The sequence below is a fragment of the Euprymna scolopes genome, chromosome 19 (genome assembly GCF_053919585.1).
Source record: "Euprymna scolopes isolate OS-2025 chromosome 19, ASM5391958v1, whole genome shotgun sequence".
Lineage (NCBI taxonomy): Eukaryota > Metazoa > Mollusca > Cephalopoda > Sepiida > Sepiolidae > Euprymna > Euprymna scolopes.
Genome location: NC_136500.1, coordinates 56,294,534 through 56,438,712, shown reverse-complemented (window position 1 = coordinate 56,438,712; position 144,179 = coordinate 56,294,534).

Sequence of the window (144,179 nt, the reverse complement as noted above, 5' to 3'; positions counted from 1 at the left end):
AAGCTTGCAAGAGATACGTGAGATAATTTATTGGCAATATCCCCGGCGTCACCCCAGGATTGAAGGAAATTGATGGAAATATATATAACCAAAATCGCTGGCGTTGTCCGAGATTGAATGAGATAGGGACAAATATATATTAGCAGAATAATCAGCGTCGCCATGGATCAAATGAGGGTGGTGAAATATAAAGTTTGTACCGGAAATGGCTTAAACAATTTTCTATCTCAAAATTACTTCATTTATGAAGTCGATTCCAGATATGGCTTAAACAGTTAATGATCTCACAATTAGGTTAATACATATATATTGTTGGTTTTCTATGAAAGTTTCCTAGGCCAATTTCTATAGGGGGTGATCTATATTTGTTAAAATGTTTTATGTACTCATCCGAGAAGGATGTAATTGTTGTAGTAGAAAGAAGCATGATTATGTTAATTTTAAACGTGCTCTTGAGTTTTCTTTTGGCGATTTAGTTTGAGAAAGTAATGTCCGTTTTGGGGTAAACAAAGGTTTGTGAAATTGTTTAATATATCTATTTGTCTTAGTGTAGATAAAATTATTTTAAATATGTGTTGTATATTACCCATCCCCGAAAAGGAAACATTATTTCATATATATTGTATAAATTACTTATCCTAGATAAGGTACAATTATTTGATACGTGTAATACACGTCCTAGGGTAGGTAAAATATTCATTTGCTCGGAAAAGCTAATGATTCATAGGCATTAAAAATTCCTCTATCCGAAGAATAACAAATATATTCAAAATCAACTTCAATTTTCTCATTATTTATACGGTCCCGAGCAACGCCGGGTAGCCCCGCTAGTACTCATATAAAAGCAGATTACACATGGCATCCGGTATTCTTTAATAGTTATCCATTTTATACTGAACACAACATCAGTTAATTAATAGGAACCGGTGTGTCAGCATGATCATACCGTATAATAAATTTAATCAATGGGAATATTATTACAATTGGAAACATTGAGTAAAAGAAGATTTATAAAGACATTTTTTTCTTTAAATTATTTATGATTAAACAAATCATGCGCTTGCTACAACCTGAATTAAAAAAAAAACTGTTTAAACGTTGTCTTAAGAACAATTGCTTCCCATCACACTAAATATCTCATCAGTATGCCCCATATTTAAGAATTCAGGTGATCGCTGATATCCCTCTCAGTACAGGTCAATAAGTCTCCTGTGCGTCATGAGTAAGTTGCTGGAATCTGTTTACTTTATCAACACTCTGATCCCTATCTGGCATCAATTTAAATGAATGGATCTCGTCTTGGGGCGGGCTTATGTTTTGACAATCTTCTGGGCTTGACCTTTACTCCTGATCTGAAATGGAACATGCATATCAAATCTGCTGCCAAGGCCGCTGGAAAAATGGTGGGATTCTTCTATCGATCGAGTAGATATCTCACTGCTGATCCAATTCTCTATCTATATAAGAGCCAAGTACGTCCAAGGATGGATTATTGTTGCCACATCTGGGCAGGAGCTGCTAGAAAGGTCTTGTCCTGCCTTGATAGAGTTCAAAATAGACTTTGTAGTCTCGTAGATGTACTTTTCTCCTCACTGAAACCTCTATCTTAAAGAATATGTTGCGAGTTTGTCTCTGCTTTATCGTTATTTCCATCGTAAGTGCTTGATTGAGATCTAATCTATGGTCCTACCTTGCTAAACTTTCACAAGAAACACTCGCCTAGCTGAAAACACTGTCAATAATTTCACCGCACGCTTGCCTAAACCTAAACGTGGATTTAATGAACAACGTTTCTTTCTGAGAAGGGCACGCCTGTGGAACTGCCTGCCGTTATCCTGCTTTCCAGCTAACTACAATCTGATTGTCTTCAAGTCCAACGTAAACAACTTCTTGATAAGCCATTCCACTTAAGTTTACAAATTTACTGAACTTCCATTACTAACGATTACTATATTGTCTAATTGACTACTGTACACTCTTAACTCTTATCCTCGAGTGGTCTCTGGGCCTTGATAAGTGCTGATGCCTATATAAAAAATACCATCGTTGAACGTGCTTGAATACATACGAACTTATAATAAGTGTATAGTTTAATTTTAATTAATTTCCGCTCATTAACAAACGTTCGCTATACATACTTTGTTAATCTACCTTTTCACCATCTTCTTTGTATTATGCGTTCAACGAATATTTTACGTAGTCCTACAATAGAACCCTTGACATAACTAAACGATCCCAGTAGTAGTAGCAGTGATAGTTGACATTGATAAGATGCCAGTGTGTTTTCATAATTTTGGGATATTAATGTGATCAGTTTATAAGTAAGAAATCACGGGATGTGTCTTTAGAAAGTTCACATTTTCTGACGGAATTTGAGAATCCATTTAAAACATCCGAGTCGATATAAGACAACTACTGTACTAATTTGCTGTTTGAGAGATAAAGAACATTAATGTAACATTTTGATATCTATGCATCTCATACGAAGTTCAAGTGTCTGCCCTAGGAGGAAAACCTCTAGAATTTTGAGCATTTAACTGAAGGAAATAAACCAAACATGAGATAACAGGGTGGGCATGTGCGTTATAGATTTTCGATTTGATTTTGTATCTTATGCGTTTAGAAATCGAGGCGCTTTTTCCTTCTGAATGCGGGCTAAGCGAAGCTGATTTTATCATTCATATTTGTTTGGCCGCTGCCAGATGAAGATGGCTTATACGCATGGTAATCAAACTAAATTACCTGTTCTATTTGTTAGTCGTGGGTGTTAATGTTAAAATCAGTTAGCTTTTTAGTAATACTATACACTTAGTATTAGATATGTTAATAGAAATTGAAATATGAACTTCTTCCGAGTACTTCACACGATTATCTAGAAATAACTGCAAGTCAAACAGAGTTATTAATTAAAGTTATGCCTTTCGCATCGCTCAGGTAAGACTAAAGTCACCAAAAATCTGAGTTACATTGTTGTTCTATTCCCCCCAAAAAAAACTGTTGCCATTATAATACAGAATAGGTGTGTAAAACACATCGCCTTGCTTTACACTCTTAAGAATTCAGATTGGACATGGCGTTCTTATTTACTTGAAGGGTCTATACTTATGAAGTCCCGGGGGATACTCAAGGATAAAGATTACGTATTAGGTAGATGGTAAGACAAGCTCAATTACGTTGAAACTTGTGTAGTACCAGATTATCTAAGTGGACGACTAAATTTGAATTTATTCACATTAGACTTGATGACGATCTGTTATCGTCAGCCGGAAAGCAGCCAAACGGAGAGTTCTAGGAAAGAAACTCTGCCCATAAACAGTTCCTTTTGTTTTGGGCATAGATATGGTGTGAGGAAAGTTGTTTAAGCTAGATGATTATTTGTGAACGTTTTACGGCAAGGGACTATTGATTATAATTCAGTCTAAAATTTTACTGACAAAATTCACGCTAGAGCCGAGGTAGACTCGAAATGTCTCTATTGTAAGAAAAAGGGTGGAAGAGAGGAGAAAAGATTATTCTCCACTAAATTTCGAAGACGGTTTTGTATTTTGCCAAGGCACAAAAGGGTGTTCCTGGGAACTCTCAGATGTGGCAACAGTACTCCATCTTAGACCGTATTTGATTCTACCAACTTTTCCAGTGATTTTCGCAACGAATCTCATCAAAATATTCCATTTAAAGTAAGGGGTAGTTGTCAATCTTAGAGGTTTGTTGAAGCCAGACGCTTTATCCAACCATTAGCCATTCATCTCAACTTGGGAAAAGCAGGCACTTGAGCGTTGGTGAAAATATAGAAGTTTGGTTTGGGATAAAATGAAGGTAAGTAGCCATTAAACCTTATTGTACAACACTGTCCATGTGGGATGAGAGAGAATCAACATGATCCTAATCGTTTTTCCTTTGAAGCATTGGCGTATATTACAGTATCGTATTCATAGATGTCGACGAGTGAACGAAGAATTTGATTTGTGAAGTCATTGGCGAAAATATGGAAGAGCGTTGGGCCACTTGGACAGGCCTCTCAGAGAGGAAAGAGTGGTTGATAAATTCTCTATTTTTCACAGACTTAAGCAATTTATTCATGGCGCACAGGGGGTAGATTGGTCTATACTGACATACATTAGACCGATGTATTTTTGTCCTTATATACGATTAAATTACTGCAACCAAATGAGATAATTTTAAGAGTTGTACAATATGATTTAAAAGGGTTGCCACTCAGTTATAAAAAATAACAGCTATGATGTTAGATTTATTGGTTCAGTTTACTAAGACTTTCACAGCAAGAAACATTTCTCACACAACGTACAAAGTATTTATCTTTCTAAATTCCCTAGTGAAAGATGAAATGTTCATGAACATAGGCCATTCATAAAGGCTTCCTACATGTGTAGAATATAATCCGAGTACTATTTCCATAATTATTACAATATAGTCGTCTTTTAATATAATGTCGACAAATTCCTCTAATAAAACGCGCCTATTGCAAATGATTGCAGTCAAAATCGTTGATCACTGTAAGTACTAACATAGTGCTTCTTTTTTTCTGACTGAAAATCATTCCCGTTTCATAAACCCTACTATTGAGTGCTGCTCGACTTTGATCCACGTGTTATATTTTAAATGTATTTTTCAGAATGTGTGTATATATACATATATATATATATACACATTTATATATATATATACACATTTATATATATACACACATTTATATATATATTATATATATTAATATTTATTCGAAGGTAAACAGTTATATTTGGTCGCTACAAACAGCCACTTGTTTCAGTCAATAAGACTTCGACAGACGACCCTGAACCATTCCGCGCTATAGAAAAAAAGCTTTTCCATAGCGTCGACTTCTATTGCTGTTTGTAGCGACCAAATGTAACTATTTACCTTCGAATAAATAATAAAATATATTTTGCTCTTGCTATCAAGCACTATCTAAGAACCTCGTATTCATTCGTCCCTACTTAATAACATCTCAAGCCTGGATATATATATATATATATATATATATATATATATATATATATATATATATATATTTCAAATATTTTTCTATTATAGGGTTCCTGACGTCTGATATTATAAGTGAATTTCTACTAAACATTTCATAGAGTTCTGGTAGACTACTCCAAAAAGTAAAGACACGTTCTATTCCCGTTTCATATTTTCTATTTTATCGTGTTTCATTATATCATTTCTTTGGATTGTCAATTGATGAGTAATCGCTGCTTTCGACCTAGAAAAATCTTGACTTATTTTATCTTTTGCTCATTTGATGCAAACAGCTGTGACTAGTTTATTATTAGTCAAATCTAACACCGCGAGCTTTAATGAAATCATTCTATTTCTTCTCGGCAAAAAAAAAACGTTGGCAATGAATACATATCTGAAATGAATACACTGGTATTAATTTGTACAATTAATTTTTCGTAGTAATAAGCAATTATTTACAGAGTTTGTTTAACTTTTTGCATAAGCTATTTTCATCTAATACGGGTAATTGCTTAAATTATTCCGGCTATTTTTAACATCGTAGATGATATTCTCACAATTTTTCGATCAAATTAATAGTTGACAATCTTCTGATAACATACAGCTAAAGAAGGTAGGAGGTAAGACAGGAAAGTCCTATCTAAGATGAGAACAGTTGTCCGAATAATCTGAATAATAAAAACCGCGTTTTGATATTTAATATGGAATTTACGTGTGTTTCTTCCCGACATTGAAAGATAACTCGCGTATATAATTCAGACTATAAGAAATTAAAAAAAAATGAACATACCTTACTAACCATGGTAAAATTGCTACAGTAATAACGCGTATTCGTGAGCTTTTGGGAAACGAAGACGGATCCTGTAGAAAACTACTAATATAGAAATTGTTCATACATCATAATGGATCCATATAATTACTACCCGGACTTCTCACACTGTAGAACTGGAATCTCCTTCACTCGTTCCAATGCACCGAGTAACCGTCTGTACGGCGAGAAAGAAAAAACTCTTCCACGCCTCCAAGCGACCTGCTTTATATTACATTTACCCACGTGAATCTCACGAGATTACATAAGACGGTTTCTGTTAAATATCGCAGACGCTGTCTTGGTTTTTCTTTTTCCTGTCCACGCGCATAACAGGCAGACACATAGGCGCTTTACAGGTAGGTCGTTATCGTTACAATTGATTTATCGGTAATTCAATAACGATAGATTTAGGTAGGGTCTAAATTGGAGCAAATTTTTTTCTGTTGTTCTTGGCCTTCGGGCCGGGGTCAAAGTGTAGTCTCTGCTCCGCCAGATACTGCAAGCAAAGGCCATATGTGGGGGCAACCCCACATATAAGACCTTGGTCAATGTAGGGGCAACCCTTCATACCAATTGTCACACTACAGCTCCCCTACTCCCCGGGGAGTTGGTCCCAATTTCCCCTTCACTCCTCAAATTAAAAATCGGCCTTGTGCCTAATTTGCTCGGTAGGGGAGAAAATAAACACCCTGTTGTTCTTGGCCTTCGGGCCGGGATCAAAGTGTAGTCTCTGCTCCGGCAGATACTGCAAGCAAAAATCATATGTTGGGGCAACCCCAGAAATATAAGACTTTTTCAATGTAGGGGCAACCCTTCATACCAATTGTCACTATCCATCTCCCCTACTTCCCGGGGAGCTGTTCCCTATTTCCCCAATCTCTCCACATTAAAAACACAGCCTTGTGCCTAATTTGCTCAGTGGGGAAGCAAATAAATACCTGTTGTTCTTGGCCTTCGGGCCTGGATCAAAACGTAGTATCATTTCTGCAGATGCTTCACTTAAGGTAATTTGTCCCAGTCAATGGAGGGGAAACCCTCTATACTGGAACAATTACTATTTTTTGACCCAACCAGAGTGCCCCTTTTTCCCTTTTTTTCGGGGAGCTGGTTTAACCCCGCTTTAAAAACGATCTCGTGTCACATTTTGCTATGTTGGGAAAGCAAATAAATACTAATATCCGCAGATTCTGATTACCCTGATTTCTATTCGGTTCGTCGAGATCGTTCTCGTACCATTATCCTTTCACATCTTGATTAGATATGAAGTTGAGGTGCATCATATGGCAGCTGGTTGTTTCTAGTTTTTTTATTATCAAGTCTGATACGTAGAAGATGAAATCGCTTTAATAATTATTATAGTTTTGGCCGAGCACATGTAATGAATTCAGTCTATGCACTTGCATTATTATTGTATAATGCATGCTAAAAAATTATATGGACTGAATCATTTCCGTTACACAATATATTGCGAGGTGTCTTTTCTTAAAAAAAAATCTGTGATTTTCCGACTGCTCTTTAATTGCTCTTACATGTAAGAATGGGTTACGTTACATTCAGACGAGCTTGGAACTTTGTGACCAGAATTAATTTTAAAAGACCTCGGCATTGAATAAAAATCGTTGTTATATTCTTAACTTAGATTTTTTAAAATATGTTTTGGTTTTTGCTATTAATAAACCGACAACTCGTACATAGCAAACATTTTGTTTGCTCCGAGATTTAACCTAGCATGCTTAAAAGTTGGTTATAACTATATTTTCCGATCACAGATCGTGCATGGATTTGAAGCGCAAATTTACGAACGGTCGGATGCCCTGTAACAAATGCACTTATAAAAATTGCTGAACAATCCGATTCAAGACAAACTTTGAAATATGACTCGAATGAATTATTCACATGACGAACCAAGCTTACATGCAAAACAAAACGAAATCCAAAAGTGGCTCATAGCAGACGTCGTTCTTTTCTTTATGACCTTAAAAATAACTAAAGTTCATTGGAATGAATTAGAAGTTCAAATAAAATTCTTTCGAAAAATGTTAGTTCCTTTTAGAGTAGAGATAACCTTCCTATGTTGGTTATACACAATGTAACATTAGCTACGTTTACACAATCGTTAACATCTACACACCCAGGACCGAATACGTTGCAGCAGAGTACGTCACAAGGAACATAGAACAAGTAATAGCTCGTACAGGGTACATTCTCGAAAACAACGTGATCGTGCTCCTCCTATCTAACTTCTGACTTCTCGAACGTTCTCGTCGGTCTGTGCACACGTTCTTTTTATAGTCTTCTGCTTTTCTCTTACTGTGACGTCACTTCGCACACGACTCGGGATTGCATACGCGCGTTCGCGCTCTGTTACAAACAATATCCACGCTTTTAAATTATGAGTCAAAATAAGATTTATTTAGATCGTTTTGTTTGCAAATGCAACTATCTCCCATTATTTTGTCGTGTTTTTCTTTTGTAATTTGAAATTTTCTTTTCAAAACGATTTAATCAGTTTAACCAATGACAGCTATTTGTGTGTTATATGACAAATGGCGCAACAGTTTCGTCTATCCACAGTCTTAATTAAGCAGTTACTTAATTCAGAAAAATATATATGCAATAAATGATGCAATAGGATTTCAGATTTAGATAGAACATCATATACACATCAGTTAGAAAATGTACTCTCATGATATACACGAACCGCAATCGGTATTGATTGGCGTTTCACAAATAGCCCCACTGATATGAGGCATTTTTCGTGCACTGTGCAAAAAGGGGTCGAGCAGGTTGCTTGCATGTCGTAGCAAAACGCAGCTTTATTTATAAAACATATATAAAAGTGATTTAGATTAATTGGTTTATTTGAACGTGTGTAAAATCTGATGACATGTTTACACGGTTGTGTAAAAAATAATAACAGGTCGGAAACATCTTTCGCAAACGCAATGCATTACAAGGAAACGGAAATTACATAGTAAATTCCACATAACAAAACGGCTCAAATTTATGAGAAAATTCTGAAAAAAAAAAACTATAATAATTTTCTTAACTTGTCCTAAATATTAACAAGATGTTGCGTAAATTACAAAAATTAATTTACCACTGTTCACCGTTTGGCTATAAGTAAACGTGTAGCAATCTCTTTTATTATTGGCATGGGATTCCGAAAATTCTTCCGATTTGTATCCTTCGTATTGTGACAGATTGGGGCCTTGCGGTAATGATAAACCAAGTATATTAGCTTGATTAAACAAGCAGTTTGCACAACTAATCAAGAAAAACGTTTGAAAGTCAGTTTTGGACACGGAAACTGCAGTCGATCAACGGGCAAAAATCATTGCTCACACAAATTCTCCCAACTGATTTTTACTTTAAATCCTTTTCCACCGACAAGTGACCTGTTTTTATAAGGCACGCGCACGGTATCTCGCGAGACTTCGTTCACTACAAAACGTCAAGGCCGCCAACATGGACTCTTTCTTTCTTAACGCGTGCGACTCACAAGACAGACAGACACGAGGACGTTTTATGGTAAGCCATTTTCTCCACACTCTCCCCTGATCTCATGATCACAGAGATTACAAGGGGTGGTGATCGTCTTCGCCGGGTTCTTCTTCGATGGGGACGACACACGCCTCATCTTCACTTGTGCTTTCCTCTGCGGTCTGAAGGTCGAGCAACTTTGTCTCTTCATGGAAGCTACTACTCTTTATGTTTTCTGGGAGGCTACTAATCTCCGAGTCGCTGTCTGATGGTGTTGCTGCAATCTAGAGCGATGCCTCGCTAGATTCTGACTCTGATTCGCTCATGTTGTCTAGTGATGGTTGCGTTACTCCGTATGTCTTTAACATGACAAGGCACGCCGTGGACCCGCACCGCTTGTGGGCTGATTATTTCAGTGACTCATCCGATTCTATAACTTGTCGTGCACTCGGTTCACGGGTTTTTGATCCACACAACAACCCCGTTTCCTCACACTCTCTCCGGCTACTTCCAGTTCAGACAGCAGGTTCGTCTCTATGCCCTTCACTATGACATGATACCTATGCAATGTATCAGCCGGCGCTGTAGAGGGCGAAACATCATCTTCCGGGATTACATTGTACAAATAAACTGTCTCAAACAATGTGCAGCCTGATCTAGCCGCGATTGTTTTGACGGTTCGATGATTCCGTTCAATGATCCCATTTCCACTAGGTACATGGACGCATCGAAACCTCAGATGTATTCCCCAGCTGTTGGTAAACTTCTTAAACTGTTCACTGGTAAATGCAGCACCATTGTCTAACGATATCTCTGTTGGCGGTCCACGTTCAAAGAAAAATATAGTTTAGTTGATGGACAATATTGACTGTATCTTGTCGACGCAGCATACGCCATATGGCAAACCTTGACGGACTGCAATCAATGAGAGTTAGGAAATCCTCGCCATTGTGGTGAGTAATGTCTATCGCTAGCCGGCTCCAGTTGCTCCTAACTTTCAACTTCCCCTTTTCCCAGCCAACAGGTGCCGGGTCAATGGATTGGCATTCTGCGGAGTTCTTGACCACTTCCATGACGTCTGCCCTATGCACTCCTGGTTCAACCAACTTAGCGAAATATAGGGTCCGCTTGACTCCCGGATACCCGCTTTGTCGGTGGATTTCCTTAATCCGATTAGATTGACCAGGGATCATAAATGCAGCACAGGAAGGTTGCGTAGGTTCAACAGTTCTTTTTATGGAATCAAGCCATCTTTGAGGTACATGTGTTAAACAAGCTGCCTCGTTTATGCTGTATCTGTCCAGGGACACTTCCATTGATAGTGCATATTCGTTCATCAGATCGTGTCGAGCCGCCGACGGATGAGCATCTCGCTCGCTGCTTTGGTCGCACTCTTGACCATCCGGTAAGAGTGTCTGAAATGCAATTATAGACGCAAGCAGAATCTGTGAATAGTCGCAGGGTGGTTGTCTTCCAAAGGATTGCCAAGTTTATTCCCTTGATCACTGCATTAAGTTCTGCCAGGTTTATGTGTTGGGAGTTTTTTTTCTGGGCGCAACCAGCAAGCGTCTTCCACTACGGCTCCATCATGGACTAACAACACGTCAATGGCGAGAGAGCTTGTGTCAACCCGTACACTACGGTCCTGGCTATCAAGACACCATCTGCCCCATGCTAGATCTTCTTTGTGCCCTCTGGTGAGGACCTCTCTGACCATTGTATTGGGGGGCGTCATAAATTTTGTCATCCCATCCGGTGGTTACGTCGCGTGAAAACACAGGGCATATCTGGGATTTCATTGCCTCGTTTCCAACACAGAACATTATCTTCTTCCCAGACCTGACCTCTTGCATCGTCCCGTAGCCTCTCTGGTTCCTTGCTGAGAAGGACAAATTTGTAAAGATGTTCTTTTACGTTGCAGGCACCATTTCTTCATCCACATACACATCGTCAATATATGCAGATGTTGCCCGCTGAATGCGCTCATCCTTAGTCAATATAGCGTCAACAATCCTTTGCATAATTGATGGCGCCACATTAAGTCCAAATCCTATGTTAGTTAAGAAATATCTTTCTCCGTTGATGAGCACCATTTGATAGGGCCATAGTGACTGATGCACATACACTTGAAGGTATGCTTTACGAAGATCCAGCACAGATACATTAGATCCTGCTTGTCGCCATTCCCTCAACTTCTCGGTACATACATCTGCGCGGGCTCTAAAAAGATTTATGTGCTCGTTTAGTTCTCGATAGTCGAGTACCGGTCTCACCTTCTGTTTATTATGCTGGATAATCGCCATTAACGGGATCAGACATTTTGGGGGGCCCAATTCCTTCTCTATCCATTTTTTATATCCAAGTCTGTAATTCCTTATCGTATTCTCCACGGGCGTCAGGGAGAATTTAATATTCTGGAACCCTATTGTACAAAGTCCGGAGTGGCTACTCGTCCAACCATTTCCAAGAAACAGTCCAGGACCTCGTACGCTGGTTGAATTCTACATGAAAGTCAGGCTGTTCTATTTTCATGGATACACCCAGAGCAAAGCAGGCGTAAGAGAAATGTACCTTATCCTTACCATCAATACAGACACCACCCAATTCTTTGATAACGTCCATTCCTAACAGCAGGTCATAATCAAGAAGGTCCCCGCTCACAACCAGGGCTCGTACGGTTATTGCAGGCCCATCAACGACACGTGTACGAATGACACTAACTCCACAAAAGGCTAGCGTGCCCACGCCGACTGTCAGTACTGGAATCCTCTTCTTGTCCCATGCGTCACAGCATTCCTTGCGCACGAGATTCTGCGTGCACCCTTTGTCTACAAGCGCAAAGCGTTCACACCCGTTCACGCGCACTGCGGGTAGCGCTCTATTTGTCAATGGTGTGGGGAGAATACTGGTTCTACAGTTTACTCTCCGTGTCTGTTTCCCGGACAGCTCTTTACTACGTTACCTAGTTTGCTGCACCGGTAGCAACGCATGCGTCTTGTCGTTTCTTTCACACCTGACCTCCATAGAATGGAAATATGTCACAAAGTTTAACAAGGTTTATTTATATAAATCCACAGAATATTGTGATAAGTGTTTCAGTGTGAACAGGTTTGGTATAATAAATTATGGAGCTTATCCATTTTATTTTTACTTTAATCATATTTTGCTTAGGTTTTGATACCCCCAAATTCGAAGCTATCTCTTTACAAACCTTCCTTTTCATAACCTATCATACTTTCATAAACCAGTCTATTTTCTGTAAGCTGTTTTTGAACCCAGTCAACGGCAGGTACTTTTGCCATTACTATATATGAAATACTGAAAAAAAAACTGTACGTCATTTACAGTCTGATGGACATAGAGGGTTGGATCCTGTATTAAAATACGTCATTCATTTTGGGTCAGGTAAATACTAATAAAGCATACATATAATTGTTTGGAAATCAAAATCTATAGGATTCTCCATTTTTCTATTAATCGTGACTTTCGTGTTCCAATTTTAAATTACTACTTTGAAGTAATTTGGAAACTGTTGTGCGTATAAATAGGCACTATTATATTCGGTTATTGGTTGTAAGAAAAATATAAGATTTTTTTGTTCAATAAGATTTTTTTACAGTTCCGTATTTTTGATATGGCGTATGAATGTTTTTATTACTTAGAACAAAGTGTACATCTATCCTTTTTCTTGCAAAAACATGTCGACTTTTACACATGAAGAATGTCGGAGGTTATATCGATCGATACTACTAATATGATAACAATTGTTCAGTTAATCTACGAAAAATACAAACATTCATTTAGTTTTAAATATTGCCAGTTGTTAATAATGATACTTTTGGCGCTAACCTTTCTTCAACTGTTAGAATCAATTTGAACCAATACACCAAACAAAAATGTACCATTATTTTTTAACATGGATAGATGGTACTATGACAGAAAAACGTATACTGCACTGCCCTTCCTCAAGCAAATGAGGTAATAATGTGTGTAAATGGTATAAACACAAACGACCATATACTACAGTACCTCTCTATAAAAAAATATGGAGGTAATGTCTGCAAGAAATGTCATAATAGCAATCGAAAAGATATTATCATTTTTCCTGAATGAAGAATTGAGAAGATTGTAAATTTGTTTCAATAACGTAGGAAAATTAATTGAGCATTACAAACTAGTTCTACGCGGAAAGAATATAAATAATGGCATAGTTTCAACTTCAGAGAGACAGTTACTAAATCTCCATTAGAAATACACTATTGACATTATTATTAGTAGTAGTAGCATTATTAGTAGTTACATTAGTAGCATTAGTAGTAGCAGTAGTAGTACAGTAATAATAACATTAACAATAATAGTAGCATCATTAGTATCATATTTATTGGTAGTTTTATTACTATTAATAATATTTAATATACTTGGAGTTTTCACACAAGCCATTATCAGTAATTATTACAATAACTTGTAGTGTTTCTTTAAAGTGCGAGTGAAAATAAATAATTTCAGATTTCATGAACACATTACCTCTAATGATGACGTCTGCAAAGTTTTTGCATGATCGCAACAGCACTTTGCTATTGGTTTTTTATCATGATCATTGTTCTTCTAAGCCTTCCATAAGTTCAAATACTTTCGCAGATATATATTGGAAGTCTGGTTCGTGCTCTTACTGCTTATTCTTTTACCACAATTTTGTATAGTATACACCCAACGCTGGTCTTAACGCATGTATTCTTTTATGAACTCTTCTTTGTACTAATTTCTGGCTGGTAAGATTTTGTTGATGCTGTGGGTATCTAAGCGCATTTAAAACATTTTTATTTATTAATATTTCGGCTAGTGTTATCGATGAGATTGTCTCAATTTTTTCTCTGATTCCAATCATATTTGATCAATTTTTCTAGTTTTTAGTATTCATACAATTTGTGCTTTGATAATTTTTTTACATGTTCCATATGTCGTTCACTTCTCTGACACGCTCCATGCATTTGACATGTATTTCTACTCTCTTTTTTTTTTTTATTTAACTAGCATTTTAGCCCGGCGTTGTCCGGGTGTTTGGATGTGTATGTTGAGCAAAAAAAGAAAAAGTGGTAGTATGAAGGCAGGCTCGACCCCGTACCGAAAATGAGGAAAAGAACGGGGTAAAAACTAACGTTTATGCTGTTACGACAACCGCCAAACCTGAAACAACATTTTTTTTTTAAATTAAGACTAGACAATCTAAAGGAGAGGATAACTTTAAAAAAAATATCGGCGAAAAAAAGTGACCCCCACCTGTAGAAAAGTGCCTAGTTGAATGGGAAGATATTAATGTTTTTAGCATATTTTTCGATATTTGTCGTATGAAAGGTCGAACTTTAAAACGATACTGATCGTTGTAAAATCCGTCGCCTTTATCGAAAGTTTAAGGCAGACATGCAAACATACATACATACATACATACATTTATATAGTGGTAACTGAAAAAATTCGACCCAAACTGATGAAAAAGCTTGCCCTATCTCTGAATATCCTTTATGTAAAATTTCAAATATTTAGACCAGAAATTGTCTAAGTAATTTGGAAGAGACCGTAGAGGTCAATTTTTTAAAACTTTGACCCCTATTATGACCCCTTAACATTTATTGTTTTGGGCTCAAATCAAGTTATTAAGTTAGATCCATATTCAAGGAACCTATATCTAAAATTTCAAGTGCGTAGACCCAAAATTGTCGGAGGAGTTTGGTAGAGTTCTTAAAGGTCAAATCGTTAAACTTTGACCCCTTAATCGCCAAATGTCTTACCAAAAACCGATGACCTCGATTTTTACAAATCTCAGTACCCTATATATCAAATTTCGAGTGTGTAGACTAAAAATTGACAGAGTTATTGCGTAAGGAAATGTACACAGACACACACACACACTTTCACTTTTATATATATATATAGATTTACACAAGTCATTATCAGTAAGTAATAATAACTAGTAGTAGCTAAAAAATCTACAACTTTGCAGATGGTTATTGTTTTGCTTTCTTATTGTTTTGCTTTTTTCTTTGCTTTTTCTTTTGTTTTTTTTTATTTAGATTCTCATAGCTGCTTGCTTGAATAAATGAGTCTTTATGTTCATGTCTCAGAAAATTTAGTAGTCTTCGTTTTTGTTGTAAATACTCTAGTTTGTGCCTGGATAAGTTATCTACGTGTTAAAAGTGCAGGTGTTTGCATAGTGAAATACTTTTTTCGTGTAGTCGTGTCTAATTTATTTTGTAAAAGCAGGCAAGACGACGTAAAACATTATTATCATTATTATTAGTAGTAGTAGTAGTAGTATGAAATAATTGTACCTTTCCTAGGATAGGTAATAGTATTAGTAGTATTAGTATTAGTAGTATTAGTATTAGTAGTAGTAGTAGTAGTAGTAGTAGCATTGGCTCACAAGGAGCTTTCACACAGGTCTTCAGAGCTCTTTCCCTGAAAGCGATCTGTGATGTTCCCTGGAAGCTGAGTGACAACAAGTTCCCTCGGGTTTCCACTACTTTCCACCATTCGATAACATTGCAAATAAATTTGCATTATCGCAACAGCTTCTTGCCATTGATTCCTCGTTGGCAGCAGGTATTAGTCCCTTCTGGAATTTTAGTGGAAATAAGCCTCCCCAAGGTCCCAGTTCTCTTCGCACTTATTAGGCTATGGTCTGGTCAGCTCATCGGTCTTTCCTTCATCCTTGACTCTACTTGGTTATTTGGTCTCTTTTTTTTTCTTTTTTTTTTTGGAGGGGACAGTGATTTGGCAATGGGGGTAGGGTTGGGTTAGATAACTTATAGATATGCGGCTTCAATTTTCTTGGGTCCATGTAGTGTTTCATGTTTCGCTTTTGCAGCAGTTTGTCTGGCCCGCGCCTGTAGCTCCTGTGCCTTAGTTTCCACATTCAAGGGGGTTTCTTAATATTTCAGCTGATTTTATTATTATTATTATTATTATTATTATTATTATTATTATTATTATTATTATTATTATTATTAACAATACTAATAATAGTAATAATAATTTCACTTTTATCAATTTCCAATTATAGCATCGTTATTGCATTCTGTTAGTTATATTTTCGTTCGCAGTGACAGCACACAGTCTCATGATTATTTGGCAAATAAATAAATATAGCGTATAAATGTCTTATATTTGTAAATAAAAAGCCATCATGTATATTTATTTTTTGTTAAAAAAAAAGAATTGATGTTCAATTTAAATATATCTGTTCAAAACATTTAATCAGATATGAAATGAATGATAGTCTGTTCAATATATTTTCGGAATGTATTAGTACCGATTATGTGTGAGAAAAACTCCAGTAAAAATTGAATAATTTATAAGAGATCATGTCTTATAAATTATTATTTATATTTATAATTTGAAATATTATTAAAAACTAGCAGGGCTACCCGGCGCTGTTCGGGACTGTATGAACAATGAGAAAATTAAAGTTGATTTTGAATATATTTGTTAATCTTAAAATAGAGAATATTTTGCCTACCCAAGGACGGGTAATCCACATGTATGAAATAATTGTACCTTTCCTAGGAGAGGTAATTTGCAGCATGTATATGAAATAAGTTTAGCTTTGCGAGGACGGTTAATGTCAAACACATATTTAAAATAATTGTACTTACCCTCGGACGGGTAATTTAAATACGTATATGAAACAATTTAACATACCATCGACAGATATTGTACAACATACACTGCTACTCAAAAATTTAAGACCACTTAAAAATCTTTAAAAATAAACCGTTTCATCAGGATGGATTTTAAACTCTTCCGACTTAAGGTTACTAATATTACAAGGTTATGGAGACAAGAAAGTACATTCCAAAAATGTTATTTAGAAAGTTGCATTTTTATTAAATAAGGCTTTTTACACATGATAAACATTATAAGACCAAGGGTATAAATTGTTATATTTTTGTAGTAATTAATTATAATTACTATAAATCTACGAAGTTTTTAGTTCAGTTAGTGTTATACCGGCCTTCCTTGAAAAGAGGAATTTACACCGATTAGCACTATAAATAGCGCTAGTAATTCCAACACCGGTAACAGAGATGCGACTGCATTTCAACTGCTAGCCGAGTGCCCAGCAGATATACACGCTTTCCTATCTTTGTACATTATTGTTAATACACTTGTTCCTTAACCGAACCTCGACTTGATTGTTCTTATTTTCACTGTTGTTCCACGACACAACAGATTGGCGACAAGGAATCGAAACGGCCATCACTGCAGAGAATCACCAAAAGTGGTTGAAATAAAGATTCGTAAAATTTTTACGGCAGAACACCTTCGTCATTTCAACAGATATTTGGATACGCAAGGATTAACAGCGAATGAATTACTACAATAGTAATTTGGCGACGGGAAAAAGTTGCTATCAAAATCTACAGCGAAAAACGCGAATGTTGTCAATTATTTAATAATTATATACACTTATCAAGTGTTTTAGAAAAGGAAAAAGGGTTCATTTTTTCTTCACCAGAAGCCATTTTTCCTACGGTAAGAATTTTCTTCTGCAAAGTTAAATGTCCAAAACCAACTAGCAAATACCATGTTAGCGTATAGTTATTTCGATAAAATCTAGGATTTGAAAAAAACAAACAAAAAAAAACGCTCGACTTTGTCAAGAGAAAGAGACAGACCGGGAAAAATAATTATTCGCGTACTTCATTTGTGCTTAGCAAACACGTAAAGAATCAAGTCATATTTTGCAAAAGGCAAAGAGGGTAAACAAAAAAAAAACGCTAAAAGTTTCCCATACGAATTCGTCGGATATTTAAAGCGACGGATTTTATTTTTTTTCTACGTAAAAACGCGTGCAGATAAAAAAAAATAATAATTTCGCTGGATTGTTTCTAGTAAGACTAGAAATATAACGTTCAACAAATTAAGTTACAAAAGGACTGCTTAACTGTTGTTCTTCAAACAAAAGAATTGGGAAAGGAAACTTGGTTGTTGTTTTTTTTCACTAAGGAATATTTATTTAATACAAGTGTGAATTGTAAACTGAATTCGTATGATGGATACGGAATTTAAAGAGTCATTAGTGGAATTGTTCCAATTCCAGGCAGAGCAAAATCCCGCGTTGCAAAAGCAGCAAATTCAAAAACAAGTAAATCCAGAAGAGAGATTTAAACAAGCATTTGTAGAAAAATGCTTCAACAACAGAAACGCTTCGAGGAAATATTGACGAAAACACAGGAGAAACAAAGAAAAATTCTGGAGGTGACACAGTTAAGTAAAGCGAACAATAATTATAACGCATTTTCTCAAACAGCTGTGTGGGCCGCTATTGAAAATTTCAATTATAATCCAGAAGACGATGTCACTTTCGTCCAGTACTATAGACGATATGACGTTAGTCTTTTGCTAAGGAAATTGGGAACAGACGAGCATACAAAGTTCGTGAATTTTTATCTCACAAAAGAAGACCACTGAGTTGAGCTTCCAAGAAGCAGATACGCTACTTACAGAACTGCAAAAACGTCTCTTTTCCATAGGCGACATAAATGTATGAATGTTGCTAGAAGAGAGGAAGACGACATCAGTATGCAAGTATAGTGAACAAGCATTGCGACGATTTTAAACTGGAGGAATTATCGTCAGATAATTTTAATGTTTACTATTTGTGCAAGGGCTTGTCTTAAATAAAGACGCTGAAATCAGCCGTCGTGTTTTAAATAAACTCGAAAACGAACCGAATTTAAAACTACAAAAGTTAGCAGACGACTGTTAACGGTTGATTGCGTTGAAACAAGACAGTCGTGACATAGAGGAAAGCAGAGTGTCGCATATGAAAAAGATCCATCAGAAGAAAAATTCGACTTCAAAAAATAACCAGAGAAAGAAACAAAAGATCAACCTGGACCATGTCGGAGGTGTGGAAATAAACATTGGTACAATGAGTATCCCTAGAAATGCAAACAATGTGACAACTGCCACCAGAAAGGGCATAAAGCATCGCATTGTAGAAAAAATCTGGTAGAAAGACATCCATTAAATTTACGAAAATTGAACCTAAGGAACAAAATATCCAGAAATATGTACAGGTCAAAATGTTTAAAAAGAAAGTAAGGCCACAGCTTGATAAACGGCGAGAAGCGTCAGTGGCGAAAAAATTCGAAGGAGAATTATTGACGAATATTTTTTTCAGAACAGAGCCGAAAAAGCAAGAATGTTCGTCATGCGAAATTCAAACAACCTCTTTGAAACTGATCTGTTCGAAAAGTTTAGACTATGGGGTACGCCTTTAAGCTTATTTTGCCAAAAGGTTGAGGATTCGAATGTGGAGACAGAAAAACATAAGCGGGAGTTAAAAGAAAATTTCCCAGACGTATTTTCAGGCGGTTTTGGAAGGTGTACAAAAACGGTAGCAAAATTTGAAATGAAGAGCCAGTGTTCAGAACGAAAGGAAATGTTCCATACGCCGCTATAGAACAGATAGACGGTGAATTAGAAAGACTGGAAAACATGAGTGTTATCGGAAAAATTGATCAGTGAGTGGGCTGCACCAACGGTTTACATCAAAAAGAGTGAGGAGATTCGGGTTTGCGCCGACTTCGCGACAGGCTTAAACGGGGCATTACAAGATCACCATTATCCTCTTCCGAGCCCTGAAGAGATATTTGCGAAACTGAGTGGAGGGAAATATTTTTCTAAAATCGACCTCGGTGACGCGTACTTACAAGTTCCAGTCGATGAGGAGTGTTCAAAGCTGCTATGTATCAATACCCATAAGGGATTGTACATGTTTAACAGACTTCCTTTTGTGGTCAAAGCCGCCCCATGCGATTTTTCAGCAAATTATGGACATTATATTAAATGGGTTGGATTTCGCAGTTGGGTACGTGGACGATGTGTTAATGAAAAGCGCTAGCAAAGAATAACACAAAGCTCATGTAAGCCAAGTATTCAAAAGGATCCAGGATAATAGATTTAAAGTAAAACAGGAAAAATATACATTTTTCATGGAGAAAATAAAATACTTGGAGCAAATCATCGATGAAAATGGAAGAAGGCCGGATCCAGATAGATCGAGTGTAATAAAGAATATGACTTCTCCAGAAAATATCGCGTCTTTACAAAGTTTCTTAGATTTGGCAAATGACTGCAATGTATTTGTGCCAAATATGCATAAACTAGGGTCGCCTTTAAATAAACTGTTAAGGAAAGACCAAAAATGTGTCTGGACGCAAGAGTGCGAAGAAGCATTTCGGGAAATTAAAGAGACCTTAACGTCTAACTTGTTTCTGGCACATATAGTCCCAAGCGTGAAATTATAGTTGCAAGCGATGCCAGCTCCTATGGCATAGGAGTATGGCATAGGATTACACAAAATGGATGATGAAAAAGTGAAACCCATAGCACATTCATTGCCAGCCAAAAAGAACTACTCACAGATTGAAAAAGAGGCGCTAAGCATTATATTCGAGGTAAAGAAATTTCATCGTTTCCTGCACGGTAGGCAATTTCTGTTACAAACAGACCACAAACCATTATTAACGATTTTCGGATCGATAAAGGGGCTACCACAGCATACGGCGAATAGACTCCAAAAATGGAGTACCATACTACTGAATTACAATTTTCAAATAGAATATGTACCATCTAAAAATTTGATGCAGAGGGGTTATCGAGGTTAATAGCTAAGCAGACAGAACCATTGGAAAATATGACAATTGCAGCCATTCAAGACGAAGTTTAAGTAAAAAAAAAATACGTTATGTGGCACAATAAGAACTTCCAGTAACGCTTGATGAGATTAAGAGTAAGGCAAAGGTGGGCGAATTTATTATACACACGAAAGAAAGGATCAATCATAACGAACTGGATGAAGAAATTTATTCAATTTGCGATAACGTCCTGTTATATAGCGACAGGGTCGTAATTCCTACGACATTAAAGAAAAGAATGCTCAAGGAATTCCATGTAGGACATCCAGGTATATCAAGAATGAAAAGCCTTATGCGCTCTTTCGTTTATTGGCCAAACATGGATAAGGATATAGAAGGAAAATCAGGGAGTGTAGAGGATGCGCATTAACAATGAAAGCTCCTCAGACTCAATTCGGATCGTGGGCAAAACCGGACCGACCTTGGTCTAGGATTCATTTAGATTTTGCAGGACCGCTAGATGGATTCTACTATCTCATTGTTGTAGACAGCCTATCTAAATGGCCGGACGTATTAAAATGTAAGAATCCCACATCCGAGGTAACTATCAACTTCCTGTATGTATTATTCGCGAGGTTTGGAGTAGTAAACTGCATTGTTACAGACAATGGAACGCAATTTACGTCTACCGAATTTAAACATTTTTGCGAGGATCATCAATCGAGCATATAACAATCCCGCCATACCCCCCAAGAAGTAATGTACAAGCAGAGAAATTCATTGACACATTCAAGAGAGTTCTGAAAAAAGCCGACGGATAAGTCAATCCAACAGTTTTTACAAGTCTACAGAGTCACTTCGAATGTAGACATCGAAACGTCGAAGACACCTGTTGAGGTTATGTTCGGGCGCAAGGTTAGATCGATTTTTCACAAGTTTTTACCAAACCAGGATAGGACAAACCTCAAAAAACCAATAACAAAAAAAGGTATAAAGTTGGTGAAAGAGTCTTCTACAAAATTCACAGAAATAATAAGACTTTCTGAGAGTCCGACATTTTTGAGAAACAAATAGGCAACATGGTCTACATGATTAAGGGGCCAGACTTCGTGCACAAACGTCACACTAACCAAATTTGGAAAAGATACTCGAACAGTGAGGTGACCAGATCGGCCGAGAAGGACATCATGGACACTGTGTTTGATACTTTTCAGGTGCCCATACCAGAGACAGCTCCGGAGAACGGAAGATCAAACAGAAAACGGAAATCAACAGAATTGATTAAGGTGAACACAAAACAAAATGTTATTAATCCCAGACGGGATATTTTCAAAGGGAGGGTGTTATGCTGGCCTTCCTTGAAAAGAGGTATTTACACCGATTAGCACTATAAATAGTGCTAGTAATTCCAACACCGGTGAGAGAGATGCGACTGCACTTCAACTGCTAGCCGAGTGCCCAGCAGATATACACGCTTTCCTATCTTTGTACATTGTTAATACACTTGTTCCTTAACCGAACCTCGACTTGATTGTTCTTATTTTCACTGTTGTTCCACGACACAACAGTTAGAGATTAGCAATCACTCTGTAAAGGTGCTACCATGCCTAAAGCAAGAAGACTAACCGAAATTGAGCGCTCTCGAATTTTAGGATTCCATAAGCAAGGTTTGTCACAGTGAGCGACTACTGAGTTAGTGGAGAAGTTTTTTATGAGAAAAATATTCTTATTCCTATCACGAATTCCCCTTTTTAGGGAGATGGATTTTCTCCATATTAAAAATCAAATTTGTTTACAACTCTATACTCCTGGGGAGGAAAGTAAAGAAAAAAACAACAAAAAAGTACAGAATAGTTAAAACATACCCTCCGCTCCCCATATTAAGAATGTATTTCTATTTCTAAATTATGTTAACCTTTCAGCACGGTCCGTAATTCGTATGCCAGTTTTGTATTTATTATATTGTCGGATGAAATTACAGAATAGTTCAAAACATACCCTCCCTTCGCCATATTAAAATGGTTTCCTAAATAATAACTTTATTATTTCAGCACAGTTCGTATTCTGTATGCCAGTTTCTTATTTAATAAATTGTTAGGTGAAAGTACACAATAGTTTTAAAAACCTTCCCTCCCCATATTAAGATTGGCTTTTTGAATAATGTTAATATTTCAGTACGGTCCTTAATCCGTATGTCAGTTTTTTATTTATAAAATTGTTAGGTGAAAGTACAGATTACTTTACAAAAGTACCTTCCTTTTTCCATATTAAGAATGGCTTTCTAAATAATTACACCATGGTCCGTATCATGTGTGGCATTTTTCAATTTTTAAATTGTTAGGTGAAAGTATAGTATTGTTAGGTGAAAGTATAGTTAAAAACATATGCCCCCCATATAAATAATAGCTTTCTAAATAATGACGCTATTATTTCAGCACGATCCGTATTCCGATGTCAGTTTTCCCTCCCCACTCTTTTAAAAATATATATGAAATAAAGTAAGTATGAAATCGTAAAATGCTTCAGCTATTTCCTGGACTGACTCTATATCATCCCCACCTCTCTGATATGGAATAAAGGAATATTGAGATCCTAACCAGCCTCAGCCATTTTGGGGCTGCCTTCATATCCTTCCTGTATCTTATAAATATATGTAAAATAAAGTAATTTTAAGATCATAAACTGCTTCAGCCGTTTCGGGGCCTGACTCCATATCTCCAACCCCTTCCTTTAAAATATGTATAAAATAAAGTATTTTGGAGATCGTAAACTGCTTCAGGATTAACTCCATACCCCCCATTATTAAAATATATTCTGTGTCGATTATTTTGTATCTTTGCCTGTTTTCTTTTTTAAGGAGGCGATAAAACCTGGTATGAGACTATATTACGCTTACTTGGCCTTTGGCTAAAATCAAAATGTAGTATCTGTTATGGTGCAGCATTTTAGCGATCTATTTGTTTTTAAGGGGGAGATAATGCCTGATGAAAAAAAATTGGTTGCTTGGTTTTCATGACTGAGACAATTATTTTAAATTCTTAGAATTTAAAGAATAGTAAAAAACATTCCTTACCCTACCCATATTAAGAATGGCTTTCTAAATAATAACGCTATTATTTCATGATGGTCCGTATGTTAGTTTCTCATTTAATAAATTGTTAGGTGAAAGTACAGAATAGTTTTAAAAATACCTTTCCCTCCCCTATATTAAGAATGGCTTTCTAAATGTCATTATTTCAGCACGGTTCGTATTCCGTATATTATTTCAAGCCCTCTCCACCTTAAAAATATATATGAAATAAAGTAAATGAGATCGTAAAATGAAAGATATATAGGCTTACAAATTCAAAACCGCGAGTAAAATTTACGTATTATTTCATGCTTTTTTATTAATATAAAAAAAAATGGGTTGGTATTATAAGCTAGAATTCAAATTAAAATATCTAGAGTTGCAGCCTAATGTTGTGTTTTTTATAAATTGTGCGCACGCGCATGGCCGCGAAAATTGTCTGCTAGGTGTTAATGTACATTTTACATGTAAATTTGCCGATGTCTGTACGCGTTATTTATGCATGTAAACAGATATTATTCGCTATTAATCATCCTTGATTAATGAATATTATTTCCTGAAAATTTCAGCGTTATGTGACCAGTAGTTGAAGAGTATTGCTGTTAGATATTTACACACACATACATGTATTGTTTTATTTATATGGAACCTACGCTGTTATTATATATTTTTTTCAAATTAATTTTCGAAGATACACTTTCTTATGCGAATTTGAAATACAGATAAAGATGAATACCATTTTTAACGTTTTTTCAGAATTTTTGCGTATACTGGGAGAATAAAATCATTAAAAGAAAACGTAGCTCGTGTGAGTGTTACGTGAATATAAATAATAGTGTTTCGAATAACTCACAAACTGACAAGGTACGTAGCCGATAAAAGTAATTTGTGTTTGCTGTAATATATATATATATATATATATATATATATATATATATATATATACAGGGTTGCACATGTCACTTTATAGTCAAATAACTTTTTTTCCTAAATGACTGTATTTAATTCATTCTTTTTTATTACACAGATTATTGTTTGGAAATTTGTTCTGACTTAATTACGAGAGATAATGTCTCTTAAGTAGCCGCCATTCTCGGCTTTGCAAAGTCGAGCTATTTCTAAGCTATTCTTTATGGCATTTCTTAACATCATAAGTTGTAGGGAAAGAATTTCCTGTGTATGTTTGCCTTAAGTTCTTGGATGCTTCTAGGCTTCTTTGCATACACTTTGTCTTTAAGATATCCCCAAAGCCAAAAGTCTAGTTCTGTCAAATTAGATGAATGTGGAGGGCATTCAAAACCGAAATTTTAAGAGATTTTTCGATCCTGAAACATCAGTTAACAACTGCATTTTTGCTTTAGCTGTATGTGCAGTTACTCAATTTTGTTTGCTACCAATACCCTGGCATGTTTTCTAACTGAGGTTGAACAAATTCAATAGCATATCTTTTAAGAGGATATTGAACATTGAAATGGCGCATATAAGTTCTTTGTATCGCAACAATTGACCGTCCATTTTCAAAGTGAAATTCTTTTATCCTTACTCGTTGTTCTATTGTAAATTTATCGATACAAAATACAAAATTCTATTTTTTAATTCTGAAAACAGAAATTAAAATATATAAATAGGAAAAAAGTTATCGAATTTTTAAAATGTAAAGTGACTTATGGGCCACCCTGTATATATATATATATATATATATATATATATATATATATATATAACACATATATATATATATATATATATATATAACACATATATATATACATGTATAAATAGAAATTCTAAATTAAATCATGTACAATTACTCTAAATTTTATTGTTTGACAAAAGAGTAAAAGTGAGTTTTAAAGTATTTTTCCTTAACCTATGGATTTTCAATGAATGGCTCATTTCAACGAAGGAAATGTTATTAGAAAAATAGATAAAAGTAATTATAAATATTTCTTATAAGCACATGAATTGAAAATAAAATTTGAAATGATAGAGAAAAAAAGATGCTCCATTGAATGAATTAACTGAAAGGGAGTTTTTATGGACTATTTCTCAGGAAATTTCTTCTATATTGAATTCATCTTAAATCAATACATATTTTTCTTATATTAAAGTTACTACAAGTGTTTACACATGATATAATGTTAAATAAACAAAAACAAGGAAAGCAATTCTCTAATGCTCCCGTAAATGATTTATGTATAAATGAAATCCAATTTTATCTAAGCTATATCTAACTCGTTTCCCAAATTAACCGCATCACGTCGACGTTTCGGTTTAAAAAGAAAGGAAAGGGAGAGATACGAGATAAGCACCGAGGGATGGGGAGCAGTTTAAAACTCTCTGATACATGCTGGAAGGGAACGCCTGTTCTTAATCGTCGTTAAGAAAGCGCTATATATTTCATATCGTTGAAAAAAAAAACGAAGTTAGTTTTCTTTTATCCGGTTCTGAAACGTACAAAATAAATGCTTTACTTTTACGTCTCCAATTTCTTTTATTACTTATTCGAATCTTTATTAAAAAAACACAAAGCTACTATGCTGTTGCCAGGCGTATTTTTTACCCTTGTAGAAAATACACATTTAATTTCGCGCATCGTTTTATACTAACAGCATATCCAATCGGTTTAATAAATTTCAGTTCTTTTATTTTTATATAAGAATGCATACTAAAATATCAGTAAATAGCTAGCTAGTTTGAATAAAATATCGATGGATAACATGCAGTTGTAAGTTTTTAGGTCCAATATACCAACATTGATTGACATAATTTATATATTAGATTTATAAAAAAGCTTTGAAGTTAAAATTTAAAAGAACATTTACATATTTTTTCTTTCTATCTAACAATATTGTCTTCATTCGAGTAAAATATCTTTTCACGCATAATTCTTTTTAGGTCTGGAAATACCTAGCAAGCGTTGAGATCAGGTCTTTAGAATAAGTTTAATGTTGAAGCAATACAAAGTGCAATTCGTGTAGTTTGGCCATCGTTGCAACCATACACGGGGCATGTTGCATTGTGTTTGTGAAACAGCACGTGTATCCTCTAAATTTCGTCTGATTAAGAGTGACTATTTCCGTCAAACAAATCAGTAATAATATATGATATGGCTTAAAGAAATCGATAAACAAAATGCTTGTGCATCTGAAAATATGGAAACACAAAACTCGCGATCTGATGCTTGCGTCTTTTGTCGCCTCGGATATGTTCAACTCTTCTGCTATTACATAAAACTTAAATTTAAAATCAACCAAAACATCTTCGTGATTTTTATTTTTAGTCTTACAGAATAGCTGTTAAATGTGGGCTATTCAAGCGTTAAGCCTGATTTTTGCTTGTACAGCCGGGAGTAGTTTCGACATATCACCATGTAGCCATTGATTTCGATCGAGCATGTCTGAATAAACTTATCAATATATTTCGTTGCTTGAGCTATATTTTCCGATTTAATCAAAATGCACTAAATTCCAGTACCAGTTTTGTTTGAGAATTTTTAACCAGTTGTTTCGCTTAAGTAACTAATTTGCCAAGTAATTATCGGTTGGAGATTCCATCTTGAAATGTGCGAGTTGAGGGTTACTGTTTCATAAGAAATCGTAAGATTTTTTTTATATAAGTGGATCCATCTATATTGATTTATTATATATTATGGAAACTGAAGTATTAATGTTCTTAAACAACATTATCCAGGATATAATAATTTCATTTGGATCATCAAAACGAAAATATACGATTTATTTTGCTTGAAACTTCAATAATACAGAAAAATAAAACGTAAGAATAGAAACTTTATTTTGGAGTTCAGAGTGTAAAGTTGGGGTGAATATCGAACATTATTCATTCCTGTCATACTTTATTGTTTTATAGACTCGAAAATTAACAAAATGGTGACGAAACCATTGGGGTTGACTTCAATTCATTAGTCTTATAAAACGATAATTACTACTACTACTACTACTACTACTACTACTACTATTAATAATAATAAGAAGTAGAAGTAGAATAAGAATTATCTCCTGGGAAGTGATAGACTGATATAGATTCACAATGTAATCCTGGGCAACGCTGGACTTTCATGTTAATTTGTTAATAAAAATCTCATTGTTTGTTCAGACTAATATGGAAGAGTAGTAATCTAAGAAATATAATCAAGAATAAAGATTGCATGCCTTTCTTTCTCTTCCTATCTCTCTCTCCATCTATCTATCTTGATCTCTGTCTTTATTTTTCTCCATGGATGTGGTGCATTCCAAAGGTAATGCTTCTTATTTTCTTATTCCGCCCAAATAGAACAGAGGATATTGAAAATTGCATCGTTATGATTACTGAACTTTTGTATTCATAACGTGAAAGTTTCATTTCTCTGTTGAAGATATAGACGGGCTGACAAATCGACTCATGTCATGGACGTGCGACAGAAGCAGAGAACCGTAATAGAATTCCTGGCAAAACTGCATTGAGAATGGTGGTCACTATGCAGGCAAATAGATTCTGGAGTATAGAAGGTGCCTCGTTTTAATATCACAACTCCAGTCTTCGTGAATATTTACATTTTTGAGTAAAAAAATAGCAATCTTTACTTTTTAAACGACCCCCTCACAGCCATCGTCTATCGCTGGCAAAAGGGGATTAAGAAAGATGGTGACTCCTCCGAAACACAAAAGGTCGCTTGTTTTAATAGTACTACTCCCGTCTTTGTATCTTTTCAACTTTTTGAGTTACAAAGTGGAGGCTTTACTTTCGCAATAACCTTCTGTGTCTGTTGTCAACATCTGATAAAAAAATCGTTCACCGAAACAATTTAGTAATTAAATAACGATATTTTCCCTACTTTTTATTAAGCCGATTTATTTGTAATGTACACAATAGGACGGCAGTATCGAGATATTTTAAATTGAGATCTTAGTAGATCGATTAAAGCTATACCCCAGAGTCATTTACACGAAAATGCTGGTGAACAACTTCATCCGATATTTATAAAGATTTGATGTTTCAATTCGCAGATTTAAGGAGAGCGTTCTGCCTCCAAGCATTTTCTGAAATAGTTTTTGGAGGCAACATTTAAGTATTATCTTGAAAAGTATTGGCTACAACGCAGGTTTGCATCATGGATTATCTCTGGGATTAAGTCGATCGCCTCAAAAGGAATCGATGTTTAGTCTTGTGTAAAATAAGAGTGTTCTCACCCGTAAGATATTCGTCTGGCATCGGGAAAGAACAATACTATATCATAAAACAGAATAACCGATCCATAAATGTCATTTGTTCTGCAATGTTAGGGAATTCTACGCCATTGTAAATAACCGTATTTCTAGACGTAAAATATAAAGGTAATTCTAAGAAATACCATTCGATAATTTGATTTGTCATATAAACTAATTAGGAAATGGGATTACAATTATATAGGCGTTGAATTGACTTACTAAACATATATTTGGAATTTAAACTCAAGAGAAAATTTTATCGCGGAGAAAAATGCTCTCTCTCACTCTCTCTCTCTCTCTCTCTCTCTCTCTCTCTCTCTCTCTCTCTAAGTCCTGACTTGAGGTAGTTTCCTGTCTAGCCGCACTGATGAGCTGTGAAACAGCAAAACAGTACATTATGTGTATGACTATAATGCTCTTCATCTTGAGTTGAGCATATTGAGAAGTGATACACGAATTAGCATTAGCGTATAAAGCGATGCTCTTTGTGTAAACAAATCGAGCTTAGGTATTTCGGACGATGTCAAATAATCGTTAATTTACGACTCGCACAGCAGCCGCCGATTTGCTTATTGGTTACGAGTCTTGACTGTCGTACAGGCGGTCGGGTTTCAATCCTGGCTTGAGGTAGTTGCTTGTCTAGCTGCACTGATGAACTGCGGAGCAGTACTGTGTGTGCATGAGTATTTATATAAAAAAATTAAATAAAAACTGTTTCAAAAATTACTTGCATGTGCAAACATTTTATTAAATGAGAAGAAAAGCATTCGATCTTTTTCATTAGTTTTTACTACATGTTTGTCCTTTTCTTCACATTTTTTAATTGAAATGTATCTTATTAATTTCGGTTTTAAGAAAACCCCTCATCAGATACTGTAGGGTAATTTTCGGTTGCTGTTCCTTTTTCCGTCCGGTTAATATCCGTACCCTCGTGTTGGTATTTCAGGGATATGTGCGGGTGTTGTTATGCGCACGCGGGAGAACACTTCGATGTGAGCTGTTTTAGTTAGAGTTAGGGTTAGTATTTGTAAAATTGGCAGAAGCTCTTTATTCACTATTTATACAATTAAAAATTTTATATGAACACAGAAACTGTTTAAACACACTTAAACATTTTATTAAATGAGAAATGGCCTCCCTCCCCCCCCAAAAAAAAAGAAGAAAAGCAAAATGAGACAAAAAAAAACTTGGATTATTTTTCTTCTTGAGTTCTTACGTCGCCTGTTCTTTATTTCTCTTTTCGTAACTGAAATGTATCTTATTAATGTCGGAGCGTATGCTAATGTTATAACTACTAGATTACCACACACCTTAGCAACAAGCGTTGAATATTTCGCTCGCGTGTGAATAACAGCACCAGCATATATCTTCGGAATACCAATATGAGGGCACAGGTATTCAACAACCACAGAGAAGGACCCTTCAATCTCTGATGGATATTTTAAAGGTATACAGCTAATTCGATTGAGTCGAGCTTTGGGGGGTAGTCATTCATTCAAAACATTTTTATGGTTCACTAGCTGTTTGGATAAGATCAAACTGTAGTATCTCTTCTCCACATCTCAGCTACTGTTATGTTCTTACCTCCCGGAAAATACTGAGTAGCCTATTGAATGGTTGATTGTCAGTGTTAACGTTAGAAATATTTGGATAACAAAGACAAGCATGTCTGAATAACAGAAATAAAACAGTCAAAACGAAAACCGTATTTAACTTGAGAAAATATTCACATGAAAATGGTTCCCAGGAATTTTAACTTCGTGGAAAAAAAGTAAGAATAAACACGGATAACTATGTTACAGGAATCAGACGATGGTCGTGTGCTGAGACGTGTTGATGGCATCATTTAAAGGAGGAGATGATTTAGAGACACGTAGAAATTAGTCAAAGGTTGCCAGTGACCGTAATGGCACCGAGCAGGAGACACTGTCGGAAAATGTCGATAGTAAAAATATAAGACAAGCGTGCAAGTTCACAACAAATAAATATGAGTAAATAAATATGCTATGAATAAAATTACAACTTCGGGTTGTACGAATCTTCATTTTTTTTTTTACATTATCACCTCAAACAAGGCACATTGTCACTTTGGTGTAGGAGGCTACTATAATGGGTTACATCTACTGGGGTACTATGTGGGGATTTGGGCAGCAAGATATCTTTTCACGTTACACATGAACTTCTGCACGTCAGTACAGTTGGGGAAGCAGGGACCTGGAGTGGGGTGAGATTTAGCTGCCTGTCGGGTTTGTCGAAGGTGTTTATGTCATGGGGGCATAAATGCTTGCAGTTCGTCAGAGTTAAAATACTTGTAGAACAGGCAGAGGGGTGCAACATTTCGTCGATGGGATAAAGGCTGAAACTTAGATGCCAGTTCAGGGCCTATAAGATTGGCGACTCTCTTTTGAACCTTGTCTAGGAGCGAGAGACTAGTAGCAGATGCACCAACCCAAATATGACAGCAATACTCCATACATGGGCGAATGGTGACCTTATACAGGTGCAGGATACTTTCGGGTGTTAGTAATTTTCTAGCACGGTAGATAGAGCCTACCTTCTTTGCAGCGGCCCTGGCAATGCTTTCAATGTAATTGTTCCAACTCATGTTTCCTGTGAATGTAAGGCCAAGGGCTTTGAAAGATGTACTCTCAGATAAAGTGTCGTTGGCCATTGCTATTGGTGGTAGAGAAGGTTTCTTGTAATTATTGGAGGAAACTAGTTTAGTCTTGGCAGCATTGAACGTGACCATCCATTGTTGTTGTTTTGTACAGATTGGAGGTCATCCTCTAATGTTTCTGCCAATTCTTTAGATATGTGTTCATTCGTTTTCCTGTCGTGTCTGTTATAGAGTGTGGTGTCATCAGCATATATACCCATCTCAGAGGCAATTTTGTCGGGGATGTCATTTATGAATATTAAGAACAACAGAGGTCCAAGGATCGACCTTGGGGCACTCGTACATTTATATCATATTGTACGACCGTCGAGGACAACCTGGATTTTTCTCTTATCTAAGAAGGATTTAATTATGTTAGTGATACTGTATGATCTCATTTTCCCGAGGAGACCCTCATGCCATACCCTGCCAAAAGCCTTAGATATATATAGAGCTACTGCTCTGCCCTCCCCGGCTTTGTCCAGTGAGTGGTATATACGTTCAGAGATTACAGTTAAGATGTCTGCTGTGGAACGGGCTTGTCTAAATCCATATTATTGGTCAGTCAGAAGTTTAGCATCTGTAAGGTGATGGACTAGAGCATGGTTAATTAAGGTCTCAAATATTTTGGAAAAAAATGGGAGGAGGCTAATGGGTCGATAATTTAATGGGTCCGTTCTTTCGCCAGAATTCTTGAATATTGGTACCACAGAAGCAGTTTTCCAACAGCTCGGAAAGCAAGATTCATTAAGGCATTTGTTATAGAGTTTGGAGAGAACTGGAGCTACTTCAGCTGAGCACTTTTTTAATAGCACAACTGGGATGAGATCGGGTCCACATGCTTTTGAAGTGTCAATGTTTTTTATGATAGCATGCACCTAAGCAGGGGTGATTTCGAGTCGTCTAGCGTGGCGTCTGTCCGCATAGGAAAATCAGGGAGAGGGTGGTTGAGAGGGTCCAGTGTAGAGTTTGAGTCAAACCGACTGGCAAGCATGTTAGCCTTTTCGGTTGCTGAGCAAACAACCTAGTGATTGTTGGTTAGTGATGGAATTGTTGATTGCCCACTATTTACTAGTTCCTAACTTCTGTGCTTCGATGAGTTTTTTAGTGGTTTTAGTAAATTCTCATTTAGCTGTCGCTATTTCTTTCTTAACATTATTTCTAGCTTACATATACTTCTGTCTGTTTTAACTGGACTTATGTCGGTAAAACCTGCAGTATGCATGCTGCCTTTTAACAATGGCAGTTGCGCAAATTGAAGTAAACCATTGAGGAGAGTTGGACTTGCTAGAAAATTTCCGCATGAGGACATGTGCGCCAATTGCAGTTTTGAACCATTCAGTTGTCTCACTTGCGCACTGTTCAACAGGAAGAAAACATATTTTCCCATGGGACATATCGGATAAGATCTCTGATGGCTTCCCAGTCCCAGTTTTATAATATCTCGTTGTTTTGAGCACTGGCTCCTCAGTTTTGGCTCTAGAGTATGGGGCGATTCCAGCCATTATCACTGCATGATCAGCGTTCCCAAGTCGGCCGTCGGCATTCGTTATACAATCATCGAGAACTGTGATCAAAAACAGATCTAGAATTGGTGCGTGTTGTTCTTGCTGGACAGGGAAACGGGTTGGGAATGTAACTATTTGTGATAGGAAGCGAGATATAGAGAAGCTATGTGTTGTGGTGCCCGCTGTGTCTGTGTAAGTAGAGAATCCCAACCAGTTTTTTTTTTGTGGTGTACATTAAAGAAAGATATCTATGCTCTCCACACAAAATAGCAAACACAAACGAACGAGTCAAACGGAGGTCAACTGGGCCTTTGTCCTGTAAGTGTCTGCTCATTGGCTGATTAGGAAGGGTGCGGTGGAATCTCAAAAGCTGATTCGCTAACTAACACCTCAACAGAAGATGCGTATATAAAAACGCGAGACAACCACAAAATTCTCGCATAAGCCTGATGAATCCTAGCGTGGATGAAAAGCGGAATGTTATTCTGTGTAGCTTAACCGCAATATACATTTTATAACTTACTATATATATATATATATATATATATATATATATATATATATATAATATATATATATATATATATATAATACTCAACATTTTAGAGACAATTAAATATAGCACGCGTTAAAAAGAAAATAAACACATTCATATAAATTCTTTGTACCAGAAGTTGTATGTAAATTCTCTTCTTTAATAAGTAAATTCAAAACAAGTTTCCCAGCGCGATCATTGTTTTAATACCCTTTTTTGTAATTATTTTACCGATAGTTTTTAACTCTGAAAATTCAGAATGCAAATTCGAAAAATATATCAGATAATATTATAGTATGAGTAAATAAAATTGGTCAACATTCTAACGAGAAATATCGAAATCTGTTCAAGGGATATTGCTATACATATAATATTAAGAATTATTCTAAAATGCTGCTAAGAAACCTGACATAGTTAGATGGAATAAGTCAAAGAGAGAGTTTCAACCTAATGAGGGAGGTCTGAACACGACTGAAAGGAAGAAACAGACCAAATGTTATGGTCTCATGTATGATATGAAAAGAAACTGGAATCTTAGAGAGATATCAATCATAGCAGTTATTATAGGTGCCACAGGGCTTATGATGAAGGAGCTGAAGTCCTGCCTAACTAATATTTCTGGTGAACTAAGTGCAAAAAAGATCCAGACAATTGCACTTAAGGGAACAACAAGGATACTAAAAAGAGCCCTCGGTTGATTTCAATAAAAAACAAGGTAATGTTGGTAACTGCTTTGACTGCCCCATACCCAGCGTTACAATCTCCAAAGAAGGAAAATTTTAAAAAAAAGTATTATTAAAGTTAATGGACATAATCGATTTTCCTGTTAGTATAATAACATTAGAAAAAGAAATAACTTTCGAATTAATTTATTTAGAAAGTTTAAAATACTAATAAATTATTTAAATTAAAATACTGATGAATAAAACCAGATGGAATATATCGATACATGTATATGTCTTGATTTAGACGCATAAGAGAGAAGTAATTGGATTGATGCAATCGATTTTAAATATCCGTAGCATAAATAATTATATATTAAAAGTTTGAATGAATAAACGAACGAACAATATATTAATAAGAAAATAATTATTTTAATTAAAAAAGAAAAGTCTTAGTTATGATAGTATCGTATTATCTCAAATGTAACGAGTGTAGAAATGCAATATATGCGTTGTCTTCTTGCAATAAAAAAACATGTATCTTGTTTTGCATTCAATTTCTTCGTATATATATATATATATATATACATTTAAATAAGTGACGCCATACAGTCCTGGTCAAAATCATAAGACCACTTAAGAAAGACCCATGTTTTGTCTCCAAATTGGGGGAGATAAGCGGCCAAGTACTCCCCTGGGACTGCGCCAGGAACTTCAAAGATGGAGATGGTAGTCCTCCTACGTTCCAGGTACACCATTCTAAGGATGTAATCATTCGTAATTATCTCATTTTGAGACAGTTTCACGCAGTCCTCCTCAGTTTTAAACAGGGCTGCACAAGTGTTGTATCCACGAGCCTTAGTTATTCTTTCGGCTCTCATGCCAATGGTCGCTATTAGTTTCGTTACTGTGTCCTTAGTCGAACGAATGAGGTTTTTGTTTTTTCGGTCTATCACTAAAAGTGAAATTGTTTTCTTAGCGAATTCTTGCAATCTAGGTTGCTCCAAGGTTATGTAGCTTTTAGTTACGTGCTCTGCGCATTTTTTCGCTTCTTTCAAGGTCTCTGGATCTATTTTAACAGCAGGAGGCTTCTTCCAGCCTTCATTTTCATTGTCTGTCTTTTCCTTGGTAGGATCCGTCGGTGCACAGCTGGCAGATGCAATGGCCTGCAGTAAAAAACGTACTGTAATAAATAAAAATCCGGTGCTAGTAGATAGCGACGGGGAAAAAGAAAGGAAAGAAATAACAACTTACAACAACAACAATAAAGATAAAAATAACAATAACAATAATAAGAAACAAGAGAAAACGTATACAGCCAAAAGACGAACTGATGTGGGTATGTTTATTTAGCCCTTCGCCCCCGGCCTTAGCATTATCTACTGTCAAGACCTCATTTGGGGTCCGAAGAAGATTAGGCACCAGGGCCAGTAGGGGGGAAGTAGGGTATGCGGGGATTTTTCTATCTACTTTGCTAGGTCTTGTGTGGAAACAAAGACTTTATTAGTTTTCCCCACACTAGGTTTTCTATCATTGCAAACGCCTCATTCTTACCATGGACCTATTTAAAAACGAACTCCCCAGCTTACAGGATGGCAGGCGATTTTTTGGTTCTGAAAGAAGTAAAATATTTACAACAAACAAATAGAAAAATATTTACAAGCATCAGGTTTTTTTTTTTAAATAATTGATGGGGGCGAGATGAAGGGGAGGAGGGCAAACTAGCAAACACCCAAAAAGAAAGAAAAATAAAATAACCAAACAAAATGCCTATAGGAGCGGGTTAGTAAGGGGACCCTCCCTACCTACACTCTAAATCACTGGAACGCACACTGTCTTCCGTTTCCCCAAACGGGGTCGAAAGCAAACAGGCTGTTCCCTAGTGGTGAGTGGGAGATCTAAGGGACATTATTTCCGAAAATAACTTGTATCGGGCTGGGGTCGCAGGAAATGAACGGCGTCTTCCAAGGTAAATAAACACGCAAAGGGGTAGCAGACCGAGGGCAAAACAAGGTGGGGGAGTGGGCATCCTTGGAAACTCTCCGAGTGTCGATGGAAAAAAAAAAACAAATAATCTGGGAACAGGATCGACTCACATATCTGCCCTAGTTTAAGACTTAATAATGTTCTTGTTCCACTCTAAGGGGTTACTCGACCTAACTAAGCTACCCAAAATAACTTTGATTGTCAGGACTGTGTTCCGAATGAAACAAGCACCATCGGACCAATGCCACCAGAGTGGGAAGACGAACTCGAACCTAGAGCCTCGTCGGATGCACAAGCTAATGTTGTGCACCCACCTCCTATTAAAGTCTATGCGATGTAATCTTTTCCAATCGCATCTGATCTTTATTTTAAGTTGATGCTTAAAATAAACAACCAGATCCCGATCCGAAACAGATCCAACCCCATAGACAATATTAAGACGCGAAACCCACATTACTAGCCTAGATACTGCTAGGATCTCTAGAAACACCAACCTTTTCTTCCCAGTAAACGGCGGGTCCACATTGTCGACAACGTACGCCAAATCAAACCTACTGCTCGGGGTCGATGCAAGCCGTTACCTCTCTGACATACTCCCAAAGGTTCCGTAATCCACTGCAAAGAAAGAACACGTGCTCCTTCGTCTCATCTTCGTCCTCCTCGTTGCAGCGCGGGCAGGAGGGAAAGTAAAACTCCTTGCTCCTGCTATCCTTTGTAAGCCTGTCAAAAAGTGGCAGCGCGTCCCGGACTAGCCTCCACGTTAACGAAAATTCTGAATTATTCAAATAGCTACTGGCAGGCGCCCAGTTCCACAGCGAGAGAACTTCCCCCCTCGGCATGTGCAGCCGCTCTACCAGCGGATCTTTTGTGGTCCCCACCACTAAATCCTGATATAGTATCCTCCTAGGCCGTGCAAGGTCGGATATGAGCCGTGGAAAAACTCATTTCACGGCTCGTACCCAGTGTAAATCCTCAAGCAGTGTCCGACTCAGGAACTCCAACCTTTCTGCGTGTTTGTGACTTAATAGGTCAGGCATCTCCAAGCCTCCCCCGCAAAGTTTCTGAGTACAAACTTGTCTACGGACGAACGGCTTCCCTCCCTTCCAAAGAAGTGTGAAAAGGAGTCGCTCTAAAGCCTTACAGCGATCCGCAGGCAGGGGAAGAACAGACAAGCGGTAAAGGATCAACGGAAACACAAATGTTGCCCCCGCACGACCCGTCAAGGACAATTTCCTCCAAATTCAAGTCCCAACTGACGACTCGACCTTCGTCTGTACCTCCGACCAATTTTTGTCCAGCTGGAGTCCAGGCTCGAACCACACACCAAGAATCTTTACCGGGCCATCCGTCCAGCCGAACTCAACTGGAAGCGCACCGACCGAGAGAGCCTATAGGACGCCGACAACCTACCCTTTACTTGCACCACTACCGTGGGATCACGATATAGAACAGAGACCCACTTGCAGAAGTCCGGACCAAAGCCGGCGGTCTCTATAACAGATTCCAAGAAACCATGGTCGACCCTATCGAACGCCTTAGATTGATCAGCGCGGCTTCCTTGACGTCTTATAAATATATAAATAAATAAATTGGAAACTAGAAATAAATAAACAGATACAAAACCGATGAATAGAATTAAATAAATGAATACAATAAAAATAAATAAATAAAATTTGTCAATAGGAAACCAAAGAAAGAACACTAATAAAAAAACTAAGATAACGATATAGTGATGATAGGAATATAATATTACTTCAGATCAAAGCAAAAACGTTGGCCAATAGACAATCACCAAGTAAAAAAAAAAATACTAACACTTCCCCATTGCAACAGCTTAAGCTCAGGGAACTGTACGTCCCTCTCTCCCTCACCCTTAATTCCTGCTTTCACCGCATATCACTCCAAAACCGCTTACTGTTCCTATTCACAAAACATATTCCCGCCTTCTCCAAGAACGTAAATCACACCCAAATATCTTATAAAAGTGTACCTTTGACTGACGTTTCTATATCAATTCTTTTTGGGGAGGGGTCTGATGAAATGTTATCTTGAATTGGCATTCCACTGAATCATGTATGCACGTATGCACATATGTCACCAATAATGTTTTTATAAAAAGCAATCTATCTATCTATCTATCTTATATATGTATATATATATATATATATATATATATATAAGAGCTTGAATGCATAGTATGATATACGCCTTTTGTAAGTACGAAAAGAACACAACATATATATATATATATATATATATATATATATATATAACATAGAAAAATAAATATACTACATAATGTCATTTGTAATTTATGATTTTACGTATTTTAATTATTGAAATAGACACCAGATAGCGTATAGATTTACAAATACATAAATATACATACCTATGTCTACAAAAGCAACTTTAGACGAAGTTAGTGTTCCGAATGATGCTGGCGTAAGTAGAGCTGAGAGGGAAAATAGCGAAATACCAAGCTGTTAGCCATGACACGAAAAAAAAAAAAAAGATGGAATCTTAGAGAAATTCCATAATTCCAGTAATAATAGGAGCTAATATAATAAGGGCAAAGATTTTAATCCTCCTTGGCACATAAACCCAATGAACTATGTGCAAGCGGAGTGCAAATGATTACACTTACATTTGAACTTATAAATATATCTAGGTTTGAATAGATGAAATAGCAAGCCGATGTATAACATGCCATATAGCAAGCTGGAACAATATGATAAAAAATGTATATATATATATATACATTTCTGTACGCAATAACTCTGCCAATTTAAAGTCCACAGACTCGAAATTTGATATACAGGGTACTGAGATTTGGAAAAATATTTATGATCTGTTTTCAGACAGAAATTTGGCTGTTAAGAGGTCAAAGTTCAACGATTTGATCTTTGAGAACTCTACCAAACTCCTCCGTCAATTTTGGGTCTAAATACTTGAAATTTTAGATATAGATTCCTTGAATATGGATCTAACTTAATTACTTTATTTGAGCCTCAAACAATAAATGTTAAGTGGTCATAATAACGGTCAAAGTTTAAAAAATTGAACTTTTTTTTTGTTGCACAATATACACCTCCAAACACCCGAGCAACGCCGGGTTGAAATGCTAGTATATATATATATATATATATATATATATATATATATATATATATATATATATATATATATATATACTGTTTTATCAAATGCGGATAATGATTGTTTCTATGCCACTCAATAAAACGTCATTTGAAGGGATATTGATTAAATAAATAGGTATTTCCTCCACAATACGGACTAATTTGAATCTTGTGAAAGTAGACAAAACAATGGATCTGCCGACAGCGTTGTTGGAAGATGTGCGTTTTTCGGCACTCAATATCAACAGCAATTATTGTTATTGCCAATTTATTGCGATAGATAATTGCAAAAAATTTGATCGCTGTTGAAAAAATGTCTTCATTTTTTTTTCTTAATTATATCTGTCATCTGACCGTTCTAAATCGTTCCGAAATTGAAAACGGATGTATTTAAAAGAAACGAAAATGAAAATTATCTATTGTCTGTAATTTATACTAGAATTGTGATCCGTTTGTTTGTTCGGGCAGTCAATTAGAAACATGACCTATACAAAGATAAAACCTAAACTAAACGGGTGAAACTTTAAGCGGATCCAAATATAAGTAGTAGTTTGATCTAGTTTGCAATAAAATATATTCCGGACATTTGCATTAAACAGAACAAAAAGGATTAAAAATATTACAAACAGCAGTCAGAAAAGGCAAGATAAGTTACCCCACCACCTACTTGGTTAAGTGTTCGAATGTGTTAATTCATTTTTAAATCACTTCCTTGTTCTTAAAAACAGACATAATGTACGATTTATGCAGTTAAAATGAGAAAAATGCTGACGTAAGAATTACACAAAGATCTTTGATAATCGATCAATGTGAACAATCGTGCGAAAATGTATTGCTACACAATCAGTTACACTACAATCCAACGACACTACGTATATACAGATCGAAGTCTGTTTTATCGGATAAACACGCCAAAATTCATTACACATATTATTAGGATTATGAGGACTACAGTTTTTGTTTTGCAAGCCATTACCAAGTAGTAGTCTAAATGAATCTAATATCCCAAATTATCAAACCTAATCCAAAAGTGTCCGAACGATAATTCATTCTCTTAGCGATATTTTTGATGCGTGCGATTTATTCTAAAAATATTCGTCTTCAGTGATGTTTATAAGCTGATAATGAAATTTGCTTTAATGTAATATTTTTTATTAGATTAATTAATTTATAAATCTCACTGGACGAAGTAAAAAGAACATTTCATTCAATTTTATTCATTTCTCGCCGCATAGTTTCCTTTATACCCACGGGGAGAACAATCTTGAAATAATAAGATTAATAATAATAATAATAATAATAATAATAATAATAATAATAATAATTCTTGATTTCGTTTATCAACGTCTCTCTGGAAAGGGATGGGATTTAAGGGTTTTCCTAAGGATGTGGGTGGTACCTATAATTGCAGAGATTTGAAGGTCGCCTAAAACATCGGGGATTTCTAGTTTTTTTTTCAATTGTCCTTCCAGACGACTTGATACTACTCCTTGTGTACCAACTACAACCGGGATTATTTGTGTTTTAACCCCGTGTATACGCCTTATCTCCAAGGCCAATGGAGTATAATTGCTCCACTTCTCATTCTCCTTTACTCTCACATTCCTGTCCCAGGGTACTGAAAAGTCTACAATTTGCCAGTTTTTTTAGACCAATCCGGACGATTATGTTCCAATTGCTTGGTCATTATGACACTTTTGTCCCACCACACTTCTACCTTGCAAGCCTCACTTTATCAGGCACTTCCTCAAACCATTTTCCAGCACACTTCACCCCAACCCTCTCACACACCTCCCAATATATCCGGAGTCCGATGCAATCGTGTCTGTTGTGGTACTCTCTCTGGGCCAATCCACTACACCCTGCTGCAAGGTGTGCAATTGACTCTGAGGTCTTACCACAACTCCGGCATTCTGCAGCGACTTCCTCTCCTAAACCCACTTTTTTTTAACAATCGTGTTCCTAATGCCTGCTTTTGTGCGGCACAAACAAACGCTTCAGTACTCTTAGCCAGATGCACAGCTCTAAGCCATTGCCATAATCTTTCATCAGCCACGTCTGCTATATCCTGGAAGAACCTTCCATGCATTTTCTTCCTAGCCACTTTCTCTACCCTTTCTCTATCCATACGTTTCACATAATCAACCTTGGTCTCACATGCCTTCACTTCATTGGCCACAACCTTAATCATCCACTCCTGACTTCTAACCACATGCTCTTTCAACGACATCACCTTGGTTCTAACACAATCTTTTACACTTTTCAATCCTCTCCCACCGTCTTTCCTCTTTTGATACAACCTTACTACGCTACTACGAATGTGACATATACCAAACATTGCTAAAACTTTTCTTGTTTTGATATCCATGGCATGCAAATCCTTGTCAGACCATTCTAAAATTCCAGCACTGTATCCTAAAACACTGACTGCCCATGCATTCACTGCTTTCATTAGGTTTCCTCCATGCAGTTTCGACTTTGCAATTAGTTTTACGCTTCTAAGATACTCCTTCCTGATGTTTTTTTTTTTTTACATTTTCAACCCAAACAAAGCCCATTACCACTTTGGTGTACGGGGCTACTATCAGGGACATAGGCATCAGGGTTACTGTGTAGCGAGTTGGGCAACAAGATGTCGGTTCACGTTGCACTTGAACTTCTGCATGTCAGTACAGTTGGGGACTCGGCAGGGAATTCCAAAGTCTAGCTACCCTGGGGAAGAAACTACTGGAGTAGAAGGATCTCTTACATCTAGGGATCTCTACGGTGAAGGGGTAGGATTTAGCTGCTTGACGGGGGTATTTACGTCGAGGGGGCACAAGTGCTTGCAGTTCGTCAGAGCATTCACCGTTAAAGTACTTGTAGAAAAGGCAGACGGATGCAACATTTCGTCGATGGCACATGGGCTGAAGTTTAGATGACAGTTACGGACCAATCAGATTGTCGACTCTTTTTTGAATCTTGTCTCGGAGCGAGAGACTAGTGGCAGATGAACCAGCCGAAATATGACAACAATACTCCATACATAGGCGAACGGTGGCCTTATACAGGTATAGGATACTTTCGGCTGTTATTATCTTTCTAGTACGCTAGAGAGAACCTAGCTTCTTCCCAGCAGTACTGGCGATACTCTCAATGTAATTGTTCCGACTCATGTTTCCTGAGAGCGTTAGGCCGAGGAGTTTAAAGGATGTACTTTCAGATAAAGTCATTGGCCATTGCTATTGGTGGTAGAGAATGTTTCTTGTAATTATTGAAGGAAGCGAGTAAAATCTTGGCAGCATTAAATGTGACCAACCATTTATGTCCCCCATTCCACTACAGATCGGAGGCCATCTAGTGCTTCTTCCATTTTCCTGTCGTGTCTGTTATACAGTGTGGTGTCGTCAGCATATACACATCTCACAGGCAATTTTGTCAGGGAGGTCATTTAAAATATTAGGTATCACAGAGATCCTAGGATAAACCCCTGAGGCACTCCCGCATTGATATCATATTGTTTAGTTGTACGACCGGCGAGGACAACCTGGATTTTTCTCTTATATAAGAAGGATTTTATTATGTCATGTGATACCATATGATCTGATTTTCCTGAAAGACCTTCATGCCATACCCTGTAAAAAACCTTTGATATATATAGAGCTACCGTTCTATCCTGCACCAATTTGCCCAGTGACTGGTATATACGTTCTGAGATTACAGTTACTTTCTCCTTCATTTCTCTGTCTATGATGCCTACACTCTCTAACACTCCCAAATGATGGTGATAAGTCGTCTCCCTCTCAGTACAGACCAATACGTCGCCTGTGTGTCATGATTAAGTTGCTGGATTCCATATTAGATAGAGAAGTAGTCAACTAACTCAGTAGAAATAACCTTCTTAGTGACATGCAATATGGTTTTTGTTCTGCCAGATCTCCAGCAGATGTGCTAACGGTTATATCTCATAGGATTAGTGAATCTCTTGCCAAAGGCTTCCTCTCTAGGGCAATTGCTCCTGACATATCAAAAGCCGTCGATAACTTATGTTATAAGAGTCTACTTCACAATATTTCCAGCTACGGTATAACTGGAAATGTTTTCTCAATCATTAAATCATTTCTCTCTGAGGCTCATAAGTTGATGGTTGATGGGCAGTAATCAGAGGCCTGAAGTATTAATGCTGGAGTCCCTCCGGAGTCCATCCCGGGCCCAAATATCTTCCTGATCTACATCAATGATCTCCCAAAACATATATTTAAATCATTCGTTGATATCTATGCTGATGACACGACTATCTACGGCAACACATCAAAGACTGTAAATGAAAAAGTTCTCTCTGATTCTCTCTCCTTTGAGTTCAAGTGCGTTGCACAGTGGGGGAGGAGGTGGCTGGTTACTTTTAATGCATCTAAAACCAAACTCCTATCTTTACATCATCAACGCTTTGATCCCCATCTTGCATCAATTGAAATGGATGGCTCTCGACTAAGGGAAGCCCATTGTGTTGATAAACTTCTGGGCTTGACCATTACTCCTGACCTGAAATGGAACACGTACATCAAGTCAGTTGCCAAGGTTGCTGGAAAAATGGTAGGATCTTTCTACCGCTCCAGTAGATATCTCACTGCTTATGCAATTCTCTATCTATATAAAAGCCAAGTACGTCCAAGGATGGAGTACTACTGCCACATCTGGGCAGGAGCTGCTAATAACACTCTATTCTGCTTTGACAGAGTACAAAATATACCACGTGGCTTAGTGGGAGATGCTCTTTTCTCTTCCCTGCAACCTTTCTCCCACAGGAGAGACGTTGCGAGCCTGTTAGTTTTATCGTTACTTTCATGGCAAGTGTTCGTCTGAGCTCCAATGCCTGCCCCCCCTCGCCGATCTTTTACGAAAAACACCCGTCTAGCTGAAACCACTGTCAATAATTTCCCCACTCTTTATCTGTGCCTGTCAAAACGTAGATTCCATGAACAAGCTTCTTTCTTAGAAGTGCACGCATGTGGAACTCTGTTCCGTTTGCCTGTTTCCCACCTGAATTCAACCTGGATGTCTTCAAAACAAATTCTTGATGAACCGCTCCCTTCAGTAAGACACTTTATCAAATCTCAACATTAACGTACTGTACACGCAATAACCCTTATCCCCGAGAGCCCTCTGGGCCTTGATAAGTGGTAACCACCTTGTAAAAAATACTTATACTCTGTATCTTCTATTTCTTTCATAATTTCTCTGTTTAGCAGCACTATTCCATTCGAATGAATCTTTACTACTTTTTTTATCACCAGCACCGTGCATTTATTAATGCCAAACTCCATCCCAATGTCTTCTGGGTATGTCACCACAATTTCTACCAGTCTCTCCATTTCCTTTTCATTTCTACCGAATATTTTCAAATCATCCATTAACAGTAGATGGTTGAGGTGTCTGTCACCAGATCCAAAGTTATATCTCAGTTTTTCTCTCTTCAAGACGTTGCTCAATGGCATCATTTCATTACAAAAAGACGTGGCGATAACGAATCTCCTTGAAATATTCCACGTTTTATGCCAACCTGCCCTATCTTCTCTCTGTTTGCTGTCAGCACTGTTTTCCATTGAGCCATATTTGTCTCCAAAGGCCCTACCACACTCTCAGCAACCTTCATCATCAATAGTGTTCTATGTATCCATGAATGAGGAACCATGTCATACGCCTTTCTGTAATCAATCCATGCTACGCTCAGATTCCTCTTCTTCTTTTTCGCTTCCTGCATTAATGCTTTATCAATTAGTAGTTGTTCTTTGGTACCTCTCGAGCCTTTCCGGCACCCCTTCTGTTCCTCAGGAAAAATACCATTACTCTCAAGATGGTCATAAATTTTCTCCGCAAATATTCCAGTCAACAGTTTCCACATCAATGGCAGACATGTAATTGGTCTATAATTATTGGCATCTGTTCCTTTTGCAGGATCTTTCCTAATCAGTGTTGTTCTTCCCTTCATAAGCCAATCAGGGACATCTCCCGACTCTACAACCCTTTGCAGGGTAGCAGCTATAGGTGGATAAACGGTATAAACCAGAAGCCCGTCACTCCATCTGGATCAGGTGCCTTCCAGGGTTGTCATCCTTCGTATGCCAGCCTTCACGTCATCGATGGTTATCTCCACGTTCTTCAGCTGCTGCTTTTCTGATAGCCTTTCTCTGACCTCTCCCAACCAGCTAGCCTTCTTATTATATCGCCCTTCGACAGACCAAATCCCACTCCGGAGCTTCCTGGCATCTTTTGCATTTGGAGTGTTGTTATTTCCCGTCTGTTTACTACCATTTAATTCTTTATACAGCTGAGACTGATTGTTCCGGAAAAGGTTGTTCTGCCGAAATGCAACACTTTTTCCACAAAGTTCCGAATTTTCAACCCACCAGTGTGGATCTTCTTTTTCAACTTTGTTAGAACGCCCATGGTTCCCTTTTCCTGCAATCTATACCCCCTTTCTAGCTCGTCCTTGGCAGAATTATAGAGAAAAATGTTACAAGAAAGGTTTCCCTTTTCTTGTAAGTAAGGAAAACATAAGATAAGTGAGAATGAGATTAGGATAGACCGAGATTTGAACTTTATAAGCTAGGTTCAGAAATGGAATTTAGCATTGTTCAGTTTCACATGAAATAATTTTGTTGTAAAAGGAATTTTGATTGTTCGATTCTTTTTATGAAAACTGAATTAAAATAAGGTCAGCTAGAAAATAATGAACAATGCAATTTAAATATGTTGAAAAATAGGTTAGGGAAAAATAGGTTAGGGAAAAAATAAAAGTGAGAACCTTTTGTATGCAGAAATGGTTTGGAAACATATACCGAAGCACGCATGTTTAGGCCACGTAGGTCGATCACGTTGACCTACGTGGCCTAAACGTGCGTTGACAGACACACGTATGACGTCATGACAGAAGTGAATTCTCAATATAGGAGCTAGTTCGGTCGACAAGAAGGCAGTTGGGGAAGTCGGTCAGTCGGGATGTCAGCAAAGGAAGTAGGAGGATTGTCCCTTTAGAAGTGACGGGAAAACATTTAATCATGTAGTCGACTTTGAATTCCTGGACGTCATCATCATTTCGACCTGTCAAATGAAATAAAAGAACCTCATATTTTTGTAACTGCCATCTTCGTGTCATCATTCTACAAAATTGAAGGTAATGTGAAATCATCGTTATTAATGATCTTTGTATAACCCATCATAATTAATTGTCCCCTTCTCCATCCTAAGTAATGTGCCTCATCATTCCAAGTAATGTATGTCCCCTCTTCTGTGTTATAAGAACTGAGCTCCTTCCCTCCTCGCTAATATGTGTTAATAAGAAACCAGAGAACTGTATAAATATCAAATCTTCTCTCTCTCATAACCATCGTATATCGTATATATGTACCCGTTATCATAAAAAGACCCCAGCTATACATCACATTCTACTATTATATAAAACGAACTGTCATGGCCGAAAGACGTTTTTTGTCCTTTTCTTCTTCTTCTTCACTTCTGATGATATGATAAAGTTATATATAACTTTTATTTTTCATTTTTCATTTAATATTATACACACACAAATATAAATTCATATATATATATATATATATATATATATATATATATATATATATATATATATATATATGTGTGTGTGTGTGTGTGTAATATTATATATTTGTGTGTGTACAGTCGCTAAGGATGTTTCTCTCGCCGTTTTAAATTTGTCTTTTGTCCATGTACGTCTCGATAGAATTTGTTTAGCCCGTTCGGAAAAAAAAACCGTATCATAAGTTAGCACATTTCGACAAGCGTTGAATGATATGCAAACCCCCCCCCAACTAATATCGAGGTTTACTAAAGCTTCATTCTATTAGCAATGAACGAGTTTGCAAATCTGACATAAAGCGTAAAAGAAAACATCTATGTCAAAATACTAAAATTCATAAGGAAAGCAAATTCTCACACACTGTATTATTAAGACTAAAACAATACTAAGTAATAAAATGTGCAACATTTGGAAAGTAATCGCAGATACTTTATTAGAAAAATACATATAAAAGTATGTTTAGCGATCTAAATATTAAAGTTTTACGTAAGAAAAGAAAGTATAAATCGATACTTAAATAAAAAAGAATCCATTTCTGATTGAATTGCTAGATATGCTCAGGAATTAACGGTGCATTACTTTAAATCCCGTGAAAGTAATGATTAACCCTAAACTACATTATCTACATTTACATATAAGGTACATACCTACTTCTATAATTAGCAATTTATTTTCGACAGTTTGCAGTATAGTAATTTAAAATGATTTTTTATGCTATTGTTTACGCGATTAATATTGCTACTTTTACCAATCGGTAAAAGTAGTTAGTCATGTGGCCAAGACGAAATGACGTTCGGCGATTTATTTCCTCAGGTACACGTGCGAATTCCATTAAAATTTTATCTTCCAATTTTGTTGTGTACTTCATATGTATCCAGCCCCGAGGACTAAATAATCGTTTGTTCAGTAATATTATTTGCTCAAAGCTAGCAAAAAGACTTAGGCAGTACCTTTATAAATACTGTTTTACAAAGCGCATAACCTTTATATACGCCAGAATCATGTTGATACATCGGTTCTCGTCACGTTACCGAAGTTACGCAACGGCGATTCACGTCAGTGGCAGGTGGGTGACGATTTGAAAAGGCTAGACGCTGTATGTACTGCACTTAGTTGTAGAAATGTTCAGGTTGGTATTTGAGGGCGCGTTTAACTCATTGGCGAAGATGCAGCCAGGATCAGGCCTTTCCCAGATTACCATGGCTCTACAATTTGGAGAGTCGTTGTCGCCGACACTGTTAAAACAGCAGGGCTTCTGCTGCTGCTGCTTCTGATGATGATGATGATCTAAATAAGAAAAAACGCTTTTAATTTTTTTATTTTGACAGCAGTTTTCGACAACGACTTTAATTGAATATTTTAATTTACTCACGACAGAAAAGAAATGTCATTTAAATTCGTTGGAGAGTGTGCCACATCCAGGCGTCGGTATGTCTATAGGAACACTGGTGTTTTCCAACCAATTTACAGTTGATTTGAAAAAAAAAATAATGGGGGGGGGTTAAGAAAATAATTCAATCTCGTTCACGCTGTTTATTCCTTTGAGAGATTGATGTCTGGAATAATACCAAACTGCACTAGATCTGTTTATTGGCTCATCAAACAACTTAACAATAAAGATCTGGCATCGATTCGCACTCATGGTTTTAATAAGCCGACCTTTTGTGCAAAAACAGTCATTCAACAGGGATAGATCCTATCTAGCTAATACTAAAACTCTGTGGAGTTTCTTTATAAGTTTTCGCTGTTTATTCCTGTGTCACGTGGGTGACATCACATTTTCTTATGTCATGGGGAGATAATAGAACTCAGTGTATGACGCCATCGTTTTCTGAAGTCGTCTTTTACAGCACAGAGGTGCGAGATAACATCGAATAACATATGATATTAAAACTAGATGAAGGACATCCATTATGACATTTTGCCTAGACGGCTGACAGTTTGTCTACTGAACGAACAAGTGTATGTATTTGATTTTTCTAAATTAAAATGTCCCATTTAAAATACTTATAATAGCAATGCTTTACATAATCATAGTGCGTCAGAGAATTAATATATTCCTTTAGTCAAGCAGTGCATTAAAGCATACGACTGGAACTTTGCTTTTTAAATGACTGTTGCACCAAAGCATAAACTTCAAAAATTTGAGCTTGACTATGACTTTCGAAGTTGAAATTTATGCAAGTCTTTCTACTATAATATAAATACAGTATACAAAATCACTGATGTTGTTGATCACGTATAAATATTACTAACTAGACAACCGAAAGTAATCTCTAATAACATCTTATCAATATTTGATAGTACTAAAAAAGGAGTAGAAAATAGGTTTACTTTCGGCAGCCATGTTAATTTTCTTTTATTTTGTAGGTTAGTCCTTACATTCCAGGAGTGATATTTCTGACAAAAAGAGAAGAGTTGCTGATTTCTGGGTCTGAATCTATTCCATCTAACAATCATCGTTAGCAAGCTTTTAACCTTGATAAAGTATTTAAGCTCCTTATATAAAGTGACTCCATGGCTTCTCTGGAGCGATTTCCATTTAAATTAGCAATTTTAATAGTCAGCTAGGTGGTTAGAGTTAAAAGTCGTAAAAGTGTAGTTTAATTAATTGTTGCCAAAATACTTGCTTTCCTAGTTTTTTATACATTGGATTAGCAGTTACATTGGTTAGGGCTTCTGGACTTCGGCTTTATCTTTCATGCTTGCGTTCTGATGAAGTCATCGCATCATTGCATATGAAAATATCTTACACTTATCAATATAATCAATAACATTTCATTTATATATACACACGCCAAATACACCGATTGTTACTTCAATTTAGCAAGTGTCACCCTACCAGCACATAAAGATACGTCATGCATAGCCAATGTCTATGGATCAAACGAATTTGCTACGACCACAGCGAGTATAACTGAAAATATAGATTCAGACCCTTGCAATGAAAAGATAACGTCATGATCTGAAGTCCAAGCAAGCAAGATTTTTCAAATAGTCAAACGGTCGATAATAAAAGATTTGGACAAAATGTGTACATGCATGCAGCTAGTACGAACATGATTACATTCATGTCCCTCTTTCTAATTTTTTCATAAAAGTTTATCCTTTCTCGAATTTTATGAATTATTTTTAGAATTTTAAGTAAAATGTAGTGACATTGTTTAATCCCAAACGACGACCTTTGCGTTACAACAAACTAATAGAGGGTTTTTACGTTTTTTTACTATATGCATGACTCAAAACTTGCTGTTTTATCCATACTATATTACACTTACATCTTAACCCTCCTATCATCTAAAATAGTTTGGGCACAACTCGTAGCTCAATTCTTAATACCTACTCATCCTGTAATATTATCCTAGACCTAAGCTAACATAAATAAAATAAATAAAAAGGGTAAGACTCAAACCACATTATCTCCTCCCTAACAAGCGTTCTTACAATCATAGATGCTTACACTGCATGAACTCCACTCGCCCCCTTTATCCATTAACAATTAAATAGCAATGTCCCTAATTCACTTTGAGGAGTGTAACTAATCAGCAGAGATATAACCTCCACAAACTAACCCAGTAACACTAACTAACCACGCGGGGTCGCAGAAATACCTGGATTAGAACCTAGGCGCGGAGCAAACCCTCTCAGTGCTGACGGACCCAGGTCTTCCCAGATCATCCGTCTAGGAGAAGGAAAACCCTGAAACTAAACCAAAGGGGAGGGAGGCCTCTTCAGTCTTGGATGACAACCTTCCTAGAGCTGGTGACTCAAACAAATTCACCGGTTTGCAAACCTAACCTGCTTAAGGAGTAGATAGGCTCTGTCTATCGCCCGGCTTCCATACTCCTTCTTTGCCTATTAGTCAAGCACAGAGACACTATCTCAGTGATTCGACAGAAACACCCAGCGGTAGATCTTGTTTCTTGACTAGGGCAACGAACGCCGTTTTTCCCCATTCCCAGCACACCCCACCCCTAAAACTGGACATTTGGGAGTGCTTGAGCACGATATATGCCTGAGCAATTAGATTGGGTAGACCTTCTTCTAATGGGTTGAGGGTACGGGATTGACAGTTCCTGGCTGCTGTTCCCGACTGGTAGCACAGGGGGCCTACCTCTTTGGTAGCGCTTAGAGCGGCTGCTCCATCAACAGTTGAATAATATCGGGTTGTTTGTAGTGCCATGGAAGGGACCCTGCACTCATCCCCGGTGGGCTTTCCTGAGGCCACAATCCTAATTGGAGAAATGTCAGCTGATGGTCTAATTGTGATGCATGTCTGATGCTCTGCATAACCTATTGTTTAGCTCCCCCTTACCTAAACCGAAACTCTTTAAAAAACATGACGACAGCACAATCTACAAATAAGCTTAAACCAGGATTAGGGGCAAACAAATTCAACTTGCATCCTCCCTTGAGGCTTGCATTCACAAATATCCTAATTTAGCTTATGTTGAAGCATTTCTCTTAACAAATACCCCGGATATCTTAGCACTAAGTGAGACTAACCTACACTCCTCCATCCCCTCTAACCACTTTAACATGCCTGGATATCGCCCACTCTGCCGTAAGAACTCTGACAGACACATGCACGGACTTGGAGTTTACATTCGTAATACCCTCCCCCTGACTAGAGAAACAAACGTAGAAACAGATGATAAAGCCTTTATGTGCTTTACACTAAACATGCAATACAATATTAGCTACTTTTATTTTCTCTACCGCTCTCCCTCGACTCAGGACTGCACCATAATAAACAAAGTCTCTGACAGCATAGACACGGCACTGTCCCTCGACACTAGCGCACAAATACATGTATTTGGTGACTTTAATGTCCACCACAAAAACTGGCTTGGATTCTTTACTTACACAGATGCAGCGGGCAGCACAACTCATAGCTTCTCTATATCTCACTCCCTATCACAAATTGTTACGTTTCCAACCCGTTTCCCTGACCAGGAAGAAAAACACGCATCACTTCTAGATCTGTTTTTGACCACAGTTCCCGATGACTGCATAACGAAGCCCCACAGCCACTCGGGAACGCTGATCATGCAGTGATAATGGTTGAAATCGCACTAAACCCTAGAGCCAACTGAAGAGCCAGTGCTCAAAACAACGAGATATTGTAAAAAGGCTGACTGGGAAGCAACCAGGGAACTAATCAGAGATGCCCCATGGAGAAATATTTTTCTCTCCCCGCTGAACAGTGTGCAAACGAGACCACTGACTAGTTAAAAACTGCGATCGAAGCGCATGTTCCCATGCGGAAATTTTATAGTAAGCCCCACTCTCCCTAATAGTTTACGTCGACTTGCGCAACTGCCATTGCTCAAAAGCAGCATGCATACCGTAGATTTAACCAACATAAGTCCAGTTCAAACAGACTGAAGTATATAGAAGTTAGAAATAACGTTAAGAAAGAAATAGCGACAGCTAAGAGAGAATTTACGGAAACCACTAAAAAGCGCACCGAAGCACAAAAACTAGGAACTCGAGACTTCTGGAAAATCTACAAAATTGTAGTAAATAATGGGCAATCAACAATTCCCCCACTAACCAACAATCACGAGTTTTTTTGCTCAGCAACCAAAAAGGCTTACATGCTTGCCAGTCGGTTTGCCTCAAACTCCACACTGGATCCTTCCAACCACCCCCTCCCTGACTTTCCTATGCGGACAGACGCCACGCTAGACGATCTGAAAATCACTCCCGCTCAGGTGCATGTCATCATAAAAAATCTTGACATTTCAAAAGCATGTGGACCCGATCTCATCCCAGCTGTGCTATTAAAAAAGTGCTCATCCGAAGTACCGCCAATTCTCTCCAAACTATACAACAAATGCCTTAATGAATCTTGCTTTCCGGGCTGTTGGAAAACTGCTTCTGTGATACCAGTATTCAAGAATTCTGTGGAAAGGACTGACCCATCAAATTATCGCCCCATTAGCCTCCTCTCACTTTTTGCCAAAATATTTGAGACCTTAATTAACCATGCTCTAGTCTATCACCTTACAGATGCTAAACTACTGACTGACCAACAATATGGATTTAGACATGCCCGTTCGACAGCAGACATCCTAACTGTAATCTCTGAACGTATATACCATTCACTGGACAAAGCGGGGGAGGGCAGAGCGGTAGCTCTAGATATATCTAAAGCTTTTGACAGAGTATGGCATGAGGGTCTCCTCAGGAAGATTAGATCATACGGTATCACTGGTAGAATACTTAACATAATTAAATCCTTCTTAGATAAGAGAAAAATCCAGGTTGTCCTCGACGGTCGTTCATCTAAACAATATGATATAAATGCGGGGGTACCCGAGGATTCTATCCTTGGACCTCTGTTGTTCATGATATTCGTAAATAACCTCCCCGACAAAATTGCCTCAAAGAGGGGCACATATGCTGATGACACTACACTCTATGGCAGGCACGACAGGAAGACGAATTAACACATTTCTAAAGAAATGGCAGAAACATTAGAGGAAGACCTCCAATCTGTGGTGGAATGGGGACAAAGGTGGTTGGTCGCGTTCAATGCTGCCAAGACTAAACTAGTTTCATTCAATAACTACAAGAAATACTCTCTACCACCTATAGCAATGGCCAACGACTCTTTATCTGAGAATACATCTTTCAAACTCCTTGGCCTAACGTTCACAGGAAACATGAGTTGGAGCAATTACATTGAAGGCATTGCCACGGCCGCTGCAAGAAAGGTGGGCTCTCTCTACCGTGCTAGACAACTACTAACACCCGAAAGTATCCTGTACCTCTATAAGGCCAGCATTCGCCCATGTATGGAGTATTGCTGTCACATTTGGGCTGGTGCATCTGTAACTAGTCTCTCGCTCTTTGACAAGGTTCCAAAGAGTCGCCAACCTGATAGGCCCTGAACTGGCATATAAGCTTCAGCCTCTGTCCCATCGACGAAATGTTGCATCCCTCTGCCTTTTCTACAAGTATTTTAGTGGTGAATGCTCTGACGAACTGCAATCACTTGTGTCCCCACAACGTGAGCACCCTTGACAAACCCGACAGGCTGCTAAATCCCCCCCACACTGTAGAGATCCCTAGATGTAAAAGATCTTTCTACTCCAGTAGCTTCTTCCCCAGAACCGCTAGACTCTGGAATTCCATTCCAGGTCCCTGCTTCCCCAACAGTACTGACGTGCAGAAGTTCAAGTGTAACGTGAACCGACATCTTGCTGCCCAAATCCCTACATAGTACCCCAGTAGTTGTTGACCCTGATAGTAGCCCCCTACACCAAAGAGGCAATTTGCCGTGTTTGGGGTGAAAATGTAATAAAAAAAGATAAAATAAAAAATATAAAATATACATTAAGATATTTCATATAAAACTACCGTTTCTCTTTTAAGAACAAACCATAATATTCTGCTTATATGCAGGCATTTGTGTATATTTATTAAATAACGTCAAAATACACACCAATAGCAAGTGAACTACGCAAACGTTTTTTTTTCTTTTTACTAAAAGAATTCATCCAGCTAACTGTAAGTCTGCAGAATATCTTCGAGAGAATGAAACACTGACGATGAGTGTATATTCTATATTACTGCACATATCTAGAGTATTTAGCAGTTATATATACATACATATATATATATAAACATATATGTACACACACATACACACACACACACACATATATATATATATATATATATATATATATATATATATATACACGAGAGAGTTTAAAACAGGGAATGAGATTTCAAGCAAAATAGAACTATTTTAGTCAGATAACTTAGTGAAATGAATTTCAACATTGCTCCTAAGCTTTTTTTTAATTTTATTCTTTCTTTACTGTATTTTTTTCGCATAAATCAAATCTTTAAATTGCACGTGTTCTAATTGTCTGTATTTTTGAGATGAGGTGTTTTCATTTATTAAGATTGTCGGACTGACTTCCTCATCTTGGTTGTTATAGTCACAACGTTTCGGCCGTTTTGCCTTCCGGCTTTCATCAGGTGTTTTGTATCGAACTGGGGAACCATTTGTTAGGAGTCTCGAACCCAACCCTTTATTATTATTACGGGGGTACCGTGTTCGGACTTCAGCTAGGCTCTGGGACATAGTTACTTATTCTCTGTTTTGAATGTTACTTTTCGCTGCCTTCGTTCAGGATTGAACTCAGCACTTTTGGGTAACTGTAAACTTTGATACAACGTCTACGACCACTCGGCCATATGTCACTAGGGCACGTGTTCCAATGGAAAATAATTTCTTGCTTTGAGGAAAGAAAATTCTCGGATGATTCCCGCAATTACTCTTGTTATATAGTTATTATTATTAGTATTAGACTATACCACTTGTGCGCGTATGTTACGTGAGTTCTTATTAGTAATGATATGAGTCTTAGTGAGAGTTCTTGTCTTATTACATATGATGTTGTATCTTAGAGAGAGAGATGTTGTTGTAATGACATTTTATAACACAGACATATAATAACAATACAATTTACCTTTTTGTAGAAATCACAAACACAAAGATGAGCTTTATCACAAACACATGATGGATTTATTTTCTTACGACCGGTCGTGACTTCCTCGTTAAGAACTCAAAGTTTCACATCTTAGTTTCTGAAGTGACGTCTCGCTTCAGACGCCCGCCTGTCTGTCTCCCCTGACTGTCTCTCTGACTGTCTCTGACTCTCTCCACGACCAACTACCTCCCACTTGCTATATTGAGAACTCCATGCATCCCGGCCACGTGAGCAAAATTCACGTGTTTCAACATGCGCGACTTTGCACGTTTTCGACATTGATTTCCCAATAACCTATTTTCCTTGTGTTGTTTCCACAAAGGAATTTAACCTACATATCTAATTTATAATACTCATATTTTATTATCCACATTCTTTTAACAATTGAATAGTTTATTTATTATTTATTTCATCCGAATTAACAATTTACTGGACATTCCATTAAAACCTATTGTTCTTTAAAACTTATGTCCAGGGTTCGATTTCTGCTTTCTCTTATTTCCATTTTAACTAATCTCTCTATTTTTATACTTACATGAACAGGGGACAGCCCTTATCATGTAACATCCCTCCCTTCCATATTTCACAAAAAAATGTATGCATTTTTAACTTTAGTACATTTTTTTTTATTTTTACATCTACATCTACACAACCACACGGCTAGAAAGATCAGGCTAAAAAAACACAAAAAAAAAAATCTCTTTCAGTCAACCCTTCACAGCCGACTTCACAATTATTTATTTTTTTATAAGATCAGGACCTTTCTGATCTTTGTGGCATTTACTTTTTTTGGGTGTAGGATATTTACCTATGATACACATCAGCTATTTTCCAGCCACCCATATGCCGCAGACTAGAGGTTTTCACCTTTCTCGAAATGGACGACTTCCTTCGTCTCAAAAGTGTTCTGATCTCTCTTTCCGCATGGTTAGTCTTATTAAGTATGGCTTTGTTTTTTTTTATTCTATAACTATCTCATACGGGACATACCAAAGCTCATATACTTAAATCTTTGTGGTTGGCTTCAGAAGTTTAAGATATACCTTTTTTTCTCTCATACGGATTCACTCGGATTTCCTTGCTTGGATTTTTGAAACTTCGACGAGGATTTAGAAATATCACCCCTAACTAACTAACACGTTTCGCGCCCAACACCGTAATTGCGCCTAAATTCTATCTAATTGCCCGTTTTGTTTTTTGTGATTTTTCTTTTCTCTCACCAGGGTTTCCAAGATCCAGCAGATATATCCCACATTCATGCGTCTCTAAAAAAAATACAAGGTTATATCTTTCTTACGTAATCTACGGCATATTTTTGCTTGTCTCTTACTTCATTAAGCTATATGTGATTGCCTCGGGACTACCTCTCATCGGTTTACTGGTCCCCTTAAGAATTTTCGTATTCTTTCCAACGCCTGTTTATTAATTAAGCCAAGACTTACTACTTTGCTTGGAGTCGTTAACGTGCAACCAGCTTATTTTAAGCACTTAATTAACCAGGTTCCCAAATTTTTCGTATAGGGGCACTTCTTGTGCTTATCAATCCCTACCAAGTCACTTTTCTTGGAGAAAAAATTTTAGGATCTCTAAAAAAAACAACAAAACCAAATGCTAAAACAAAACATCTTTCTTACGGCGTATCACATCTAAAAACTCTCCAAATGCCCGTTTACGTAATTTTAATTCTTGTCCCCCTTCTAAAATTCTAACTAAATCTGTAAGCCAACAATACGTCTTAACTTATTTTCTACTAGATCATTTTAATCTAATGTATATTTACGGATAACTTTGAATTCTTGCTGTGAAAATCATAACATTACATACATAAGACAATTTAAAATATTTGTTCAACATCGTAAAAACATTTTCAAAAAAAAAATACCTTAATACATTTAAACATTTTGCAACAATTATAACTTTTTTTTTAACAACAAAAAAAAATCATCTGTAACAAACAACAATTCAACAGTCTGTCCAAAACAATTGTCCCTTTTTTTTTTCAAAAACAAAAAAATGTACACAAAAAAGCCGAAAAGTTCACTATGAACAAAAAATGCATTTCCAACAATTTACACCTGTTTCAAAAAGTACATGCGACCTTTGAAAAATTCCTGTTTTGACAGATTAAATTCAACAATTCGTCCAAACGATTTCATATTGACACAGATTTTCTAATGACACTTCTACAAATTTCAAAACAATAATAATAGTTGACACAATCTCTGCCTTCGCGTGTATATGTGTGTGTGTGTTTTTTTTAACAGACCAATTCATTTATCAATGAATTACGCATGGTGACTTGTTTACTATTTTTTTCCATTACTACGAATTTCTTTTTACGGCATATCGGTCTTTTCTTCTTTTTCTTTTTAATATTTCTTGTATCTTTTGTTCTCTGTGTGCGTGTATGTTCAAATATTTTTTTTTCATTTTTTTTCTTCGCATTTCTGTGATCGTGTAATTTTTTTTCTTTTTCCGTGGTATTATTTATTCATTATTATTTTTTTTTTAAATTATGTTGGACCCTTTTAAAACGTTGTGTTTCTTTTTCTTTTTCGAATTCTGTGATCGTGTGATTTTTTTTCTTTTTCCGTGGTATTATTTATTTATTTTTTTAAATTATGTTGGACCCCTTTAAAATGTTGTGTTTCTTTTTCTTTTCCGAATTCTGTGATCGTGTAATTTTTCTTTTTCCGTGGTATTATTTATTTATTTTTTTAAATTATGTTGGACCCCTTTAAAACGTTGTGTTTCTTTTTTTCTTTTTTTTTTTCGTGGTATCGACCCCAGGTTCGGTTTCTGCATCGCTGGTGCAAAAGGTTCACGAACACCAAATTGAGAGTTGTTATATAGTTATTATTATTAGTATTAGACTATACCACTTGTGCGCGTATGTTACGTGAGTTCTTATTAGTAATGATATGAGTCTTAGTGAGAGTTCTTGTCTTATTACATATGATGTTGTATCTTAGAGAGAGAGAGATGTTGTTGTAATGACATTTTATAACACAGACATATAATAACAATACAATTTACCTTTTTGTAGAAATCACAAACACAAAGATGAGCTTTATCACAAACACATGATGGATTTATTTTCTTACGACCGGTCGTGACTTCCTCATTAAGAACTCAAAGTTTCACATCTTAGTTTCTGAAGTGACGTCTCGCTTCAGACGTCCGCCTGTCTGTCTCCCCTGACCGTCTCTCTGACTGTCTCTCTGACTGTCTCTTACTCTCCCCCGACCAACTAACTCTCACTTCCTATATTGAGAACTCCATGCATCCCGGCCACGTGAGCAAAATTCACGTGTTTCAACATGCGCGACTTTGCACGTTTTCGACATTGATTTCCCAATAACCTATTTTCCTTGTGTTGTTTCCACAAAGGAATTTAACCTACATATCTAATTCATAATACTCATATTTTATTATCCACATTCTTTTAACAATTGAATAGTTTATTTATTATTTATTTCATCCGAATTAACAATTTACTGGACATTCCATTTAAACCTATTGTTCTTTAAAACTTATGTCCAGGGTTCGATTTCTGCTTTCTCTTATTTCCATTTTAACTAATCTCTCTATTTTTATACTTACATGAACAGGGGACAGCCCTTATCATGTAACACTCTCTCCAATTCGAAACTACTGAAAAAGCTTCATGTCGTGTCTTCCGATTTTATTTCTTGATACTATTAGATTACATGACTTTAGTGAAAGCACCATCTATAACGCCGGTCGCGATATGACAATTAAATAAGTATTAAGTAAGAATTTTTGTCAACAGCTCCGACGTATAAAGTACAAACTAAAGAAAAAATAATAGAGCATAAAAAGCAGCCAGCATAAGTAAAGAAATAATAGAAAATTCTCCAAAATTGTATTTGACTTCAACTACTATACAAACAAATAACACAATTAAGTCATAAAGATAAATAGTATAGTATAAACAAAATACACCATAAATAATGCATTAATGTAAAACAGCAGCAAAACTGTACTCCTATGAATTCTTTCAAACCCTCAGATAGATCGTATTCTTCATTGTCGACATGTTCAGCTGTTCTTTTTCTGGCACAAATTTAATTGCTCAGCAGAAAGTGACGTCTCTCAGCAGTTGTTGCAGTATAATATAATCTTCTGCTGTTACTTGTTCCTCAAATCGAAAATTAAATGTCGTATTGTAATCGAATACCAACCTTCCTTTTAGTAAACTTTCTAAGAGTTACAGTAAAACCTCAACCCCTTTCAGCAAAGCAATAAGTAGAACATCTACCAACTGCCATCGGTAGCCTTCGCTAGTATTTTCCTGGTCTTTTTTCGAGCGGTGATCTGAGACTTATTGTTGTTATACATTTTTCAATCGGCAGCTTTAAAATAAAAAGGAAAATGTTTACAATTTCAAATCACGAGAGTCGCCCCAAAAGTAATTACTCCCATTTTCTTTAATTAAAAATGTTAAAAAGCTACAAATACGATTTTTTGTGCTTCATATTTATTTTTCTTTATAGTCATTAGCATTCTTGATACACTTTTGCCAGCGATAGCTTGTGCATGTCTGACAAATACTTTGTTATAAAAGATCCGTTCAAAAAGTAATCTCCCTTTTTTTTTAATTTTAAAAGCTGACAATCTACGAAGATATAACAAGCGGGCTTTTTTGCCTGATAATTGATTTTGGTACATAGCACATTTCAATGCATTTTTACAGGAATTTAATGACGCACTTCTGCTTTTGACGCACGCCCATAGCAGGAATTGCTTTTATAAACTGAAATCGTAAATATGTGAAACAGAGCGATGAATATTTCTGGTAAAGAATGTGTTAGCTCAGTTATCATAACAATACCCTCCGATCTATTCGGTAAAAATATAAAAATATGAAGCATTACTTTTGCATGCAAGGAAAAAGTGATATAATTAATTATTTTAACAAAAGGAAAGAATTTCAGACAATAATAAGCAATAATAAAAAAAAGTTATTGCACGCTAGATTTCTGCTTTGTATGCATTTATTATTTCTTCAGTTACTAAAGCTGTGTAAGCGAAGACGAAATAAATAGTAAAAAGAAATGAAGTCACAATATATATATATATATATATATATATATATATATATATATATATATATATATATATAGAGAGAGAGAGAGAGAGAGAGAGAATGATTCATTTAATTGGGGAATAAATGTGACTCTTTATACCAAGGGTACCAATGCCTTATGATTCTGATCAGAAGAGTAGAAAAGATACTAGGAAAAATAATGAGGATGTAACTCTAGCAAGGGATTCATCAGGAACGAACTAAATAATAAATTATTTATGCTATTTGGGGGAACTATATTGAACTCTAAGATAAAGGAGGGGTGTATTATATAAGGTGTAATCCAAAAAAGGTGTATCGGGTTTCTATCATAGTTTTTTTTTTTAAGAATGTGGGTAGTTCATGTGTTTAACTCAAAGGGAAGATATATGGTAGGTTGGTTGGTTGGTTGTTCTAGTTTATTCATATGAAAGATGTGTATTGCCTATGAAGATTTTACATGAGAGGGTGTTTACGCTTAAAGGTATTTATCAACAGACGTTACTGAGACCACAACGGCACTTAGAGAAGATACATTATTCAAGGCATACTATTATAATGATGAATTAAAGCGAATGGTATATGCTAAGTAGGGTTTTATCAATTGTAACTGTAATCACAACATTACTTATAAAAGGGCTCTTGCTAATGGCGTAATGTTATGAGATTAAGTAAAATGGTGGGGGGGATTACATGGGGTGTCGTGTACTAGAAAGATAGAGGGGGAGACCATACGGTGAAGTAAGGAGATAAGTTACAAGGGGATATGGAGTAGATAGTTGTAAAATATAATAATTTTCGAAAGAGTATATGTAGTAATAATCCTAAATAGTTCCGCTGTTATTTGGTATAAAGAAGGGAGAATATATGGCAAAGATATAAAGACAGGTGAGTTAAGTTAATAGAGGTGGATAAAAAAAAAATTATGGTGTAACGAATAGAGCGGTGGAATAATAGGGGTGAAAAAAAAACCGAATTGGTAAATTATAGAGACTTTTAGACAGAGTTGGAGAAATAGGATAAATGTATAAAAAACTAAGGAATACAAGGTATGAAAACAATATTTATAAATGCGTAGCCAGCTGAGCATAAAGTTCAGTGAATGAAAGAATATCCCGATAGAGACACATTTCTAGGCCAGGGATTATGTAGGCAGATGCCAAGACTATAGTCCGGTTCTTACTTAGAAACATGGGCTCGTAACGAAATTTATTTATGAACACGACAAAATATAAAAACAAATTACGTGTAAGTTCTTATTTTACGAGACTGTATTCTCCCTGTATGGACACTCGATGAAGTGTGTTATTGCTGGTAGTGAGAACGATTCGCAGATTTAGATCGAGAGTTTGCCTTTGAAAGAAAATAATTAAGGGCGAGAAAATTACATGTCTTTATAAAGAATGATGACAGAACTAGGGAATCCTATATCTCTCAACTAATAGCAGCTATTAATAAATTCTTAATTAATGTAAGACGGAAAGCATACCACCATGATCTTTACCTTCTTTTAGAACAAGCCCACTTACTCACACCCTAGTAGCCTCCCAACCAACAGTAACCTAACGAACCCCGCTCCGTCACTAAATAGTAAATCTCGATACAAAAAACAGGAGAGAGAGTAGCAGCCAAATATTACAGTTTAAAATCAACGCATTTTCCTAACGTAAATGAGCACCTAGAAGAATTAGAAAACAATTTGATCATCCGCATCCAAAAAATACATTTTAAGAAACCCAACAAACACGCTAACCCAATAGGTGATAAAATAAGCAGCTTCATGCGTAAGGTTAAAAATAAAGCAGAACTCTTTCTGGCTGTGGATAAAAACAAAACTATTTCAAATTGAACTGAAAAGCATATGCAGACTTAATATATAAAATACTAACCAAACATATAAAGAAGAACCGCAAAACTCAGTAAAAACCATCAATGACCAAGCATGAACCTAAATAACCACACAGAAATCCTCACCCCGGTTACGCCAAGATTCTCTCTAAAGGATTATAAGCCAAACGTTTTAAGTAACCCATCTATCAGACTAATTTGCATTTCAAACTCTGATCTAGGAACAATAAGCAAAAACATCCATAAAAAAGAAAATGAGCGTCTCCCTCTGGCAATCATCAGACAATGTTATAGAGTGGTTCCTAAATCTAAAAGACAGAAATGATAAATTCTTACTTAGAATATATCCCCTCGCTTTAATTAATCATTAAAATATTGCTCCTGAAAACGTGTACCTTCTCTAAGTGCCTTTGTAGTCTCAGTTACGTCTGTTGATAAATACCTTGTAGCGTAAACACCCTCCTCATGTAAACTCTTCATATATACTACACATGTTACATAGAGATAAACTAGAACAACCACCCAATCTATATCTTCCCTTTGAGTTAAACACATGAACTACACACAATCTTTAAAAAACTATGATAGAAACCCAATACACATTTTATATTACACTTTATATAATACACTCCTTTATCTTAGAGTTCAATATAGTTCCCCCAAATAGCATCAATAAATTTATTTTTTATTTCGTTCCTGATGAATCCCTCGCTAGACGTTACATCCTCATTATGTTACCTAGCATCTTCTCTACTCTTCTGATGAGAAGCATTAGACTTCGAAATACAATGGTATAAAGAGTCCCATTTATTCCCCAATTAAATGTATGTATACACTTATAAAATAAATGAATTATTCAATGTATACCAATATATTTTTGAGACTTCATTTTCTACTTTTATTGTCTCCTATATATATATATATATATATATATATATATATATATATATATATATATATATATATATATATATATATATTGCAATATTTTGGACTTGTAATGGGGGGTTGTTATTTAATTGCCGCCCACATATGTAATATTTGGCACAAGGCCTGGAAAGTGGGAACCTCGCAGGCTCCCCTAAAGGAGGGGCACTCCTGCAATTTTAAAAATTGCCTGAGTAACCCCGTCGGCATTCCCCGGTCGGGGCGCCTCAGGCAGCAAGCAATAAAATTGCCCCCACCGGAAAGCCCAGTGGCAAGGCCTGGGAGGGTGGACCTCCTAGGTATTACCCAGGCGGTGTACCTCAGTCCGACAGGTGCTGGGCCGGTTCCCGGCCCCTCACCTGTTGGGCTGAATGTCAAGTGACGAATCCTTGACGTGTACTACCTTGTCTCCCTGCAGCCGAAGCCGCTAGGAGACATCCCATCAAAATGGACTTTTAATGGGGGTACGATCCTACACAGTCGGACAATTCTATTTATAAACGATGCTGCTAAAAACTGACAAATCAAATTAATTCACGTTCTGCTACCAACCAATCAGAAACCAGAATTGCTTCATAAATATTAAACCTTTTCTGGAGCAATTTTACATGTTCTTTTCCCGGGTTTCGACACGGTAAGAATATTTTGTTCTGTGGAACTGTCTACTACAAACAAGTACCTCCCAGGACTTGTGTGTAACAGCGAACCATATGAAACTAAAAATGGCTTACACTTTTATATATATATATATATATATATATATATATATATATATACATACATATATTATCAGTGACGAGCTATAAGCATATGCGATTAAAGATGCACTTATTGAATAAATGTTTTTCAATTCTATGTTGAAAATAAAATCTAAAATTCGTATGCAAGCTGTAGATTAGAATTCTTATCCCACAAATAGCAACCAATTTATTTTCAATTGATGTTTTATGGCACTATACTGCGGCGTGTACGTGCGATGTAATTATTAGGATGAATAATATACACAATTGCGAAACTTAGAAATTACCTCGTGTTTCTTATTTAATTAATTCGAGGTAATTGTATCGATATTATTTGACTTCTTTCGACTTTATCTACCAAACACATTGATTTTGCTTTTTTACTAACTATTCGACCATCAATAAATCTTAGCAATTCATTCTTAATTGTTAACTACGGTTTAATGTTTATGAAACGTGATTATTTGATCCTTGTTATCTTAATTTAAGTTATATCCATGTTATTATAAAACTCAAATGACCTTGTAACGGGTGTTGTAACCCAACATCCGGTGTACGACGTTCGGTCGCGTTTCTTTTTTTTAATTTGCTTTACGAATAAATAATCAACGTGACAATAAAACGTATTGCTTTACTGTGTACGTTTTCTGCGTCCCGATTGGTTTTTTATCGCGTTTAAATTATCCAAATAAACAACTTTAAATACTTTCTGCATTTTTTTTACATCGTTCATTTCCGTATTACGCTTAAGTTATCCCAACGCAGTTTCTTACAAATAAATCTAAATTTAACCTAGTGACAACCATAAAAGCATTTTACAACAGCGATTTATCCACCGCCTTCATTTTTCTTTAAATTTATTCTCCATTTTTTAATACACCTTTCTTAAAAAACATTTATACATTTTTTTCTACACTAACAACATAAATAAACACCGAAAATATGTATTTTTTTTAATTTGCGTTACAAATAAATAATCAACGCGACAATAAAACGTATTATTTTACTGTGTACGTTTTCAGCGTCCCAAGTGTTTTTTTTTTTGCGTTTAAATTAAAAGATATATAAAAATTTGAATTTAACTTTAAGTATTATGGTATCTGTTCAGTGCACATTTACCTATAAGTATGGAAAACCACTTACAATTCAATGGCTGCAAGTTTTATTTTTCAAAAATAAACAATTATAAACAGAACGACTCATAGAAATATATCTATATTCTTTTTTCATTTTAATACATTTTCATAGAAACATTTCTGTTGTGTCACAAAAACTATTTTCTTTACGTCACAAGTGTCACGTTCATACGTTAATTCCATGGCTAATATAATATATTGATCCAAATGGTCACGGGTAATCAAGTTTTACTTAAGACATTCACATGATATATTTCCATCCGTTTACATCCGTTTTAGTATTTTTGCTAAATTATTGCTTTACTATTTTCATAGGCATATACGTCATTATATCGATATAATTTTGCATAATTTCTAGTTTGTTTTTATTTAGGAAATTCTCCTTTGAATTTCAAAGTACTCATTTTAGATTGTTTACTTATTAGATATATATTTGTTTGCTTTCATAGAATTAACCATTTCAATTCATAATTAATTTTACTTCTAATAATTTCTCAACATATCTAAATATAATTAAAGATGTAGTAGGTAGTGTAGATGCAGCTAATGTTATCTAGTGACAAAAGTTCTTGATGAGCCGTTCCATATAAGTTAACAAATTTACCGAATTGATTACTATATTGTCCAATTTCTACTGTACACTCTTTAACCCTTATCCTCGAGTGGCCTCTTGGCCTTGATAATGTGTTGATGCCTGTGTAAAAAAAAGTCACATAATCCGACCAATCAGCTCTAAAACTTAAACCTGGCAACAATTAAAAATAGTTTTATACTTAATTTGACGAAATTTCCACTACTTATGTTTACTACGCTATAATCACATTGGCTAATGTATACTCATTAACCCTTATCCTCGAGTGGCCTCTGGGCCTTGATAAGTGGTGATTCCTGTGTAAAAAAAATAAAAAAGTTAGTTTAATATCATTTTTATTTAAGGTTCACGTAATTTACTATCTCCAGAAACGTTCCTATCAATGATACAGTCAACATTTTGTATTAGATAGTTTGGAACACTCATATGATTTTGATCATTAGGTAATTCAATTCCAGTTGTATTGCTACTGGTTCTATTATTGCTTTTCTTCTATTTTTCCTATAGGTCTATTATATGATATGCAGTCCTATTGATTAAACTAGGTTTTTTTTTTTTTTTTTTTTACTTATCTTTGTTCTTTATTAGATTTTCCGTCCTGACCCTGATCTTTATAGATCCTCATTGTCGTATGGCTTATTATTAAACAGCAGTTCATTCTTAAATAGTTTAATGATTCTTTTATAGATAAAAAAAAATAGAGATTTATTTACGGTGTGCATGGCTAGAATAATTATCTATGCTTTTTGCAAAAGAATCTCCACTTACAAAGGCCCAGATGTCATTCGAGGATAATCTAGTAATCGTTAGAAGCGTAAATTTGGTAAATTGAATTACTTAAGGGGAACGGCTCATCAAGAACTTGTTTACATTGGACTTGAAGACGGTCATATTGTTTTCAGGCAAAAGGAAGAGAGTCACACAGGTATGCAGTTCTAAGAAAGAATTTTGTTTATGGAATCTACATTTAGGTTTAGGCACAGATAAGGATGGGGGAAATTATCGATAGATTTTCAGCCAAACAAGACCATAGATTGGAGCTCAGATGAGAACTTGCCATGAAAATAAGGATAAAACAGAGACAGGCTCGCAACGTTTCTTGTGTGAGAAAAAACTTGTAGGGAGAGAAAAGGGCATCCTCCACTAGGTTATGAATCTACTCTGAACTCTACCAAAACGGAATAAGTTCTTCCTAGCTGCTCCTTCCCAGATGTGACAGCAATACGCCATCCTTGGGTGTGCTAGGTTTTTATGTAAGTAGGGAATTGCATTAGCAGGTTGATATCTGCTAGAACGATATAAAAATCCCATCATTTTTCCAACGACCTTGTCAACGGATTTGATGTACGTGTTCCAGTTTAGATCGGGAGTAAAGGTCAAGCCCAAAAGCTTGTCAAAACATGGAGCCCACCAAGACAAGAGGCTTTCATTTCAATTGATGGGGATAAATTATGGTCCAGTTTGTTAGAGTGCTTATATATATTATTAACCAAATCCAATGTAATATCATCAAAATTTACTACACATGTTTGACCTCTATAGATAATCGAAGATCTTTTTTCCGAAAGAATTTTCTCACCTTTATCACTTCATCCACGCTCCTGAGATTGAAATTAACAAAAAGCAAAACATCGTCTCTATATAACTCTCCTATTCACTCAGAATTGTCCTCATGAAATTTGATATATAAACCGTCACCAAATCAGAAATTTGTGCCAAATCTTGGGTCCCATTATTATTATTTACACTATATTTCTTAGTCCATAGCTTTGTAATATGTAATTGATGTTCTTTCTGCTAGCTTAATTATGTTAATTTCTTGGTTGTTTATATTACTCCCACTTTTTGCCATGTTTAAAGCCTTATCTAACAAGGAATGAGATATAAAGAGTAGTACAAATCAATATTATACATAATGAATTTGCAATCTCTATATTCTCAAACCAAGAACTGATCTTACATAAATAGCTCTATGATTTATAGTAAGGGTTTGATTTTATTTTTGGTAAACTTCTGTCTAATATGGTTTTACTTGGTTCTATATCATGCACACATGAATATGTTAATCGAATATAATGAGCTATCCTTAAAGTTTATTGTTATTATTATTGTTAAAGTTAAAGTTTATTATTTCTTGGGGATGGAAATTTATACATTTTTAATTTTATTTAAATTGGAGCATATTTTTAAAGTAGTAGAATTTACATAATAGAGATCTCTGTCATTAGCGCTTTAATCATTTAATGTCTTTCTTTTAGCGTTAACTTATTGCGTATTTCGGAATTTATATCGTAAGTTCTCAGAGTTTTGTTTGCTAGTACTATTATATTCGGATTTGTCTTTATTTTTTAAAAAGATGTATTAGTATTTGTAATGTGATGTTTATGCTTTAATCCTTTTTTATCCTTTATGTTTTACCACAATTAGAAGTTCCAGTTAAAAGTTCATCAATGCTCGTATAAAAGATGGGTTCTTTACCGATTTAATTTTGTAAAAACGAGAATATGAGATTTACTACGTAGAACAATCTAAATGCAAGTATTCTGAAGGTATAATTCATTGTTTTCTATAGTTTTATATATATATATATACATATATACATATATATATACATATATATATATATATTGCTAGAAAGATAAAAATAGATAAATAGATAGGTAGATAGATAGATAGATAGATAGATAGATGGATACACATTCCGCGATTTTGCCAGTTTTTGACATGGAATTTTGTGTATGAATCAAAGCCATACTACAAAGGCAATAAAACAAACTTTATTGGACCTATAACTGCTAATTAGCGCATGCGCATATAAAATAAGGAGAGTCGACTAACATCATGCGAAATCAATGTTGTTGTTTTTTTTATTTTGACCCCTTAGAAACTATTTTATTGGTTAAAACCCAAATCGAAAGTATCTGACAAGTCCAGATACCGTATATATCAAGTTTCAAGTCTCGAGACCAAGAATTAGAGAGGGGTCTGATGGAGAATGTCTGCACACATACCGACAAGGTCAGTTTTTTTATCAATTAAAATAGAAAGATGCGAGCATCAAAAGTAATCTTATTAAGCTTAAACATGGAAAAGTAAAAGACTAGTTGTTAAAACTGGAAAATTAAAGGACAAGTTATCCTAGTAAAAAATAAAATAACTTTATAAATTCAAATATTGCAGCATTAAGAATTGGTTATATAATGCTATTGTATTTTAAAACTTCTTAATGCTGCAATATTTAAAGTCATGAATTTATTGTTTTTTTTTCTAAAATATATTGTCTTTTTTCAGTTTTAACAACAAGTCCTTTACTTTTCCATGTTTAAGTTTAACCATATTATTTATCATGCTTGCATTTTTCTATTGTAATTCATGATTTTTCGAGGCTTACAATAAATTCCCTTGTTCTTTGTTTAATTTCAGTCTTATATTTTCGCCTCCATAAACACATATGCAATAAAAATGTACGACACTCGTTTGCTTTCAATAAAATTCCCCAATTATTTCCCGTTTCTGCTTTAATTCTGTCCAGTTCACGTGTTTCTTCCCTTTTCGCGACAGCAGTGAATTGGTAGCAACAGCTGTCGCTGAAGCGACGTGGTTGCTATGGACCATGGTCATAAAACCGTCGCTACCCCCTTACATACATTTATGATTTTGTACACCAAAAAATTCATCATTACTTTTGTTTTACTGAACGAATATTGATTTTTTCTCCACATAGCTGAGAAGGTGATCTATAAACTGTAATAATTATTTAAAATTTAGCCGAACAATGAGAGAGCGGTAAAGGTTTAATGCAGTTCTAAACGACTAAAACCGTGACCTTCGTTATAAAGATGGCCGGCCAGCTGAAAAAAATGACGTCATCGCCGAGGTCCCAACAAGCAAGATATGTGGAACTCTTAGACTGTTAATAATGAAAAGTAATTTTTACAGACAGCGTTACAAAACTTCAAAATTGGATTAAAATAAAGAAATAAAGAAAGAACACGATTTATACTGAAACTCATCTAATATTAATAATAAAAAAATAATAAAAAAACACAAGTTATTTGTTTAAGTATATTATAAGCAATTGAATATTTCGTTGTATTATAGATTTTAAAGATTAGAATGCGTTCTTTAATTACTTATAAATTACATTTTAAAAAAGTGAAGGAACACGATTTGATTTGAAATAAACTTGAAGTTTATTTAATATAATTAAATGAAAATTATGCATGTAAGATTATGAATATTTGAAGCAGAACACAAGCAAAACATTTGATATGAGTTAAGACAATAAACAAATATTAAAATAAAACTTTTTTTAAAGCAAAATGAATATTTTTTTTAAATCAAAATGAATATTTTTTAATTAAAATGAATATTTTTAAATCAAAATGAACCACAATATTTTTTTCAAAATCAAAAACAATATTTTTAATAAATTCATGAAATATTGCACAGTAAAAAAATTAACCTAAAGAAAAAATCATGTTTCTTATTTAAGATTATTTCACCACATAACAAAAATAACATGCAAAATCATTTTTTTATATCCATATTTTCAGTTTGTTAAAATACGTGGGTTTGTATTACTGTACACATAGATTCGAAAAAGTTGTCAAAAAACAAATATATAACAAATAAATGTTATCAAAGACAAGATAAGTTACTTTTCTACCAAACTGGATATATTTTTCGTGTTTTTATTCAATGTAACATGTTTATTCAGCTCGAAAAACATAGTGTTTACCGATGTATTCGAAAATTCCAGATGGCGTCTGATTCTCTCTTTAACACGGTAAGTTTGGGAAAAGGTGTTATAAATACAAAACCGGATAAAATACTGTTAAAAACTCGCCCAATATATGTTACCGTGACATAGGTTGACATATATTCGGCGGGTTTTTAATAGTATGTTGTATAGTTTTTTATTTATAACACCTTATCCCAAACTTACCGTGTTAAAGAGAGAATCAGACGCCATCTTGAATTTTCGAATACATCGGTAAACACTATGTTTTTCGAGCTGAATAAACATGTTACATTGAATAAAAACACGAAAAATATTTGGTAGAAAAGTAACTTATCTTGCCTTTGATAACATTTATTTGTTATATATTTGTTTTTGACAACTTTTTCGAATCTATGTGTAAAGTAATACGAACCCAATTACGTTAATGAAATGAATTGTACTTATTTACTATGCTTCCCCACGGGACAGAGTTAGACACCAGGGTCGTTTTTTAACGTGGAGAAAAGGTACAAAAATAAAAATTGTCTCAGTCGTGAAGGATTTCTCCTCCACCGAAAGAGAACAAGAAATAGAATGCAGCATCTGGAGAACAGATACTACACGTTGATCTGGTCCCGAAGGCCAAGACTGTTTAAGACCACGAGTGAACGCGCGTTTTTTTTTAGTTTAGTTTCATATATATATACATATACATATATATATATATATATATATATATATATATATATATATATATATATATATATATATATATATATATAAAATAAGTATTTTTAAATTTTATCTTTCTAGCTTTAAAAAAAAGTTTAAAAATTTTATCAGCCGGCATAATTTATTTTTAAATATTGAAAAATTTCAGGAAAATTAATTTTTGTTAGATTTTTAAACGTGTGTCAACAGCTTAAAAAAATCGTGTTTTAAAGAGTCGATGTTGTCTCGCATTTTCATTAGTTTTGTATGCTGTAAAAAATTTTTTTTTAATATTAGCAATTTATTTGAAGCTTCTTTTGAATGGTAGAACATTTAGGATGATAATATTGAATTAAATTATAGTTACATCGTGTTAAATACAGGAGGGGAGCACGTTAAAACTTATTTTGCTGAATGGAGATGGTGTAAAATCTTTTTTTTTTTTTAACTGCATTATAATTCTTTATCTTTCGGAAATGAAAATACTGTCACTTTTTGGTCCTTTACGACAATTTCCTCAGCAAGTTGGAACGATGCACCGTGAAGGCATTTTAATAAAAAAAAGAAATATTACACTGACTTCAAGACGTTACGAATGCCTACCGGTGACTACCGGTGTCACCGGTATGGACTATCCGTGATGACGTCAGCAGATTAAATTATTTTTGCTCACCGGCCATCTTGTCTTTTAAGACGGTCTTGCTAAAACTGCCACTTAACCATATATTCATACGCTACCCTGTTTTTATGATATATATATATATATACATATATATATATATATATATATATATTGAAGTGAGTTTGCTAGAATTGTTTTATTCTAAATGCTACACAGTAAAGCACAGTGTAGCAAACATGCTTAAATAGAACCTAGCGTAATAGTTACATAATTCAAAGAATCTAATAATAAACTATAAAATGAATAATTAAAATTCGTTTTGGAAAATATGCAAATTAATATACTATTATTTAGTAGCTCGCATATTCATGACTAGATAAATTGAAATCTTGTTGTAATATTTTTAATAGGAATAGTAGAATTTAAGAGCAATGTCAGAGCGAGATGAACCTTAACTTTACACACACACACAAATATATATATATATATATATATATATATATATATATATATATATATATATATATATATATATCAATTTGTGAAAACAGAGAAATAATACAGAAATGCTCAGAAAATAAGTAAATTGAAATAGAGAACTGGCTCGCTTGATTGTCAATCTGCTCTCAACGCCATAATGACTAGTGCGTTTTTTTGTTTTGTTCTTGTTGTTGTTTCCTCGTGTTTCGTTTGATGTTTCCCTGCTAAAAAATAACATCTGATGAAAGAAAAAAACACCTTTCATCCTGGTATGCGAGTGGTTGGCACCTTTGTTTCTCCTTGATCCTTTTTTCATCTTAAGGATACTTTGCCTGCTTTTTTTCTTGATGCGCTTCTCTTTAAATGCTTTCTCCCATTCCATGCTTGCGGCACACAAAAAAATATATAAACAAAAATCTTTATCGTTAAGTACTGATTCAAGCTAAACTAATTTTCTAATCCATTTCTCATCCCGTCCTTGAAAATACACCGTATTACATCTCCTCTCCAACGTTCTTGCTGTGGGTTTTTGAAATAACAAACTGAATAAACTGTGCACATAATCTAGGCAATGATAAACTATTTAAAAAGATATGTCTAACCAATATTGGCAAAATGAAACACCACTACGTAGAATACGGTAAGGATGTCTAAGTGTTATATATATATATATATATATATATATATATATATATATATATATATATATATATATATATATATATATATACAGTGATGATCATATTTATTGGCACGGTAAAATAAAAGTAAAATTTTGTCTAATAAATTCTAAAAAAGGGATTAAATTAAAGAAAATAACAAAGTATATTATGTATTTTTAACTGACCTTTCCGATGCAGCAATCGGATTTTAGAAAAAATAAATAACAAAGGAACAACAAACATAATTGCAAAAAACCCTTGTTCAAAATTATTGGCACGATTTATTTAATAATCAATTGTATAGCCTTTGGCCTTGATTACCTTCCTCAGTCGCTTTTCATAGTTTACAACCAAGTTGTTGCACTCTTTAATTTATGACAGCATTTTCTTTACGTCAGAAGTGCCGCGTTCATACATTAATTCCATAGCTAATGTAACATAGTGACCCAACAGGTCATGGGTAGTCTAGTATTTAAAAAGATTTGCTTAGTTAATTTCATCCCTATGGTTCTAATAATACTGCTATCGATAGTATCATCACTATTTGTATTATATTTTTCTCAATATAACTATCATCATTTGCATCATTATAACTTTTTTCCTTGTTATTATCTACGATGAAATTACTATAAGTAGTATGATTATTAATACGTCAGTTTGTTTATATCATTTTTTATAAATAGTTCTAACCTCACTATCATAAATTATTCATTATTATTGCTAGCGTAGGTTTGACTATTGAAATTTTGTCACTAACTCTAAATTCCTAGATTATGCCAATACACGGATAGGGTAGTATATATATATATATATATATATATATATATATATATATATATATATATATATATATATATATATATAAGAAATTCCCTATTATATTAATAGAACCATTGCGATAAAATTAATACTAATTGCATTGACTAAGGAAATTTTAGGAAATGTTAAAAAATTATTCAACAACAATGTCCGTGCTAATATTTATCACAATTAGAAAAATAATAACATATATATTGTAACAGTAAAACACTTAATGATGAAAAGCATCAGAATAATAATAATAATAATAATAATAATAATAATAATAATAATAATAATAATAACTAGCAGGACCCGTGGAAATTCCACGGTAGTTAAAATCTTTTAAAACACATCAGTATGAAATTCCTTATTGTTATATTACAAAAATGAACGTATGGAAGCAAGTAGAACAAAGAACTTTAGTTTAAACTTTTATTGAAGGTCAATGCGATCGTAACTGATGCTGTTCATATTGTCAGAAAGTGCTGGTGATGACTGAGGCGGTGACAGGGACGTCGATCAGCTGGTTGGAGTGAGAATAGTGGTCAGTCAGCAAGTTCTGGGGAGTTGGACTGTGAATTTTAAAAAAACTGTGTGACATTGTTGACATCGATTTTGTGAAAGTTCTGATGACCCCAAGTTGTTTAATATTTCAGGACATCTTGGATTACATGTATAGGCAAGGAATAGGTCTGGCTTTCCATATTTACAGAAAACTGCCATTGCATCTTGATACAGTTGTTGAAGACTTCCTGTAAATGAAGATGGTAGAATAACTGGTACACCAGAATCGCCATCTTCATTCCTTGCTAAATGATCCATTAAGCCAGAATATTCAGCAACTCTTGGTTGACTTTGATAACTTTTAATGAAGTTAAATAAGCAACCGTCAACTTTTACACATGCAATAGACTTTTCTATTAATTTTGAATTTTATTCAATGAAGATTTGAAAATTCACAAATATTTTTTAAGTCGAATTATTGATATAGATTTCAATTAATGCATCACAACTTCCTGATAATATAAATAGAACAATTTGAATTTTCTGTACAAACGTTTTTTTCCATAAAAACATTGTAATCTGTTATAATATTCAGATTCTTGTGTATTACATGCATATAAAAGGAAGTGTTTCTGTAAATCTTACGAAGTACAGTTAAATTTTGATTTTTCGATAATCAAAATGATGTGAGGTAGGTTGTACTTATCAAATTATGTCAATGTTATATAATTAAGTAAAGTTAAACAAACTGTACACTACTTTTTCATCAAATTATGAATTTTAAATATAAGGAAAGGAATTAAAAAAACATTTTTTCCAAAATCATATTTACATCCAAGTTAATTTTTAGATTCCATAACATTTTTCATAACACTTCACGGTAAACAATATTCTTAGTATATGTTACACCACGCTTTCTTCCCTGATTATCATCTCTGTGCAGTTGCATTACCTTAAATTTCACACTGTGCTTAGATCGAGCTCTTGAACATGCCACATACAGTTGACCATGAGAAAATACAGGTTGTTGAAGATATATACCAATCTAATACAAAGTTTGGCCTTGTGCTTTATTGATGGTCAGTGAATATGCTAATCGTATTGCAAACTGTATCCGATGAAATGCAAACGGAACATTTGTATCACTTGGCTTTAACTTACTTCTTGGAATAACTGTGGGACCTCTATTAGATCCATTAATTAAAATAGCAATGATGCTGTTTTGATGACATTCTTTTATTTTCATCCTAGTTCCATTACAAAGTCCTTGATTTATGGATAAATTTCGCAGTCGCATTACTATTGGCCCTATTTTCACATTAAGTCGGTGAGATGACATTCCAGATGGAGTTAATGAATTTATGAACTCGATAGGATAATTTTGAAGTTCAGCATTATCATCGGAGATGTAATCTGTACTTAAATATGTATTTATGCCTCCGGGAAGATTATTTAGAATTTCTACATTTACTGTTAAACATTCTGTATTTTTTGGAGTCATGATTATTCTATTTTCCATTTCTTGAGGGCTGCAATCAAATATTTCTGAGATTAGAGAACCATTACATACCGAATCATCAGGAACATCTATGGCATCTACAGGAACGTCATTAAGACTGCTCGTTAGTGTACCATTACCAAGATGAAGGAGCCATCTAGAAAACTTCTGTTCATTTATGTTAGTTCTGACGTTTTGTGTTAGTTGTAATTGACTGAATGATGCCACAATGGGCATCTTTTAAGACAGGTGTTTATAATAGATGTAGGTGATCCATGTGGCACTACTGACAAAATTTGCCTGAAGTCACCACCAAATATTTTATCGTTACCCATTATATCTTGTAAACATCTATCTATAGCAAGCAGTGCATGATTAGGTATCATAGAGGCTTCGTCTATGATGAATACCATTACCTTTCTCAAAAAAGAAGCATGCTCTGATACAGGAGAAACGTTACAGACACTGGTTTCTGTCAGAGGTACAGGTAGTTTGAATATACTGTGGAGTGTTTTCCCTGAAGTTAGTAGCATTGCAGCAATGCCGCAGTGGCGGTTACAGTACTGCTGGAGGTGAAGTAATCATATAACATGTTGAATAAAAAGGTTTTTCCTGATCCGGCTGGGGCGTTTAAATAGAAGCAATTGTTGTGTGGGGCTTCTTTTCAGTTGCCATGACAGCCTTGATTATAGTATTAAAGACCTCTAATTGTTCATTGTTTAACAATTCAACATTAGGCCCGTTTGTATTTCGAGTCATATTATCTATTGGAAGATCACCTGTTGGTTCAGGTAAACCCATTGCCTGGCAAGAAGAACCATGCTCATTAAATATTGCTTTTATCAAATGAATAAGTGGGGGATATGTATATACACCGCCTCCCGGCCCTCTGTGGCCACGGGTGACAAAATCAAAGTGTAGTATCTATCCGGCAGATACTGCAAGCAAAGACCATATGTGGGGGCGACCCCACATATAAGACCTTGGTTAATGAAGGGGCAACCCTTCATACCAATTGTCACTATCCAGCTCCCCTACTCCCCGGGGAGTTGGTCCCCATTTCCCCTTCACTCCTCACTTTAAAAATCGGCCTTGTGCCTAATTTGCTCGGTGGGGGAGCAAATAAATACCATCTGTTCCGACAGATGCTGCAAGCAAAGACTAGCTATGACTAGCAAAGACCATATGTGGGGGTAACCCCACATATCTGAACTTGGTCAAGGTAGGGATCACCCTACGACCACAGTTACTATCCAGCTCCCATTTCCCACCTCGCGGGAGATGGATCCCCCTTTCCCTCCCCCTCCCTCTCTCTCCGCATTAAAAAACGGCCTTGTGCCTAATTTGCTCAGTGGGGAAGCAAATAAATACACCCGCCCTTTGCGGCCCGGGCGACAAGATCACAGTGTAGTATCTGTCGGAAAAGATACTGCAAGCAAATACCATATGTGGGGGTAACCCCACATATCTTCCTTGGTCAATGTAGGGGCAACCCTTCATCCCAACAGTTCCTATCAAACTCCCATTTCCCATTCATCGGGAGCTGGTCCCCATTCCCCCCTCTCTTTCCACATTAAAAAACGGCCTTGCGCCTAATTTGCTCAGTTGGGAAGCAAATAAATACAAACTGTGGGATATGTATAATATATCCACCAGTCCACTACACTTTACCGTAAAATTTGGCTAAAACAATTGTTGACGAATTACCTCCTTTGAATCGATATTGTCTGCTTGTGACAATTGAAGCGAAAACCTTATTAGGTATTAAATGCTAAAACATTTTAATACAGCTAGCTAATTGGCTATAAAGTAAGTTATTCCGAACTTTGATCTAACATTTTAATTTAAAAAAAAAAGCTTAACATTTTCTTGTATCTTTTTTTTTTATATTAAGAAAAATGTAAGCATCACGCTGAAATAATAAAAATGACATTCTAAATAAGGGGAGAGGGTTTGACTATTCTAAACCTTCACCTAAATAACCATTTAATGAAAAAAATGTTTAAAATGTTCTTGTATCTTTTTTATAATTTTTGTTAAATAAGAACAATCAATAAACTTTGATAACACTATTGTAAGAATCATGCTGAAAGCCATTCTTAATATGGGGAGAGGGGTTAACTATTCTGAAACTTTATCTAACAATGTAAAAAAATAAGGGAAAAATATATGTATGAACAATAAATATTTCTTCAGTTAAATTATACTGTAAATCTTTAAATAAGGAATAAATATTTATTTAAACCATAATTATTGAAACAGTATTTTACTGCATAAAAAAGCGGTATGGGGAGAAGGGTTAACTATTTATAACTTTCACCTAAATAGCGATTTAATGAAAAAAAATTTAATGGTCTTGTATCTTTTTTTTATAATTTGTTTTAAAATAAGAATTTAAAAAACTTTGATACCGCTATTGTAAGAATCATGCCGAAAGCCATTCTTAATATGGAGAGGGGGGTTAACTATTCTGAAACTTCACCTAACAATGTAATAAAAATAATGGAAAAAATATATGTATGAACAATAAATATTTCTTCAGTTAAATAAAATATACTGAAAATCTTTAAATAGGAAATAAATATTTCTTTAAATAAATTAAATCGTAAGTAATTAAACAAAGTGTTTTATTTCATATTAAAAAAAATTGTTGTGTCCATTTTTTATAGTATTTAAATATGTATGCCCTGTCGGTGGGCATTAGAAGATGATGACTGCCTGTAAAAGAAGCAAAATAAAACGAACAAAACATAAGTAATGACTATATAAACAACGTGAAAATGTATAAATGTTACAAAATTACTCGATTCGGCATTAAATAACACGAAAAAGGATTGATATGCCGTAAAACAAAAGCAAAACAGAACAAGACGTAAAATATGTTTTGACTCTGTGTTACTCGGTGTATGTGCGAATGGTGACTTTGGTGATTTATTCAATAAAGTCATTCTTGACTTTTGTAACATTTATTTCGAAACATATTTTTGTTATGTAAGGCTTACTCAAAAGTAAATAAAAAAAGATAAAGTAGCACAGTAAAAAAAACAAAACAAAAAAACGAATTCGTAACGTTAAATGTAAAAAATATATTTATTACTGAATAAAATAGAATAAGCGTTCCGTATTCACTACAATAATAAACAGAACACATCGTTAAAAATGTAAGTAAAATACTATTTAAACTGTGGAACGATTTCTTCTATGCATAATCGTCTTTAAAATAATCCGGAACCATAAATAGACAGTTCATATATATATATATATATATATATATATATATATATATATATATATATATATATATATATATATATATATATATATATATATTTTCTGTTGTTGTTGTTGTTGTTCGGGAAGTTTTGGAAAATAAAGGGGTTAATGATTTTTTAACTAATAAAGAGTGAACGATAAAGGGAGATAATTCACATTAATTAATGTTTGCGATGATGATGACGCGTTTCATTAATTAATGTTTGGGATGATGATGACGTGACACCGTACGGACAAGCATATTAATATATAGATAATAGAAATAAATGAGACTTATAATAAGACTACTACTACAACTACAACTACTACTACTAATAAAAATAATAAAAACCTAAAATATGAACAAAGTAAAATCGTAAAACATTAATATTCATAAAAATTTATTATTATTATTATTATTATTATTTTTTTTTTTTTTATTATTATTATTATTATTATTACTACTACTAATAATAATATTTATTATTATTATTTATAATAATAATAATAATAATAATAATAATAATAATAATAATAATAATAATAATAATATCATCCCGCGGAACAGAAAGGATGCCAGAAAGTAAAAAGAAGAACACATGTTCTGCTATATATAAACCAAAAGATCTTAAAGGAGGTAAAAAGAAGAAGAACGAATTTAGCCATGGCATCGATCGACTAGAAAAAAGCGGACGACAAGATTCCTCAAACATGGATAATAGAATGCTTAAAAATGTATAAAATACCAAGCAGGATCATCAATGTGATTGAAAATGCGATGAGAACATGGAGACTAGAACTGACAGCTGATGGACAACACATAACAGAAATCAGCATACAAAGAGGTATCTTCCAAGGAGATTAATTATCACCATTACTGTTCATCGTAGCCATGATGCCCCTAAAGAATATAATGAAAAAGTGCCAAGCAGGATACAAGTTCTCTAACATGGCGGAAAAAATGAACCACCTGATGCACATGGACGATCTGAAATTCTTTGCAAAGACCAAAAATGCACTAGAGACATTAATAAATACCACCAAGATCGTCAGTCAGGATATCCGAATGGAGTTTGGTATGAAAAAGTGCGCACTACTAGTTATAAGAAAGGGAAAACTATGGATGACAGAAGGCATGCAACTACCCAACCAAACGGAGATGAGGGCTCTAGGAGAACAACAAGCTTATAAACCCCTAGGAGTACTGGAAGTAGACACCATCAAAGCAACAGAAATGAAAGAAAGAATTGAAAAGGAATACCTGAGGAGAACAAGAAAATTTCTCGCAACCAAATTATATAGCAGAAACTTAATAAAAAGCGCAAATACATGGGCAGTATCACTAGTCATCTCAACTTCTGTTTTGTTTTTATTTCGCAATCTCCTTCAGATTCTAGCAGTTCCTGAAATCATTTAGCATCAGACCTCTTCAAAGAATCAATCGATAGAACATTTTTTCATTCAATTAGAATAATTTTATTTATTTCGTCTTTCTCATTTTATCTTTGGTTGGAAATTCATGTTAAAAAACTTTGACTGCAGACATCGGTTGGTTTTCTATAGATCAGATACTTTTTTCACCCCAAAAAATGCAGCATAAATAAAAACAAAGTGATTTTTCTAGAATAAAGATCATCTGGTATGTAAAAAATCCATTAACTATTTCACGGATTGGATTGATGCCATTGGTTGCTAACCAAAGCCAGAACTATTTTCTAGGTTCTTGTTATACATGTTCAGAGTAGAACGATAAAATTGTCGCCCTAAAAAAACAACCCGGCAGTTTATTTAAAAGTTTTATTGATAAATCAATTCAGGTAACTTGTATATGTAGTAAGACTGACATGTATTCAATGTAGTCGTCTTCAGCATCAATTACTGCCTTGATACTCTTCGGAATTGTGAACATACCTTTTCCACAAGTGCCTCCGGGAGCTTGGCGGATATCTGCAATCCGACTGGCTTTAGTGGTGTGGGATGTCATGTTGGTGATTTTCTCAACGTATGACCAAACAAAATAGTCAAGCGTGTTCAGGTCGGAGGGGTAAAAAGTCGTAGTAATCCTTCTGAAGCCAAGTCTGGATCTCTTTGACGTGGGCCGGGTCTGAATCCTGCTGAAATACCCGGCTAGCGGCCACGTGATTGCAACAGAGGACCATCGAACTCAAGGTACATTTTAGTGTTGACCTTTAAGCCGACTTTGAAGATATGAGGTTACATGATGTGTCCCTCACTAGAAACCACACCAAAGACCGTAAAAGTGGGTTGTCTGATGCGTTGGGCTGTGGCCTCAAGCGTTGAGCCGTTTAAATTTGCAATTTGAGGGTACTAACAATAGTCCTATTGTCATAACTTGGATCTGTAGAGAGCATGAGTTATACAGCGGCGCATCTCTGGTCTCGCTCGTTGAACATTGTGTCACTTTCAGACATGATAGAAGGCTCCTATCGCTCTTGGAATTTGTACAGAACTGGCCAACTAGCAGATGGTCTGCACCAGAAAATCAAAATCGGTTTTCATCAAACGAAAATGGAATCATACCATTTTTTTAAATGACGAAAATTTAAGAATTCCACTCTGTAGATAAAAATATTTCTCTATACGTGTTACGCACAAGGCGTGGTTTTATTTCCGTCTGATCGTAGCAGAGTGTCCATTTGTTCTTTACTGGTTGCCACGCTTAACTTATATAATCCTTCTTCATTAACATAAATTTGAAGGGTTTCCGGCAAATAATCAGATGTTTTTTTATTAAATATAATTATTCGAATTATTCACATGACATATATATTTCATTCGTCTCATTTTACAAACGTAGTAGAAATAAAGCAGATAATTCGGGTGCAAAATTCTTATAGCTATATCCGAAACAAACACACACACACACACACACACATATATATATATATATATATATATATATATATATTGTGTATATTTAGGCAGCATCTTCTCATTTAGACAAATATTATTGAATACCAGGGAATTATTCTGTATTACAATTTTCCTTTTTATATTCTCCAAAGAGGCCTTTTTGTGTTCTTCTCGAAATTGGATCACTAATCGTGAGCGCTTTCGACAGAAGTGCTTCTGTCATCCTCAGGCATATTGTAGAAATAAATGTAGAAATTGTTTTTTAAATAACATATATATATATACACTTTTCATAGTCACGTGGTAGCTTGTTACAAGTTAGGTGGGCGGATTTTGTTTTTTTTAATTTTATATACATATATACACATATATATTCAAAATTTGTCCCAAACATTTCAAAACGTTTAGGCTGCACTCATAATTAATATTATTTATCTGAGGCTTCTTTGTGTTAATGTACAACGCCTCGAGTATTCTTAGCCTATTTACATTTCTCTCACTCTGCAATACTCGTGTATTTGAAGGCACATGGTTGCCATCATTCGGAATTTCGAAGAATTATGGTAGAAAATACAATCTGCTATCGGAACTTATGTTACATGAAAAGGGCTGTCTCCTTTTCATGTAAGTAAAAAATAAAGATAATAAGTTAAATAAAAATAATATCAGATAAAACGAGAATCGAACCCTGTAGATAAATTTTAAAGAAAAATAGGTTTTAAATGGAATGTCCAGTAAATTGTTGATTCTGTTAAAATATTAAATAAATACAAATTTGGCTGGAAACTATTCACATTCTTAAAAAGAATGCATAATAAAATATGGGTTACAGAATTAGACAAGTAGGTTAAATTCCTTTGTAAAACAATAAGGAAAATGGGAAATTTCCTTGTCATCAGAAATGGTTTCAAAAACGTGCAAATCGCGCATGTTGATAACACGTGAGTTATAGTCACGTTGACCAGATATACATATGATTTCTCAATATAGGAAAGAGTTCGAAGTTAGTTAGAGAGAGAGTCAGACGAGAGTCAGATCAGAGTCGGCGAGAAGAGAGAGAGAGAGCTGACAAGGAACCTTGGAAACGAGGTTAGAAGAAGAAATCATATAAGACTTGAATTCCTGGATGCAAAGCCATTAACCGGTCATATGGAATAATAAAAAGAACATCTTCATCTTTTGTATCTGCGTCTTCGTGTTGTTATTCAACAGAAAATGCATTGTCCATTTATGTTATAAGAACTTTGTGAAAATCATCATCACCAAAACAAAGGTAAAGTGAAATTGTATTAATATGAACTTTGTGTTTATAAAAATGTACAACTGTCTCTCTCTTTACATGTACCTGTTAATATCACCAATATGCTATCTCTCACAGCACACAACATGAACAACAACAAATATATAAGTCGTCATCTAAACAAGAACACTAAATAAGAACAACGAAACATATAAGAATATTTAGTATCTTTCGTCTAATAATAACAACCATTACATAATAATTAGCCGTCGAGACGACAGTCTTTGAAACTATGGACCATCATATGCCTGCTGATTAGGGTTGTTTTTATAATTAAATTAATGTTAAATACAATATATTTGAGGCAGTGAATAGAATATTAATAATGATCATAGTGATGATGATGATAATGATTAAGAAAATGATAATGATGACGATGGTGTTGATAACGTTGAACATACTGCTTATGATAATATAATGAGAAAACTAACAAAAACACAAACAACAAACACAACAATAATAACAACAATAACAACAGCAACAACAACAGCACTAATAATAATAATAATAATATTAATAATAATAATATTAATAATAACTGCATTGTTATTTCAAGCTGAACAGAAACAATCACCTTCGTAAATTAGTTAAAATCCTAGAATAATTAACGTAAATAATTACTTTAATTTAATAACGTTGCAACATCCTAGGAAAATCGATTTAATATTATTAAATTTGGTGTAGTCTTGCATCTTGTGTGTGAATCGTTTCTTAGAGATTATACACGCACACACACACACACACACACACATATATATATATGTACATATATATGCGTATATATATATATATATATATATATATATATATATATATATATATATATAAAACTAGTCCGTCAAAAAGAAAATAGTGGATAATAGAAACAATATATATATATATATATATAAAATTTATTTATACAAACATTAATGGCTACATATGTGCATACATGTTTCTGTAATCACCCGCGTTAAATTTAATATACCTGCTCTGTTCACTCATTGACCACTCTTGTGTAGACACATGTTGTTTCATTGGATGTACTTCTAGGAAACTAAACTCTACTGGCTATATATATATATATATATATATATATATATATATATATATATATAGTTTGTATTACAAGCCACTATTTTCTTTTTGACGGACTAGTTTTCGAATATTGTGTTCGAGTGTAAAACAAATTTACCGTATTCGCGAACGTTTTCGAATAATGAAAAATAAAATATAAAATAGTAAGTGGAATGGAAAGACGATTTAAATTTACAATATTTAAAATACTTAAAAGCATTTAAGCGTACCATTCGTTTCATATTGAGCCTGGTAAATGGTTGATTTATTTTAATACGGATTAACAAGGCTCCAATAATCGAGAGGCGTCCATCACAGTACGAGACAGCAAAAATGACAGTGTTTTTATTAGTATGTCTCTAAATTCAGTTTTGTGTATGTGTCGTGTGCTGTGAGGTGCTGATAAATGGAGCTAATCGGGGAGATAGGTGACATGTTAATCGACGACAGATGCAGGTTCGAGTCACGCCAATGTACGTATTATTTTGGAGACATTCTCCTATTGGGCATTTAAAGACGTACACAGAATTTATAGTTTTGAGATTACTTTCGTCGGATGTAGGGTTGTTGTTTATTAATAATTGGCTTGTTTTTATTTTTTTGTAATAAATAATAAATCTTATTTTAGAGTTTTTTTCCGTGGATGAAATATGTTTGTGTACGATATATGGTTGTGTACGAAATATGTCTGTGTACGATATATGTTTGTGTCTCCAAGCTAATTCTTACTTCTACAATTATAGCTTAGCAAATCAGGATATACAGTACACTACCAATTATAATGACAAAACCCCGTAATATGATAGTCGATAATATGAGAGATATAGGGTAGTTAGGAATTTTCTGCACATAGAATAATGATACGTGAAGCTTTAAGGTAGGACTATAGAATCGTCCATTAAGGTTTAGACATACATCTAAGAAGTAAAAGTTTTTTTTTATTTTCTTATTCTTTTTGAGTCCCCCCGATATATATATATATATATATATATATATATATATATATATATATATATAGTGTTGAAAAATAAGGTAAGGGGCGCCTTCATACAATTCGATATCTGTGAATACTACCAATCAATTACTTATGATTTATTTGAAAAAGTAATGACATTTGCTAAGAAATACACTGGTATTTCTAACGAAGAAATTGACATCATAAAAAAATGCCGAACCACGATTTTGGTTCAATAAAGACCAGCAATGGACAAAAACGCTGGTTGTAATTACTTCGGGGTATCAATGGTATCACTGGATTTAGCGGAACTCACGGACCTTGTAGGATTGTACATTTTACATAGTCTAACCAATAATAATGATATTGAAGAAGGAACAATAGGACTCTATAGAGATGACGGTTTAATGTTCATAAAAAATGCCACCCGTATAAAATGCGATAAAATTAGAAAGATTATACACAAAAAAATGAAAGAATTTGGTCTCAAAGTAGAAATAAATAGTAATTTAAAACAAGTAGATTTTTTGGATGTAAGTTTTGACTTGCAAAAAAATAATTATAAACAATATTTGAAAGAAAACACAAATCCTATATATAATAATCCAAAGTCGAATCACCCACCTTCCATCATTAATCATATCCCAGCCTCGATAGAAAGAAGAATTAACAATAATTCATCTAGTGAAGAAGTTTTTAATAGCTATAAAGAAAGATACTATGTAGCATTAAGAAATAGTGGTTTCAAAAACGCAGACATTACATTTGAAAAGAATAGTAATGATGAACGCAACTATAGTAGTAATAATAATAATAATCGTAAAAAAAGATACAGGAAAATAATTTGGTTTTTACCTCCCTTTAATAGTGCTCTTAAAACTGGACTGGGTAGGAAATTTTTGCAATTGCTAGATAGGCACTTTTCCCCAGGTAGTATATTAAATAGTATTTTCAATAGAAATACTGTAAAATTAGGTTATAGTTTTTGTGAAAATCTTGAAAGAATTATTAAAAAGCATAATAATAGGATACTAAAAGGCAATAATAGTAAAAATACTGGGGAAATAAATCATAATGATAAAGATAATAATTATAAAAATACTGAAAAATGTAACTGCAGAATTCTTAGTACTTGTCCCATGAATAATAAATGTGTAACGAAATCAGTAGTTTACCAGGCTAAAATATTCCCTGAGGAAAATCCTAGTGATATAAAATTTTATATGGGTAGTACGCAGACAATTTTTAAAGAAAGATTCTATGGGCATAAAAGTTCTTTTACTAATCAAAAATACGAAAAAGACACATTATTATCACTTCAATATTGGACATTAATAAAGGAGAATAAAACTCCAAAATTAGAATGGCGGATCATAAGAAGATCGAAAGTATGTAATTCATTACATGCACCGTGCTTTTTATGCCTTCATGAAAAATTAGAAATAACGAATTTTAAAGACCGGGAGAAACTATTGAACATTAAACAGGAAACAGCAATTTCCTGTAAACATTTCCAAATACATTCACTGAAAAACATTTCCAAATACATTCACTGAAAAAATTATAAGAATATTAACGAATTAATCATACAATCGACTTATATATTGTAATATGCTTTATTATTTATTTCAGGATTTTAAACGCTAAATCTTATTTACTTACTTATTTATTTTAAACGCCTTAATCTATTTTAAACGCTAAATTTTTAACGAAGAATCTATTAAATTTTATAAAAATAATTTTTAGTGAAATTTTTACCGTGAATAATATAATTAGACTTAGTTACTAATATACTTAACAATATTATAAGAATAATTTGTATATATATAAATTTTCACGTTTGTGTGTATATATGTCGGTACTTTTTGTATTATATAGAGAAATAGCGCTAAATTTATAGTTTAGTAATATATGTATATATTTATATCTCGTTTTTAAGTGGGGAAAAAAAACCTTAGTAAAATTTATGAATTTTTCTGATATTGGAGTAATAGTTCTAAACATCCGTATTAATAAAACAAACGAAAAAATTATGATTATAATGGTTAGAGCTAGTAAATTTAATACAAACTTATAATAAATCTGCTTCAGAATTATACCTTGAAAAACCTAACATTATTTTGTGAATAGGTTATATTTGTTTTGATATAGGTTGTTAGTACCCCTCTTTCTTTTTAGAATGGTTCAACCCTGTAAAGTTGACTTTAATATAAAGGGATGGTCTTTATTGAAAGTTTCGTGGATGGTTTTTGGCCTGATGAGGTGATTTTCCCTGCTAGAGGGTCATTGAAACACGTTTGCTAATGTGTAGCCAATAGCTCTCCAACAATCAATCAATATATTGCTCTGTTTCATACATTGAACACTCTTTGGAATGATATATTGTGTTGTTCTTATAAGTTACTGAAAAACTCTACCAACAGTATAATAATAATAATATATATATATATATATATATATATATATATATATATATATATATAGCGCGGTACACACACATACATATGTGTTTGTATTTATATATACATACATATATAAATAAGAAAATGAATATATATATATATATATATATGAAAAGTAGTACATTAAATTATATATTTGTAATAAAATTTTACTTAGTATATATGTCTATTCCACGTTTTATCGGAAACCAATGGGTTGATCTGACTGAAATTTTGTGTAAATCTTTTTTTATAATATGGTTTACCAAACTAAGTATAATTGTATTTGTTCGATACACAGTTAGGGATTAACAGGTATATATATATATATATATATATATATATATATATATATATATATATATACCTGTTAATCCCTATATATATATATATATATATATATATATATATATATACCTGTTAATCCCTATATATATATATATATATATATATATATATATATATATATATATATATATACCTGTTATCGGTATAGTTAGAAAACAGAAACACTTAAGTGCAATGGATGCATCACTAACGTTTCTATTTCATATTGTGATCTTCTTCATTTTCCTGTCCGTGTCTCCCGCTAACTCAAGCATGCATGTGTTTCCATAACGGATGTCTACTTTCTTTTTTACAGTGAAATCTAATATTGTATTTCGCTCAACAAAATCGAAGCACTGTTACCATGGTTACGCTCGACACCTCTCGCCATCCTCACTGTCTTCTTCGCACTCTGCTGTAAACAATTTGCAGTTATGCGCTCCTCCTCGTTAACTCGCAAATATGTTGTTTCGTAGTCGCACAAACTACAAAGACAAGGCTGATATTTCCACGATTCCTACGTAGATTATCTCTGGTCGATAACTTCGACGTGTACGTATCTAATTAGAATAGATAAGACGAGGAAAAAAGTGAACAACTGACAACATTATTGATATACAATGTAAAGAGGTAATATGAAATAAAAACAGTGGTTTACAAAATAAATGTTTGTTTTTTTTGTAGAAATCGTTCCAGACAAGCCGGGAATCCACTTGATGTAAGGAGACAACAAAAAACGAAAGGTGATTATCGCAAACACAGGAAATACCCATTGGCCTTAGTTTTGAAACGAGGATATCGGTAGATGGAAAATAATCAGAAGGTAAAGAAATTTAAAGAGCCCCAGCTTTAGCTGGTCCCCCACTATCAATCTAAGTCCAACCTATGTACCTTAGTCGCAATGTTGTATTCTTTTGCCTGTGTTACAAGTAAATGGAGACGCCCTGATATTATTGCAGTTTTTTTTGTTAAAACAGCAAAAGTATTTATCTAAGCTAGCACGAACGCCCGCCAACCCCGGTCGTAAAGTACGCTTAAATATGACAGTTTAATTCTTGCAGATTTCGTATATATTATAATAAAGGTATTGTTCTATCGATTTTTATATATTGTAAACTGCGATTGCAAAAATAAACACACACACACACACACACATATATGTATATGTATATATATATATATATGTATATATATATATACATATATATATATAAATAATTTGTAATTCCTTCAGTCATAATCGAAACCGAAACCAAAACTGGTGAAGAATTCTTGATAAAATTATTTATAAAAATAAAATATATTGCTGGAGTTCCATCAGTTATAATGGAAACCGAAACCAAATATTATGAAGTATTCGTGATAACATTACTCATAAAAAAATAAGTATCATCAGCTATAATCAGAACCGAAACCAAAACTTATGAAGAATCCTTGTTAAATTATTTATGACAAGAAATGAAAGCACATGACAATTAAACAACCCAGATGTAAGCGTTGTACAGAAAATAACACACATGCAATCGTTTTAATATATAGATTAGCAATTCTAGTCTGAAAAAAAATAAGAAATATCGGAAAATATACAGTGTGTATGAACCGAGGTTGTACATCATTTTTTAATTGGTTTCACCGAAAGTTTAAATGTTTGGGATTATGTGACCCATTCAACTAGACATTTTCAAGACACATAATTTCCTTGAATGCGATGTTGTGCTCGCCAGTACATTGTAAACTATATAAGTCGATAGAGAAATAGACTATATGCAGCATGAACAGGCAATGGTAGAATCATATGATCAATAACACGATAACCAGCATACCCTAACCTTAAACCTAACCCGAAACCGATCCAAATAAACTCTAATAACAATTCTCTATAGAAAGATGTCAATGTTCGAGGAATTTAATTTTCGTTTTCATGCTATTTAATTTAAATTATAAGAATTTGAAATTTTCCCTCTCTTATTTGATTTCCAATAAAATCAAGAGACTTTTTTTTGCACGGTAGACGAAGAATCCACACCTCGAAGATGAAACTTTAAGCTAAGTACATTTTTATGCTCACTTTTTTAAAGTCAATCAAACCTAACCCTCTTTTTTCGTTTGTGCTCATATCATTCTATGTAGTTTTATTTTATTTTTATTTCCCACACATCTTAACCATTCTTAATTCACTTATTTTAAAACAATTTCCTGACGAATTTTCTTTTTTTCTTTTTACCATGTCACATCGAGGTAGTAGTGGCGAGGGGAAATCCCTATTAGCTTATTTAGATGACAGAGGAACTTTATTGAAGTACAATACTTAATATTAACAGCCATGGTAAGATGAAAAAAAAAAAAGAAAAAAAGTGCCCCCCAATTTAACTTTCACTATTCGTAACTGAAATATGCAGTATCTTAGCTGTGATAATAGGGCTATTTTTTCCTGAGTGGGTGCTATGGTCTGTGCGTGATTTTAATGTCTGCCTATAAATACAGAATACGAATTCCGAATCGCCATGAACTAGTTCTTGTAACTGGAAAAAACACCTAACGGCTACCTACGAAATCCCAATATACCTTTTACCTCCAAGACGACTACCTCTGTCTAACCTGCATGCGAAAAAAAACTTACCTTAAACTCTAAATTCTAAAGGAGAAAACCCCTGTCTCTTGAACGCTAACAATCTGCTCCTTCCCACCAAACCGCCACTTAACTCCTACATTGCTCAGCGTTTGTAGTGGAATTTTTAACTTCCAGCCCCTAACCCTCACATGCTAACTGCTTAGTCATCACTAAACATCTATACAATTCTACCTATTAGACATGCATTGGGGGTTCATTCCTATTCCAGTTAGGTATTTAACAGGCAAAGTATGTACTCGGAAGCAAAACGCACTGCATTACATAACTATGTCTCCTACTAGATAGCTTTGCAACGTCTAATACGAAACTGAACCAATGCTCCTTATGCTAAATGTCTATGACTCTTAATTGAAAGCTGAAATTATCTTCCCTCAATAATAGAAACACACTTTGTACCTTCAACTTTATTCGCATCTACTGAAAACCTACCCATATATCTAGTTACCTAATTACACATGACTCAAAATTTACTGTTTTATCCGTACTATACAAACTCACCCAGTAACATTAACTAACCACGCGGGGTCACAAAAATACCAGGATTAGAACCCAGGCGCGGAGCAAACCCTCTCAGTGCTGACGGACCCAGTAGATCTTTCCAGATCATCCGTCTAGGAGAAGGAAAACTCTGAAACTAAACCAAAGGGGAGGAAGGCCTCTTCAGTCTTGGATGACAACCTTCCTAGAGCTGGTGACTCAAACAAATTACCGGTTTGCAAACCTAAATTGCTTAAGGAGTAGATAGGTTCTGTCTATCGCCCGGCTTCCATACCCCTTCTTTGTCTATTAGTCAGGCGCAGAGACACTATCACCGTGATTCGACAGAAACACCCAGTGGTAGATCTTGTTTCTTGTCTAGGGCAATGAACGCCGTTTCCCCACTCCCGACACACCCCGCCCTTAAAACTGGGCACTTGAGAGTGCTTGAGTACCATATATGCCTGAGCAATTAGATTGGGTTGACCTTCCTCTGATGGGTTGAGAGTACCGGATTGACAGTTCCTGGCTGCTGTTTCCGACTTGTAGTACAGGCGCCCTAACTCTTTGGTAGCACTTAGAGCGGCTGCTCCATCAACAGTTGTATAATATCGGGATGTTTGTAGTGCGATGTCACGCATGGAAAGGGACCCTGCACTCATCCCCGGTGGGCTTTCCTGAGGCCACAGTTCTAGAGGATGGAGGGTCAACTGATGGTCTCCTTGTGATGCATGTGTGATACTCTGCATAACCTCCTGTTCAGCTCCCCCTCACCTAACTTAAACTCGTTAAAAAATATGATGATAGTACAATCTAAAAAATAAGCTTAAACCAGGCTTAGGGTCAAACAAATTCAACTTGCATCCTCCCTTGAGGCTTGCATTCACAAACATCCGTGGGCTTAGGACTAATTTAGCTGATGTTGAAGTATTTCTCCTAGCAAATACCCCGGATATCTTAGCACTAGGTGAGACTGACCTATACTCCTCCATCGTAATACCCTTCCCTTGACTAGACACATGCACGGACTTGGAGTTTACATTCGTAATACCCTTCCCTTGACTAGAGAAACAAACCTAGAAACGGATGTTCAAGTCTTTATATACTTCAGACTAATTATGCAACAAAACATTAGCTCCTTTTAGTTTCTCTACCGCTCTCCCTCGACCCAAGACTTCACCATAATAAACAAAGTCTCTGACAGCATAGAGTCGGCACTCTCCCTCGACACTAGCGCCCAAGTACATGTATTTGGTGACTTTAGTGTCCATCACAAAAACTGGCTTGGATTCTCTACTTACACAGATGCAGCGGGCAGCACAACTCATAGCTTCTCTATATCTCACTCCCTATCACAAATTGTTACGTTTCCAACCCGTTTCCCTGACCAGGAAGAATAACACGCATCACTTCTATATCTGTTTTTGACCACAGTTCCTGGGGAATGTATAACGAATGCCGACAGCCCACTTAGGAACGCTGATCATGCAGTGATAATGGTTGAAATCGCCCTACACTCTAAAGCCAAAACCGAAGAGCCAGTGCTCAAAACAACGACATATTATAAAAAGGCTGACTGGGAAGCCATCAGAGATCTTATCAGAGCTGCCCCATGGGGAGATATTTTTCTCTTTCTGCTTAACAGTGTGCATACGAGACCACTGAATGGTTCAAAACTGCAATCGAAACGCATGTTCCCATGCAGAAATTTTATAGTAAGCCCCACTCTCCCCAATGATTTACTTCAAATTGCGCAACTGCCATTGCTCAAAGGCAGCATGCATACAGCAGATTTAACCGACATAAGTCTAGTTCAAACAGACAGAAGTACATAGAAGCTAGAAGTAACGTTAAGAAAGAAATAGTGACAGCTAAGACAGAATTTACGGAAACCACTAAAAAACGCATTGAAGCACAAAAACTAGGAACTCGTGACTTCTGGAAAATCTACCACAGTGTAGTAAATAATGTGCAATCATCAATTCCCCCACTAACCAACAATCACGAGGTTGTTTGCTCAGCAACTGAAAAGGCTAACATGCTTGCCAGTCGGTTTGCCTCAAATTCCACACTAAACCCTTCCAACTACCCCCTACCTGAATTTCCTATGCGGACAGACGCCACGCTAGACGATCTGGAAATCACCCCTGCTCAGGTGCATGCTATCATAAAAAACCTTGACACTTCAAAAGCATGTGGACCCGATCTCATCCCAGCTGTGCTATTAAAAAAGTGCTCAGCCGAAGTAGCTACATTTCTCTCCAAACTCTATAACAAATGCCTTAAAGAATCTTGCTTTCCGGGCAGTTGGAAAACTGCTTCTGTGGTACCAGTATTCAAGAATTCTAGCGAAAGAACTGACCCATCAAATTATCGCCCCATTAGCCTCCTCCCACTTTTTGCCAAAATATTTGAGACCTTAATTAACCATGCTCTAGTCCATCACCTTACAGATGCCTAACTTCTGACTGACAAACAATATGGATTTAGACAAGCCCGTTCCACAGCAGACATCCTCACTGTAATCTCTGAACGTATATACCATTCACTGGACAAAGCGGGAGAGGGCAGAGCGGTAGCTCTAGATATATCTAAGGCTTTTGACAAGGAATAGCATGAGGGTCTCCTCAGGAAGATTAGATCATACGGTATCACTGGTAGAATACTTAACATAATTAAATCCTTTCTAGATAAGAGAAAAATCCAGGTTGTCCTCGACGGTCGTACATCTAAACAATATGATATAAATGTGGGAGTGCCCCAGGGGTCTATCCTTGGACCTCTATTGTTCCTTATATTCATAAATGACCTCCCCGAAAAAATTGCCTCTGAGATGGGTATATATGCTGATGACACCACGCACTATAACAGGCACGACAGGAAAATAAATGCACATATATCTAAAGCAATGGCAGAAACACTAGAGGATGACCTCCATTCAGAAGTTGAATGGGGACAAAAATGGATTGTCACATTCAATACGGCCAAAACTAAACACGTTTCATTCAATAATTACAAGAAACCTTCTCTACCACCTATAGCAATGACCAACGACTCTTTATCTGAGAGTACGTCTTTCAAGCTCCTTGGCCTAACGTTCACAGGAAACATGAGTTGGAACAATTACATCGAGGGCATTGCTAGGGCCGCTGCAAGGAAGGTGGGCTCTCTCTACCGTGCTAGAAAACTACTAACACCCGAAAGTATCCTGTACCTCTATAAGGCCACCATTCGCCCATGTATGGAATATTGCTGTAATATTTGGGCTGGTGCATCGGCTACTAGTCTCTCGCTCCTAGACAAGGTTCAAAAGAGAGTCGCAAATCTGATAGGCCCTAAGCTGGCATCTAAGCTTCAGCCTCTGTCCCATCGACGAAATGTTGCATCCCTCTACCTGTTCTACAAGTATTTTAATGGTGAATGTTCTGATGGACTGCAAGCACTTGTGCCCCCACGACGTGAACACCCTCGAAAGACCGGAAAGCTTCAAAATCCCACCCCCACACTGTAGAGATCCCTAGATGTAAAATATCTTTCTACTCCAGTAGTTTCTTCCACAGAACTGCTAGACTTTAGAATTCCATTCCAGGTCCCTGCTTCCCCAACTGTACTGATATGCAGAAGTTCAAGTGCAACGTGAACCAACATCTTGATGCCCAAATCCCTACATAGTACCCCAGTAGTTGCTGCCCCTGATATTAGCCCCCTACACCAAAGTGGCAATGTGCCTAGTTTGGGGTGAAAATGTAAAAAAAAGTCCACTCTTATATGTACGTATGCATATATATATATATATATATATATATATATATATATATATATATATATATATATACATATATATATATATATATATATATATAGTAAGTTATAAAATATATATATGGCAATTAATTACACAGAATATTCCGCGTTTCATCCACGCTAGGATTCGTCAGGCTTAAGCACTGTTGAGGTAAATACTTAAATTTTATGCATAAAATAATACTTTCGTATATTAATTTAGGCGATTAAAGTCAGTATATATATATATATATATATATATATATATATATATATATAAACTCTATAAAATTTTCCTTCTGAACTATGCCTAATGTGGCACAAACGATTTTAATAATAATAATAAGAAGAAGAAGAAGAAGAAGAAAATAGAATCAGCGCAGAAAATAATTAATAGCAACCCTAGTCTAGCCCAACCAAACTGCAATTGTAACGACCCATCTAGCTGCCCACTGGAGAATGACTGTGTACACTCAGACTTAATATATTCATTTGCAGTAACAGAACTCCCGCCTAATACGACAACTAATAAACCTGACAGCCAAAACCTATAGTACCAGTTACACCGGAGAGAATCCACATAACCCAATAAGCAATAATACTCAATCAGAACAACTGACCACACAGCAGATAGGTAAAAGCTCCACAGAACCTGAACATAGACACTCAGGCCATCCCCAGATAAATGAAGAACCTCTAGATACACCACGCACAAGCCCTATAATACATACCTACATAGGATTATCCTCCTTCCCGATAAAGGCCAGAATTGCAAACCATTTACAATCATTCTCAAAAGAGAACCCTGAAACAAAAACTACCCTATCTAACATAGTTAGAAACCTGAAACAAAACAAAATAGACTTTACATTAAAATGGAAAATACTAAGAAAATCCAAGTCATACAGCCCAGGATCTAAATACTGCATCCTATGTAAGGCAGGGGCGACCGAGATTATAACGGCGCCTAAAAAATTAAACATCCTCAATTCAAAACAAGAGATAATTTGCAGTTGCAGGCACAAGAGAAAGTTCAAATACGTAAATGCAATTAACCCCACTGAAAATGCATCACCGGACAGGAACTAGCTTATTGCGCTTCCTCGCGATCCATAAAATGCAACAATATCCATCACTAGTATCAACCTAGTATAGAACTATTGGACAACGCCCCAAACTATTTTTTTAAACACATATAATCTCCCGCGATCTGAAAAAATCGCCATAAAAACTTCAACTCTTTAATATAAAATATTAGCACACCCTCTGAACATACAACTTGTACATAATTTTAAATAAATTTCCAACCTAGAATAGCCTGCATCTTGGCAATGCCTAATTAACAATATATCCGCCTTAATCATAAGTACATAAATAACTTTGTCTAACAAACCCTACCCCCGTAAACATGTACAGTTAATACCACCTGTTAAAATGCAATCAAATCACCAATTAGCGCACGATGCAACGAGAATATTACCTAAACAATATAAAATCCAGGCCCAATGAAAATATAGCTTAAAAACCACCTCACAGGGCTAAAGGCTTAAAACATAAATTTAGAACTATTAAACAACCACCCCTAAACCCCACTGGCGATCCCCCCACCCACAATAAGAGATTATTTAAAAATCAGCGTATTAGATTTACACTAAGCCCTCCACCCAATAGTATTTACATTAAAACTTTTAAATGTAACCTAAGAAAAGCTCCCCCGATTCAACCCAACCCACCCCCGTCACACATACAGACATATCAACATTCCTCTCCTTACTCCTCCGACTACCAGCTAAGCGTTCCATCTAGATGCTAATTCCTACTGATAATATAACCTAAATTTGAACACAGTTGAACTAATCCAGCATTGGGTAATTTCTACCACAAGAGTCTCCGTTGAAAAAAATACAGTTTTTTTTGCCAGCCAAATTAGGAGGAATAAGAATTCATCAAACTAAAACATCCATGGAAGACCAACCAAAAAAATATTTCGAGAAATATGGAGATTTAAATGATTGCTATAAACTATACTTCTGGATCTCTTGGAGATTAAAATTACCACATAAGGTAGTTATTGCGATTCGATGGACCTGTACCTCGTGTTCTTAAACGAGAAAGTATGTATTCCACTTTCTAGGCCTGGCCTATATAAACATAAATTTGATGGCCTTTATAATCGAACTTCAAGAAATTTAAAGTTTTAAGGTGGACGCTTGAAACAACCGTTCCTAGTGAAGCAATCCTTTAATTTAAACCCATGGATCTTTTGTTCACCGAACTCTTACGCTTTCCCGGCTTATTATACATCTATTTCTTTTCTTTTTTTAATACGGATATATGTATATGTATGCGTATATGTGTATATATATATATATGTATATATATTCTCTATTTTACTTTATTTTATACGAGTCCACTCACCCCTCATTCCTCAACCCCATTTCCTGCTATTCTACCCCCCCACTTGTCTGTATCCCTTTCTTTTACGCACTCCTAATAATTTAGTATTAACATTATTATTATTATTGGTAATAGTGGTGATGATGTTGGAGATAGAAGTATTGTAACTACTGCCTTTATTATTATGATTATTATTACTGCACTGCTTTTAACGCTATTTCTATTGTTATTATTATTATTGTTTTTATCATCATTATTATCATTATAATCATCATTATAATTAATATAATTATTATCACTCCCGTCATTGCTATCATAATTGCTACCATTATCTCCATCTTCATTGTTATTAACAGTAATTTAGAATTTAATTTTATCACAACTATTGGTAAAATTATATTTAATGTTTAATTTTTATGTTTACCTTTAATTTTGCCTTTATTTTTATTTATTTATTTTATTTTATTTTTCTTAATATTATTTTTTTATATTCAATTTTACATCTAATTTATTTTAAACTTTTTTATTACTATAATTGTCATTACTTTTTTACTATTATCTTTCGTACTATTATAATTGCCCTACTATTATTTGGTATATTTTTACCACTCTCATAAGTAGCTATGGTTTCCTTACTCCCCTATTTTAACATCAATATGTTTACTTAACCTTTTACATCAAGTTATACGCACTCATAGCCATTGTCACCCTAATCTCTCTCTATATCATAAGAGTAGAAACTTATAAATATATTGCCGCATATTACCTTTCAGTTTTACAACTTACATACCCCCAAATTAATCAAAATTACCCACTCCATAGAAATAAATTAACACACAGCAACAATACACCCCCTAATTAACTATAATACATATACTCCTTAATCTCAATACTATGTTAAAGACCATAGATAGTCTTATATATCATACTATATATAATAAGCTTCTCCTTATTTATTTAGAATTCAATAATACTTCCCCCAACATTCTATAATTCCTCTTAATTTTTTTCATCCCTAATAAACCTTACGTTAGACGCCGCATCTCCCTCATGCTACCTAGCACCTTCTCTACTCTTCTGGCGAGAAGCAATAGGCTTTGAAATGCCCTGGCATAAAAAGTCCCTTCTATCCCCCAAATTTTGCCTGTATTCCATTATTCAATAAATGATCCATTCTATATCTACCTATATATAGTTTTGTGTCTTCATTTCATACTCTTGTTGTCCTATTGTATAAGCTCCAATAATTACTGTTGAGCTTGGCATTATCCGGATACGTCTCCTTTTTGTGGAATTGATCTCTCTCTTCTCCTTTTACATTAAGCTATATATATATATATGTATATATATATATGTATATATATATATATATATATATATATATATATTTACGTATGCATGTAAAATGTGCGTATGCCTATACATATAGGCATACGCACATTTTACATGCATATATATATATATATATATATAATGTAATTCTTGGTTTGTTACAAGTGAATAAAAACATATTTCTACGTTACTAATCTATTTGAAATTTTCAGACAACCCATCTTTAGAGTCGAGGGATGTTTTTATGTTATTAAAATAAATTTACCTCGCGAATTATTAAAATATCAAATAAAATAAATGTATTTTTAAACCGTTAGTGCGAACCTGCTTTGTTCATAAAACTGAACTTCCGGTTCGATTCATTTCACAGCCACGAATTGACGAAAAAGAAGTAGATTTCATTTTCTGTTTACTCGATCAGTAAAAAAAACGAAAAAAACATAATTCATTTGTTTATCTTCCAAATTTTTTAATTTACACATTTTTTCTTTATTATATAAGGCCAAAAAAAGTTTGTCGCTTGCTTTTTGAGTTTTTTTTTTGTTTTTCGATATAAGATTGGTTGGTAAAAGTACAGTTTTTCTTACGAATATTTGGTGCTAATGCAAAGAGTGGTCCGCGCTATTTTTTTAAATCGTATTTCCTGGTTTAATTAAAGTTTTATTATATGTTTTTTTATTCAATTGTAAGTTTAAAATACACCCTCCCCTCCCCATGATAAGTATGGCTTTTTAAATATTAACCTTATTATTACAACACGGATCACTCTCTGCATGAGTACTGTACTTTCACCTAACAATTTAATAAACAAAACATGGTACTTATGCAGAGAAAGTCCCATAATAATATAATAATAGAATAATAACGTTATTTAGAAAGCCATTCTTAATATGGGGAGGACGTTTTGTTACTATTCTATACTTTCACCTAACGATTTAATAAACAAAAGATGGTACTTATGCAGAGAAGGTACCGTGCTGAAATAATATTGTTATTTAGAAAGCTATTCTTAACATGGGGAGGGAGTTTTGCATCTATTCTATACTTTCACCTAACAATTTAATAAACAAAATAGATAGTACGTATGCATAGAAAATACCGTGCTGAAATAATGTTATTTAGAAAGACATTCTTAACATGGTGATGGTATTTTGTAACTATTCTGTCCTTTCATCTAACAATTTAAAAACAAAACATGGTACTTATGCAGAGAAGCTACCCCGCTGAAATAATGACGTTATTATTTAGAAAGCCATTCTTAACATGGGGATAGGGGTGTTTTGTAACTATTTTGGACTTTCACCTAACAATTTAATAAACAAAAGTTAAACTTAAGCAGACAAGGAACAGTACTGAATCATTAACATTATTTAGAAAGCCATTCTTAACATGGGGAGGGAGGATGTTTTCTAACTATTCTGTACTTTCGGTGCTTATGCAGAGAGTGATATACGCTATTTTTTTAAAATCGCATTTCCACGTTTAATTAAAGTTTTATGATATGCTTTTTATTCAATTGTAAGGTTAAAGTACAGAATAGGTACAAAACCCCCTCTCCATGTTAAGAATGGCTTTTTAAATAATAACGTTATTATTTCAGCAAGGATCACTCTCTGCATGAATACCGATTAACGTTTTGTTCTTTGCTTTTTTACCGTATTTTTTAACAAAGATTGAAAGTGCCCGTTTTTTCTTTTTTTTTACAGAAGTTGTTTTTATATTAGATAATATGAATGCTTATAAAGAAATTGGGCACTCGTGCACTTATTGATCCGTGCTGAAATAATAACGTTATTATTTAAAAAGCCATCCTTAATATTGGGAGAAGAGGGTGTTTTGTACATATTCTGTACTTTAACCTTACAATTGAATGAAAAAAAAACGGTAAATTTTTAGATTAGGTCCACCTCCACAATTTTCTTTTAAATGACGACTTTTGTAGGTTTTCGACTATGCTGAATACGGAAATCGCATTGAATTTTTGCAGAAATAAGTAATTATCGAGATATTAAAAATTTGTATAATGCATTGTAATCTCTGGCAGCCGTCTTTTTTACACGCTTGCGCGCGTCATAAACAAATCTATGCGCGTAACAAAGATGGCCGCCAAAGAATACAATGCATAAAACAAATATCTATATCTCGATAACTACTTATTTCTGCAAAATTTCAGTGCGATTTCTGTATTCAGCATAGTCGGAAACCTCTAAAAGTCGTCATTTAAAAGAAAATTGTGGAGGTGGACCTACTCTTAAAAAAGTACCAAAAAAACATATAACTTTAATTAAACTTGGAAATACGATTTAAAAAAATAGCGCGGATCAGTAAGTGCATCAGCACATATTAATCGACTCACGTGACCTTATTAACAAATATTATCAAAGGCAAAATATGTTACTTTATTACCGAAATGGATAATTTTTTTTTGTTTTTTTTAATGCAAATTTTTTATTCGGTTAAAAAAAACACAGCATTTACTGTTATATTTGAAAATTACAAATGGCGGCAGACTGTGTTAACACATTAGGTTTGGGAAAATGAGTTAAAACTAAAAAAAACTATACAAAATACTGTTAAAAACCACTGAATACATGTCTGCCTATGTCACAGTAACATATATTGAGTGAGTTCCTGACAGTATTTTGTATAGTTTTTTTTAATTTTAACTCATTTTCCCAAAGTTAATGTGTTCAACAGTCTGCCGCCATTTGTATTTTTCAAATATACAGATAAACACTACATTTTTTCAAACCGATTAAACATTTTACACTAAATAAAAACACTAAAATCTTATCCAGTTAGGTAGAAAAGTAACTTATCTTGCCTTTGATAACATTTATTTGTTATATTTATTTTTCAACAACTTTTTCATTTCTCTGTTTAGTAATACAAACCCGTTTTATTTACTATAACCTTTAGTCAGCTCGAAGAACAGTGTTTATCAGTGTATTTGAAAAATACAAACGGTGACGGACACTGTTGATGATGTTAAGTTTGAGAAAATGATTTAAAACTAAAAAACTATACAAAATACTATCAGAAACCCACCGAATATGTCAGCCTATGTCACAATAACATATAATCAGTAGGTGTCTGACATTGTTTTGTATAGTTTTTAACTGATTTTCCCAAACTTAACATATTCAACAGAGTCCGCGATCATTCGTCTTTTTCAAATACATAGATAAACACTGCGTTTTTCAGCCGATTAAACATTTTACATTAAATAAAAACACTAAAAAATTATTCAGTTAGATAGGAACGTAATTTACCTTATCTTTGCTTTCATTTATACGTTTTTGAACAACTTTTTCGAATCTGTGTATAGTAACACCCCCCTTACCCAAATATTAATTAAAAAACTCACATTTTTTAATACAATAAAAAAGAAAACTATTTAGCGTTTCAATGGTTTAGCAACCGTTGGCTTAATCCGTTACATGTTGGTCGAGCCCAAGTCATGATTGATGGTAACTCCCGAAGATCCGGATCCAATTCTGCAAGAGTACCATATTTTTTTTTTATTTTCGCCTTTTTTTTTTTACTTTTTGGAGTGGATTGCTGTACTAAGAATATAAGCAACATGCATTTCCTCTTTTTATTAGAATTTTCCATTACACGAAATTAAGCCACAGCAACGCGTGGCAGGGTACAGCTCGTATATATATATATATATATATATATATATATATATATATATATATATATATACAGTCCTGGTCAAAATCATAAGATCACTTAAGAAAGCAAGCGTTTACGCATATTATCAAATTTTTAATCAAACAAATGAGTGAAATCATTGCCAAAAGGAAAAATATGATGGGGAAAAAAATGAAATCTGCTTCATTCGAAACCTTAACCCTGATCTAATAATTATTCTTTAAAAAACAAACATTTTCACCTGGTCAAAATGATAAGACCACTGATAATTTATCTAACAAAAGGAAATTATAAATTACTAAAAAGGGTCTCAGTATTTAGTGTAGCCTCCATTATTACGAATTACTTCAAAAATTCTCTTCGGCATGAACCATAGTATAATATCTTTTCCAACACTTCGCTCCCTCTTCAGTCAGTGAAGGAGAACCCCCTCATGACTGAAACGACTATCATCCCTTCTATCATCCCCCTCCCATACCTATACCCCCTCCAATGCCCCCCTCCTCTGGGGAACAAAATCTTCCCCACACTAGGAACCGATCCTGGGTCTGGCCATACCCACATGGGGAGACAAATAAATAGAAACATTAATAAATCCCCTATTTTAAATACACCCCTCTTTCTAAACAAACATAATATAAGACTAAAACGAAAAATCACAATACTAAAATCCAAGAATCCAAAAAATAAATATCAAAATAGAATGAAAGCACCCCTACCCTTATTTCAGAAGAGCCAGTCCCCCCTCCCCACACATACACATTAGTAACGACCTCGGACCACAGCCGCCTTCCTAAGGAAGCAAATAACCCCCAAATACTATAAAACAATATACACATTCCCAAACCAATAAAAGCAAACACACACACGCACACACACACGCGCGCACACACACACACACACACATAAACACACACACACACACACATCCTACCCTACCCCACCCTAAAGGAAAAGAAAAAAACATTAGCAGAAAGAGATAGCGACTACAGCCAGGTCAACCTCCCTGGACAAGCCCAATAAGAAAGCAATAAAAATTCAGCATACCAATGAATAATAAACACTTACAAGCCTCTACCCCTTGGAAAAACTCCAAATTAACTATGAAAATCGCCATTTTTACACATTTGAAAATAATTTCTGATGAGGACGCATCACAGACCGTCTGAAACGCGCGTAAACGAGTTCAATGACTTAAAAACATTATTACAATGATCCAAACATAATTCTCAATGAAAAACCAAGACACGGAATAATAAAATAATGTTAAAAAATACACATTGTTGGTGACTATTCCCTTATTTAAATATACATCTTTCTTTCGTTGGAATTTATTAACCCATTATATATATATATATATATATATATATATATATATATATATATATATATATATATATATACCAGCGGGTGGAGTCGCCCGGCTTTACCCGAGCGTTAAATACGCTTAAATATATATTAATTTATCTAGATTTCGTATAGATTATTATAGAGTCGCGATTTCAAAAGTAAAAAAAGTGCTATCAGCTAGAATCGGAACCGAAATTGTAGCATTCAAATTCGGTTACCTTATTATTGTACAACATTTTCGTCTCTAAACTGATTAAAAGTTTAAATAAAAATAAACTAAGATAAATATACAAAATTTATAACGATTAGTTTTTCAATTTCAACCACTTTATGACCCCTTAAATCCTATTTTACCCGGCTTTAAACCCATAAAATGGCGGTGTGTAAAAAATCTAATCATTTGAGGCCCCTAGCCTTGCTTTGTGACTTTTGGTTTCGAAGTAGATAGAGTTTGAAAATATGAAGATGGACAGAAAGACATATAGCCTTTTATATATTAGGTTCAGGATGGTACTGTTTTACGTTGATTTAATGGGCTGGTTTTGAGTAATTTTTGCCCCGTTATGCGATGTGAAATACATAAGAAAAGCATTGACCCATTTGACGTTATCCGAATCGACATTGACATATTTAGATTGACTGAACATCAGTCACAGAATATTATCGCCATTCGCAACTTAAAAGGTTAACCAATTGTTGTTTTCATACAGACTGGCCAAGCCCTCGTCTATTTACGTCGATCGATCGTCCATTGCTCACAAAAGCGGACGAGACTTTTTGATTTTAGTATTAAGCAAACATTATTCAAATGTCCAATCAATGAAATCTCCTACTAATTGTGTCGGCTTTGTTATTTTGAATCTAAGTCGATGCACAAAGTTATTCATACTTTCCGTCGGGTGTAAACGAGAAATTTTCTCTTTGTTTTTATTTTTTATCAATTTCTTTTTCCTGGAGATGGGGCATTCTACCGAAACATTCTCCCATTAGTTTAGTTACTCCACTAAACTAATGGGAAAATGTTTGGCATCTGGTAGAAATTCCGGTATATATGTTCGTGTGCGTCAACACGACACGCTCTAAAAGCGATATTCCGAAGACACAATTTGTATGTCGTTGATATGTGTTAAGACACAAAGCCATTTTTCGCACATAATCCAATATGTAAATGTCTCCTAAATAAAACAGTTTATATATGTATGCGTGTCTATGTTAATATATTTAACCGATAAACGTTTAAACTACTAATCCCGTAACAATGAAATTTACAGAAAATAGTAATCATGCATCAAGGATACTTTATAATGAGTAAAATCTTTTTATTAATTTATTTTGATTTCGGACTATTATTCTCATCTTTATTAGTTGTTGTTTTCATCTTTATTGGTTGTTGCTTTTCATCTTTATTGGTTGTTGCTTTTCACGACGTTTCAGCCAACTATTCCCCTGCCTTTCGTCAGGTGTTAACCGCGATGGATAGGAACTTCGAATCTCCCAACTGCATTCTCAGCAATCACTGCCATCCGTAGTTGTCGTCTCCGTAGCGCAGTTGATAGAAACGTTGAATCTCTACGGTTCCAGATGGACATTGTTTGAAGATAGCGATTTCAATCTTACCCAAAGCCAGCCAGATGTTTACTTGGCACAAAACGTGATGAAACGACAACAACTACGGATGGCAGTGATTGCTGAGAATGCAGTTAGGAGATTCAAAGTTCCTATCCGTCACGGTTACCACCTGACGAAGACCAGAGGAATAGTTGGCCGAAACGTCGTGAAAAAACAGCAACCAATAAAGATGAAAACAACAACTAATAAAGATGAGAATAATAGTCCGAAATAAAAATAAATTAATATATATAATGCTCATCTAAAAAATGAATTCCAATTGAGTAAAATCTTTGTTTGGATGGTTTAATTAGGCGTACAGTTATATATCGGTCAGTTGAAAAGTAACTTCCCGACATATGTCTATTACTTTTGCGCATGCGCAACTTCATTTATAGCATGAAGTGGTTTAGTTCTAAATATTTCTTGTCAATTTGTCGATAGCTCAAACGGAAAGAAACACTAAATTTATTGCTCTGATTCTAACTGATGTCACTTAAGTTATTTCTTATACTTTCATATAAATATATATATATATATATATATATATATATATATATATATATATATTAATGATAGGACGATTCCACAATTTTCCCCAATTCCGATCTAATTACCGATTCTGTTCTAAATTTCCAGTTCCGATTCGATTCCCAATTCTGATTCCGATTCTTTTAATATTTATAAATATTCAATTAGAGATTTATTGGGTTTTTTTGTTGTAAATTTTAAAATCATTGCATAAACCCCCGTGTTTCTCAAATGTTTTCCTTGTAAGCTATTGCAAATTGAAAGACAGCAAAAGGTTTATTTTGATTTTAAACAAAGCCAAATTGTATCAGTCCGTCGTTAGTGTACAACATGTTACTTGAAAAATAGTCAACGATTGTTAGGTAAAATGAGAAAACGATGTAAGAACAAAATATTAACAACGCCCCCTCTCCCATTGTTACGGACGAATTTCTAAATAATAATGTTACTATTTAGAAAACCATTTTTAACACGGAGAGAGCGTTGGGCTTCGTTAACTATTATGAGCCTTCCTTCTGTGAATGTTTAAATTTTATTTTAATTATATAAATTTGGTGGGATATTAAATTAATTTGCTTTGCTGTAAAAAAACAAAAACAAAAACGAGATGCAAATAATAACTAGCGGGACCTGTGGAAATTCCACAGGGGAATCATTCATATGTAATATATTGATGTTGGTATTCATGGCGTAAATAGAGATGCTCTGATAATATTGTAACTCTTGTTAAAACAGAAAAAAAGTATTTATCTAAGCTAGCAGGGACACCCGGCGTATCCAGGTCGTTAAGTACGCTTAAATATGATATTTTAATTCTTGCAGATTTCATATATATAATTATAGGATTAATGTTCTATCGATTTTTATATATTATAAAGCTGCGATTTCTAAAATTAAAAAAAATATACATTCATATGACTTTGGGGCATCGGCCTGAGTTCCTTCAGCTATAATCGAAACCGAAACAAAAATTTATGAAGAATTCTTGATAAAATTATTTATAAAAATAAATGGATCACTGGAGTTTCATCAGCTATAATCGAAATCGAAACTCAAACTTATGAAGCATCATTGGTAAAATCATTTATAAAAAAAAAGTGCCATCAGCTATAATTTTAACTGAAACTATAAAACTCATGAAAATTTAAAACTTATGAAAATTTAAAACTTATGAACATTTAAAACTTATGAACATTTAAAACTTATGAACATTTAAAACTTATGAAGAATTCTTGGTAAAATTATTCGTTATAGGAAAAAAATCCATAACAATTAAACAAAAGCCACTCGGATGTAATCGTGACGTACAAAATAAATAACATAAACGCTATTCTATTAATATACAGTATTGTTAAAAGTCATTAAAATCACGCTCCTATCTAACTACTAACCCTAAATACGATAGGAATTAGGCCTAAGAATTAGTGGTAAAAATTACTTTACTTCTTAAAAAGATCAAATGTACCGAACTGGGATCAGTTTACATTATATTTTTATGCACAAATGAACACCCATTCTAAATTCTAAAATAACGTTTCAATATGTTCACATATAGTCGCCTAAAAAGTAGAATCTCATATGTTTTGGGTATTTTAAATGTAAATGAAAGTTGTTTTTTTTTTAGTTAACAACTTTTCAATGTTTGCTTTTTCAAAGTTTTGATAAACTTGTGAGATTTTCATCTATATTTTCACTTGTGTCAAAACCAAACAAAATATGAGGAAACATGAAATATTTCAAAGGGCGTAGTGATCAGACAAAACCAGCGCCAGAAAAAAATTCTAAGCATGTTAAATATTTGATATTAAAATGCTAAGTCTCTAATAGAGACCATATGGTCATCTATCAAATAAGTGCGAGAAGCTTTTTAAAATCCGTGATATTGATAAGGCAAGTGGACTTTTAAATATTTACTTTGCTTACAATAAAAACTAATAAAAACAAATTAAATTAGGTTTGGACAGCTGACATCTGGGGTTGGTGTTCAAATATGCTTGGAATAACAATTCCAACAGCTGCAAGGATTCCCTTGTGTCCAAAAAGGTCCCATTAAACTTTAATTCTTTCAGAAGAAGCCGATGACAGACACTCGAATGTGCAGCTGGCGCTAACGAAATTACCCCTCCGCCCAGAGCATTAAACACTTTTTAAATAATTATATGAACTCCCTCTGATTAGTGTGCATAAACATTTTAGAGAATAGATCCAAAACGATTACAAAGGCAATAGGCAAGGTATCTCTTAATAAATGACCAATAAATAAAATAGATTATACTCTGCTAATTAATGTTAAATCTGTAAATGACATTTATAACCCGTTCTGGGGCCCTTCTTAGTCTTATGTTGTAAAAGAACAACTTCTAATAAAGAAAAGACAATCTGTACTTGTTTCATTTTTTAGTTTTCTTTTAATTTTAAAGAATCGGTTGGCAATCGGAAATTAGACTATAAATTTTCCCATTCCGATACCGATTCCGATATCCTCTAAAAGTTCCGTTTTTTTTAGTATTCCCGATTCCAATCCCGATTAATCTATGTTTCCTCAGAGGTTCAAGTCTGGAACAACTGAGAGGAATATTAACAGCGTCCCAACATCGATCAACCAGCGTTACGCTTTTATAAAGAGACGATTAATATCAACGAAACGTAAGTTAATCGGCGTTGAATTTTTCAGATGTATGTGTGCTTTAACTTATAATAGCTCTACAAATCGATTGAGCACTTTTAAAAAATATCGTTTTTGCTTAATACATTTTAACAAATTTAATTATACACACACACGCGCACACACAGATATATATATATATATATATATATATATATATATATATATATATATATATATATATATGTGTGTGTGTGTGTGTGTGTGTGTGAAAAAAATTATAAATACAATTATTTCTTAAAGTTCAGGTGTATTCAACAAAGAATCATATTCCAAATCACAAGTAAATCTTTATAGTGAAGCCTTTAAAAACTTATTTCAGAATTAAAAATAAAAATATACACAAATTAAATGAATTATATCATAGCGTGATCTAATCTCGATTTTGGAGCAGAGAAACCATATAAGCGTTTTTGAGTGTAATGAAATGCTTTATAAGAAAATTGGTGCAAACCTGTAATGTTTGTTGACAGGCAAAGAAAAAACAACATGGCTGCTATTTCTCTTTATATGTTTACTCTAATGTAACATGATAGGCAAATGAAATACTTCCCGTTTTTATATGCAAATGAAATAGTTCCCGTTCTTATATGCAAAGGAAATACTTCCCGTTTTCATATGCAAAGGAAATACTTCCCGTTTTTATATGCGAACGAAATACTTCCCGTTTTTATACGCAAATGAAATACTTCCCGTTTTTATATCAAATGAAATACTTCCCGTTTTTATATGCGAATGAAAAACTTTCCGTTTTTATATGCAAATGAAATACTTTCCGTTTTTATATGCAAATGAAATACTTACCGTTTTTATATGCAAATGAAATACTTCCCGTTTTTATATGCAAATGAAACACTTACTGTTTTTATATGCAAATGAAATACTTCCCGTTTTTGTATGCAAATCAAATAGTTCCCGTTTTTATATGCAAATCAAATAGTTCCCGTTATAATATGCGAATGAAATACTTCCCGTTCTAATATGCAAAGGAAATACTTCCCGTTCTTATATGCAAAGGAAATACTTCCCGTTTTTATATGCGAACGAAATACTTCCCGTTTTTATACACAAATCAAATACTTCCCTTTTTATATGCAAATAAAATACTTCCCGTGTTTATATGCGAATGAAATACTTTCCGTTTTTATATGCAAATGAAATACTTCCCGTTTTTGCATGCAAAGGAAATACTTACCGTTTTTATATGCAAATGAAATACTTCCCGTTTTTATATGAAAAAGAAATATTTCCCGTTTTTATATGCAAATGAAATACTTCCCGTTTTTATATGCAAATGAAACACTTACTGTTTTTATATGCAAATGAAATTCTTCCCGTTTTTATATGCAAATGAAACACTTACTGTTTTTATATGCAAATTAAATATTTCCCGTTTTTGTATGCAAATCAAATAGTTCCTGTTTTTATATGCGAAGGAAATACTTCCCGTTTTTATATGCAAATCAAATAGTTCCCATTATAATATGCAAATGAAATCCTTCCCGTTCTTATATGCAAAGGAAATACTTCCCGTTTTTATATGCGAATGAAATTCTTCCCGTTTTTGTATGCGAAGGAAATACTTCCCGTTTTTATATGCAAATGCAATACTTCCCGTGTTTATATGCGAATGAAATAGTTTCCGTTTTTATATGCAAATTAAATACTTCCCGTTTTTATATGAAAAAGAAATATTTCCCGTTTTTATATGCGAATGAAATACTTCCCGTTTTTATATGTAAATGAAATACTTTCCGTTCGGATACCTTTTAAGGGACAGCCCGGTATATTAGCAACAGAATAATTTCTTTTCAAATGGAGAAGACAAAGACTGGGAAACTTAAATTCCTCGAACTGCATAGGACCAATTCTATATCTAAACAAGTAACAAAGTAAGCTTATCAATTATCTGTTGGTTTTGGTGCCGGGGGAACAGAGTCTACCACGTCGAACAACCTCCCTAATGCGTCTTTGTGACTAATGCTATTTTCTCATCTCTCTTAGCCCAGCTTAAGTGAGCTTAGAAGTGAATAAGATCCAACTATGAAAATACAAACACACAAAAAGCCGCATTTGGAAAGACTTATCTTATGTTTGTTTTAATGTATACATAATTACACTTTATTTTAATATCCGGTGACCTATTTTTGTCACATATTATGAATAAAAATGAAACATGAAAACCAATAATCAAATCGATAAGTAAAATATTAGAGTAGTAAGGCTCTGTTTGAAAAGTTAAATCTATATATTAACACGATAGCGTGTGTTATTTTCCGTGTCACGCTTACATACGGGCCGTTTTATTGTTATGTACTTCCATTTCTTGTAGTAAATAAGTTTACCAAGAATTCTTCATAAGCTTTGATTTCGGTTTCGATTATAGCTGATGGCATTCAAGTTATTCAATTTTTTTATAAATAATTTTACTAAGAATTACTCATAAGTTTTGGTTTCGCTTCCGATTATGGCTAATGTTAATGGCACTCCGATGATCTATTTTTTTAAAATAATTTTATCAAGAATTTTTCATAAGCTTTTGGTTATGGTTTCGATTTTAGCTGAAGGAACTAAAGTTATATAAAAATCAATAAGATATTAACACTATAATAATATATACAACATCTGCAATAATTAACTTATATTTACGCTTATTTTAAAACCTGTTTACGCCATGTGTCATTGCTAACTTGGGTAAATACTTTTGGAGTTTTAACAAAATAGCTAAAATAATATCAGAGCATTTCTATTTATCCTGAATATCTACAGAATGCCAACATCTATATATTAAATATGAATCAGTCCATTGTGGAATTTTCACAGGTTCTGCTAGTTTTAATATTATTTACAGATGTTAATAAGATAGCATGTTGAAGTAGAAACTAAAGTAACTAATAATAAAAGAACACTTTTTGCAACACAAACGATATATATATATATATATATATATATATATATATATATATATATATATAATTAAATACCTACAGACACTAGTGTTTCGTCCTTTCGGGAATCATCAGTGGAGGGTGTCACGATTAACACCGGTCGATAGATTCGAACCCGGCTATTTCTGACTCCATTAGCAAGGACAAAATACATTCGGTCACTGTTTATAGTGAGAAATATTGTTGAAATTTAAACATTTATTTTTAGATGTTTTTAACGTCTAAGTTATTTAATCATTATATGATGATCTGCACATACGAGCTAAATTTATTTTATTTGAACTGAAAGTGCTTAACGATAAGAAACAAGTTTTTAAAGGGCTGATATAATTATTGACTATAATAATTATTAAATCTCTTTCTCTCTCATTTTCTCTCTCTCTGTATATATACATATATATATATATATGTGTGTGTGTGTGTGTGTGTGTGTGTGTGTGTGTAACGATTATATGTAATAAAAGCTATATTGCTTCTCTATCGGATGGATCACTGTAGTTCTCCCGTTTCTCACCCCGAACACATTCAATATATTGTCATTCTCCTTTCGCGCACAAGTGTTTCGCTTCTAATGTAGCTATCGCTAGACGTCGCATCCCTATTATGTTACCTAGCATTTTTCTATCCTCTTCTGGTGTCAAGCGTTAGGTTTCGAAACACCATGTTATAAAGATTTTTATTCATCCTACACCATTAATTGATGTATCAGCCTTATTGAATAAACAAATCAATCTACATGCATCAGTATATATTTTTATATTGCCGCTTTCTTATTTTATATAGAAGCTACAAATCAATTTTATGTATATATATATATGTGTGTGTGTGTGTCTGTTTATGTATGTGGGTCTGTGTGTATTCATATTTATCTTCTTCTATATAAATAAAATGAACTCATTTTTCCCGTGGGATTTTGACCTTAATAGGATTAAAAATCAAGATATTTCATGCAAATACATTATGCACAAACGGCAGAACAATATCTGAGGTTTGTTATAGGCTTATTAGTTCTCAAATTCCTCGATAATCTTAGATTTCTATACTTTTTCTGCTGAGAAGTCACGGCTAAAATCGGTTAAGATCAATGGAAGTGGTAAAATATTTTCTCTCTTAAAAATTCCTCCTCCCCCTGCCACCACTTAACACCGTTTGGAGATCGTTCACAAGGAACAGTTGAGAAGAGAACACCGGTTTGGCTTCGTAGTTCTATCATGTCAACTTATTTAAAATCACTAAACTAAGCTGCAGAGCTCTGTGGAGTAGTGGTTAGGGTGCTGGACAATTCACATTATATTTTCACGTTCGCGCCGACCTACCATAGTGTTTTTTTTTTTTCCTAAACAACTGGAATGGACTTTTCTTGGTGGCCGAACTGTTAACGTTGCAGATGTTTTTTTTCCCCCACTTTATTTTCCTACTTTTACTCATGACTCCGGGTTTGATCCTTCCTACTTACCTACCATAACATTTTTTTAAACTCCCCCCCGTTCTGGAAACAAACATTCGGGCAACGCCGGGTACCCCCGCTAGTATATATATATAATCATGTTTTATATAATAATTTGTTTCAAATTGTAAAAAACAAAAACAAATAACATACTGAAATTCAAAAACAAATTTTTATCTTTAACCATTGAAAGGTGATAAATACAATTGCAAATAAGTAATATTATTTAAATTTAGAAATTATATTTATTAAGAATATAATGTAGTCAAGAGATATTTTCTTACTATTATGTTCATAATACTTTTGGCTTTTTAAAGTAAAATTTTGCTACATATTTATTTTAAATGAATGTTCCATCAATGATTATTATTATTATTATTATTATTATTATTATTATTATTATTATTATTATTATTATTATTAATAATAATATTATTATTATTAATATTATTATCATCATCATCATCATCATTATTATTATTATTATTATAATCATCATTATTATTATTATTACCATTATTATTATCATTCATTATTATTATTATTATTAGTATTATTATTATTATTATTATTATTATTATTATTATTATTTAACTGTTTTTTTACGAGTTCTAAAAAGAAAAGGAATGCTGGATGAATAACTCATCGCCTGAAATAAGACAATATTCAATTATATTTTGAGTACCTATATTTCTTGCTATGCCCGTCAAACTACTTCATTCTAACGAGAAAAAAAGAATTATCATTAGTTGCCGCTTTCTGATGATTTTATACTCTCTCCTCCTTCAATTATTTTTCACTTCTCTAAGCCACCTCCGCTCATTTTTACAGAATCCTTAGAAAATAAATATCTCTTTTAAATAACACAAGGTAAAGATTATACAAGTTAAATTCATTAAAACGAATCAATTAAACATACTAATTAACCCTCAAATTGGCTCTGTTACTTCGGCTACTGTTGTACATACACGTTAAGTAAAGACAATTTTATGGGTGGTACTCTCGTCGGAATCTTCCGACTGGTTTACAAAAAACGTCGGAAATTTTCGAAACTCTTGCACTTAACCTTAATAAAAAAAATGCATTTGTTTGCTATCATTCGTTCATTATAGAAAATGTAAATAATTGTCTGGATTTGAACGAAAAAATAAGCTTTCACAAAAAGACAAAAATCAGAAAATATTTAAAATAATATTTATTATCAATTGTTTGTTATAAAAAAAACATACTTAATCACGAAAATTGCTTTACAATAATTTTTTTCTTAGTTTGAATTGTCATTTTATAAAAGTTTTGGAATTTCATTTTTAAATTAATTTTTCATTTAATTCGCTTCTTACTGGCAGAAATATTATATGTTCCTTGGAAAAATTTTCGGTCGGCATCTTCCGATATTTTTGTAAACTGTCCGGACCATTCTGATAATAGCATAGTCCTCATACTGCATGAGTAACAGAATAAAGTATGATATTATAAAGATTATATCGACCTATTAGTACAAAAGGCACACCTGTTTATGACCAGATATTTAGGATTCAACAGGACATAGAAGTTTACGAAGTAATTAAACGACATGAACTCCTTAATTAGTCGCTCTCAGATCGCAATATTCCTCTCTACTCTCACACCGTCTTTCTATCCTCTCATTTTAAAATGGAAAGGAAACAAAACAAACTTTTTTTAAAACTGTGAAACCGCCCTCTTCCAATAGAACGCACAAAAACATTTTTCTTTTTTTTCTCAACTTACACCAAATCATCGTGTATTCGATATTATCTGCCACTGTTCGTTCTCATTCTCGTTCTAAGCTGCTAAAAAAACTCCACCTGATTTCCAAACTGTTGAATTTGCCCCATTTTGTAGTTTCCAATTGTGTACATATGCAAATTAATAACATACGATGTTAACCAATGAACAACCTACAAAATTATGCTTGTCTTTCTCCTACATTTTCTGCTGGCATTTTACAGGCTAAGCAAACACAAGGTCGTTTGCGAGAGTGATGATTTCTATTACATCCCATCTTGATATCACTGCCACATAAATAGCAGGAATATAGTGATCGCCTTCGACGTACACTTCTACATAGAATTGGAAGTGTCACTTCCTTGTTTTCATCTTCCTTATCATTACCGTCATCGCCACTAGCACGTTCCAGAATTTTCTCTTCTGGTCCAGTAGACAGTATTTCTGAGCTCATCCAAAGGGGCAGTAGAGGATCAGGATCATCCTCGAATTGTATGTTTTCTTCCTCGTCGTCTTCTGAAGAAGCGGAGGCACAATAGAGGCAGATATCTTTCAAATGACGTGGGACATAATCGACCAACTGAGGACTTATTTTTTTTCTATTCGTTCACTGCCAAACCGAGTATTTGGTGGTTTTACCCATACATGATCTCCCATTTTATACGATGTGTCGACAATTCTGACCACTGGTGGTATGGCATCCCTTTTATACGCTACATCAAACGTAGCAGAGAAGTCTTTTTCCTCAATAGAAATAGCTTTACATACTTCTTTCCCCCTACCAAGCGTTATACCTTCGGCTGCTCTAATCATGACACCTTTTAAAGCTCTTATTGCGTCAATTCCCAGTAATAAGTTGTATTCAAGGGTTTTTTCCTGCATCACCAGATCGTCAACTTCAGCTGTGTCACCTTTATCAGTACAGATCCCTATACCACAAGATGCTTGGGATAAGCCCTTAATGACCTCCACTTGTTGCTTCCTCCATGCTCGACAGCGATTTGCGCTAACTATAGACCGGTAACATCCCGTACCTACAAGTACTGAACAGCGCACCTCATTAATTTTAACGCCGACAACAGGCAATGCTGTGTTCATTGCTTGGCAACGGGCAAGGGCAGCGATAGACCCTTGTCCCCGCATTCGTTTCCCGAACAGTTGCGAAATATGTGACCTAACTCATTGCAGCGATAACATCATAGGTTTTGTGTTCACGTGGATAAACATTCGCCGTACCACTTCAACTGCGGCACTCCTTTACAAAATGGTTAGGATCCCACATTTATAGCAGATAGGGCTCTCACGCTTTGCGTTAGCGGAGATAGAATCCACATTGTCTCCATAAAGTTTAGATGCCGCACGACTAGTACCGGCTGTTGCTGTAATTCGTTCTGGTTCTTTAAGGATGTTTCGGGCCCGTTGTTAATCTGTCAATACGTGACGACGCTCGCAAAAGTCTACTGACATACTCAGGTAAGTCCACAAAAAGGCACAGATTGACATTTTGTCGTTGATACCACCAAAACGATGCTGATAACTTCCGCAAATCAGCGAAATAAACCTCCACTGTTTCATTGGGATGTAGTCGCCGGGTTGTGAACTTGCAATGCAATAAAAGGATCGGTCCCAAATGCTGTATATGAGTTCTGCTTAAGTTTCCTCAATCAGGTTCCCCGAGACCCTTGTACTGTGCATAGACTTCCCCGGTTTACCTCAACGGAATGGCTGTTGTTGACTCCTTTATTTTGCACAATTTGCAAATACGCTCAGCCTTTCAACCCATTCAACAACAGCTGACCCAGTAGAAGATCCATCAAATTACGGTATTAAATGAATGTCGACTCTGTATATTTTTTAAGTATTCCCTTATCAAAGTCACTTGAAAATAAAATAGATCGCCGAAATAGCTTATAAAATGAAACGGGAACGCATTTTTGCCCTTTCGGCTTCCAGTTAAATAGAATTACTACCAGATATGTAATCTATTTAGTTTACAATGAACTATTTCAACCATTCCGTTCTTATTCTTATTATTAGGACATAAGTGCATGATGATTAAGAGTTATTCCCTATCACAGATGGTTACGTTTCCAACCCATTTCCTAGACCAGAAAGAACAACACGGATCACTTCTAGATCTGTTTCTGACCACAGTTCCCGATGACTATATAACTAATGCCCACATCCAACTTGGGAACGCCGATCATGCAGTGGTAATAGTTGAAATAGCCCTAAACTTTAGAGCCAAAACTGAAGAGCCACTGCTAAAAACAACGAGATATTATAAGACGGCTGACTGGAACGCCATCAGGGATCTCATCAGGGACGCCCCATTGCAAAATATATTTTCACTTCCTGCTTAACAGTGTGCAAATGAGACGATTTAATGGTTCAAAACAGCAGTTGAAGCACATGTTCCTACACGGAAATTTTATAGCAAGCCCCATTCTCCCCAATGGTTTACTTCTACTTGTGCAGCCGCCATCGCGCAAAGGCAGCATGCGTACCGTAGATTTAACCGACATAAGTCCAGTTCAAACAAGCAGAAGTATATAGAAGCCAGAAGTAACTGTAAGAAAGAAATAGCGACAGCTAAGAGAGAATTTACTGAAACCACATAAAAAACGCTGGAAAATCTACCACAGTGTAGTAAATAATGGGCAATCAACAACACCCCCCACTATTCAACAATCATGAGGTTGTTGCTCTGCAACTAAGAAGGCAAAAATGCTTGCCAGTCGGTTTGCCTCCAACTCCACACTGGACCGTGCCAACCACCCCTCCCTGACTTTCCTTTGCGGACAGACGCCACACTAGACGATCTGAAAATCACCCCTTCTCAGATGCATGGTATCATAAGAAATCTTGACACTACAAAAGCATGTGGACCTGATCTCATTCCGGCTTTGCTATTAAAAAAATGCTCCGCCGAAGTAGCTCCAGTTCTCTTCAAACTTTACCACAAATGGCTTAATGAATCTTGTTTTCCGGCCTGCTGGAAAACTGCTTCTGTAGTACTAGTTTTCAAGAATTCTGGTGAAAAAACTGACCCAGTAAATTATCGCCCCATTAGCCTCCTCCCACTTTTCGCCAAAATATTTGAGACAATAATTAACCAAGGTTCTAGACCATCACCTTACAGATGCTAAACTTCTGACTGACCAACAATATGGATTTAGACAAGCCCGTTCAACAGCAGTCATCCTAATTGTAATCTCAGAAATATATACCAGTCACTGGACAAAGCGGAGAGGGTAGCTCTAGATATATCTAAGGCTTTTGACAGGGTATGGCATAAAGGATTTCTCAGGAAAATCAGATAAAATGGTATCACTGGAAGAATACATGACATAATAAAATCCTTCTTAGATAAGAGAACAATCAAGGTGGTCCTCGACGGTCGTACATCTAAACAATACGATATAAATGCAGGAGTGCCTCGGGGGTCAATCCTGAAACCTCTGTTATTTCTAATATTCATAAATGACCTCCCTGACAAAATTGCCTGTGAGATGAGTATATATGCTGACGACACCACACTCTATAACAGGAAAACAAATGAACACATCTCTAAAGAAATGGAAGAAGTAATAGAGGATGACCTCCGATCTGTAGTGGAATGGGGACATAAATGGATGGTCACATTCAATGCTGCCAAGACTAAACTCGTTTCCTTCAATAATTACAAGAAACCTTCTCTACCACGAATAGCAATGGCCAATGACTCTTTATCTGAAAGTACATCCTTTAAACTCCTCGGCCTAACGCTCTCAGGAAACATGAGTTGGAACAATTACATCGAGAGTATCGCAAGGACCGCTACGAAGAAGGTAGGTTCTCTCTACTGTGCTAGAAAGATACTAACGCCCGAACGTCTCCTATACCTCTATAAGGCCACCATTCGCCTATGTATGGAGTATTGTTGTCATACTTGGGCTGGTGTATCTACCACTAGTCTCTCGCTCCTAGACAAGGTTCAAAAGAGAGTCGCCAATCTGATAGGTCCTGACTGTCATTTAAACTTCAACCCCTGTCCCATCGACGTAATGTCTGCCTTTTCTACAAGTACTTTAACGGTGAATGCTCTGACGAACTGCAAGCACTTGTGCCCCCTCGACGTAAATACCTCTGACAAACTAGACAAGCAGCTAAATCCCAACCCTCTACAGTAGAGATCCCTAGATGTAAGAGAGCCTTCTACTCCAGTAGTTTCTTCCCCAGGACAGCTAGACTTTGGAATTCCCTGCCGGGTCCCTGCTTCCCCAACTGTACTGATATGCAGAAATTCAAGTGCAACGTGAACCGACATCTTGCTACCCAACTCCTTACGCAGTACCCCTGATGCCCATGTCTCTGATAGTAGACCCCTACAACAAAGTGGCAATATGCCTTGTTTGGGGTGAAAATGTAATAATAAAAAAAAGTGTCACAGAAAAATCCTCTGAGAGTTTAGGAAAATTCCAAAATTCCGGAGAATTGTGACGTAACAAATCTTGGAATTCCGCTTTGCGGCAGAGACATAACTCTCTAAGTCGCTCTTGTGCGTGCGTATCGCCGCAAAAGCAGAGGTTTAAGAGTTTTTCGTTTTTTAGAAAAGCTGACTTCGCAGACTGTTTAGTCTAATCTACTAAAACCTTGGTTTTCGGACGATTTATAAGTATTAACAGTTTATTTAGGTTAATATGTAAACAATACGAACTGGAATTAGCTTTCAGCCGTTTTAGGCGCGATTCTTTGTAACACGTTTGTTAGAAAACCATTGCACCCAGATTTGCTGGGAAATTTGACCTGGTAAAATTGTCATGTTTCTTTAGTCATTGTTTTCTATTATTTATTGTGTTTAACACCATTCTTTTGACTTGGATACCTGATAAAATCTATACTTTGTATTAAATATTTTATTTTGTCTGGTGTCGCGATGATGATGATAATGATCATCATGATTTCTGGTCAGATCGACTTTCCATAAATTATTAAATCCCACGCAAATATTTATGCAATAAATATGTGTATTTGTTTAATTTTTTAAGAGCAAATTAATACTTTCGGGGTGATTTCATACCGAAAGAGAGAAAACTTTTATAAACGATTTATTATATGATTAGTTGAACATAAGTTGATATTTATCCTAACTATGATTGATAAATACCATACACACACACGCACACATATATATATGAATATATATATATATATATATATATATTCATATATATATATATATTCATATACATATATTAATGAAGATATAAGTAAAACGACTTCATTTTGAAATTAAGATTAGCTTGTGAGATATAGAGGACACGCAAGAAAAAAGAAATAATAATACGCTATATAAAGAAGGCTACAGTGTTTGTGCTTTTTTTGTCTGGGAGGAAGCAGGTCTTTAAAAAATGATGTTTATACTCATCACAATCATCGTATTTTGTCATATCAATGGAATCATCATCAGCGTAACATTTTTAGTCAAATCTTGGTCAGTAATAACTGACCCATCATCGCAATGACTAAATATTGTATTTTGGGAATTATTACAAAGACATGTGTTTATCTTTGTTAATCGTAACCCGTTGTAGATTGTTGGTTATCTGTTCAATCTTCGCTCTTGGTTGGTTTATGTCATACATTCCATGTTTCATGTGAGAGGAATTTTCTGGGCTATAGTATTCCATAATTCAATTCTGAGAAAGGCAATGCATTTCAGCCGGGATGTTTGGGGCACGAAAAACGAGTAAGCAAATATGGCAACAGAGTGGTAAGGATCGGCCATTTTCGTCTGAATCCCTTAGGAAGTGGTTGGTTGTTGTGATAGCTTATTTCTCTTCGATGCAGAGGAGGTGGGATTGCGTTGTGGATGTACCTATATACTATAATGAACTAATAAAACACGAAATAATGTTTTAGCTCAACTTTATTCGTTATTCCCTCAGTGGAGCCTATAAAAACGGCTTTTAGAAGTTGAAGAATGAGAGGGGAAAAAAAGGGATCTTGTAAATAGTTTATTCAATGGTTCAGTAAAATGCTCTGACCAACATCATTGTTTTGTAGAATGATTCTAAATTTTTACTATAAGATTTTCCCGTTCTAATATATGATTCTGAAGAACGTCGGAGTTTACATCAGCAAAAAGATTTTTAATCTGACATATTAATAAGTATAGTGAAACGAATAATTTAATAAATAAATATTAACACAGATTGGTTTGGTTTGTCGTAAATTAGTAGTCAAATATAGACAATATGTGATGAATTTATATCACTGAGGAAAATGTTTATGAGGATTTCTATAATTTGTTCATCTTTATTCAGAGTAAATAGAAAATGACGTTGACTTAGTGATTAACGACACAGATTGACAGACTAGGTGTGCCAAGTGCAAATCTAGTTTATTCCCGGAGAGAGGTTTACTTATGATGTTAAGAACCTTAAGATGATCTTTCCTTTAGTCGTCCGATATTTTTCTATAAACAATTCTATCACCAAAACTAATGGCAGCAAAAAAAGTAATCTGATTCAGACGAAATAAATTCGGATTAAATAATTAATATATTTCCATTTTATTTGAACATGCCTGGGGTTTTATGTCACCGACTCAAAAATAATGTTATTTTCAGATTGATCTATTTACATATTTAGATAATAATAATAATAATAATAATAATAATAATAATAATAATAATAATAATAATAATAACATATTAAGCATGATTTGACAGCCAGAGAGAATATTTCAGCATAATTGCTATTCACTTAACAAACTCGTGTTTCCTAGTGCAACGCATAACACCTACCTATATATGCAACACATAAAACCTACCTGCATATGTCACGCATTAATGTTATTTACATACGCGAATCGATTGGTATACAATGTTTGCCTCAAACGCATTCACCAACTAAGATGCATATCGGTAAATAAATAATGAGTAAGAAAGTCCAATTAATTGAGTTTATGTTCAATGTTTTCTTTCTCCTTATTTTTTTATGAACATTTAATGAAGCCTTTCAGGTTTTCTCAAACGGTATTTGTTCTTTGGAGAAACGCTAATTATCTCTGGCAGATATTTTTTCGCTTTCTCTTCAATTTCAGCGTAGGAAATCAGAGGTTAAAAATTCAGGCTGAAGCCGTAAAACTTTAGAAAAAATTAAAATTTAAATGAAATAAAATACACGCACATACACACATGCATATACACATTCAATATATTCATATATAATTGTATATATATATATATATATATATATATATATATATATATACGAGCAAACAGTTAATAAAACATGTCGTCAATATGACGTAATGAAAAAATATAAAGGTAACTGCAGCTTCTCTTCCCGTTTTCGGATTTTTACCATGTCAAATCACATTTCAATTCCTTTTGACGGATTGATTGTTGCTATTTCTTCTGATGAGTTAATGTTATAATAGATTCACTAATTGATATAATAATTAAATGATTGATTTAGCGCTACAAAACAGATACTGTCAAATCGACTGATTTAAAGGAATAAATTTACGATGGTCAACATCATGAATTTTGCAATATAAATTTTTGTCATTTATTCTCTCTCTCTCTCTCTCTATCTCTCTATCTCTCTCTCTCTCTCTCTCTATATATATATATATATATATAGTAGAATGAATAACTTGAATGCATACTGCAGAGAACTTAAATACCTATTGCTAACCGCCCTAATAGACACTGTCCTGAGATTTCTCTCTAGAAGAGTATATGAAGACAGCCCAGCATGTGGTTACTTTTTCCTACAACTAAACCCATACTAAATGTTCAATGTCACAGAGTGTTTGCAGCCCAAATGCAATCTCCTTACTATGGATAATCAACAACGGTTACGCGAGGAATGGCACATCTTCTTTAAATGATATTTCCTATAGAAACATTATTAAACAGGATACTCCACAAGATTAGATGTATTCTCATTCTTAAATCTAGTAGGAAAAGAAAATACATATTCTTTACTTCTTTTACTAACTATACATTTGAAACGTAAAGGAGAACTTTACTGAAACTTTACTGAAATATTCGATTACCTACATGTCTTATGTAGAGGTCAAGTGTAACCCTAAGGCGTAAACACACACACATACGCACACGCGCACGCGTACACACACACACATATAGATATGATTATTTTTTTGGAAGGTACATCATTTTATAATAGCTATATACAGGCCAAATCTATTAAGCATAGTAAATTAAGAAGTAAGAAATGAAAATGCTGCATGATCAGTTTCGTATTTTGCACAAAAGAACTAAATCGAGTAAAATGACGATTAAAAATAGTTATATGAAAATGATAAGATGGCGGGAAAGAAAAACTAACAGTTAAAGCATTGTTTGCAAAGACAATGGTTCACAGATTTAATGTAGTTCTAAAATATTCAAATGAAAAATAGAGTGTCACTTTCTTAAAATGGAAATCAAGTCAACACTAAACTTCGACCACAATCACGGTTATTTATTAGTTATTATTCAAACCAGTAACTTGAATAGAATGTATTCATGGATGTGGGAATTCAATATGTGTGAGGTCGCCCGACGTAGTGCGAAGCGCAATTACATTTAAATGAATAAATAATAGAGTTATCATTATAACGTGGGGGGCATACTCTCGGCATTGGGGGCAATCTAAGTTTGGTTGAAAAAACAACAACTGTGGATTCAATTCGAAGCAACACTGTTGAACAGCCAGTGATATTTGCTTGGCAAATCTGTCACTTATATTATATAGCTTATGGAGGCGAAGGATAATCGGACATTTGTCTACTGAAGTTTCTGTAATTTTTTTAAAAATATAAACTGTATTTTTCATACTAGATTTCAAAATATCTCAAGAATAGTGATTGTTACAAAGGGTATAAGAGATATATTTAATTTCACCATTCAGAAAGGGTTTAAACAAACTACTAGAGTCCTATGTTTAAGGGTATCAAAATATATTTTTTGATTTTTGAGATTGGGAGATCTCTGTCGTATTAAACGATACTTGTCTCGACAATTACTTCCTGTCAAAATATACATATAGAGGATAAAAATTACTACCGGAACTGTAGTAGAAACTCGCTATGAAGCAAGCGAACAACAGAAGATCTTGTATTTGAGAGAAACAGCTTACCTTATAGGCTTGTATATACTGATGTGTGTTAGCTGTTTTCTTTTTTGATAAAGTCAATGTCAAGGGAGAGATAAAGCGCCTTCATAGGGCTTTCCTCGTCTGAGTTTTATAGAATGGTGCTTTTGGGGGGGTATTTCATAGCATGTCTTTTAAAACTTTATATAGTCATGTTTGTAGGGTATTTCGTCTTATAGATAATATTAGGTCATCAGGAGAGAATACGCACCGTTTCGGGGCCTTCTTCTCTACGGCTTGTTCGCGTATCGGCCCCCCTTACTGATGTGAGGCCCAATTATCTGCTCAATACAGTTAAAGGAAAAGACGTTTGATAATTAAACGGCTCTTGTTACGAGCAACAGCTTTGCTCATGTCGTTCAATGTTCAAAGGCTACGTCTGACATATTGTTGGGACGTGCACATATCGAAGAGAATAATGATAATATTAACAATAATAAGCAATAATAATAACAACAATAATAATAAAAGTACTATATGTATATATATATGTATATAACTAAAGGTATATATATACATAACATTAATAAAAAAAATATATATGTATACATGAACACATAAAAATATCTACTCACAGTAATAACTACACTGTAGACCCTTGCGAACATATCATGCGTTGTTCCTTTTCGCCTAGATTGTAACGTCAGCTCTCTCTCTCTTTTTTTTACGTATTAATGTTGTTTCTACTCGGCTGTTATAAGTTATTGTAAATCCAGTCTAGGTGAGTATTTTCCTTGTTACGGCTTTTTCTCATTAGCCACATTCGTTGATGCGAGGCTTAGATATCTTAATTGCATTTGAATTAACTGTTCAATACAGTAAAAATGTATAAAAATTGGCGTTTCATATAACGACGGCTTTGTGCGCATGACGTTTAAATTTAAAGGCTGCGTCTATATCAAGTCCGTTAAGTTAAGACGCGCTCATATCGAAAGAATAGAAAAACAAAACAAAACCAAAAAAAGGGAAAGAAAGAAAATAAAAAAGGAGAAAAGAAAGAAAATAAATAATTAAAAAAAAGTGTTAAACAAAATAAAAAAAATAAAACCATTAAATAAATAAATCAGCACTGTGGACACATATTACCACTCGGTATTTCTTTTAACCCAGAGCCAGATTGCACATTGTTCAGTAATTTCTGTTAGATTTTTACATGCTGCGCTTCTTTTTCGGCCTTTAATTCCAAGCTGTCCTAAAAGTTGATATAAAGAGCCTGAAATGAAACCTCTTGCTCCAATTTCAACAGCTCGAAGAATTGTAACGTAACCTTCACGGGTCAACTCTCTTTTTAGGTCTTCATATTTCTCCATCTTGTATTGGTGTTGGTTCTCTACCCGGCTCTCATAAGGTACTGTCAATTCAATCAAAATGAATGTTTTCCTTGTTATTGACGAGAGAACAATGTCTGGCCGTTTGGTTCTGTACTAGCAATGGGCTAGTTATACGCTTTGATCCGATCCACATTTTTCCTCCCTCAGCAAAAAACTTGTGACTTATGTTAGCTGCTTCGGGCTTCATATGGTTGCTTATTGTTGTGATCAGTTCTTTCAATACCCTGTTGTGCCGCCACGTATATCACCCATTAGCAAGGGCCACTCTGCAGGAATTAAGAACATGTTCCATAGTCTGAGGTTTTTCTTTGCATAAAGGACAGGTTGGATCATCCCCTTTCTTCCATTTGGCAAGGTTAGTCATTGATGGAAGCATGTCGTAAGTTGAGCGTATTATGAAACTCAACCTTAGCGGCGACATTTGCCAGATGTCATTCCACGTAATGGATCTTTGCATAACTTCTTCCCAGTTTGTCCATTGTCCCTGCTGTGACTGTGAATGGCTTTTACGAGCCTTTTGCTTTCCTCCTTGCTCCTTATTTCCTGAATGACCAGATCTCGGCGCTCTTTGGTTGTAGCCGTAGACCATATTTGGATGCTGGTCATTCCCAGTCCAGATTCCCCTGTCTGAGTGAGCCCAATGACTTCTTTGAAGGCTAGAGTTTCTTTCGCCTCATTTATAGCATCTCGGACTTTCCATTTCTTTCCTGTTTTAAGAGAGGGTTGTACTGTCTTTACAACAGTGTCGTTGGAATTGTCCAACATCATCTGGAATCTGACTTTCCCTGCTTTGAACTCCTCTGCAATAGACTAGAGCGGTAATTTTAGTTTGGATTGTTTGGCAACATTGTTAGGGCAACATTTGATAATCCTGGAGGCAAACCTAGCCATTTCCTCGTATATCTGTTGATTTTCGCTTCGATTGCCTCAACCGTACTCATAGTTACTTCATATATGGGAAGAGGCCATAAAAGAATTGGGATGAGCATGTGTTGAAGACACCATACCTTGTATTTACCTTGAAGTGGACCGCGCCCGATCGTCTTTAGACTCTCATCGACGGTTTTTATTGTCACTTTAACTTGGTTGGAGTCTTTCAAGGTTTTATCGTACCATCTTCTCAGGCTGTTTATTGATTCTTCTGAGACTGTAGGAATTTTTTGACCACCCACTGAAAAAACAGATATCTTCATGCACTTTTCCTTTTCTAAGAGAGAGGCTTCTGGACTTCTTAGGCTTGAAAGTCATTCTGGGCAAAACCATCATTTCATCCATAATGCTGAGTAACTTGCGGGTGTCAGCTTCTTTTGATGTAAGGATTGTGGTATCGTCCATGTAAGCTTTTAATGGTGACATTTCGCATTCTTCGCCTAATTTAGTAGGGCTTACGTTGTTTCCTGCTGCTTTGAGGATTACTTGCATCGCTAAAGCAAAAAGTATAGGCGATACTGTACATCCCATTGCAATTCCCACCTCAAGTCTCATTCAGTTTGTCGTGTAGTCATTTGTGGCAAACCGCATGTGAAACCCATCAAAATACATTGTAATCATCTTGCGTATTCCCTCTGGGATGTGGTACATTTGAATGGATAGATTTGATGGGGCACTGATCCATATGCATTAGCTAAATCGAGCCAAATGACGTCCAAGTCAGTTTTTTTTTTATTTTTGCTCTTTGGATAGCCTCCCATATTATACTCCCATGTTCCAGACAACCAGCTATTCCAGGGATACAACCTTTTTGCACAGAAATATCGATATATTTGTTTGATAGTAGGAATTTTGTTATTCTTGAAGCCATTACTGCGAAAAACATTTTTCCCTCTACGTTAAGAAGTGAGATTGGCCGAAATTGATTTATAACTTATGCGTTTTGCTCCTTAGGTATGTACACGCCGTCTGCTTTCATCCACTGGTTACTGACATGACGGTTTTTCCATGCCAATTTCAAGTTAATATATAACCATTTAAGTACTTTTGGGCATCTTTTGTAAAGTAAGAAGGGGATATCATTCGGGCATGGTACAGATTTATTTCTAGCTTTGAAGACAACGCGTTTAGCCTCTTCATACGTCATTATGTTCATATTGAACTTTTTATGAGGAATTTCTGGCCATATCAATTTGCTATTTTTTCCAGTGGGATGTGCCGGTTGTGGTCTGAGTATGTGTGTCTTAGATGGGTTTCTTAGACATGTTGTTCAGTTTTTAATACTCGTGATTTTGGTTGTTCAAATAGATTTCGGGCATATTTATATGGTCCTTGAATGAACCGATCGCGCTCTTTTCTCCACTTCAGTCGTTTTTTCCTGGCGCATTCCGCCTTACTAAGAGCGCTATGTCTGTCTTTGAGATCTTTCCAGGTATTCAATTAACCCACTTTTTCAAAAGGATTTGAAACGTGGAGTTGTCGTTTCAGATGTTTTTTCTTATTCCTAATATCTGTCATCTCCCGCTGTCGTCTGTTTTTCTTTACGGGCGGTTTAGTTGATTTCACTTTCTCACCATATAATGCAATGCAAATGCGGTATATGACATTACCACACTCTTCTAATCGTTGATCATACTTCTTTCTATCCAGTTCTTTATGTAATGCATTGCTTATTGTATGATCAAGCATACACCATTCTTCCGAATTGTCCGCCGGTGGAAATTTGATTCTGGGGCGTTTCAACTCACTCACTGGCCCAATTGCTTGGATATCCTCGGCACTGTGGGTTGCGTCCTAGCCTTGGTGTTCCGACGTCTTATCTGAGGTATCAGAGCGCTGCGTATGAGTCACTGGATGACTGGCACATCCCTTTTTGCTTTGGTGAATCTTCCTTCCTTTTAGGGAATTGAATTTTCGTCCACATCTATATTTGCCTCTCTATATATGTATGTATCCATATATATAAATATATATATATATGTCTGTATATATATATATATATATATATATATATATATATATATATTGTATAGATATGTGTTCGTATATATATATTAATTTATTATGTATACATATATATATGCGTACATATATATATGTACGCATGTATGCATGCATATATATGTACATATGCACGTACATATGTATGTATATATGCATGTATATATATATGTATTTGTATATTATATATATATATATGAGTGTATATGTTTACATATATATATATATAGGTATGTATCTATGTATATAAATGTATATATGTATGTATATGTACATATGAATTCTGCGTCCTGATTCAGTCGGGTTGTTGCAGCTTGTTGCAGGTTGCGTGGCCGATGCGAGAGCCGAAGGACCTTCAGCAGTCGCTGCAGATATGGCCTCTCTGTCTCTCTGCATGGGCCAGGGTCGAAGCTTGATATGTCCTCTCCTTTCTACGGACACGCTTCTCCCGCCAACATGTGGTTCTCCTCCTCTCGAATGTCTCAGCCACACGCCGGATAATCGTCCGGCAGCCTTCTAGAGCTTTCAAGGGTTGAAACTGCCGGCCCTCGGGTCACGCTTGCAGACATCCTTGTAGCGAATATCCGGTCGGTCGGTAGGCCTTATGCTAGAGACTAGCTCCCCAAACGGAAAGTCTTTAGAGATGTATCCATGAACCACTAGGCTTACATGGCCCAGCCAACGCAGGCGTCTGATCACGAGGATGGTATACATGCTGAGCATCCGCGTACCTTAGCTAAGACGTCGATATTGGTGATGCAGTCCTTCCAGGTCAGGCCAAGTAGTCTGCGGTGCAGCGAGGGTGGAATACATTAAACGTTACTAGAGATGGTCATTGCATTTAGGTTACTAGAGATGGTCAAACCAAGTTACGTGAACCTGTTCATAACTGAAAGGTATGTTCATCAATTAAGGTTCTTGGCGCATTGTGTGCGTCCTGGCACTCGACCTCAGTTTTCTTTAGGTTAAGTGTTACGCTAAACTCCTTGCATGTCGCTGCAAAGCTGTCAATTAGTTGCTTTCTCTGAACGTGCAGCAAGTGCAACATCATCAGCAAGGAGCTGTTCTCTGGTGAGAACTTGCAGCACCTTTCCATTTTCAAGAAAGCGTGCAAGGTTGAAAAGTCTCCCACTGCTCCTGCTCAAAGGCGTATGAAAGAAGCAGGGAGAAGACAATTCCAAAGAGTGTAGGGGCGAGGACACATCCCTGTTTCACTTCATTTTTTATTGGGAAGGGTGCAGAGCTTGATCCGTCAAACTGTACGGTCTCGTTCGTGTCATCGTGGAAAGAAACAATCAGGTTCAAGAGTTTGGGGAGATATCCAATCCTCCGGTGGAGGGAGAAGAGTCCGCCAAGGCTTTTGCTAGGTCCACGAAAGCCAGATATAGGGGCTGTCTATGCTCACGGCATTTCTCCTACATTAATTTTTAATCCAGTCGAAATACGAAATGATATAAAAAAAATGCATTAATGTGTGTGTGGGGGGGTCTACTATACATCATACTAAAAGTTGGACAAGATTTGTGCATGGAAAAGTTGAAATTTCGAAATTTAATATTTTCGACTTATGAGTCATTCTACATTACGTTTTAAATCTCTATTGATAAACCAATAATTCTTGCATTTTTATCCATGTTTTGAGCATCAATCTTTCACCTGAAATAATTGCCAGTTGTGTTTAATCCTCCCTTTTTCCATATCTATGGATGCCCGTACCACATCTCGATTCGCATGTTTCTTTAAAGGTGTTTATACTTTTTCCTCATCATCCTCTTCAGCCATGATTGAAGCACTTTTCACATTGTCACAGTTGCCATCTTGGCAATGTCCACATGCGCGTGTACATTCTTGTCCATGCTTTCTGTAGATGCACCTTCGGGTAATGCATTCTTCCAAACAGTTGCTGATGGCTGCTTTTGCCATCTAAATGTCAGCATCTCCGAGAATAACATCACATCCTTTCTTCTCGATTCATTTCATGATCAGCTGGATACGTGCCCGTTTGTTGGCTCCATTCAACAAAAAGTCGTGTTTTTCCCAGAAAATATTGCCCCCTTGTTCACCTTCTTTACATTTAACTTTTATCTTCACCTCTGATGCACACAGTCCTTTATATTTGGCCCAACAGCAAACAACACATTCGCTCATCCAGAGACAGTGAATGAAGCATACTCGTTTGCAATCGAACTGTATGTGCTTCCTCCCTTCCTTCCATTTAAGACATTTACTTCTTCTAGTATGTTGTGCTCTTTAACTGGAAGGGTTTGCTGCAAACCACTGTTTAATTTTGTTTTGACATATTTTTTAGTGCTTCGGCAAGTTGTGGTTTGTCCGCCGTACGTAAGATCCATTTTGCCTCAAACTAAAACATTGGGTATAAACGCAGTCCATAGGACAAGTCATCATCTACCCGAAGATTCCCCTTCTGAGAGATCACGAGAAACCTTTGAAACAGGTCAGTGCTACGATCTTCAGATACTTTCACGATCCTGCTGGATGTTAGAGTTTTTGCATTCAAAACACTGATTGTCCATCCATTTTTTTAATAATATATCTTCCGATTTCAAAGAGGTTCTGTATATTGACGTCTTCGTTTGCATGTATTCCTGTGATGATGTTGCGTACCGATTCATCAGCTGAAAACGGTGTAACACTTCCGCAATGTTTCCGAGAACTATCTCATCTCTTTTAAACCGAGTGCCAAACAACTCATTATGTTTATCATTTGTTGTATAATTTGTTTCGGTAAGATTTTGCATGGAAATGTTGTAGAAAGATGACACAGTGGATGACATAGCTCAAGCTGTTCTCTGGTCCTCCGACACCCCACTCTCTCAAGTATTGGCTACTGCATCGAAGTACAGAGTGAAACTTCTGATGTATTTCAGGGTTGTCGTCTTTCAAGTCATGCATCTTTTGGAGATATAGACGAGCCGACTCTAGATAATTCGGATGGCCAGCGGTCGCGAATATTGGCGAGCAAGCTGAAACAGCGCTAAAATGCATTCCCTAAGACCCAATTCGATCAGCTGACACACGTGCCCTAGCTATACTTAGAATGTGCTGACAAAGTTTTGTGGTCTAGGAGGTCTTTGTCAGTTCATTCTTTTTATTAGTTAAACTATTGTGAATTCTGTCTATGCAATCTGATTCCATTATTTAATCTAAATCGCACTCGCCAGTCTCAATCACCATGTACAATCGCTCAAGTTCCTCCACTTGGTGCTGAAACCCAGCTTCATCTTCCATCATCTTAGCAACAATCTTACTTATGAGACACTGATCTACCAGCAGGTGATTACAAAATGCTCGTTATACTGCTTTTCCACTCATATTGTGTACGAAAGCGTCTTCATGATTTCCCTGAGCTCAGTGCTATATATCAAAGTCCCAATGGCACCCAACACATTCATGAAGGTATGGAAGGTATATAAGGTGCAAAGCAACAGTATCAAATTCCTAATTGCACGATCATCTGTAACAGCGTTCACGATTTCAGACGCCTTCCAAAATAGGGGTTGATCAAAAGCTATAATAATCGGCATGTTGTGTTTTGATGATAGACTGCGGAGGTAATCTAGGGTAGACAGGATACATGTTTATCTCCTGGGTTCGTGTCTTTCATTGAAAGAAATTTACCGACGATTTTCTCGGATATTTGCAGCCCTTATGTAGCAGGTAATTCATGCCTTGCCAACTTATTGAAGAGAAAAGACATTTCCCCCCCCAAAAAAATGTCCACTTTGCGATCACAGATATAAGGTGTGTATAGCACTGACAGAAATTGTACGCAACTGCTGATATGCTTTAAAAAGCAATAATCTTTAATATCGGCCTTCGTCATTTCGACAAGTTTCAAATCGGACAATTTTCTAGGTGTGATAGCTTCAATTATTCCCATGGAAAGTACCATTTCCATCTAATGGTATAATGTTATGATCCACGTTGCAAACAACAGGGACTGGCCAAGAATCTCTATTCACCGCCTAACATATCCGTGGCAAGTGAACAAGCTACTTCAATTCAAACCTTTGTATCTCTGGATACAATATTATAGTTATAATAAGCTACATGTATACGACACTTATCAAGATAAACTATATATGTTTTTAATATATATTCATTCATTAACTAAATCTCTATAAATTCATTTTAGAAGTATAAATTGAGTTTGAGATGAGCAAAATAGGTTAAGTGGGGGACCTAAGTATAAGGAAACCGGAAGTAAACATAATCTATAATACTAGGTCTAAACAATATTTATAATCCTTAATTAACTTAAATTAAAATTAGAATTAGATTTCACTTAAATATACATTCATTTATAACTAAAAGAACATATTATGAGAGTAGTAAACTCTGAAACCTAATTATTAGAGAATTTTGATATATTCAATGTTAAACTAAAATTATACTTAAATAAGTAACAAGTTCGTAAAGTGCTCATTAATACTATATTGTTGAATGTTGAACTAGTAAAGTATGTAAAATGTGAAATTCAACAATATTACTTTCAAAATCAATAATAATAATAACAATAATATTAACAATATTGATAAAAAAATAATTTAAATAAATACACTAAAATTAAGGTAACCAATTAATTTACAATAATACTTTAAGTAGAAATGAAGTATGTCTTAATAACTTATGACTATCGATTGAAATAGTTTTTATATGAACATTTAATATTGAACGGATTAGTGACTTAAGTTATTATATATATTGATTTATCTTTTTAATAACATTAAGTGAAAGACATTATAACTGTATAAACATTACTTGTTAGTGGGCTACGGATGGCAATGTATTAGGTGTTAAAAGTACGAATATTAATAATATAAACATAAGTTAATACATCGATAGATTTAGTCTAAGGGAAGTAACTCTGTTATACTTTAAGTTAAATTAATCTTAACGTTTTAGGTTTAAGGTAAACAATTAAGCATTCCGCAATTTTTTTTAATCTCAACCAAACGTAATTGTGTGTTTAGATACTGATACTGATACTAAGAATTATAATTGAAATAGTAATAAAGTTGATTATAACAGTCAACGTATCGTTTAAATTCGAATCAATCAATTATCTATTATAAATGTAAAGGTTAATCGGTCTTTTTTTAGTTTTGTTTAGTTGAATTTCGTATATGCAAACATGTATAATAATTTATAATTATTGATGTTATTCTCATAAGTATGCAGATATAAATTAGAATTAATACATTTACTAATTGCTAAATAGAACATTTTGATTGAATATTCATGAATTAATAGAGAATGTTAGTACGAATAGTTGGTTCTAGTGATTTAATTTTTGAAATTCAAAACGGCGTAATCGAAACATATTAAAGGTATTTGCAGCTTCTCTTCCAATGTTCGAAATTAATCATGTCAAATCACACTTTATTTCCTTTTGATAGATCGGTTGTTGCTCTTTCTTCTGAGGAGTAATGGCCATAATAGATTCATTGATTTAAATCATAATTATTAGTGGCCGATATTCCGCTACTAAACATACTTGAATTGTAAATGTTAACTGAATTAAAGGAATAAATAATAAGATGGTCAACATCATGAATTTTGGAATATAGTTTTTTGTCATTTATTCACTATATACCTCTGTAATTACATTGAGGTTCTTAAAGAAGGATTGGTATATATTATGAGTAAATATATTTCTACAGATATATATATATATATATATATATATATATATATATATATATATATATAAACAGCCGATAAGCCCAGTTAAATGCAGTATATTATAAACTAAGTATGTTTGCACATTGATATACATTTATATAATTCAATTATATTTTTGTCAAATCGTTATTACATTTATATAATGCAATTACATATTTTTAAATCGTTATAATTTATTAAACACACTTCATTATTAATTTGAATATATATAAAAGTAACTGCAAACGTATACACTGAGATGGATTTATTTAAAAAAAAATAAAGTAGTAAAGTCATACTTATATATATATATATGTATATATATATATATATATATACATATATATATATATAATAAATAACAAATACATGCAAATAAAAAATGGGCGACTTTCTAAGAAAAACACCGGTCTCCGAGGCGGAGACATTAACCTTAAAAAAAAAATCAAAATAAAACCACTTCAACAGATGAACGATAAAAACGCAGCAGTAAATCGTCTATGGCATCATAGCGGAATGGATTAGGGCGCTGGACTGAAATACATAAGGTTCAAGGTTCGAATCCTACCAACAGTCAAGCTAAGTTGATGAGGAGTATTCCTAAAATATCAGTTTGTAAGACACTATTTCAACCCAAACATCAGGCAACCGTCTTGATAAGGCGTGTATTCCTCCTGAAATAGCAATTCACTTCTAACAATCGGATTCATCGGGGATCTGTCTAGTTTGATTTGTAGACAGAACTGATTACGTGTTTTTTGTTCATTAAACTATTTTTGTATAGTCACGTTCCTGCGCCAGGCAATGTCTAGTAATACGTAAAAGCTCCGAGTGTCGTCATATGAAGAAAAATTCTCGGCACGTAAGCAAAAAGGGAATGGAAATATGCACTCGATATCGGCTAATTAGCGAAATTTATTAGTTTGATTGGCGTGCGTGCGTCAACCCACGCCACGAGCTCTCTGAAAAAAAAAAAAAGAATTAACGACTTCTACGATCTTATCGGATATAAAGGGACGCTAATATGTAGCATCCGGATAACATGTTAAAAAGATAGAGAACGGTCATGTATGTAATCATTAAATTTTCATCTCTCTATCTAGATGACATAAGGCAATCAATCGGGAGTACCGTGATTATGAAATTAATTGTTCGATCTGTTTCGGTTGTAAACAGACGATGACATACTTCAGTCGAATTACGTGGAATGCAAACTAAACGACCATGTATGTAACCATAAAGAAGTCGGTTTCCTTACTGGATGACGCAAAGCTATCAATTGGGAATACCGAAGCCATTGAAATAAGAGGCAGAGATATGGAACAATTTTTTCCATTGGAATAGAATAAAAGCAATGGATTTTTTGCACCCTGAATTGATAAACGCGACCCCTTCCCCGAGGACTGTCGAACATTCCTGAGCGTCGAACTTTTATTGTTTTGCACCAAGAATTCTGATGACCCGATTAGACAAGGTGGACCGGATGTACACGGAGGCATAAGGTCTCATGCCTCCTATAAACTATATATATAATAAACTAATGTCTTCCACGTGGATGTATCCAATTGATCTAAATGGTGTTGTATTCCTCCTTCCGGCTATACTTGGCTCAACATAATACCCTTCCGACTGAGTCATTGATTATTTTTCTTCGTGTGAATTTAAGCCTCGATGCGTCTTCTTATAAACTTTAGTCGCCGATCGATCCTCGTAATATTGAGAATTTCAAGGACGTACTACTAAATTATCTAACTTTATTTGAGCCTAAAACAATAGATGTTAAGGGGTCAAAGTTTGAAAAAAAAATGACCTCTGCGGTCTCTACCAAATTATTCAGACAATTTCTCGTTTAAACATTCGAAATTTTATTTAAAGGGTATTAATCGGTTTGGGCCGAAAATCTGAGCTACAAATATATAAATGTATGTATATATGTTTGCAGGTCTCCTTAAAACTTTCGACAAAGGCAACGAATTTTCACAAGATCAGTATCATTTGACGCTCGACCCTTCAGACGAAAAATACCGAAAATTTTGCCGAAAACATTAATTTTTTTCACCCTAAACTGGTCGCTTTTATCGCCGATATTTTCGAAAATCATCCCCTCTTTTCGATTTTCTAGGCTTTATTAAAACCTACCTCACTCCCGGTTTTACGGTGATCATAACAGCAAATACGTCACGTCTTTTCGCGTTATTTCCTCCTTCACGGTACGGGTTCGAGCCTGCCTTCCTACGACCACTTTTTTTTTTTTTTTTGCTCAACATACACCTCCAAACACTCGGGCAACGCCAAGCTGAAATGCTAGTATATATATATATATATATATATATATGTGTGTGTGTGTGTGTGTGTGTGTGTGTGTAAAAAATACATAGAAAATATACATACACTTGAATGCACTGCAACGGCTTAATGACAAATAGGTCGACAACAATTTTTGACTGTTTTACGGGCGTTTGGAAACCCATAAGGAATATTACTCTCTTCAGTTTATATGTCTGCTAATTAGTAGAGCTGTGACAATAGCATATTCTTTTGTTTGTTTTGACTCTTGAGTATGTATCCATTGATGTCTTGCATGTTTGTATATAGACGGGTGTAGTTATCGGTTGATTACGTGTGTCGAACTGTGTCGAGAGTCAAAAGAATGAAAGAATATTCTGTTGTGGCAGCGCTACTTAATAAAAATAATAATTTCTAGCAGTTTAGCTCAGCTTTGCTAGAGCCCTCTGTACTGTTCATAACTTTATATGCATACGTATATATATAAATATATATATAAATTTATATATATATATATATATATATGATTTAAATAATAAAAAATGAAAATAACGTTAGCTAACCAAGTTTCGTTCCTCGCTCAGCAGAGCTAAATCAAGGAAAATGCGATTTAAAAAAGGTCATAAATGTGGCGAGGGAGACTGCTTCTGTTGTATCAGTATTCAAGAATTCTGGCGAAAGGACTGACCCATCAAATTATCGCCCCATTAGCCTCCTCCCACTATTTGCCAAAATATTTGAGACCATAATTAACCATGCTCTAGTCCATCATCTTACAGATGCTAAACTTCTGACTGACAAACAATATGGATTTAAAAAAGCCCGTTCCACAGCAGACATCCTAACTGTGATCTCTGAACGTATATACCATTCACTGGACAAAGCGGGGGAGGGCAGAGCGGTAGCTCGAGGTATATCTAAGGCTTTTGACAGGGTATGGCATGAGGGTCTCCTTAGGAAAATAAGATCATACGGTATCACTGGTAGAATACATAACATAATTAAATCCTTCTTAGATAAGAGAAAAATCAGGTTGTCCTCGACGGTCGTACATGTAAACAATATGATATAAATGCGGGGGTGCCCCAGGGTTATATCCTTGGACCTCTATTGTTCCTGATATTCATAAATAACCTCCCCGATAAAATTGCCTCTGAGATGGGTATATATGCTAATGACACTACACTCTATGGCAGGCATGACAGGAAGACAAATGAACACATTTCTAAAGAAATGGCAGAAACACTAGAGGAAGACCTACAATCTGTGGTGAAATGGGGACAAAAGTGGTTGGTCGCGTTCAATGCTGCCAAGACTAAACTAGTTTCGTTCAATAATTACAAGAAACCCTCTCTACCACCTATAGCAATGGACAACGACTCTTTATCTGAGAGTACATCTTTCAAACTCCTTGGCCTAACATTCACAGGAAACATGAGTTGGAACAATTACAGTGAAGGTATTGCCAGGGCCGCTGCAAGAAAAGTGGGCTCTCTCTACCGTGCTAGAAAACTACTAACACCCGAAAGTATCCTGTACCTCTATAAGGCCACCATTCGCCCATGTATGGATTATTGCTGCCACATCTGGGATGGTGCATCTGCTACTAGTCTCTCGCTCCTAGACAAGGTTCAAAAGAGAGTCGCAAACCTGATAAGCCCTGAACTGGCATCTAAACTTTAGCCTCTGTCCCATCGACGAAATTTTCCATCCCTCTGCCTTTTCTACAAGTATTTTAGTGGTGAATGCTCTGACGAACTGCAATCACTTGTGCCCCCACGACGTGAGCACCCTCGACAAACCCGACAGGCTGCTAAATCCCCCCACACTGTAGAGATCCCTAGATGTAAAAGATCTTTTTACTCCAATAGTTTCTTCCCCAGAACCGCTAGACTCTGGAATTCCATTCCAGGTCCCTGCTTCCCCAACAGTACTGACGTGCAGAAGTTCAAGTGTAACGTGAACCGACATCTTGCTGCCCAAATCCCTACATAGTACCCCTGATAGTAGCCCCCAACACCAAAGTGGCAATTTGCCTTGTTTGGGGTGAAAATGTAATAAAAAAAAAATTTTTTAAAAGAAAAAAAGATACGCATCTGATTTAATCAATAGATTTAATGCATTAATAAAAATTTAAAGTAAAATCAGGACTGCCCAGGCAAATCAGACCTTCTTAAATGCGTGCTTGAGCAACAAAGTTTGTTCCGCTTTTATTTCATTTAAAAGAAGCGAGCTAGGTTACATCCTGGACACAAAATTGGAAGTGATTTTATCTCCAATTTTTGTCCAAGCATTCTTGTAATCTGGCACGTTTAAATAAAAAGTATCATGAAATGTGGAAAGATTCGGTTGTCAGTTTGTTGTTTTTTGACAAAATGAGATTTTCTAGATATGTTGCAATAATTCACGAACATAGCCTTTCTTTGTTATCGTTAAAAAATCAAAAGAATTTGCAACATTTGATTAAAAAAAATATGGTTGTTTGACGAAGCCTCGTGTTACTCAGAACGTCCTTAATCTCTCTTCCGCGCAGTTGCCTGAGTTTGAACTTAATATTCTTTCGCATGGCCTGGACTTCTGCATTCCTCCCATACCCCCAAAGCGTGAAGAGATATATGCTGAATTTGAATACTTTTTGGCTCAATTAGAAATATTTTCTCCTGTTTCCGACTCCATGGTCAGTAATATTAAAGTGAAACTAAATGACGTGGCACATTCTTATTTCGTTTCGTTTATTTCGTTTGGTGAATCAAAATGGCGAAGTGAAAATTATCGTACAATCAAAGCACTTCGACATAATAAATCTTTAGTCATCACAAAACCCGACAAAGGGTCTGGCGTTGTCATAATGGATCACCAGGATTATGTCAATAAAATGATGACTATCCTGGGGGACACCTATAAATTTATTGAATTAGGTCCGGTAGATACTATCGAGACCAAATTCCAAAAACGGTCAAATGCGCTGTTCTTCCCACTTTTAATTCTTATTTAATTCGTCCTAATTCGGTTCTATTCGCCCCCGTTTGTATGGTTTGTTTAAGACCCATTAAGGGGGGGGTACCATTGAGACCAATATTATCTATGATAGGGTCCTCTCAACATAAGTTAGCAAAATGGTTCCCCATTTGGACTAGCGTTGGCTAATATCTTTGTGTGTTTTCATGAACAGGGTCAATTATCTGGTGTGCATAAACCAGACATTTACTTTCGTTATGTTGATGACACATTTGCTTATTTGACAAGGAAACGAATGCAGATGGTTTTTTGTGTTCCTCAGTAACGTCCACCAAACACTTAAGTTTACGGTAGATAAGGAAACGAATTCTTCTCTTCCGTTTTTGGATGTTCTTCTGTCCAAGACATACTCGTGTTTTCTTACTTCGGTTTATCGTAAACCAACCTTTACCGGTCTCTATACGCGTTGGGACTCTTTTTGTCCTACTAACCAAAAATACAATTTAATTAAGACTTTAGCACATAAGGCCTTGATAATTTGTTCTAAACTTAATCTGGATGACAAGCTTAAATTTATTACTAAGACCCTTTGTAATAATGGTTACCCCTTAGATATCGTTGAAACTATTATTAATAAAAAAGTTTCCAATTTTTATAAACCTAAAGAAATTATAGTTAATAGATGTACTGTTTACCTACGTCTTCCTTGGCTAGGTAATATCAGTGACTGATTTGCGAAGCAAATTTCTTTGTCTGTGCAACGGTGTTATTACGCATCGAATCCACGTGTTGTTGTTTTTTTTCAACTAGACCTATGTTGTCGTCCATTTGCAAAGATGTTCCACCATTATTATTTATTTATGTAAAGGTCAACTCTTTCAAATTTGATCACTTGGCAGCTAAGTATCTGCCTAAAACTGATTAAAAGCTAGCTGCATGTCTGAGTACCCTTTATGTAAAATTCAAATGTTTAGACTCACAATTTGCTTAAATGTTTGCTAGAGACCGCAAAGGTAAACTTTTTTGAACTTGAATCACTAGGCTTCCAATATCTCGGCCCAAAACCGATTGAAAAGCTTGCGTTATGTATGAATACATTTTATGTAAAATTCGAAATGTTTAGAACAAAAATTGACTGAGTAATTTGGTAGAGACCGCAGGGGTAATTTTTTGTAATAAGTTTGACCCACATTTAAATTTCTTAACATTTATTGTTTGGACTTCAATTAAGTAAAAAAAAAAAGTTTCATCAATGCTCAAGTAACCTACATCTAAAATTTCAAGTGTTTAGACCCAAAATTGGCGTAGAAATTAGGTAGAGTTTTCCAAGGTAAACTCACTGAACTTTGAGCTGTTGACAGCTACATTTCGTGCTGAAAACCGATTAAATAGTTTTTCCCAAATTTCGATACCCTTTATTTCAAATCTCGAGTCTGTAGACTCAAAATTAACAGAGTAGTTTAATAAGGAAACATACAAACACACACACACAGATACACATACACACACACACACGTGCACGCTGGGTACGCAGACTGGTCTATTATATAAATGAAACCTTTCTCTTTAAATGTATGTATGCATGTATGCATGTATGCTAAAAACTTTCGACAGATGCGACGTATTTTCACGAGATCGATATCGTTTTGAAGCTCAAACCTTCGGGCAACAAATATCGAAAAATTGGATAAAACAATAATCCCTTCACCCTCAACTTGGTACTTTTTCTACAAGGATGGGTCGTTTTTTTCGCCGACATTTTCGAAAATCTTCTCCTTGACTAGCCTTAATATAAACTTTCGCCATTTCCGGTTTGGCGATGGACGCAACGGCAAAGACGTTACGTTTTTTCTCCACGTTCTTTCCCGGCGCGGTACGGATTCGAGCCTGCCTGCCAACTACCACTTCCAAACATTTGGGCAACGCCGGACACCCATGCTAGTCTATTATCTATTATATAACTGGCAAAATGAGCGCGAGCTATTATGTATGCAAGACTTTTTGCATCGGGATTCTCGCGTCAGTTTGAGTCCGCAAGAAATTTTCACATATTCCCCAGATCGTAATATCTCACGTTCGCAAACGAACACTGTCTCTATTTTTTTTGTTTTTGTTTTTGATCGAATTAAACATAATTTCCACCGTGCCGTCGTATCCAGTGTTTGTTTGTATTTTTCGTATAAATAAAGCGAAACTATTGTAACGAAACCGTCTGGCCTTCGGGCCTCGCCAGGCGCCAATTGTAGTATCAGTTCCGGCAGATACTGCAATCAGTGACCATATGTGGGGGTTCCCCCACATATAAGACCATTGCCCTTGTAGCAATCAGTTATTGGTCATTGTTGGGGAAACCCTTTATACCAATTGTCACTATCCAGCTCCCTCTACTCCCCGGGGAGCTGGTCCCCATTTCCCCAATCTCTCCACATTAAAAAAACGGCGTTGTGCCTAATTTGCTCAGTGGGGAAGCAAATAAATACACTGCCTGGCCTTTGGGCCAATATCAAAGTGTAGTATCTGTTCTGATGCGTCACTTAAACCAATTCCCTAGTCAATGTAGGAGAAACCCTTCATACTGACACAATTACTATTTTTTGTGATACTGCAAAAGTGTCCCCTTTTGGGGGAGCTGGTTTTACCCCATATTTAATACGACCTTGTGTCTGATTAGCTTTCGTGGGGAAACAAATAAATAAACCGCCTGGCCTTCGAGCTGGGTAGTATTTGTTCTGTTATTGGTCTAATGTAGGGGGAACCCTTTATACTGAGACAATGCAATTTATTTGGATACTGCTGGATTGCTCCCTTTTTGGGGGTAGCTGATATCTCCCCGACATTAAAAACGACCCTTTATCTTATTTCCTTTCGTGGGATGTTTAAAAGCAACGCCATTAAAGCAAATCTTTTATTTTTGATCGACTACATTAAATTTGAATGCTTTAAACTTCCTGTCGTGTCATGGAGTAGCGGTAAGACGCCAGAGTTTTTTTTACTTTCTTTTTTTTGCTTTCGCGTCACAGGTTCGAGCCTGCCTACTACTATTTTACTTTTTTTTTTTCTAAACACACACCGGAAACGTCGAGCTCCCAGATTAGTTCAATATATATTTCATATGATTTTTCGTTTTCTCATCTGCTAAGATATGTATGTGTTTTTTCGTTGTTTATATCTATCTCCACTTCAAACCATCCTTTTTTCCGGTGTTTTTTATAATTATCCCAGCTTCCTCCTGTTAGTGAGTAAAAGATGAAAAGAGAGGTAGAAAAAGACGGGGGAAAAGTGAGAAAAATGTTTCGAAATATAATGAAGGACTTGCCTGTTTTGCGGAATGTTATCTCTGCGCATGACAACATATACGCAACCACTATCCATCTATCAATCTATATCGACCTGTTTAAAAATGCGTCCTGGTATTATATATCTTATTATCTATTTGCACAGAAAACAATCGTATTTCTTATTCCCCGACATTTAATTTATCGTTTTATCAAAATATCTAATCAGCTTACACAGGAGAGACTGTGTTATAAAACAAAAACAAAAAAATAAAAAAATAAAGACCTCAACAATTATCTTATTCATGAATTGGGTTAACATTCCTGTAAAAAGGAGAAAAAAGCATCCGCACACCTCAAGCTGCATTACTTCGCTTGCCTAACCGTCCTTACGGCTCCAGAGCGATTTAAAATAATTCAGCAATTAACCGCTTTGTCAAATAACGGCTTTTTTTCAATGAATATTTTTATTAGACTCAGGCGCCATGGTTTGCTTTTTCTTTATAAAAACATCTTTGAGGTTAAGTTATTTTCTCGTAAGTGAATTCTCATTCTATATTACTATACTCATATTTGACAGAATTGGAAGACTTTGCTCAATCAAAGATAATTATTTTTAAATAATATATTTACATCATTTTTAGCAACAGTCTCGCTTACGAAGAGTTATAACTTTAGCCATATACAGCCGTCACAATTTTTTATCACTATATATATATATATATATATATATATATATATGCACAGATATATACACACATATATGTATATGTGTATGCATATATATATATATATATATATTAAATTTATTGAAACACACATTAATAGTTACATATGTGCATACATATTTTTGTAATCACCCGTTTTAGGGAGACTATGTTTTCAAGCTAAGAATTCCCCTTGAAAATTCACTCAAGATACAAAACCATTCTCTTATATTACTTACAAAAATAGATTATATATATATATATATATATATATATATATATACAATATATATATACCTACATGCATACATATATATATATATATATATATATATATATATATATATATATATATATACTCATACATATAAATTCTGGATTCTTTTATAAAAAAGAATATTGACAGACCTATCCAATGCTAAATTGAATAGAATCACATAGAATGGGGATTGTTTTTATTTTCAAAGATGTGTATTGTAACAGTTCAGATCTTTTTAACTTGGAGTTTTTAAGCTGATGTATTTGAAAAGTTTTCAGGATATAACGGTTTCTTGTTTAATATTTAATAGTTTGTCCCTGTCCTTAAATTGCCCTGTTATCTCAATTTTTTCTGTTATCTCAATTCTTTTCTGATAGGCATGCCGTGTAAAATTAGTGGCTTGTATTGGCTTTCCAAAATATTTTTTCCAATAGTGTAACAATAACGAGGTGTATTTTTCATACGTTTGATTATTCATCGAACGTGTGTGTCCATATAATCTATTCTTGAACGTCATTTGGGTACTTCCTATGTAGAATTATTCTTTCCTCGGGATTTTCCCTGGGAATATTTTAGCCTGGTATACTACTGAGCGGATTAAACATTCATTTTTATGCGTCAGTCTTCGAGTTTTTGGCAATTACAGTTATTATTTATCCGTAATAGTCTCCTATAC